Here is a 144,179-nt window from a genome sequence, read left to right on the forward strand (position 1 = left end):
GGGGCTGCAGCAGCACCATGGGGGCAAGAAGGGATGAGCATCCCTGCAAGGGTGTCAGGCTCCAAGGGGCCAGAGCACGGGGGGCAGTTCCCAGACACAGCCTTGCACCCGTGCCCGCTCCCCTCTCGATGCACTGTGGGATTAAACACACCAGGTGCATCCTGTGTCCCAGCACCCTGGTCTCATCAGGACAGGGAGAATGGGTTGGGGAGGCAGGAAGGGACAGTGGTTTTGTGGAATATAGGATGTTCGGCCTCATCAGCCAGCTGCAGCCCATGAGCTCGGGGTGACTGAGCAAGAGGAGCAGAATTAGTGCAGGATAAGCCTTTTTTAACTGGTGCATTTAGAAAAAGCTATGAGTTGTGCATCAGCACTGTGACCCTTCCAGTCCTGAAGTAATAAGCATCAGATGCTTCCAAACGAAGTGCAAGAAACCTCCTAGCAGGAGATGGAGGTAGTGCAGCCCTCTGCAGCGGCCAGCGCTGGCACTGTGACCAGCCCTGGTGCAGATGGACCTTGAGCCTGGACCGCAGGGGCTGGGGGGCTGCAGGAGGCCAGCCAGAGCTCAGTCCTGTTCCAGGGAGAGCTGCTGACAGGGGCTGGCGCTGGCCCTTCCACCCTGGCTCTTGGCAAAAGCTGCTGCAGAGCTGCAAGGAGGTGATGCAGCACTAAGAGGATGAAAACTCTGGGTGAGGTTGCAAGGACGTACATGGCCATCTGTCTGTCAAGTGCACTGCAGGATGGCCGAGAGATGGGGAAGGGTGACTGGGGAGTGATTCAAGGTAGAAGATGAATTGTCTGCCCATAAGCGTCTCCAGAGTGCATATTATATGGTGCAGTAAACAGCCTACAGGCCAGGAGCAAAGGCAGCAGGTTTAACTGGGCCACCACAGTGCTGGGAGCTGAGGCCACAGCCCCTGAAACAAAGACTACAAGAGGCAGCGACTGCCAGACACCGTCTGCCACCCCCAAGCTTCTACCAACATGCTCACCCTCTAATTTAGGGAAGAAAATGACAACCTGGCGCACCCCCGGGAGTGGCTGCGGGCAGTGTCAACAGGAGAGATTAAGAAGCAGACAGAGCTGTGGCCACCAGTGAAAGACCTGAGCACGCCCTGTCATTTGGTGCTCCTGCTGCCACTGCTGGTTACCTCCCATGCACGGCTCTGTGCAGGACTCCAGAACAAATGACTGCTGCAGCAATTGCTGCCTCTGGCTCTGCAGCACAGCAATGGCAGACACAGCAGGTAGCACAGATTCCATCAAGGACCTGCGGTGACTGTGTCCTTACCCGTGTTACGCCGGGAGGTGTGCAGTCACGAAGAATGAGATTTAGACTTAATGATGTGATGTTCCAAGTATTAATGACAAGTCCTGGGATCTCACTGCCATGTCTGTGTTCAAGGCAGGCAAGTTCAGCTTACCTGATGTGGTGCCCGGCTTCATTCTGGGTTCTTACACTATTAGTGGTAGGAAGTAAATGCCTTCTCTAGGCATCTTATATACTGTGCTTTGTTTTGTTCTTTTTCTTCATGGCTTGAATTTGATAGTTCAGAGGGACAGACTTAAGGTGCTACAGTAGGTCCTTAAATGAACCGGAAGTACCATCACCGTAGGAGGTGAGAACATGGGCCTAAATCAACCCATCTATTGGTCTTCAATATCTCTTCTAGAAAGAAAACCACACATTAGCAGCTTGGTGCAGGATGGCTGGTGGGCTTCTGGAGGCTGTGTTGTGTTGTGAACCAGACTGGAGAGATGCAAGCATCCCTTGCAGCCTAAACCTATGTGTTTGGCAAGGTGGCTAAGCAGAGTTTAAGCTCCTCTGAAGCACTGCAAGGAAAATAAGGAGGGAGCACAGGATGTGGTCTGAGCCACAGCATGTAGTAGTGGTCATAATGGAAAACATACTTCAAGGCCCATTTTACATATTGCTCTAGGAAGTCAAATTGCATCCAGTAACTTTGCTCTCTACTCTTTCAGATAGATGATCCAGAAAATGACCTGCATGAGATGGTGCATGAAGCTGATGTCGCTGGCACTGTGGCCAACCTTGGTGCAAATCAAGCTCTGACCTCAGATTACGTGGGCTCCGGTTATGAGCGAGGGCTGCTCAATCCCAGCTCACTCAATGAGGAGGATTTCCAGATGGCCACTTACACACTCACGAACGCCGTGCCTCTGAGCCCATCTCTGAGCAAGAGCTGGCACAGAGACATTGGGAGGGTAGTGGAGCAAGCGCTGGTCCCTCACTGCTCCAAGAAGGATCATCTGTATCTCCTTGCAGGCGCGATTCCTTCCAGCACCCGAGTTAAAAGCAAGGTGTCCGTGCCAGAGACCCTCTGGCTGGCAGCCTGCTGTGATGCTCCTCAGGGGTGGTCCCTGGGACTAGTGAAAAAAGTGAATGATGAAAACAGCTTGGTGGACCTCACAGTGGGAGAGCTGGAGAAGCAGCTTCTCACAGGAGTTCAGTTGTTCAAGGGAAGCTGTGGGGAAGACAACCAAAGCCAGGAGAAAACAGAAGCAATACTTCAAGCTGTCAGTCAGATCCGCTCTGGAGAGCAAGTAGGAACAAGTGATAACCAGGAGGCCAAAGACAGCGGCTTGGTGAGAAAAGTGGCTGGTATCATTGCTACCCCTTTCATCAAACTTCTGGAACTCCTCATCTATGTGTTCGTGGAGCTGGTGAAATTCGTGTTTTATTTTCTGTGGCTTGTTATCAAGTGGGCTGGTGCTACAGTCCTGGATGGGGTCTACAACCTGTGGAAAGGGGTGGTGTCCTACCTTAAAGCCATCAGCATGGTGCTCATCAGCATTCCCTATGACGTGGGGAGGGTCATCATCAACATCTTCCTGGGCTTCCTGCAAATTGTTCAAGATGTGGTGACCCTCACCTGCAAGATCCTGAGCATCCCTGTCGGGTTTGTCCTTCACCTTGCTGCTTTCCCTTACCAGTCGATCTGTGCCATTCCCTCCGTCCTCAAAGACATAGCCACCGGCATCGGGGGAACCTTCTCGCTGGTCATCGATGCCACAGCCGCCCTTCTGCATGGCTTTTATTACCTGGCTGGTCACATACTCAAACGATTTGTCCCTAAAATCTCCTCTGATGACTGACAGGGATGGATACCAAGGCTGCAAAGACACAGAGAGAAGGAAGAGCGGGACAATGCATTAAGATATGTGGCCAAATGCTGTTAATTTTGTTCTGGTATTTATTGTAGTGACATAATTAATAATGAACCAACTGGGGAGTAACAGAGAAGGCCGAGGTGATGTCGCTGGGGAATGCCACCATTGTAACTCAAGTTCGGTCTGTTGTAAAGTGTCTGGGTTTCATCGGTGCAGGCCACAAAGTTGCTATGATTTTCAGGTGTCAACATGCTTCCTCTGGGAGACACGTGCTAAATGTGCTACGAGGTTATTTCTTTCCAGCAAAGATAAAACTGAGACCTGCGCACTGGCAGAGAGCTCCATGGAAACCCATTGCTGCCAGGGAGGAGGTGGTGGCCAGGGCAGGATTTTAGTTACAGGGGGTTTCCTGGGACCTGGAGAAGGGGGAGGGAGGTGAAGGTGCAAGGATTTGGGGCTGGGAAATGGTGGGGAGTGAGGAAGGGTTTGGCCAAGGTCCTGCTGTTGGTTGCACTGCTCATTGCACCAGGGTCCCATGGTGGAGGGGATGCAAGCGGGTGTATCTCATAGTCGTCAGGCCTTTCCAGGCAGCAGAAATCATGTGGATCTTGCTGTGAGGAAAGACCCACTGCCTGTTCTTTGGCATGGTGGGAAAACATTTTCCCTTAGCCATACCAAGGTCACCTCTCCCCAGGCCTTCTCTGGTGACCACTAGAGGTCTAAGCCCTGAAGCTTCAAGATGTGGCATTCCCTGAAAGGTCCCAGCCCTGAAGCCCTTGTGCCTGCTCTGAAGCCCAGCAGCATCTGGTAGTCACACTTTTTGGCTCTGAATCAGCTGCCAGCCTGCCCTGCCTCCCTTGAGAGCTGACAGCTCCCCAGGCACGCAGCAGTATTTACATGCCTGAGGTCTCTGTGAGCTGATGCCCAGGTTGGGGATGGGTCATATCACAGCCATCCTTCTGAGGCTTGTTTTGAAAGCACACCTCTCTGGGGAAAAGTGATCCCCCTGGGTTTCCTGCAAATGCAGAGTGAAACAGCCCTGCTCTTCCCACTGGTCTAGGTCAGCGGCAGGTACATCCCTATAGAGAGGAGACATGGAAGAGGAGATGCACAGGGAGCACGGGGGATTTTTCTGCTTTCGTGCAGGGTGATTTGATGTTGTAGAATCACAGAATCATAGACTAGTTTGGGTTGGAAAGGACCTTTAAAGCTCATCTTGTCCAACCCCCTGCCATGAGCAGGGACATCTTCACCCAGATCAGGTTGCTCAGAGCCCCGTCCAGCCTGGCCTGGGATGTCTCCAGGGATGGGGCATCCACCACCTCCCTGGGAAACCTGGGCCAGGGTTTCACCTCCCTCATTCTAAAAAATTTCTTCCTCATGTCTTTCCTGAATCTCCCCTCTTTTAGTTTAAAACCATCACCCCTTGTCCTATCACAACAGGTCCTGCTAAAAAGTCTGTCCCCGTCTTTCTTATCGTCCCCTTTTAAGTACTGAAAGGCTGCAATAAGGTCTCCCTGGAGCCTTCTCTTCTCCAGGCTGAACAACCCCAGCTCTCTCAGCCTGTCCTCCCACCAGAGCTGTTCCAGCCTCTGATCATTCCTGTGGCTCCTCTGGCCCCTCTCCAACAGGTCCATGTCTTTCCTGCACTGAGGGCTCCAGAGCTGGACACAGGACTCCAGGTGGGGTCTCACCAGAGCGGAGCAGAGGGGCAGAATCACCTCCCTCCACCTGCTGGCCACTCTCCTTCTGATGCAGCCCAAGACACAATTGGCCTTCTGGGCTGCAAGTGCACATTGCCAGCTCATGTCTAATCTTTCATCCACCAGGACCCCTAAGTCCTTCTTGTCAGGGCTGCTCTCAATCCCTTCATCCCCCAGCCTGTATCGATACCGGGGTTGCCCTGGTCCCTACCCAGAGGTGGGGTGGAGTGGCAGAAGCCTGTCCTGGGTAGGGCAGGTGGGTCCCCTCAGTGCTGTGCTGGGGTGAAGCTGGCTAGAGGGATGCCAAGGGAGTCCTGCAATCGGCAGGAAAAAGGCAGAGGGAGTAGGGTACTCGTGGCAAATTACTTGCACTTGGAGGTCCCAGCAGCACTCATGGAAGAGACTTCTGCCACCCACAAGAAAGAAAAGAGGTCTGCATGGCTGTCACAGCTGCAAGAACCAGCACAGCCAAGGTCAACCCGAGCCCTAACAGCAAAGGCCTTTGCCAATTTTGGAAACCTGGAGAAAGGAAAAAGTGGTTGTGTTGCCTCTGTCTCCCATGGGGACTATAGACTGGTGGGAGGAGAGGCAGGAGGGGGATCTGGGTGCAGCCCTTGTTGTGTAAATACCCACCCGGTGAGCCCATGCACAAGCAGACACATGTATGTGAGAGGGGCACCCCACCCCTCTTCTGCACCACTTGTCCTCCTCGCTCACTGTCTTTCACCTCTTCTCACCCTAGTGTGACCCAGGTCCTGCCACATCAGGGGTGCTGGAGCTGGGACACGCACGGGGGCTTTGCAGGGAACAATCAAGGGTTTGCAGCTGGGCAAGGGGCACAGGGACACCTGCTGCTGCTGGCGGAGGGCAGGGGGGTGCTGCCCTTCCCCGAAGCCTGGCTCAGCAAGGGCGTTTGGATCGGGTTTGGATCTTTTGCTGCAGCAGCCTGCAGGAGGAGGGGCTCTGGGTCTCTGCATTGTTTGCCCTGGCTGGACCCCCTGTGGTGCTGACTCCCCCAAGCCACAACCACCACTGAGGGCCATGCTGGCTGCATCCAGCTTATGCTGGACTTCAGGGAGACTGATGGCAACACGGTAGCCCAGGGCTGTCTGGAACAGTGACCCAGACGTCAGGTAGAATGCAAATAGAAGTCAACTGTCTTACTCTATAGATAGTGGGCAGCCCAAGGCCCATTGAGCTCTCCTACACAGCAGCGTGCTGTACGCAGGGATCTCCCCCTGGGTAGGGACTCCTCTCAAGGTTTCTCCTAAAGGCTGAGATTCCTTGCTGCAACAGATCCTCAGTAAGTGACTCATGGCATGCTAAACTTTGGAATCTTAGCTAAGTAGTATAAAGGATTGATTGCGCATATATAATCCTTTACACATAAACTGTAGACCAATTCTGGGACTAGGATTGGATCCAGCCATGCCTAGGCTGCTCCCTGAGAAGGAGTTTAGAAAGCAAGGGTGTGTTTTCTGAACCTCATGACTCAACGGGAGTGTCTCCCTGACAGTTTTCTCTGACCCTGTCCTCTGTGCAGTAAATAATCGAATGTACCGTGCCATCAGATCTTGTTTAAACCACTGTTGTGTTAGTCTTTGAACTTCATTACCTCACTGTTTTATATCGACAAAGTTGATTATTGCTTCTCTCTTAGGAATGAAGTGCATCCCTCACTCCATCCATGGCACTCCCAGAGGCATTTGGGGGTCTTATGTGGATGGATCCTGCCTTTCACCCCCATTTCTGTCCCTTCAGCCCTGGGTTGTTTGTGGACCCCTGATCTCCCATAGCACCCCACAAGGAGTCCCAGGGGTGTGCAAGCCAGTGCTGCTGTCCCTGGGGGGGACCCGGTGGTGCTGTGCTGCTGGTGGCCAGTCCCAGGTTGAAGAAAACCCACTATTCAACACAGCAGCTTTGCTGCCTCATGCTGCTCATGGCAGGGCTGAGTTGAGGGCTGGATTTGGGGGGTTAAAGGAGATTTGACTGGTTCACGGCAGCAACAGAGGGTCGTTTCCTTAGCTCAGGGGCTGCATTCAGTGCAACCAGCTGTGCATGCGCATGCCAGGTGGCATCCTAATGGGCAACAATGCCAGTGGGGGTGAAGTGGGGAAGCGGTGGGCTGAGCAGAAACAGAGGACAACTCCTCGTCTCACTTTTGGTTGTCCATGGCTTGTTTGTGGAGAAAAAGAGGCCACCTGACAAGCAGTGCTGGCTTTGTTCAAAAAGAAACACAGCTCGTGCATGCCAGCTGGCTGAAGTCAGCAGTGTTTTACGAGTCCCTCCTTTCCCTTGGAGCTGTTGATATGGGGGTTTTCGTTGCAAGGGGCAATGTCCAGGTCGCTGCTCTCAGCAGCCAGACAGCAGCCCATGGATGCTCTCCAAACAAAACTTTGCATCTTTTCTTTCACAAACATGCCCTCCCTGCTGTGGAACCAGATGCAGAGCTGGTTTCCTGCTCCTTGGTGGGATCATGCACCTACTCTGGTGCTCCTCCTGGACTACGTGGCAGCTGTTGAGGCAGGAGAGCAGCCAGCTCATGTCCCAGGAGCTGCCAGGCCATGGTGACAGGGGCACCAGCCTGTTGGACCCAAGGTCCCCAGTAGCCTTGGAAAGCATGTGTGGTGGCAGCAGCTCTCCAGTGCAGCCTGGGCACTGGGGAGGGGGCAGCTGCACCCCACAGCTGCCTGTCCTGTGCCTTCTGCATGGCCTTATCTCATAGAATCATAGAATGTCCTCAGTTGGAGTGTACCCACAAGGATCATCGAGTCCAACTCCTGTCCCTGCACAGGACAACCCCACAGTTCACACCGTGTGTCTGAGGGTGTTGTCCAGTCTCTTCTTGAACACTGTCAGGCTTGGGGCTGTGACACCTCCCTGGGGAGCCTGTTCCAGTGTCCAGCACCCTCTGGGGGAAGAACCTTTTCCTCATGTCCAACTTAAACCTCCTCTGGCACATTTTCCTGCCATTCCCTCAGGTTCTGTCATTGCTCACTAAAGAGAAGAGCTCAGGGCCTGCCCCTCCTCCTCCCCTTGTGAGGAAGCTGTAGCTGCCATGAGGTCTCCCCTCAGTCTCCTCCAGGCTGAACAAACCAAGTGACTTTAGCTGGTCCTTATACAGCTTCCCCTCCAAACCCTTTACTAAACCCTCATAGCTGTCTACAACTACCTGAAAGGAGGTTGTAGCATGGAGGGTGTTGGTCACTTCTCCCAAGTGGCAAGTGAAAGGATGAGAGGAAATGGCCTCAAGTTGTGCCAGGTGAGGTTTAGATTTGATATTAGGAAAAAATTCTTCATGGAAAGGGTTGTCAGGCTGCCCAGGGAAGTGGTGGAGTCACCATCCCTGGAGATGTTTAAAGGACATGTAGATGAGGCTCTTAGGGATGTGGTTTAGTGCTAGAGTTAGGTCGTGATAGGACTTGACAATCTTAAGGGTCTCTTCCAACCAAAATGATTCTCTGATTCTAAGATTTTACACCCTATCTCTGGCCCGTCCTGGCTGTGTGTCGCTGCACAGCAGAGGTGATGCACCCAGCTTCTCCACACCTTAACCCAGCAGCCCCCGCATCCCAGCTCCCCCAGCATCTCCAGTGCATCCCCTCATTACAGTGGTTTGGAAGTTCATGTGCTGAGAGACAGCAAAGCTGAGACACCTTGGGAGGTCTGCATTGCCCCATCACCGTCACTGCCCAGCCCAGCCGGGGTCAGGCCAGCAGGTCTCCGTGCTGCAGCCGTGTCCTCTGACTGCAGGTGGGCAGTCCTGTAGATCTAAGGGGCTGCAGTGCTGCGGCATTTGGGCAGATGTGGAGCAGTATTGTTAAAATTGTCTTAACATGCTCAGATTTCAAACGCCAAGAACCGCAACTGGCACGGGGCACTTTTCTTCTCTGCTGCGTGTCTGAGCAGGCGGTGGGAAATCTGCCTGGAACGCTGAGCAATCATTACAGAACAAGCAACATCCTGCCACAGACTAACTATTGTTTGAGATTATTATCTGGGCATGATTTATGGCTTCTGAGCTTTACTCTATCCTTGGAAATGTAAGGCTTTAACAAAATAAAAGTTACTTTTCCAATGAGGGGCTGGTATCACGTTTCTGTCACAGTTGCAAACAAGATAATGCAGCCTGGGGCACCCTGACTAATCAAGAAAACACCAGCAGCACAGTTGTTCTTTGTTACAGCTTGACATCTGATATTAATGGCCCTTTGGTGCTTTTAAAAAACCTTCCCTCTCAAAGCACTTTAAAAGAGTCAATTCTTTAAGCTGAAGAATATGCAGGTAAAAGCGGAGGGGTTGCAGGCAGTGAAAATAGCTCTGCGTGTGCCAGGAGAGTGGGAGAGGGGATGGTTTGTTCTTCTGAGATGTGGTTACACCTGGGGTACGGCACAATCGCTGGTTTGGATACAGAAAAATCACATCATGGGAGGATGATTCTTCACAGGTGGCAGGGAGAAACTCCCTCTTGTGTGATGCTATTCCCTTGACTAATTTTATCACATGTTCTTTAGAAGGAAAACAAGCACTTGTTCTAAATGTGGCTCTTTTCCTCCGCTGGCAGTAGGGAGATCCTGGGATGAGTAAACCAGGTGTTGGCAGCTGTGTTTTGCAGGTACCTCTCTTTGGGCAGATGAACCCCTCCAGCGAAGCCTGTGTTCCTCTCACGCCTGCAGGAACTGGTGAGACACTGGCACTGGTTGCCCAGAGAAGTTGTGGATGCCCCAGCACTGGAAGTGGTTGAGGTCAGGCTGGATGCATGGCTTTGATCAACCTGATCTAGTGAAAGTTGTCCTTGCCTCATCAACACTTCCCAACGCTTCGACACAGGGCTCTCTGTGTACCTTGAGATGATCCTTGTCTCTGTTGTGTCCACCCTGGGGCTGGGCACCAGTGATGGCAGAGGGGGTCGGCAACCCCAGCAGCACGTCCCCTTGCTCACAGACCCTGGGGTCAGGTCCTCTGAGTCCCACCTCTGCTGCCATTGCATGTTTCGGAGCTGCTCACCTCTGTATGGAGCTCCATCACCACCTCAGTACCTCCCTCCAGCCAGGAGCTGCTCCACTCTGGCAGGAACCGAGCCCTTGCTCGTTCACAGGTTGTCTCTCCAGTGTAGTCAGTGCCAGAAAATGTGAAAGGTATTGGAAAATACACACCAGTGTAACTCATTTGGCCAGGAAGGTTTGCTGGGGAGTGAGGAGCGTGAGGTGTATCCAGGTGTGCGTGTTACGAGGTTGCCATCCCGCGGGCTCTGTATTGCACAGTCTCCCAGGCTGTTGGATTTACTTCGATGCAGGAATGGATCTCACACTGGGCAACATCTGCCATTGATTTCCACAGAACTGGTGTTTCCAGCCAAGCAGAAAGGCCCACAGACTTTCCAGCGGTGTTAGTGTTACAGCCGGTTGGACAATCTCCAAGGAAATATATCTTGTCAGAAGGGGGTGATTTATCCAAAAGGGTTTTTTTCTCTTTTTCATGGTGTTTTGCCATTTTTAGTGGAAAAGATTTTTTGGGTCCAGGTTAGAACAAGAACCAGAATCATCCCAGAGCAGCCCAGGGTGTGGATTAGAGGTTTGGACACAGACATTCAGCACCCGCTCCTGCCTAAAGCCAGGCCTGGCACGTGAACGTGGCTCTCTGTGTCTCAGAGGAGTGCTCTTACAGCCATGGCTCATCTTTGCTTATGTCTCTTCCATTTGTACGGGTGAAAAAAAAATTCCTTTCCAAAAATACTGAAGTTGTGACCATTTTCTTGGGAGGTAGAAGCTGTTTTCCACTGAGCTAACAGCAGCAAAGTTGTCTGTAAAGCTGAGGCAGAGGCTTCAAATTCCTCTGCAGTTTGATCTTTATTAATAACTTGATGTTTTAAACTAATTTTACATGGTGGAGAATGGACATTTGGAGCGGATGTCACTGCGTGTTTACTGCTGTGATATCGTGGATTTTGCCCAACCTCCCAGTGTCTGCTGGTAGAAGAAGATGGGTTATGGACCAAAGCCAGGAGCTGCAGCAGATGGGCAGGATGATACCAGTGGGTGGGAGCGGAACCATGGGAGCTCTTCACTGATGAGAGAAGAGCAGCACAGGGATAGGAAGTTTCAGACTAGATATAAGGAAGAATTATTTTATTAGGAGAGTAGTGAAACCCTGACCCAGGTTGCTGAGAGAGGTGGTAGATGCCCCATCCCTGGAGACATTCAAGGCCAGGCTGGACGGGGCACTGAGCATCTGGTTGCAGACGTCCCTGCTCATGACAGGGGGTTGGACTAGATGAGCTTTGAAGGTCCTTCCAACCCAAAGTGTTCTATGACTCTGTGATTCTATGAAATCAAATGGCCAGTCGCTAAACAATGGTCAGTGATGGCTGAGAAGTGGTCTCTGCTTCATCCTGATGCCAGCAAGCTGCTGAGATGAGCAGAGCAGCACCAGAGGGTTGATGCGATGACAGACAGAGAGACATAATTGTCTGGATTTATGCCACCCAAGTATGGCAATTTAAAATCTTTTCTCTGCAGGCACCGGACTCTCCATTCAGCATAAATATCTCTCTTGGCTTTAACCTGGACACCTCAGCTGGATTCCTAAAACTGAGGCAAATTAAGGTTAGTCCAGGGTTGGTGGCTGATGGGGCTTGTCCCACCCGTGGAGACCTTTGAGCTGTACATTGACATGGGTCACTCAGGTGGTTGTGCAGGTGGGATGGTCTTTCCCACAGCCCCTTGGAAGGTTCTTGGGTCACTGAGTCCTTCCATGTGGGTAGGAATGATACCAGTGGCTGATGCCTCCTGAGTGCTGCTGGGAACGACCACCAGCGCTCTCAGCCACATTGGCCTGGTGCTGGAGTTTTGTGTGTGTGTGGTCCCGCTGCAACAGATGGGATTAACCACCGTGTGCACCTCAAACCCTGCGAGTTGGCCTGACCTGTGTGGAGTCATCCCATCCCCCCAAAAACTTGGCCCACAATTTTTTGAGTTAATGGAAAACATGCATATTTGTGGGGTGGCTGAGTGTATCTTTCACCCTCAGGCACGTCGGGCTGTAACTGTACACCTTTGCACTGTAGGTGATAGCCTGCCCTTGGAAAAACATGGCACTTTGCAAAACTGAGACGAGTTCTTTGATGTGGAGCAAAGGGGCTGCCATCTCAAGGATCCGTGAGACCGGGAGCCCAGTGGCTGCAGAAGAGGTTTCATAGAATCACAGAATGTCCTGAGTTGGAAGGGACCCACAAGAATCATTGACTCCAACTCCTGTCTCTGCGTATGACAACCCTACAGTTCACACCATGTGTCTCTGGGCGTAGCAATCAGCATCCTGGTGTCAGAGAGGTGCAAGTGGTCTCTGAGGTTCATCATCCCCCCAGCAGACAGTTGAGGAGAAAGGACAACAACTCAGATGTCGGGTGTCATCCAGGACTAGGGAACAGGCACTCAGGCTCCAGAGATGGACGATAACTTTGTCCATCTCCAGATCCTGTAATGCTGCAGATCATCCCCCAAGCCCAGTCAGAGGGAGGTTTGGTGGAGTGGGACGTATCTGGGAACCTGGGACCTGTTCTTTATTTCTCTCAGGAGCATATATAAAGTCTCGCTGTTTCCCTACTGCCCGTTCCCAGCTGTGAGCAGGTTCTCAGCACCCAGCACACTCCACAGCGTGTCCTGCCAGCGCTGCGGGGCCTCCCGGGACACAGCACGGGGGTCCTGGATCTCCGCAGTGCTGGGGGTTTGCTCTCAGGTCTGCTCATTAGTGTTGCTAACGATGCCTCCAGCTGAGCTGCTTCTGGTCCTGGTCTCTGCAGAATTTACATTTTTCTTGTTTTGTTTTTCAGTGGGAAAAATGAAAGAAAAAACCTAGAGATTAGCTTCAATCTAACAAAAAATGTTTTCAGTTGATGTTTTAATTATCGCTGTGCTGTGTTGCAGATGTGCACTGGAGTTTCATCTTCTGTGAGCTGAACTCTGAAACCCAGCCGTGTTTCCCCTGAGGTGGAAGGGGACTCGCCTCACCAGGAGGTGACTCGGGGCAGGTGTCACCCTCTGGTGGCATCTCTCCATCTCTCCACCAGTTGCAGAGGAACCCATGAGTGATTAGGCAGGTAATTTAGCAAGACAAATTAAAAGTCTGTATTCAGGGAGGACCATCTCCCCAGTTCGGCTCTTCTCCTGGGGGTTTTGGTGCATCACAAGGGGCACCAGGCCAGGGGGACATCATGGGAGAGGTGGTTGGGCTGCGGTTAAACCCTCACGCGCTGCAGCGGGGAACTCACTCCTCTGCAAGTCAGCACTGAGTGCTGCAGGTCATGACTGCTGAAACACTTGGGGTTTGGCAGAATTCACTTTTTGTTGCATTTTCTGTATCTGCTTTTTGGCAATGTTTTATTCCCTGGAGATGCTGATGCTCTGAACGCCAGCCCCAGGCTGGAGGAGGAGCAGGAGCAGGGCTTCCCTTCTGCAAAAGCACCTTCCTGCAGGTCAGAAACGTTCCGGTTTTGTTCCAAGGGGCTGAAGAAAGCCCGAAGGCAAAAAGCACATGTGGAGGATGCAGAGGGTAGGTTCTAATTTAGCAGGAAATACAAATCCAGAGATTATCTTCTTTTCTACCTAGAAAAGCTTACCAAAAAAAAAATCAATTAAATGACCTCATTAGTGTGATGAGCGATGTTATTTATAACGTCTGTAATTCTAGCCTGGATTTGCAGAGCCTCTGCCCTGCTGGCCATGTGCCTCACCAGATTGTTCCGTTCTGGTAAAATTAAAAGTTATTGGGGGGAGTTTACACGCTCCCACGTGGCCTATGATTTGGGATAAAGGAGCGTGCAGCATTGACATCCATCCACATGCTGGTGGGTGTACTTCAGCAGCAATTACTGCAAGCTTGCTGTACAAATTACTTAATTACTGTAGAGAGGATCCACTGGTTGCCCTATACGGGGGTCTGGGGCTGGTCACCATTTCTCCCCAGGGCCACGGCACGAGGAGCCTGAGCCGAAGCCGGGAAGAGCCCAAGGAGACCCCAGTACCAGCTGAAATCCAACCCCGTGGATGTGGGCTTGCTGGAGCCACACATGGGCACCTGCTCTCTGCTGGCGGTGACACACGGCTGCCACTGGCCACGTGGCTTCTGATGCTGCTTGTGACATTTTGGCTCCATCTGGGAGGCAGGGGGTGGCCAAGCTCGCAGCTGGTGCTGGTCATGGGGCACACTGGGCTGTCTCCCTGTGCTCCAGGAGGCTGGGGAGGGACCTGGGGGGCTTGGGGTCCGCTCAGCCAGGTCTTCACAAGGACATACCACCCATACGGGGCTGCCCGCCCTTACCCTGGGCATGGCCTTTCCCCAGATCCCAGGGACATCTCAGAGGGGTCACCTATGGGGTGCAGGGAGATTGTCCTATGGCCACCCAGCGTGGGCACATGAGCATCCCGTGACACGGTCCCTGCTCTGCCACCCCCCTCTGCGCTTCTCCGGCCCTGGGCTGTGTTTTGGGGGAGCAGTGCGGGAGCAGGCTCCATGGCAGCAGAGCTGTGGTGGACCAGGGAGGATGGTCGTGGTGAAGATCTGCAGAATCACCAACACATAATGATGTTTGGGCGTTTGCTTTCCTGGAGACACCCAGCCAGAGAGGTGAGGATGAGGTGCAGGGCAGGCCTGGGGTCCCTGGGGAGTGGGCATGTCCCCCACCTGTGCTGGGTCCCCCGTCCGAGCACTCACACCACGCACTGGGTGAAGGTGCAACGACCAAAACCAGGGCTGGGCCTGGCTGGAGGGCACCGTCCTGCCTGGCTGCTCGCCTGTTCCGTGGGCCCTTTGGGAAGGAAAGCAGCAGCTCCACAGCAGCCCTTGGCTTTGAGGCGAGTTGCATGGTTTTTATGTTTTCCACAAGGGTGCTGGTGACACAGCTGCTCCCCCTCCTGTCCAGAGCTGCACCCGTGCCTGGCGGTGACAGGGATGGGAAGCTTTGCCTGGACCCACGATGACTGGTATTTTCAGTATTTTGAAACTCCCACTGAAAGCAGGTAACTTAGCACTTTATATATTTACAGATCTACTTCTTTTTTTTTTAATGTGGTATATGTATCTTTTGGGGTGGGATGAAGCTGAACCAGCTAAGGATGCCAGCAGGTAATGGCTGTGCTGTGACAGCCCTCGGTCACAGCCCTTCTTGGGACACACACGACCTCTAACAGAACTGGAAATGGGCTTTTAGGGTTTTTGGGGGGGTTATTTCCATTGCAGAGCGAGGTGAGGACAGGCCAGCTGAGCATCCCGCAGCTGCAGGGTAACATACACCCAAAACACCCCAGGTCCGTGGTTCGTCTTAACTAGTTTTGTCTTTTTGGAGGTGAGACCAGCATTTCTCCTGGGACAAACCCTGTGGTGACCCCTCAGCACTCTGCTGCCCTTCTGGGGCTGGATGGGACGGACGGCAGGACTGCTCAGGGCTCCCTGGAAGACGGAGCAGCCCCCGGTCCATCCCACCACCCGCAGCTTTCACAGAACCAGATCCTAAGGGCAATCAAGGCTGAACACCACGATGCCCATCGCCCCGTCCCTCATCCCTGACAGCTGCCTGTGTTTTATGAGACATCGCCTTCAGCAGGCGCTACACATTTTTCAGGACCTATGCTCACATAGATTAAATAGAATTACTATCTATATCGATGTATATATTAAATAAGACATAAATTAAAACCCAGGACAAAAGCATGGAGTGGAAGGGCACATCCAGGACTGGATCTCATCCCAAAACGCAGGATACTCTGCTCCTGAGATGCGTTTCCCAGCACATGGTGAGTGAAGGACTGAACAAGAGACAGGTTTTATCCATTTTATTTAACCAATGAAATTCCTACTGATAACAATGAAAGTAATTTCAGCAAGTATAAATGCGATACAGTTTTAAACAAACCCCATTGTTCCGTACCTATAAATAGATTTTTCAAAACCTCATAAAAAGTGCAGATTTATGAATTGCTGTTAAAATGTTAATACATGATTCCTTTGTTTAAAAATGCATTTTTGTCTCTTAACTCACAAAAAAAAAGTTCCTTCTGCATCTGTTCAGGTAAATTCAAGTCGGGTAACTTAAAAACTAAGAAAAGTCACACACTAAAAAAAACCAAATCCATCCCACTAGGTCAGCTTGTCCTCTGCAAAATAACAAAAATGAAAACCAACCAAACCAAACCAAACCCCCCCCCAAAAACCCAACCAGCAACAACAGAAAGAAAGAAATGATAGAAGTTGCTGTGGAAACCCAGAGTGAGCTCCGGGCAGCTGCCTCACCTTGCAGGCAAAGCGCCTGACAAGCAGGGAGCCCGTGGCATCTCCGCAGAGCTCAGGGCAGGCGGTGGCCCGGGGGCAGGACAGATGTGTCCCCACCGTGGGATGCTGGAGGGACCATGGGGAGGTACCATGCTGCTGCGCTTCGTGGTGCTGGGAGGGAGCTGCAGGACTACAGCTTTGTCCTTAATCCTCTTCCCGAACGCCTGCGTGGCTGCGGCAGGAGGAGGCGACAAGCTGCCGAGCTGGGGCTGGGGACAAGTTTTTTCCCCATGTAGAGGGTGCGAGGCGGGGGATGCGATGGAACGGCACTGCCACCCCAGCCTGCAGGCATGGGGGCTCAGACCCACAGCCCTCAGTGAACAGCCAGCGCCGCTGCTTGCCCCTGACACGCCAGGCTCTGCAGACAAAAAGTCAAAGGCTACTTTTTGCACTGGAGAGAGACTTGGAAGCTTTGTGGCTGCAGAAACGCCGTGCCCGCGTTCAGTCCGTCCATCCCTCCTGTGCCAGCAAGGCTCATGTTGCCCCCTGCAGTGGTGAGCAGACCATGGGGGCACGAGAAACCGGCTTTTGGGCACGGGGAGCTGAAACGCACGCCAGAGCTCCCCGGCCTTCCTCGCCTTTGGGTCCAAATGTGGTTCGGAGCGTGGTTTGTGCAGAGGGCTCAGCTCCCCGCGGTCGGGAGGGTCTGTGGCACACCGCCTTGTCCCTGCAGTGGTTTTGTATCTACAGCAGGGTCTGGTTAGCAAGAGCAGTTTAAAGTGGCTATGTTTATCAAGTTTGCTACTTTATGAAGTAAAACAAAAACAAAAAACAACCCCCAACAACTATAAATACAAAGACTCTCACGCACCAGACACTTGCAGCCTGCGTGACTCATAAACCGCATCAATATTCTGTTAAAAAGCTTATTCTACTTAAAACTATACATAGTACAAGAGACCAAAAAGTGGCAGTCGTGTCCGGGCACGCTGCCTGCCCAGGGCCGCCCACAGTCAGGTGCTTCCTAAAAAATCAAGGAGTTACAGTAACACGGCACAGGACTGCAAAGCCATCACAGCTTCTGCTTACACCGCATACGAAGTACCAAGGGGAACACAAAAAAGAACTGGCGTTAATACTGATGGATTAAAGAGTAACTATAAAGATCAAAACAGACGTTCACAGCATGCTACATATATTGCTCACAAACTCTTTTTTTTCCTTAAAAAAAAAGGCTAATAGAAAACAAGGAGTTGGCAGTCTGATTTTCAGTTATGTCAGATAGAAAGACAAAGCATATACATTCATTGTGTGGCTTTCCAGCAAAAGGAGAAAAGGGTAAAACCGAGAGATTTCAAGTTTACAAAATTCCTGTTTTTTTTAAGCTACAGTTTATATCCAGTTCCAGTCACAGCCGTGAAAAGATTTCTGGCTGTGTCGCCTCGCAGACTCCAAGGGCTGTAGCCTGGTTATTGTTATCTTTCCCCTGAAAGCGGCCGCATCTCCCACCACCCCGAGCCGGCTGCACCCGCAGCCACCCGGCCAGAGGGAGGAGGTTTGGATCTGGTGGCACAACATAAGCGTGAAGTGGGGAATGAGAGACAGTTTTGGACCATGTGTGTTTGGACCTGCTGCTGTCACTGTCCTGCAGACCCCTCAGCTGGAGACACAGTGCGTGGTGATTCACGCAGTTTGTCTGAACGCTCCCTTCAAAGGGCTGATGGGGGCAAGGAAATGGAATTCAACAGTGGGATGTTTTTCTCGAGCAGAAGGGAACGGTCCATGGAGCAAGGGAAGGGTCCCAGCTCTTGTCCTACAGAAGCCACCTCTGGAGGAGGCATCTCCCACCACCTCCGCTACGCACAGACACACACAAGGACTCCTGGAATACACCCGTGAAGCTTCAACTGACCACCATGTCATCTCCCCCCGCGCTGGTTGTGTCCCCTCGAGAGTGCCCGTGGTCTGTACCTCCTGAAAGCACAGTGTGCTCCTCACAATTAGTGTATTCATCGGCAGCTTAAATACCACCTCTAACTACTGTCAGGAACACACGCAGCGTTTTCCACCAGCCCTGATGATACCCCGCACCCACAGGAGCACCCAACCCCACTCCATCTCCAGCAGCCACTCAATTTGCATTTGGATTTAGCCCCTAGATAAGCAAAAAAACCCAAATCTCCTTGTTCCAGAGGTCGCGGCCTGCCCGGCTGTGAGGCACCTGAGGAGCTGCCGACCCAATGGCCCCATAAGCCCAAGAGGACCTCAGTCCCCCCAGATTGTCCCTCAAAGAAACCTGCACGACTGAACGGCTCCAGCACGGGGAGTTTTCCCCCAAAAAAGCATTTCCTTAATAGTTCCACTGGATTATCACTGTAACTGCAGAGATGGGATCTGACATGCTACTGGCAAACGCTACCTAAATGTTGTAAGCAAGTACCGAGTGTTGTCCTTTCAATCCAGATTTAGAATTTTCCTGTCCAGAAATAACACAATATGGCAATTAAGTGTTTCTGAGCACGAGAAAGACCCTCTGAACTCAACAGCAAGCAGGGATACAGAAACCCAGCATTGTTTTAGGCAAGGGGGTCACCCCTGTGAGACTGCTCGGGGTTGTGAGCTGGCAAGATCGGAAGCACTTGATGCAGGGGGGTGGTGGCGGCAGCTTGGAAAATGACAATTCTTGCCCCCCTGGTGAGCAGCAGAAGGATTAACAAAATTAAAGAGAGACATGACGTGTGTTGGGGGAGCAGCAGCATGACCAGGAAATGTGCTCTAAGGGATAAATTAACACTGATCAAGAGGCTCCAAAAGTTTCCTCGTACTACTGTGCTCTCTCCGTCTCCCACACCCGCGACCTACGAAATGCTAAATTCGCTTTCATTTTGAGATAAAAATGTTCATTTACAATTCCCAAATGTGGAAAAGCTGGTGGATGCACCTCTTCAGAGAAATACAGGGCTAGGGGACATTAGGGAGAATAAATCTGAAGTTCAGATGGTGAAAACTGACATTTTTGTCCAGCTCTTGGAATGATACCTCACAACAAACCAATTCTTACAGCTTTATATTCAGACCAACTCTGGGAAAGTCCATTTACAATGAATCCACTCCCTTCTCCCTCAATTTTGTGCAACATCACCCCGTATTTACGGCAGAAGGAACCAAACTTCTAAGGAAAGTAACTGAAAGAACATCACTTGAAATCAAGAAGATTTGGAGTATTTCCTCTGGCTAAAACTTTGAAGTCCGGGCACAAGCTATCCCTTTGCTTTCGCCAATAAATCCTTTCTGCAAGCAGAGGTTAAATAATCCAGCTCTTGTAAAACGGAGTCCAAACTCTGGAAAATGAGCCTGAAATGTGTGCCTATGTTCATGGAAAACACACATGCATGAGAAACATTGAGAACCTGCTCTGCAAGAGCAGCAGCTCACGGTTTAACTGCTTTTGGAAGGATTCCTTTAAGCCTATATTAAGTCCCCAAAACAACCTATTTCATTAACAATTGCTGCAAATCACATGGATCTGATACACATTATTCCTTTAATCTCCATGGAAACTGATTTTATTCTATTGAATTTAGGTGACTAAGTATCTTTAAAAATCTGACTCAAAAATGCAAGTGGGCACCCTGTGGGATTTTGTTAAGTGCTGAGGTGCTTAAATTGCTACTGAAATTTAGGAGACTGGCTGCTTTTTCCAAATACCATAAGAACATCTACCGGCATGACTACAAACACAAATACTTTTGAAGAGTCTGGTGCTTTGACCTTCTGCACTCAGTAAAAGAGAAGCAAAACGTTTTCCTTTTTGTTCTGTTCTAAATCTATAGAGAGACCTACATTTGTAATTGTTTACAATCACTGATCTTCCTGTCCTAAAGATTTTTTAATACGTGGGAAGAGCTGATAGTGGCAATTCTTTCACTCTTAAAGCTGAAAGTACATCCTTTGCGTTATAATGGAAGGCCTTAGGACAAAGAATATATGTGTCACTTCAGTCTTGATGAAAACAGATGGATCTACAGCTCGCTGAGATTCTCACAGGACACCCCAACACCAGCTTTAGTAGCTGTCTGCACAAACCATACCCGGGTTTGAAAGGGTTTCTGTCCCTCCTGGGCCATTCGGCTGCAGGCAGAGCGTTCTGGGAAAGGCAAACGCCTTCTCCCATCGGCACCTTTTCCCCTTCTCTTCATTACCAAGAATGTAGAATGTAATGGATCGCAACCCACGCTTTGAAGCCACCGTGCAGTGGTAAGAAGCTGTCCATGCTCAGGAGCTCTGTTCTGCAGCGCCAGCGTTCCCCGTGCTGCTCAACCCGAGCCTCCCGGGCTCGCTCTTCAGCAGCTCGAGACTGGACGCTTCAGTTTTGTGTTGGTCACGGCTGCGGCTTTGTGGACTAACGTTAATGCTGGTAAAGATGAATTCCAACAAAGGAACACAGAGGGAGAGTATCTACACGTCCAATGATTACGGTACTCTTAATACTAACGAACGAGGTGTGAAGATTCACATTCATGAGTGCTTTAAAAATGCAAAAAATCCAAGAACACTCACACATTAAAATTTGGCAGAGTGTGAGCCTAAAGCGTGCGTGAAGTGTGTGGTAGAGCTGTCCGACTTCAAACACCTATTCTGAACAAACATCTATTAAAAATCATAAATTTGAGTATAAAAACTAGTCTATAAACTGTTACACTGTAAATGCAATACTTTGAAAAAAAATGCCACATGGAAAATATTTCCAGAAGTTTCAAGTTTGCATTTAATATTAAAAACAAAGAGAAATAGCAAACTAGTTGTACAATGACATTTCCTACAGTGGAATGTCTCGCAGGCCATATGTGACTTGATATGGCACCTTAAAAAAAAAAAGAGAAGTCACTGGTTTACTACAAATTTTACGAAGCAATCTATTTATGGTTCCTATATTTCAAATCTGCTCATGTACTTTGCTCAGAAGGCATTTGAGCTGGCAAGTATATTTCATGAGGAAAGAAGTAAAGGCACTCATGTTTCCAAACGTAAAATTCAACCTGCTCCAAGAGTCTTCGCATTTCTGAAGGGAAACTAAGCCGTCCTATTAGTTACCCAAATCTAGTTTCGCCTCCTTTCCAGAGCTCAACTGTGCTTCTTGACTTTTCAAAGCAATGGAATTTAAAGTAGTACTGTACAGTTCCCATCACTTGAAGAAAAGCAGAAGTATTGCATGAAAACTTCTCTCAGCAGAACTGTTTTATGCACAAAAGCCATGAGCTATGGCCACTACGGTCACAAGAGGGAGGAAAAAGGATCATAACACCTTAGAAAGTTAACCTAAGTTCATACGCACGAGCATTCCAACACTTCTGGTAAATCTCTGCAGTTAGCTATACGAGATAAATGAATCTGATGTTTTACCCAATGCTCTCTCTGGCAGAGAGCCCGATGCTGTCTATTGGGTATCTTTCTAAATAGCCAACATTACATTAAAAAAACCCTAATTACTGCTTTCTTCCTCAAAAGGTTTTCACATGCAGAGCCTGCAGTCTGAAAGTGCAGCAAAGTGTACAATCATTTAGCTTTCCGATCTGGAACACATAGATAAAGTGAAAAAACCAACATGCGAAGTCATAGAAAAGTATCAAGAACAGGGACAAAAAAGATAAAACTAACTTTAGTAGCGTACTGGTCCACGTTTTTGTCAATGAAAAGCGTTAAAATATGACTGATGGTATTTTTTTAAACTATTCTGCAGTCACGGATGGAAAAAAAGATTCCTGTATTAACTTCTACAAGCCAATGGAACATTAAAAATAAACCTATCCAGTTAGTTTTGAATGTATGCAAGAAATAAAGGTCACCCTCCTCAAAGAAATATGAAACGTCCAAACCAACAGACAAAAGCTGAATCAGTGACAACTTGCATCCTACCGGGTAAGTTTAAGCATCTCTTTAGGCACTTCACTGGTTCATTAAATGCAATATAAAATAAAGCTATAAATATCAACATTTTGTGCTCTTACAAATTAGTCAAAAGCAACAGAAAACAGCACAAAAGTGTGACATTTTTGGCAACTTCTTTCTTCCCTTCCCCAATACTACCGGTTGTCCAAGAATGCTTTGTTTTGGGGATGCTTTGGCATCTCGGTATCAGGTTGTCTTAAGCCGGAAAAGCTAAAACGAAACTGCTAGGCCTTAGACAATAAAGAAATTTGGTTCTAAAATTTCTTTATGGCTATATAAGAAGGACACTTTAGCAGTGGCATGACAGGGAAAAAAGCTTGCTTTCCTTTTAAATATTGCACTTTTCTTTTGTTCACTCACACTAATGCATAGAAACTTTCAAAACTTTGAATATTAAAATTTCATGCTACGAGAAAGGTATGGGAAATAAATTTCTATACATCCAATATGAAAGAACAGATATGCTAGCCTTCCTTTACTTTCCTTAGTTAAAGTATTGAGAAAGAAGAGAGTGCAAAAAACCCCACAACCCTATTTTTTGGTCAGCCTGTGTATCAACTTTATAGGTGCCAACTAAACAAATTGCAGCATGTGATGAGCATGGATTCTGTAAGGACAACCGAGGGTGACGGTCAGTAAAACAAGATTATGCATGATTGAAACACAGTAAGCGTGGCTGAAATGGCAAACGGTGAGGCCTCTTCTCTGGGGAAGGGGCAGGACAAAGCAGACGGATTTCGCACTTCAGTAGCATGCTGTAGGATTTATCGTGATTAATTTCACATTAAAGTGTGCTCAATGTTTGCATCCACATCTCGCATCACCTTCAGTTGCTGTAGTAAGACAGTGACTGACGAGCAGCCTCCAGGAGACACAGAAGAATCCAGTGGGCAATTCCACGCAACGCAGCCCGCGCGTCTCTGCCGCGAGTCACGACACGGTGGGACGTTCTCAGGACAGGAAGAACTGAGCTTCTGCTGGACTCCACTAATCTGAAAAATGATTGCTTGGAAAAAGTAGTCTCTAAGCACTTCACTCCGGTGCTTAAAGAACAAAGCGCTAGGATTGGATATAATAAAAACAGTTTCAGGATCCTGACCACTGCGCAGAAATCCAGCCGGACACAATGCAGAGTAGTGCTCCTCAGTGTTACTTTTGTTATCATTAGTAATGTTAAGCATCAAGAAAATAAAACACGTCATTGCACATTACAGCCGCCAAGAAGCACGGCTAAACTTTGACACTAGAGAATTGAATAACCTGATGCTACATCACAAACAGCTTCTGGTGTGTATCTATTTCGAAAGGTCTTTACGTACTCAGTAAAAACTCCTTTACTCCCGTGCAGCGAACGCTTCAGGTTAAGTGACGAGTTATGGCACGAAGGGCGTACAGAAGTTCGGCTTGCATACGAGCTTCCATTAGAAGTAGATTGACGTGAACCTGTTAAAAATTAAATCAGCCATTTAGTTCACCTCTGAATTCAACATCGTTTATTCATTTAGGCTGAAATTTCTAACCTTTGGTAGAGTCTTGCTGCAAGAAACTACGTCCTGTACTCTGCCACAGGACACCAGTTCCTCAAGACAGTACCAAACAAAACACTAGAACTGAAAGAACTGGCCTCAACTGCTACTTGAAGCAATCTTCTATCTGAGAACTCCCAATAAAACCGCTGTTGTATCCTAATGGTATCAGTTCTTCATGAATTATATTTTGTTTTCTTTACTACCACCTGTGACCGCTATACAGGAGCCAGAAAAAGGAAGAGTTTACACGCTCAACTCAACATGAGTTGATTCTCAGCATTTCACTTCAGAAGTTTAACACCAAGGTCTTATTGATCTGTCTTCACCGTGAGGGTGGTGAGACACTGGGATGGGCTGCCCAGAGAGGCTGTGGATGCCTCATCCCTGAAGTGTTCAAGGTCAGGTTGGATGGGGCCTTGAGCAACCTGATCTAATGGAAGGTGTCCCTGACATTGGCAGAGGGGTTGAAACTAGATGATCTTTAAGGTCCCTTCCAACCCCACTTATTCTATGACTCTATGCCAGATAAGCTTGCAGGGACACACAGACTGAACCCTTGTCAGGAAGCGTTTACTTTGGATATCTGAAGACATGTTCACATTTTTATTGATGAAAAACACAATGAATATTTATATATATATATATTTATATGAGCTAAGGCCTTTTTTGATCCCCAAATCCCAAGTACTGGCATAGTTGACCACGTCTGCATTCCCAAGTTTATCTACTTTTCCTTACAGTTGTCAGCTTAATTTTATGGAGAAGTCACTCAAAATAATAATTAAAAAATAATCAGTATTTCCAGTACACTAAAAAGTGTTCTTGTAAAATGGACACCTAACACTTAATGAATTTCCTCTCATTTGTTTTTCTCTGGTTAAAAACAGATTGTTTGACAGATACTGCCATTTTTAGGTGTCACCATATATTCATTTTTAAATAGTATGAGGGTCTCTGTGGAGCCAGTTTGGTTTTGAAATACGTACCTTCTCCGAGTGCTTGAACTGACGCCAGTAACTATCGTACATGCGCTTGGTAGTTCTCTCTGGGTAGCAGGTCACTGTCTTTATGTAAACCTTCAGGCTGCGTTCAAGTAACTGATTAACTTCTCCATAATCATAGTCATCATACCTAAATAACACAGGCAATCACTCCGTTGGATGTAAGCTTTTAAAAACATGGTCTTTTGCAGCATTATATTCTTAAGTTTGGGAATTGGAGCATTTATTATACACGCTAAAAAACCACCTGCCAACAGAAGACCTGAAAGGCTTAGCACTAGGATGTTGTCTTCTCTGAACAAAGGATATGGGCTGGCTCCAGAGAAGAGATTTCTGTAATAAGTTCCATCCCGATTCATAACCATTTTCTTGACTGGAAGCAAAAGTTATACTGATATGCCAGCAAACCCACTCCAACTTCCAGACTGAGGTACCTTTCTTGGATTCTAAAATCATGCTTTTCACATGGTTCATTTTTACAGTTTAAAATGCACTGCTAAGCCAGGGAATTTTCGTCCATACCTGATTCCATACATACAGTGGACATAGTTAAATAAAGCTCTTCTTAGAGTAGTTGTATCAACATCTTCATGGGTTGCCATAGTGTTATATGTGAGGTTATATACCATCCGAAACTTCTCATCAAGGAGATGCCCAATATCAGAATAAAGCCTGTTTACAAGGGAAAAGCCATGATTTTCCCAAGTATAGTCCTGCAGGAAGAGAAGGAAATATATAAATGTACAGATGAAGTCCCCATCCGACCCTTTCTATAGCTCAATAGCTTTTGCTCTCTGCTAGTTATACATTTATTCTCTTAAAAAACTTGCATTTTGAATCCTTCATCCATATCACCTGCTCTATTCCCTCACGCTTCCTGACAATGAACATGATGTCACAACACCCCACCTCCAGCTGGATATCATTAGCCTACAGGAGGAAAAAAAAAACCCAAAGCTTCTCTTAAAGTGTTGAGGCAATTTTCCACTGTCTGCTGTACCACTCCAACCAGTGTCATTTTACGGGGGATGAGCCTGTATGTTTAAGAACTTGTTCCTCTTGGAGGCTTTAATGCTTAGCTCTGAGCAGAGATGGAGTATTTACACTCATTGGGTAAAGTCCTGAACTGTCCTTCAATAAACTAATAAAATCCAGACTGCTTTGCTCTTAGACAAGCAGCTGGACCGCAGGGACAAAAGCTTCGCTGCTCACACCAAGGATGATGGGAGGCACGACAGCAGCAGCAGTGGAGAACATGCTAAGTTTGTCCACATCCTTGGACAGTCATCCTCTGTACAATCAAGGGCATCATCTCCATGCCCTTCTCGTGTTTGGCTGTTTTCAAAAGGTACCGCTGGGCAAAGGGTCCTCCAGGGGCTCCAGAGCACATGTGCAAGCCTGGCGCCCCAGGAGGACAGTGTCTGTAGGACAAAATTCAGCAGCCTAACAGAGGCATTTAGGGAATCACAGAATGGTTGGGGTTGGAAGGGACCTCTGGAGATCATCCAGTCCAACCCACCTGCTAAAGCAGGTTCACCAGAGCAGATCACACAGGAATGTGTCCAGGTGGGTTTGAATGTCTCCAGAGAAGGAGACTCCACAGCCTCTCTGTGCAGCCTGTTCCAGGGCTCTGGCACCTCAAAGTAAAGAAGCTTTTCCTCATATTCAGACAGAACCTCCTGTGCTTCAGTCTGTGCCCGTTGCCCCTCATCCTATCATTGGGCACAACTGAAAAGTCTGGTCCATTCTCTTGCCACCCACCCTTCAGTTATTTATCAGCATAAATAAGATCCCCTCTCAGCCTTCTCTTCTCCAGGCTGAAATGCACCACAGCATCACACTTGGCCTCCAGCTGCCAGTCCAAGAGCCCGTAAAGCTTCTGAGAAAGATGCCGTAGCTCCCGGCCCTGTAAACATGTTCAGGACACCTGTGGCATCAAAAGAGACTCTGAAAACCAGACGCCTCAGGAGGGGAAAAGCCCTGTTTACTATCAGCTGTTAATCCATTCTAACAACGAAAAAGGGGAAAAAGGGAAAAAAATGAAAGATATTCTGCTGTGTATGGAATATCTTTTTTTATTAAACTTAAACCCACAGAGATAAAGGCAGTCTTTTCAGAATAAGGATTGGATTTATTGCAGGGTTTTGGGATGCTACTGCAATTTGAATAGGATTAATAGCAGAGCATTTGGGAGGCTGTGGGTATATACATCTAACTGCTTTAGGGTAGGACATAGTAATCAAGTTAAATTATCAAGGTGACTCCTTTGAACGGAGGCCACAAACTGTCCTGTTTATTTAAGAGCAGAGATGTTTTAGTTCCAATTTCATCTTCTGTGGAGCTTTTTTTTCCATGGGAGCCTGCTGCTCCTAAAGTAGTTAAGTAGAATGTTTGATGTACAGGCACTGACTCCACCTTATTCTTTTGGGCAATATCTACCTCCTCTAGGCTCATATCAAGACCGCAGAGTAAATTATCCAGATCAGCAGAGACTGCCATACAGGTAAATCCATTACCTGAGAGTGATCATGCATCCTTTATTTTACAGTCTTACGTGCACCTTCTGACCATGAAGTTTTCCTGCACCCACTGTTTTTTTAATTGAATTTTTCTGATTTGGTTTAAGATTGCTTACAATTTACTACTAGACTGCTGATTAATCTACTCTATTAAGCTGGAACAGAACCACCTAGAATGTCCCTCTTTCTCTTGATACTTGTCCGTATCATGAAGAAGTTCAACAGTCTGGCCATGAAAAATGATGCCAATACATAAGGCAACATGCAGATAAAAAGTACATGCTGTTCAACAGCACTAAAATAATATATTCAAATATAACAAAAGACTTCAGTAATCATATTTAAGAACTCGTTTTCTTTTCTGACATTCAGAGTCCAGTGATTTGGTGCATATATGTGAATGCTACTCACCAAATCACTCTCACAGACATATATACATCTATGTATTGATTCTTTGCCACTGGGCAAAGAATACGTGATAAAATAACAGAAATGGAGTTCTTCCAGTGGATTTTTTATACAACATCTGGAGGGACAGAAAATAAATTCTTCTGCCTTTCACTTTTGTTCCAGATTTAGTGATACACTTTACAGTTTTCAAATAATAATTCTGGTGTTAACTGGAATATGACTGAAAGCTAAGTATTCCCTTGTCTGAGATTTACAAATAGTAAAAGACTCTTCTTAGGTAGATTTGTGGAAGCTTGTGAGCTATTTCATGGACCAGGACAAGAAAGGAGCATGGAACAAGCACTACAACTGCTTTATACTATTTGCCATGTAATGAGATACACAAACATTCTTGGAGTGTATGTACTTTAAAGAGATGGTACCTGAGCTCTGAATGTTGGCAGATGGTCTTCTCCTCGCCTTGCAAAGTCTTTGTACCCAAACCCAGGATCTTCAATATAGCGGGAGACATCTGTAGAAACTATTTCATCATCAAATGCTGTGAATAGAACAGCAAAGTACTTTGCTTTAGGCAAGGACATGAGTTAGCGCTGACTTCCAACTACCACTCTACTACAGGACTAGAGAACAATTTTAGAAGTTGTGCAAAAGAAGCGTGTGGCACAAAGCAACAAAACATTTCAACCCCAATCTGCTTGTATGGGATCCATCCTTTTCACTGAGTCATCTAAATGTCAGCCCATAACAGACATTGAACGTAGCCCTAAAAAATGGGAAGAGATGGGCTAAACTCCTGTCTGGAGGTGTGCTTTTCTTTCTGCTGACTTCTGAGGGAGGCCAGGTGTCTCAGGTCAGGAAGATGAATCCTGTTAGTAAAGTCATTGTATAAGAAACACAAAAATGCACCATTGGTAACTGGATTGCTATGCTGAGCAGGTACGGTGCCCAGAATTACACCAGCTCTGTTCTGTAACCCGGACTATGAGCAACCAGAAAGCAACACAACACTCCACTTGTAAATATCAGTGGAAGATTATATGAGAGCAAAGAGCTGTACAGTACATCAGGCTGAAATGGTGCCAGAAGCTCTAGTAACTAAGCATCTTCAAAGAGCTCCAAAACGTGTCACTAAGCAAGCGCAGGTTCCCTATCAGGAATCAATCTTTCCCTCCCGAATAAACAGGTGGCTTGATGGCGTAACTACCTCTGCAGAAGTTGAATACTCCACAGCTGACTGCATTTGACCCTGGTGTTAAAATCCTGGCTCGCTTCCACATGCATTGACAGAACAGTTGCCATATGTCCACTGTTAACACCTCGAAAAGTCAGTTAATCTAAGAATTGCAGAAGTGCTTTATCTCCTCTTTGCCTCATTAAACAATCAAAACATAACTGCGTAGGAAGAAGCTCGCACAGCATCTGCTGCAGCAAATCCTCGGCAAAGAATAAAAAACCTGCACACATACGCTCCTCTCCCCTGCCGAGGACTGAATTTCATGAAAGGGTAAAGGCTCAACACATACAGACTCCGCCACTCAAATCAGCAAAAGGCAAAGAGGGAGGAAAGTCAACAAAACTATCAGCAACCCCATCAAAAAACCCCTTCTGTCCCCAACTGCAGCTCTTCCCTGCACACTTGAAGTTGCAGAGGCTCATGGAAGTCCCGATTTGGCAATGAAGCTGCAATGGGTTTATCCACACTGCTGATACTGTCTGACCAAAGGAAAATAAAGGAAGAATGGACAACGCCCATTTCTTAAAATCCAGCCATGACGTTGTTGGATGTATTGTCTGTAAGAGATTTTGCATGTTCCTAGAGAGCCACAGAACAATCTCTCTGCTCATCCAGCATACGTTCTTCCTCCCTTCTGTGCTCAGTGCACAAAAGCTCAGATACCTTCAAACATGTTCGGTTTGAAGCTACTGAGATCTAAATTGACAAAGAACAGTGTCAGGAAAATGTGACGCTTTTTATGGGTTACTTCTTAAAAGACACAAGCCATCATCTTCCAGTAGCCTCTACTATGAGGAAATGGTTGGAGATTCTGATTGTCTTAATAGTATTCTATCTTAAAACACCTGCTTTGGAAAAGAAACGTATCTTCCTGTCTATAGGAAACAGATTTCATTGTATGGTTTGTATGGTGAAGGCCTCCAGAGCATATGAAGAAAATTGGAAAAAAAGCTTTCAGCTCAGAATTTTGAATGTTATTTAAGAATTAAAAAAAAATAAATGGTAAGAATATGACAACACAGGAGTGGAATATGACAACACAGGCAGTTTTGTTACTGCAGCACAGCAGTACGATCACTCAGAAGGGAGGGTTAGAAATGTCCTTTCCAGTTGGGTAGTAAATGGTAAAGAAGTCGAATCTCATCTCAAACTACTTCCTGAACTAAATGCCGTATCTGAAGGCTCCTCAGAGTGCCACTGAAGTTCTAAGCACTGTAGAACCTAAACCTGTGAAGCATTAGTATTTACGTGAATGAATAATTTGAGGATATAGAGCATATAAAGGAAGAGAAATCTACACCTGACCTTTTAAAGATGTCTACGGGCTTTTTTTTTTTTTTTAAATAAATAAAAGCTCAAATTCAAGTAGCAAAAAGCATGGTGGTATCTGCCAATCAAGAAATCTTAAGCAGATGAGGCAAGTGGCAGGACCACCCTCACTACACTCCTATGAGACCAAGAGCCGGAATAAAGAAATGGACAGAAAAGGCTGTCGTCACTGAACTGGCCTTAAGTGTTTAGTTCTTACAAAGCACAAACAAAACAGAACTGGACAAGCACAAATACCTCCATTAATTACTAGCAGACTCTCCTTCTTCTCCTTTTCAAAGCGAGTTGCCATTTCTTCCTGAGAGGCTTCTTCGTCCTCTTTATCTTCTTGTAGCCTCTTCATCCTTTCCATTAAGGCCTCCAGCTCACTTAAAGACTCTGCAATCTGCAAAAACACCATGACATTCTGCAAAATTAGAAGATAGACAACGTGTGTCATGTTCAGATTTCATGCTTGACAACAAACGTTTAAAACAGACAGGAGCCGCAAACACAAAAGCTTAAGCCAGAATGCATTTTGTCGCATGCAGCGCAGACAACCAGGGTTCAGGCAGCCAGAAGAAGGAGCTGGGACGTGTCACTGTCACCTATTGGAGCGATCTGCTGCAGCAGGATTAACAGCGGGAGAGGTGGTGTTTGAATGTGGAAACCAGAGCTGCTTGTAATATATATGCCACCATGCAGACGGCTCAGGAAAAGCCATTTGTGTGTCCTTCATGTATCAGAATACCATTTTTCATTTTAAGGTAACTTTTTTCAGTCTATTAGTAATCATGCTTCTGAAGAGATGCAGTGCAAGACTGCAAGGCAGGAACACAACCTGAGACAGCAAATCAGTGTTTTTACTTCTCCTTACACGTGATCAAAAGAACCATTATGTTGACCCTTTTTCTTGCTTTTGTGAGGAAAATGGGCCTCTTTACTAAATATACATCAAACTTTAGGGTTCTGTGATCTGTACTTATCATTCATATTTTTCATAAGATAAATAGTTTGGTTTTTCTTTTCCACCTTTTCCTTTTGACTCTGTTCTTCTGCCCATCACTGTAACTGTTTTTCAGTAAACTACTTAACAAGCGGCAGAGCCAGCAGCAGCCCTTTGCCCACTACAAATGGGGAATAAGACACCCCAATGATCTGATCTACCATGTCTTACAGTCCAGAAATTTAAGATACAGCAATTGGACTGATTACATGTTCACACTGTGCTGCTAATTTTAAAAAATATATCTAGTGACTCTGTGCAATAATCCTGATCTTCCATTGAAGGTGATGAGGCTAATCCATCAATTGGCATTAATTCAAGGACATCTTCAAGGCATTATAGAGCCACTTTCAGAAAAAAAAAGCTTTCAAATTTAAGTTTATTAGCTAGTAATCAAAGTTTTCTGTTGGTTGATTCAAGACTGGAATAACAGTACGAAGAATTAAGTAATTTTATTTCAGATATTTCCTCCCATCGACATGGAAGTTTTTCAGAATTGACCTGTTCTGTGATTGTGGATCTGGAAGACAAAATTATTATTACGACTTCTGTTTTTTTGTTTCTATTTATTTTTTCATTCCACACGTCAGGACCGTGGATGACACAAGGCTCCAGTCAGCAACACCCTCTCTGAAGAAACTGGAACTTTAAACTTTCAGCTCAAAGCATAATTTTATCGTCTTGTCCAATGGGTTGTGAGATTAACTATCAAAATCACATTGCTCTGACTACCATCTGCTGTTACTGTGTGGCTTTCAACAGATTGCACTGCAAACTGCTAGAGCTACCAGTTAGCAGACTCAGGCATTCGAGTACAGTAGATAAAAACTGACAAAACTACCCTGAAATATAAGCAGTAGAGAAGGGACGAAAATTTTCCAATGCAAATGTTCTTGTGACACTAACCCCAAAGTTGCTACTTGTCAGGGACGCGTTTTCTATGTTGTTGTCGTTGGCAAGATCGCAGACGCAGAAGTTGTTGACCGCGATGAGTCTGACTCCGTTAGACGCGTCTGGATCTCTCTCGGGATTAATGCCGCTACCAAATACAAAACTCGCCAAGGCGTGATAATGTGCCAACAGGACAACAGCATGCACCAGCTCAGGAAGAGACCAATTATTTTCCCCAGTCTTGACAAGTTTCTGAAATGAGAATAAAAGAGGTGTAAATATAAAACTTCTTTTGGCCCCCTGCTTTTCTATCAAACGCTATAGATTTTAAAAAGGTATCAATTCCTTTCTTCCAATACCACCATATTCCTCTTGCACACAAACTCTCAACAGATTAAAAGAAGAGACATCTAATACATTACCTTTATTATTTGGGGGTTATTTTAGCCAATGCTATTCCTAGCAAGTAAATCTCATTGGCTTTGTCACACAGAATAATTTATTGACTTATTGGAAGCTCTAACTCAAGGTAATGAAGCCGAACAAGATGCCTGCACAGTTCTCCGCGTTTTTTCTACTGGTATTACAGGCAGGACTTCTCAGGTACCTGAATGTGCTCTTTTGTGATCAGCCAGGGCCGGTGTGCAAGGAGTTTGTTTATTTCGTTCAGATTTTTCAGTCTTTGGGGAATGTATTCTAAACCGTTCAGCCACTCTGCAATCCCGCCGGTCTTCAAAAACTCATCAACGTGCATGTTTATTAGGTAGGAACACTGATGTCTGGCCGCAGCCTGGAGTAATCAAACACAGAGGGAAAAAGGCAGCACATTAGCGTGTAATCTGGTTTTGCTGCAGGTGGAAGACAGGTTACTGACACAAAACAAAACTACCATTTAATTCCAAAGGGCCATGCTTTATACTGCAATGCATTTCCATACAGTCTTGAGGATTCTCCAGTGGAAATATGCTTGATTACTTTGCTCTGAATCACAGAACCTGATTCAGGCTGGAAGAGATCTCTAAAGGAGATGTGGTCCAGCCGCCTGCTCACAGCGGGGCTGACTGAGGTTGCTCAGAGCCCAGACAAGATCTCCATCCTTGGAGACCACACAACCTCTCTTGGCCCCTGTTGCAATGTCCCAACACCCTCATGCTAAAAATTGTTAGCCTAGTGTTCACTTGGAATTTGTTATGACTTCAGTGCACTGAATGTCATTGTACTGTTGCATGCTGATGGTTAAATATCCAGAAATAAGGTGAGAGAGTTTTAATCGCTCTCTGTAAAACCTCGCTCTCGTGGGCATGTGAGAAACGTATCATTGTGGCAAACAAGGGAATATATACATTGCTAAATCTCCCTCCTCATTGAAAACCTTCTGGGTAGCCATGCTATATTCTGATGAAAATAAACTACAAAAATTCATCCCTTGCCAAAATATCTCACTAGTCTCTCCTTTCTAAAGTTGCAGGAGACAATACACAGCCTGTTGTTACATACCATTATAGCAATGTAGTGCCTATAGGGCAAAGGAAGGGGCCCGTCCATGCGCAACATATAGAACTGGCTGCGGAGGAAAGACTCCAGGTACTGCGTATGGATACTCATGACCTGCGTGATGTTGTCCAGGCGACCAGACGTGGAGTATTCTTCCACAAGAAGATTGGTACGTTCATCCAAACCATTTGCTTGCATAACCTTAAAAATAAGACAGACAAACTGAACAGAGAAAGAATTTCTCCAGCTTCAGCCCTGCAGAGAAACTTACTGCGGTGTGAGAGGTTTGCTTGTGTACAAACTTAAAGGCAGTGTTGGAGATGTGGACGTATATTTGTAAGTGCATACAAGCTTGCATGTACGCAAATACACTCATATAGATGCGCCTTGTATACTGAGAACTGGAAAGTACTTTACACTGTATCTCTGTTATTTTAATATGTTCCTACAAAAACCAAAACCATTTTTTTGCAGATCTTTCCCAAAGAGCCAAACTCACAGATGCTTAAAATCAAATCTGTACAGAGAGCTGGAAGCAAACAAAAGCTAAATGCAAAGCGAAGTCTTTCTGGAAGCCAGGCTGTATAGACACACACCACCCGAGCATTCAGCCCTAAAACCAATTTCAAAATTAATGGAGAGGAACTGGGTTATGTAACCAAATTATAGAAACAGCCTGGCAACCTCCCCCTGCCGTGCTTGTCTAATTGAAGAGCAGATCAAATGCTAATTTGTCCATAACATTCAAGTATTATTTAGAATAGGACTTTAATGCTTTCTTTAAACAAAAGCTGTTCTTTAATTATTCCAACCAATCCAAACCTTGGGCAAAAGATGAAATGAAACAGCAAAAGACTTAAATAGCTCTTGCAGTGCAAGCCCTGACACAGTGTTAGTGCTATTACTCAGTGTTTACCACCAAGAACAGCCATTCCCCAACATGTTCACCACTGAAGTTCTAAGCACAAGACTACAATACCCAGTACGTATTCTAAAAATGCACAGTATTAAACCAGACAGCTTACTATTACAAACACCATGAAATGAGAAAACATTTTATCTGGTTAACTGCACATGAAGATAGAAAATACCTAAAGACAAGAAGACACAACGCTTTTGCTGAAATATTCTATTTAAAAAACATTTTCCTTCTTTATGATGGGCTGCTGAATGGACCGTGTCTCAAATATTTTTCCACCCAATCTTAGATAGAAGCTACACACAAAGAAACACGAACAACATAGATACTACATTTTCACTTCTCATCACTGTACTTCCCTGCTTTAATTTGTGAGCCCAGAAAGAAAGGGAAGCAGCAGCTCCGCAGTTGGGCAGCTCCACCATTTCTACCAGTGTAGTTCTCCACTGTGACAGCTTTTCTGCGTTTTGTACCCAAGACGATGCCTCCCCAGTTGTCCTTAAGAATGTTTTTTACCATCAGAAGTTTATTCACACATTAGAGATCACTTTATCTCACTTATTACGGTACATCCCTCGCTCCACTCCAAGCAGTCCCCCTTATTCTTCAGCAAGTGTATCTCCCATATATCTGAGATCTTTGCCTTATTTAGTAGGTTCTTGGGGAAATCATATTCTTCATGTCTCTGTGAAGGTTTCTAATCTTCTCCAGCTTGTCAGGAGTTTTCCTTGTAACAGGACAAGTTATGGAGAAAAAGTTCTGCTGACAAAACTGATATGTAATCCTGTAGGATTGCGCTGTTGCTATGTAAGGCACAGCAATATGTGGCATTACTGCTACTGAGATTTATCTCCACCCATATTACTATCCTTTTCATATTGTATATGTAATTCCTTGTGATTTATTACCACCTGTGGATTCACAAACTTTTTTTTTTTCTCATGCATGTAAAGCCTTATGGCGCTTTAACAGGAACCTTTACAATTAAGCTGTTATTGCTCTGTCCATATTCCTTCTATTACGATAATAAAGCAAGCTTTGACATGAGCAGTGTTATTATCAAGATTTGTTGGACACTAAATGTGTTACTAATCTCTAACTACATCCTTCCTACCCAGTGTATTATTTCATGCCCAGGAACAGGGGAAAAGGTAGCCATTTGCTTAACAAACAATATTTAATATTCTCTCCCCTCTTCTTAAGTCTAAAAGACTTTCTGACCCCTCTTCCTTTTTGCTTCGCTATGTTTTCTTTTTGCCAGCCTTTACACTATCTCTGTTTTTAGATTCAGACCTTGCTGGCGTACAAATGGAGAGACATTCAGAGAACAGAAGCTATCTCGTCTTTCAAAATGTGTTCTTGGCCCTTCTAGCATGTGAATTATCCACCTGTAGCAACTACTTAAAACAAAAAACAGGTCCTGGTTTTATAGTTGACCATCCCAAATAATTAACTGATCAACAAATAATACTCTGTGAAGACTGAGATGTCAGGAGAACATCACCACAGCAAAGTTTCTACTTACCGCAGCAAGCTACAAATCAAGGCTTAAGTTGAACATTAAATCGTGGGCAGAAATCTTGAGTTTGAAGTCAAACCGTACCCTTTCAAACATAAATTCTCTCAAGAGCCACATTTACAGTCTAAGGAGTTAGTCATATTTTCGGGTTCTCTCGAGCTTTGCCCTGACAGCTACACAATCATACTGCTGCACCGATGGACAGGCCTCCCCTTGGGCCTGGCATTAGGAACAGTACGTGATCATCCCCCACGAGAACCCGGGCTGTCTGCGGGAGTGCTGGCGACCCAAAAGGGGTCAAATGGCACCACTGGGGTGAATGGGCAGGGGGTTCTTACCCACCGGAGCCTGCTCTGGAGATCTCATCGCTTTTGCTCACAAGGGGGCTCATTTGGGTACCACTGGGCAAGCAGGACTGTAAAACCATCCTTCAGTACTTCAGTTTTAAAAGCTACCGCCCACCCAGCCCAGCTAACCGCAAACTTACTTCGTTCTCTGGTATAAAGGCACTTGGTCCTCTTGTCAACGGCGGGGAGACTTGTACTCTTTTTTCCTGCAAAACAGCCATGTAATTCCATCAGTGTCAGGAATAACAATATTAACTTGCTTTATCTTGAAAGATGAGATCTTCAAGGCCCAGACTCAGCTCTTCTCCCAAGGCCACCTTCATGTTTTACAGCCCCACTGAGCAGGTGAAGACACGACACTGTGGATGGTTAGATCAGTTTTGCATCCCCCATATTTTGCACAAAGAATTTTGGCAATTTTGGCAAGGGAAAAGATAGAAAACCCCCCAAAATCTAATCCTGATTGTTTTATTGACCAGGTTGAAGCTACATAGATGACAGTAATAAAGAATCTGCCACGATGCTAAAATTAGCAATGTACTGGCAGTTCGGAGAGTGGAGGGGAAAAAACATCTCTTACTATATGCACAAAGGCCACATTCAGGAAATCAGAAGCAAGAAGCTGTTTTCTTCAATATCAGCATCTAGTGAGATTCTCAGTGCTGAGAAGAGTGTAAAGCACTTTGTGTGCCAAATACTTGCATGAAAAGGATGGCCACCCCCTCCACACAAACCATTAAGACCCAGTTAAAGACTTGTTCTAGAAACCTGATAAAACAGCCGCCCTGCTCAGCTGCTGAGCCTGGAGGAGAACCCACACGTGGCACAAGCCTTGCTGTGCAAACCCCAGCTAGAAGTCATGAAACGCTCTTTGAGGATGATATATTTAGTACAGAACAGGCTGACAGCCTAACAAGAGCCAGAGGGCTTGATTTGAGTTAAGAAACTGAACTAGGATAACCTGCGGAGGCTTTCACAGAATGGCTGTTGCTGAAAGGGACCTGGGGAGGTTCCTCCGCTGGTTCACCAGGGGCAGGACCAGCACTCCTGGCCAACACTGGTCCAACCTCCTCTTGAAGACCCTCCTGCAGATCCCTCCGTCTCTGCAGACTGAAAGTTTTCCTAATGTCTACCTGAATTTCCCTTGCAGTAATTCAAAGCCAATGCTTCTTGTATATCCTTCTTTCCCTCTTCATGGTTATATTCCATCTGTCTGGAAACCATGGCTGCACACCTTCTCCAGTCCCCACCTGCACCACAGCACTGGTGAATCTTAAAAAGTTACCCACCAACGGCAGAGTGGTATTTGCATACTAAATATTTTATGCCCCTAAAGTCTGATGTTTTCCATAACAAATGACCCTTAAATATCTCTACCAGGGGGCTGAAGCATAACACGAACAGCAGCACTGGTCCCAGGAGGAGCATGCCACCAATTTCCACACAGGAAAATGAAGCCACTGGAGCTGCGTAACTATTGTCCCGCTCCTTAAAAACATCCTGTCCTTTCTAAATTAGATTATGAAAAAACATGCAGAAATCAACAGTGATTATTCAGGAAAGATGTTCCAAAGCAAACTCTCGCAGGACAATTAGATTTGTGACTTTGGAATAACGAGCTGCTAAAAGATGCAGAAATAAGCGGGATCTACTGTGCGAGGCCCAGCAGCCAGGAGACAACTCACCATAACCCCTGCCTGCTGCCACAGCCCCAAAATCCCATAAAATACTTCTTATGAATTATGTGTATTCATTCTAAAGTAAGAAGAAAGGGTACAGAGAGACCAGGTATCTGTGTATGCAGCCCCTTCCTCACACAGCTACACAAGGCACAGGAAGATATTTTCTAACATAGCTTTAAATTCTGCGAGCAGCCAGTCACTCCTGCCAACATTTAAAAAAAGAAAAGCTTTCCAAAATTACTATTAAGGTTGCATTTTATTTGATTTATGAAGGTTATCTGGATATTAGAGTTTAACCCTTCACTTCATAATGAAGAATCTACAAAACATAAGCCTGGAAAAAAACAAACAACCAAACAAGAACAGAAAAACGAAACCCCAAACATGATAATTCATGTCTAATCATGACATGCTTTCAGGAAGCTGTTATTTTTCTGTATTACAAGTGTATACTCTTGCCTTCCATCAATACACATTATTTTTCCTTCATGCCAAAGCTTTTATTTTATTAAAATTGGTTCAAACAAGCTTGTCAGAAGAAAAGGAGCAAATATAATCTGGTTGCACAAGTTCTCAGGATGCTATTAATAAAAACATGGGAAGTTTACAAGCATTAAAAAAGAGAATGTTGGCTTTGTTAAGCTGTACAGAACCACTGCTCCTGGGCACGCTTTATCTGGAACAGCGATTTAAGGTCTACCCAAGAACCCAAACATGAAAAGTCCTGCATGGGAATTAGAATGTAACACTGCACATACATGGTCCTTTATGGCTAAAGTTCTTGCAAAGCTCCTTGTTTCCCAAGAAAGCGGGTTTGATTTCCTGTCCCACCAGTCTTTGCTGGTTACACTGGCTACTGCTAAGTCAGACAAGGTCCCAAATATCTAATTTGAAATTGGATTCTTCTGCTAAGTGGCTGAAGCAAGAAACAGGATGCTCAGCAACTAAAATGCTGTATGCACATATACCATATTCTGCTTCACATTCCTCCAGAAACACATCGTCTGAGTATGAATAAGTTATCTTAAAAGGTGTGCAACCGATTCCATTTCCATCAAGACTAGTGCCTTTTTGGGGGGCGCTTCTTTGGAAGGAAAAAGATTATGAAGTTCAAGAATAAGCAGAGAAAACTGAGCTTGAGCAGGTTATGGGGAGAGGGGCCACTGCAAGGCAGAGCCCAGATGCAGGTTTTGCAGCAGCACATTGTGGAGTCAGCAGAATGAGACCTGTGCAGAGCATGGAGAGCTGCTGCAGGACTTCAGGAAAAAATCAGCTCTGAGCAAGTTTTCCTGTGACTTGCTTTTCCTCCTTGAGTGGCACTTGGATGGTGTTGTGAGCTAAATATCAGGAATTTTAACAGTGATGGAGTGGAACGATTTCCCATTTGCACACCTACAATTTGAAAGAAATGCCTTCATCCTTAGGTGAGTTAGAAGGCCCAAACTCCCCCGGCACTAAATGCTGCGACTTGCCGTCTCACGGGTTTATTTTCAGTTGTGGCAGCAACCACACACCTTCCCTGCAAAGCCAAGAGGCCGCGGGCACTGGGACATATGGCACCTGCATCCCAAATAGCTGCCGTGGCAAGGGAAGGGATCCCAGAGCCAGATCCCAGATGGCAACACGACCGTGAAGCCCAAGCAGGAGCAAGCGGGAGCCTGACTGGGCTGGGACAGCACAGCCGCTTTCTTCCCAAAACCTAAAGCAAAAGAAATAACCTTTCTTCCTCTTCGCTATCACATGAGTCACCGCGTCCTCAGGCTTTAAAAAAACAGTTATTTTTAGCAAGTTTTATTTGAGAACGGCACTGCTGGCTGGTGGGGCTGATCCAACAGCTGGTTTAGGAAGGACTTTTGAATACCCATAAACACGAAAAGCACAGGTGAGAATCAAGTGGTTTGGGGGCTTCTCACACACATGGTGCATAAAAGCTCATTCATGCTGAACTCGACATCAAGGTGGTCACGCTGCAACTTTGTGGGGGGTGGGGGGAAATCACTGGGAAGAAACATTTTGCACCTGGAGAGGGAATTTTGCAAGCTGTGGTAATGCTGCCACTCGTGTGCCTGTGAACTTGCAGGGTGCTACAAGCGGCTGGGAAACGCTCGCAAAGGGGCTCAGAGCCTCCACTATAAAGGCATCAAGATAATAAACAGCATTAGACCTAATATAAAGCCTAAGGGTATCCCAAGATTAGCTTCTCCTGAGAAACAAACTCTTTTTCCTAATCAAGAGGTTTTTTTTTGGGGGGGGGAAGGCGATGAGTATGTATTTCTCATTTATTACACCTTTTCGTATACTAAAATCTACAAGCAATTTTGCTACCATCTAGCATTTCTAAGGATCCTTCCCATTTAAATTCAGTGGTTTATTTATTTATAATACACATTATAATCTGTGACAATAATCTGAGTCGAGTCTGTCACTGAGACACCTGGGTGGGAGAGGAGAACTCGGTTTAGGGCTCCTTGTCTAGGGCTGAATCTTCCAAAACGGATTGATTTTGTCCCAGTCTCAGATTCATCTTACAGTTCTTAAAAAACAAAATACACCAGTTCAATCTCATGGACTTGATGTCGCAGAGTCCACTTTTGGTTTTCAGTTGGACAGACATGAATGCCGTGTGTATTTTAGTTCACATGCCATAAGCAGTATTATTTGCTGCTGCTGGTTAAAAGCCTATGTAAAACTGGTTTCTTCTACCCTCACTATTGCTCACTGAACACATTTCCACTTTTGGTTCTTGGATCCTGGAGCAAGGTCCAAATCCTCTTTCTCTGATCAAAGTCAAGTGCTCTGGGTTTCACTGACACCGATGCTGAACCCAGAGCAATTTCTGTCTAGAAACCATGAAAAAAAAATCAAACCCAAAAGTTACCTGAACAGCTACGACTGTGTTTTAGCTTCTATTATTATTCAAACCCTTAGGATGCAGGAGGGATTTTTTTTATTTCTACATATGTCAAGTTGCCTTTTAATTTATCCACCTAACGTTGTCAGAGGAAGAGCAGCTTAGCAATGCGGCAGAAGTTTAGGACGCATGCATTCTGTTTTAGGTGGAACCTTTAATACTTTTCATAAATTTATAGAGGATTAATATAATATTTAAAGCTACACAGTCTTGCTGACTAAACAGAAAACCAAAGACACGGTTTACTGACCTTCACATGTCAGTACTCTTGGGAGGTTCTGATTGATAAGAACAAAGAAAGTATATTCATCAAAGCTGTGAAATCTTGAAATTCATTGACAAACATTTATTGAGGTACCATTTTTAAATTAAAAAAAAAAAATCTGTTAATGACATCTAATGTAATAAAATCAGGACCTTTATAGCTTTGGAATGTATCTTAAATTCATCTCAAACTAAGTTTGTGTTGCAACTTCAAGAATTTGGGTACACGTTGGAAGGGTAAGCCTTGGTGTCCTGTTTTTCAAAACAATTTCCAAAGAGAAAGAAAAGACAAATGAGAAAATGTGAAGAGGAATAACTGGAATGATGCACAAGACTTTATTTGCTGACAGTGCACTCCTCTTTACAACTGACCCGTTCCTATAATTAAACCCAGGACTTAGCTCCAGAAGCACTAAAAGAGATGTTCAGAACAAACCATGTCAAAACATTAGAGTTCACAAAGTAAAAGTCTCAGCCTACAGTCATTTGTTAGGGGTAGTTCAAGTGATTTTGCAATGGTTTCTTCCTCTTAACAGACTGTGCAGTTCCAAACCTGCAAACTAAGCGATAAAGATGAAAATTAGCTGAGGAAGTCCAACAGTAGGAAATCTTTTTTATGGAACAGCATTTCAAAATACTTAAACCAGTCACTTTTAACATTAAGAATTTGGCATCTTTGTGCCTCAGAGCTGATGAAGTGGTGCAAGGAGCTGGGAAGAGAGCCAGGGCAGCACAATTGATGGGGAGCTTTTGCTTTGGTAACAAGTTACAGCCCTTTAGCATTTCACACAATAAAAGGAAGCCTACCCCCAGTTCCCATCCCTCCACCAGCTATTAGGAACACAATCCACACTAATTAGAAACCAAAGGGCAGCAATTTCTACCCAAGCCAAGATGGATGGCCAGGCAGCATAAGTCCAACAGCGGTTCCTTGATCTTTGAAAGATCCAGTGCGCCCAACCCAAGGGAGAAGAACCCAGAGGGGAACGTGCAGTTACTGACAGAAAGGCCTATTTCCTTCTTTTCATAAAGAAATCCAACATCCTCTTCCAGTCCTACGTGTGTCGCATCACTCTCCCTATCCTGTGGATAATTTCAAAGTTGTTTCCAGCTATTAACCAAAACTCCAGCTGGGAGCAGACGGGCAAGGGCTGCAAGTGAAATGTCAGCCTGAGGGGTGTGCTGCTAAACACCTCTTTAGTTAAGAAGTTGAACTGTGTTTTGCATTTTTGTCAGAATAGACCTGAATACATCAAAAACACACCTGTAAAGATCTTCACGAGAAGGTTTATTCAACCGAAGACGCCAGCAGCCAAACCTAAACATCGATTATTAAAAAATTTAAAGGATGAGAGACAAACAGCCACCTCTACTTCTTGTTGCTAGAGATTCACTTTCATCTCATTTAAGCCAAACTTAAAAATCTGAGTTCTTAGCCATGTCCCAATCCTTATTAGATACCGAGGCTGAAAGTCAACTGATCAAACACAGAAACACAAATCAGAGTCAGCCAGTAGGACCTTTGTTACAACTGAAAAAGAAAGATCATGTCTAGTTGAGGATGAGATCAATTGTGCCATGGAAAGGCTTGGTTTTCCTCCACGGACTAACAGGAATCCATGGTAAATCAGGTCAAAAATAATGGTCTGAAGCTACACAAGACACTTCCTACCAGCAGACAACAAAGGGTCCTCTGGTCTATGTCAGCATCCAAAATATAGAAAAAACCAAACCAAACCAAAAAAACAACAAAGAAACAAAAACAAAACAACACAAGCCAAAATTTTTAAAAAGACAAAACCCCCAAACCAACGAACAAACAAACCAACCAGAACAAAACAAAACAAAAACCACCAGAGGAACAAGGGTTCCCACTCACCAGTCCATGGAGAACCTCGCCTCCTCCCCTCCCTGCACACCCAGCAGTAACACTGGAGTCTTTATGCTCCCCAAGAAATGCCCTCAGGACCAAAGATCTTGTGATCACCAAGATGACTCAAAATCCTACGAGCACAGCAGAAGAGCACTTTCTATGTTTCAGCAGCATCAGATATCAAGGGCAAAAGTTACAGCGCAAAACTTCAGTGGTTTAAGCTGGGACTTGTTTTATCTGTTCCTTGGCCCGCTTCCACCTTCAGATTTAGTCCAAGTCTGACATACTGAGACAGACCAATATTGTCTCATTTGGGGAACGCAGCCTTTAGTCACTAAATTGGCAAAACTGCATTGAGTTAATGTGCCTCATCAGCAGCCAGGCCAGCACTGCTGCTTGCTAATGACGATTCTCCGAAGCAGCACAGCGCGTCCTTTAATCCACCTTTGCCAGGCAGAGGCTGCTCGGTCCTGCCCGAGCACAGCCCGACTAACCAAGCCTGGCTTTGCGCTGCCAGCTGGGTCCCACATGCTCAGCCTGGGCATGGGCAGCAGCCGTGGACACGCGTGTGGTCTCTGTTCACCCACAGAGAGACCGTATCGGCTTCCCCACGCGATCCACACAGCAAACCACCGCCAGCAGGTAGAACATGTTTGATAGAAAGCACAGATACAACAGCAGCTGCTTTGACAGGCCTGAATTAACACCTAAATTAACTACTGATAGCACAGCCTCTTTACAATACAGTAATTGAAGAGTTAAATACTTCAGTTCATAAATGCACACACATTTGATTCATTGGGCACGCTGCCAATCGCAGCGGCGTAACTGGTGGATATTTAAAAAAAAGACAGACCCCTAGGGTTATGCAAATCTGTCATCTATTTCTGGCAGAACTGCCTCCCAAGAATGGTCTACCAAATTTTTAATAGGAGTATTGTCTGAAAATACATGCCTTGTAAGCAAGCAAAATTGAATGGTATTCATCCATACTGTAAATGCATAATGGAATTCTTCTACTGTGAAGAAAGTGGCTTAGTTTGGGGTTTGTTTTTTTTTTAAAAAAGTATTTCAAAGATGCTAAATGTTCAAAATATTAGATTAATATAAGAGCAGTATACGGCAAAGTACTCCAACAATATATTTTATAGAAAACTTTGAATGGACTCCACTGCAATTCATGCTGGAACACCCTCAAGTGACAGAGTATTCCAGCAGACACCACACTCAGGGTTTATAAGAAGAAAGATGCACTGAACTGCAGGCTACTATAAAAGCAGACTGGGAGAATTGAGCAAAGCTGTCCTCTCTCACCTCCCCTCTTCGGCACTGCTGTCACATTTGTTGTGACGAAGAGCACAGAGAGACACCATTCAGGCACAGTGTGCCTTCAAACATCATGATTTAGACTTTTACCGAGGGTGAGACTCTTAAAGTTATGCCTGCTCCGAAGTCTGCAACTGCAACTCTTCTAGAAATATTTAAAGCTAGTTTTACAGAAGTCTTTGGTTAAGAGCAGTTTTAAAGAAGTTCTTGATTAACAGTTTCTAAGTGAGGAGGGCATGTGGAGCTCAACTGCACAACCTGCTTGAGAAACCAGACACATGTTAATTCGGCCACTGATGAGTTTTCAGTTAAAATGATGAAGCTAAACAGTTCAGATGGAATAGCATCATAAAGAGATCTGCTCACCGCAAGTATAGAGTCTTACCTCTGCGCTGTAATGGAAAAAATAATAACAATATCCTCCTCTGATTAGCATCACAGGGGAGGAAGCTGGGCTCTGACCTCCGCACCGGCTCGCTAAAATTGTTTCCTTCCCAGCTTCAACTATTAATACTTGCCCTATAGGCTGTCAGAACCAACACGGCTGCACTGGTCTCCTGGCCACACAAGGTATTTTGCTGGCTGAGGTGTTAGTCAAGCAATGTTCATTACTCTTGTCAAACACGACATGCTTTCTAGCTACCAAACACTGAAATATCTTTACTCACCAAGTGTGAAAATCCACCATAGAGTTTAACTCAAGAAGGCAAAGGTTGAGATCTTTCCAAAGTGAAAAGCTGTTTGACCTGTAGCTATGATTCTGTGACCATACAGTCCTGCTTCCCAGGCGCTTCCACCACTTGTCACCAAATATTTTATCATGTAGCACATGCCTGTAGCTACTGTCTGTTTACAACTCTCACTCCTGGCTTGTATCAGGAATGGTGTGGCCAGCAGGACTAAAGAACTGATCATCCCCCACACTTGGCACTGGTGAGGCTGCACCTTGAGTCCTGTGTTCATTTTTGAGTCCCTCATCATAAGAAAGACATTGAGGTACTGGAGTGAGTGCAGAGGAGGCGATGAGTCAGGTGAGGGGCCTGGAGCACAAGTCTGATGAGGAGCAGCTGAGGGACCTGGGGCTGTTCAGCCTGGAGAACAGGAAGCTGAGGGGAGACCTTATCACTGTCTGCAACTGCCTGAAAGGAGGTTGTAGCATGGAGGGTCTTGGTCTCTTCTCCTGAGTAACAAGTGATTGTACGTGAGGAAATGGCCTCAAGTTGTGCCAGGGGAGGTTTAGACTGGGTATTAGGAAAAGACTCTTCACAGAAAAGGTTGTCAGGCATTGGAACAGGCTGCCCAGGGAAGTGGTGGAGTCACCATCCCTGGAGGTGTTTAAAAGGTGTATAGATGAGGTTCTTAGGGACATGGTTTAGTGCCAGAGTGATGTTATGGTTGGAATCGATAATTCGTATCCCTTGATGAGGGCTTCCTCCAACTGAAACGATTCTATGATTCTTGTAGATATTCTCTAAAAATGCAGTGGGCGATGCACTCTGCCTGCTCCCCTGTTCAGACCAATGGTGAAAACCACTGAAGCTGGGTGGTTAAGTGGAAAGTTTGAATTTAGCAGAAGTGCAGCACACTGTTGCACAGGAGCTCACAGGAGCTGGCTGCAGTGTATCACAGGGAGTGCTTCTTCGCTGCACCTCAAGGAAAAGGTAAAACCACAGAAGCCCCACGTTCCACAAGCAAATTCACCACGTCCCTGCCAACACTCCCACTTGATAAGCCCCTGTCCTTGGAGTCTTTTCAGCTTGATAAAAACTACTATTGAGTAAATAAGTGTCCCACAATATGCTGCTTCAGCAACATTCTCCCAAGCACCTTTCACTTACCAGGTACCACGTAAAACCAAATTGTATTCTGAGACACAGGACAATCACACAGATAGCAGAAGCATGCTTTTCTAAACTGCTTTCCCCACACACCCCATGTACAAAATTATCTTAACAGTTAAATCTGTGTGCAGGATCTTAAGAGTCATGGAAATAACTTGCCAAAATTCAGAAAAATGAATCCTCTCACCCAGGTAAAAGAGGGAAATGTGCTCAGCTCAGTACTGGAGTCCCCCCAGATTGCTTTCTGCCATCTTTTTCACATAGAATTGCACAACACAGTAGCTTGAGTCTTGGAAAGCAGCACTGAACTGCTGAGCTTGCTGTCATGAGCATGTCAAGACATTTTAATCGATTGCCTCCCGGCTGTCACAGTCCATGTATAGTGCGCTTTTACCACTTCCAATAAAGGGATTAGGAACCAACCAGCAGGTGACAAGCTCAAGCAGAGATACTTAACCTTTCCCACAATGTGCAACTAAGCTGTGGAAATCCTTGCTGTAAGATGCTGCAGACACCTGAAGCTGGCATGTGTTTAAAAGTGAATCTTTTAAGCTCATGGAAAAGAAATGCAAGAACGGTTATTAAATATGGAGAGACCACCAACAGCACAGGACGTTTTCAAGTTGCAAATAGCTGGAGGCTGGGAGACAGTTCCAAGGAAGTGTCATGATGAACTTGCTCCATTTTGTGTCCTCTTCCTTCGACACCTTCCCTTGGCCACTGTCAGAGACACCGAGTTTTGATCTGATCTGCTACACCCACGCTAATGCTGTTATACTGTATATCTGCAGCAGACTGGATAAAGAATACTATTTATTCTATAAATGCCATTAAAAATGAAACATATTTTCTAATATTGATAGGAACTGTAATCACCCAAACAAAGAGATGTTTTAGCTAAGCTGTACTGTTGTAGAAACAAGCATCATGCTAATCCAGTCTAAAAGACGCAGCCTGCATTATATCGCTCCTTAGTGCCCAGGTGAGCACATTCCTACACTGTTCAACACAAGCGGTATCATATAATTTGCTTCATAATCTTGACTACATTATTTACCAAGACTGTTTTTAGGAAGCAGATGTTATTTCTTCCCCTTTGCTAAATGCATGCCATCAGCAGTTACCCCAGTTAAGATCTAAAAAAGGTGAAGAAAAATCCCATAAGAGTTAAAACATGAAGACAATATAAATATGAACCTTCCCTACTCACTTGATAGGCAGATGATGTTTGTTTAGATTGATGGTATCTACCTGGAAGAACACAAGCAGACGCTGGCTGTGCTGCCTCACCATGAAGAACTTTAGTTAAGCTGTTCACATTCAAATTCAAGCCAACAAAAAATTATCAGAACATGAAGCTGACGCAAGGTTCCCAGTTCATAGCAAACAGAACTTGCGGCTGATGTTCCTTAAAATTTTAAAAGTTGATCCATTCAAAAGCTTTTTAAAAAAATGAGAAGCCGCGTTGGCACAAGTTTCTCAGATGAATGCTCATGTACGGCCGATGACCACCGAGCATCTTTGTCACAGCTCAGACAAGGTAAGGAATGCTGATGCTGTTCTCACAGCCTGGAAAGGTTTAGTCCCCTCCCAAAAGGAGCAGTGTCCTCCTGCTTTAAGAGAGGCACTTTTTTGCCATCTTTCTTTGGTTGATGACTCACACAGAAAGAACGTGCCAGATGAAAAACAACATCTCTCTAACACGCTTTACATCTAGCCTAAAGGTACAATTTCCAAAAGCAAGCGCCTTGCTGTCTAAGCCAGAAGTTTAAGCCTTTTTTGATTAGTTGACTTGTAAGCATTTTTCAGAGGGGGGTGGCATCTACACTGTGCCTCTGAGTTTACTGAAATAAGTTTTCTTACACAGTCTCCTTGAAAGAAATTCAGAGAAATCTCCTAGGTGCTAGGGTCACGGATGAAAAACCACAGGTGAGCCCTTCTGATTCTTCCCCTGATTGGAAATCCCAAAATAGTCACCAATTAGAGTAAATTATTTCTCCAAGGAGTCTTGTTTGCAAAGGTTGGAGACTGTTTTACAAGGAGCAAGTAGCTGACATGCCACTGGTTTATGTTTGATTAGTCTGCGAGAGGTTTAGACAAGAGACCAACAGAGGAGAAGCTTCATCTCAGAAGCACATTCAAAAGCTGTTGACTTGCTGGAACAACCATAACAATCCTCGCAGCCAGGCAGTTTATTCCTCTTTCTTCTTCTTCTTTTTTTTTTTTTAAAGAACATTTTAGATCTTAAGCTACGTTTTACCAAAGTGAGTCATTACTGAGATGCCATCTCCAAAACACACTGACCTAACGTGGCTGAGCTGGTGGCAGCAAAGACCTGAGGTACAAATGTATTTCCCTGACAGAGCTTAAAAAGAGATGCTATTTCCAAAAACAAAGACTCATAACTGTTACAGAACATGTATTACATGTAAACACAAAGACATGTCCAGAGACAGATCAGCTATTCCTGCTCTCTTCAGCTGTCTAGGCCAGCAGATAGGCAGAATTTCAGATTTACCTCCAACCTCAGCTGACAGGCTCTACTGTGTCCTCAGATTCCTGCCTACACTTCTACTAACAGGACTTTTACTACATTGCAGTGACTTAATGACTCTACAAAAAAATCTCCAGGAAGTCCTACAGAAATAATAAACCCCCTTGTTTTACATCCTGCCTGAATAAATACTTCTGTAGCTACGGAAGAGTCAATAACATGCATTGCCTAATGAGACCCTCCATTGCATTCCAGCCTACTGGTGCTTTTTCTGAATGAAGCCACCAAACCCAAACTCAGATCTTTGCATCAGTAAACCCAGCTCCTAAGAGACACATTCACAGCCTTCATCTGCGCCCAGCTTAGCTCTGTACAGACAAGTTAGACCAGGCAACAGGTATTCCAGCTGTTCAGAGAAAGAAGAACCAATGCCACAGACCTAGAGTCTCAAACATGACAAATTACTCCTGTCGGATGTCTGGATGCTGCCTGGGAGTATTTGTGAGGCACGGCTTAACCCGCAGGAGCGTCCCATACAAACCAGCAACAGCACTGCAGAGCCAAACTGCTTCTGCCTGTACTGCAGGTTTCTGTTGGATAAATAGGTCAAGTAACTACAGCTTTATCTAATACCTTTTGCGTAAGTGACCTAAAGAGCAGGGATGCAGAGGGAGACCTTCCTTCCACCTCCATTCCCATTTTGCTTTCTTAAGCCGTGCGCAACAGACGGCTCCAGGAAACCCCCCTCGGTGCAGACTGCTCACTCTTTACTCATCCTCTGCTCGGGTCTAACAAGCACCAAGCTCCATGTCCCCTGAAGGACTATAAGACTGGCTGCAAGCTCCTTCAGCCTTTAATTTCTGCCTTTAATTACACTACAGTTGACCTTTTCAACCAACGCACCTTTTCTTCCAACTACTTGTGAAGCAGCAGCATTGAGGCGAGACAAGAAGTTTTCAATTGCTGGAATAAAAGTCACTTATCTCAGAGCAGGTTCTACCAGCATGATCCCTGATGTTACCGCCTCCTCCAATCTCCCAGTAACGCAAAACTTAAACTAATAATGTACTTAAACTGTTTGGGTTTTCTGGAAGGAATAGAAGATGAAAAAGAAAATATTGAAGTCTCTTGAAGCATTAATACAGCATAAAATAATTGGAGTTCTGCTGGTTCAAGACTTCCGCTGTGTTAGTTTAAATGTGGAGGCTGCAAAATGTAAAAATATTAAATATGGTGGAGAACCAGAAGTAAAATAAAAATACAAGGAAGAAAACCAAAGGATATATCTGATTCTAGTTCAGATGCATTAGAGTATATCTTCTGTATTTTGGAGGGAGAAGCTAACCGGTCAAAATGAACTGCTGACTAATGAACACCCCGCACCTGAAGTGTTAGTTTAATGTGTTTCCTGCCATTGGGGACGGGAAGTTTCCACTGCAGGACAGTAACAAAGAGTCCTGATTCAGAGTTTTCTAGCAGTAGTGCTCTTGAGCAAAAACTGCTGAAACTGAGTTTAAGAGGAATTAAAACGTGTGCTAGAACAGCTGCCGTGGCACCCAATGGGTGTTTCAGTCAGCCTTTGGAAGCAACAGAACAAGCCAGCTCATAACAGGGAGGGAAACGCAGTGCTTTAAACTTTCATTTATAGTGTGTTGTTATCAATTCATTACTAAACAAGAACAGCGACAACTTGCAAACTTTACCAGCCTGTTTCTACCTCATACACACATGATACGATGTATAATGTATGTACACAGCCACTCTAAAGCCCAGCTTACAGAGCTAGTAGTACGGATCCTTCCACATTAACACTTGCCTTAATTCTCTAACTCTAAGCCAGTTATTGCAGTCAGGCAATGAGCTCTCAGCAGAATAATCAAATCCTGATGCGGGTTTCCAGGAGGGTCAGGGTTCACGCTGCCCGCGGAGCAGCCAGCGGCTATTTGCATGCAGGCAGCACAGTTGACATCGAAGACACTAAACAAATTGTAGTAAAGCAACATTTCAAGTGTTCTTCCACAGTGGATGAGATCCAACTGGCATCAGGTAGAATATTTAGACAGCGTGTAGGCGCTCCATTTCATTAGAGGTCTAATCAAATTTCTAAATGCTAGAACAAATTACTATTTCCACACTTCTAATCAGCAATGAGGGTGCTTTACTGAGAAGAATGTCAATCAACTTGGAGGGAATATTTTTTATTTTTGTAGTTAATAGGGATAATTACATTAAAACAGATTTAGAACCATATGGCCAAAACCCCTCCAGATACATTTAGCCAATAAAGTAACTATATTCCCTTCACCACATGCTAAAGCAAGAGATATTAAACATATTTACAAGCACATGCTATTAAATCAGGTTCAATGCTGTTAAGATACTGTCTTATTAAATGATTTTTAACTGCACAATTCATACAGAAGAGAGAACATATGCTGGCTTTCAGTTGTTTTGTTGGTATCAGCCAGAGCAAATCCAATGCAGTAACAAACAGCCCAGAAACCCATAAAAGTTGATTTTGAGTAAGCAGCTCTGTATTGCTTCAAAAACGGCTTACACCAAGACAGCTAGTACCTTTTTGTTATCATCAACATAACTCTGTTTTACTGAGGTTATGTGGAATTGCTCAGAACCACAAATTCTTAACTCCCAGGTAACCTACAAGTCACATTTTGTGTGTGAAAACATTAAGTGAGGAGTCATCCTCGCAAACATTCCTCCCTTCAAAGGAAGAACTTAATTAATCCTTTGAAGTATCAGCTGATTCTTAAAGCATCCACAATTCTCTCTACTTTAATATCAAAACTGAGTTTAAATTTAATACACTTTAAAACAGACAGACAATTATGCATTTTGATTCTGAAGTGCAGCAATTGAATCTTACTGATTGTATTTATGCATTTATTGCTCATTCTGAATAGATGAAGGCCTCATTTCAAAGTCACCTCTTTTCTTCCAAATGTTTCATGCGCTTGAAGGGATAATAGAGACCTACAGTTCTACATAATTCTCAAGAATGCAATTTCTCCTGGCTTTCATACATGTTAACCTAACACTTCTGTACGTTGGAAGACTTAAACCACAACCCAAAGGGTAATCCACACACAGCCCACACAATATAAGCAAGTCCACGAGGAACATACATCTTGTGTGATGCAGGGTTATCCCTTCAGTTTTAGCCTACTCACAACACACAAAGCCAGGAATACTTCATATTCCTCTCCATATTGTTTTTCCCAGCCGATCCCCTGAGGGGCTGCAGGGAGCCTCACGCTGCTATCAAGTTCACTAAGCTGGGTGCTGAGCTCAGAATCCATTAGAAATCCATTGCCCGTCTAAGAAAACAAGATGCTTACCTTGAAAGAAACATGAGAGGTCCATTAACAAGAAAAGAAAAACAAACAGGTGTTTAATCAGGAAGTTGTATCTGTTTATTTATCTCACTCTAATTCAGGTAACCAGGGACGTTCAGGAAAGATTTAAGACACCTCTCTAGATCAAAAGCACTGACTTCCATCTCTTACGCTGAGCACCACCACTTACACCCTGTTCAGCCTCTCCCTAACTTAATTCTCCAGTTGTAACAAAGACTATGTCCTAGATGAAAAAAGCCTGTGCGTCAAAACATCTTGCTTTCAATTTAAATAAAAGGTGGAAATTAAGATATTTGAATAAATCAATGGCTGAAATGGTCTATGCTAAGAACAAAATAGTTTCTCAGGACCTTAAACACGCAATATTAACTACCATCTACACCAGTATTTTGCCCCAACCGATGGTTATCCAATGCCTGATATACAAGCAGCATCCTATAATAAAAATTTCAAACTAGTGGTTAAGAGAGACATTTAAAATTAATACCCCTTGATCTCGGCCTCCCCTATCATCAGTAACACTAGTTAGTCCTGGATGGCACATGGAGAACCCTATAAAACTTCTTGAACTATCCTCAACTCATTCAATGGACTGACTGGCTGATGGAGAAACAGCAGAAAATAAACTGTGTCCCTATAATGGAATTTCGCAAGGTATTTGAGTCATCAGCATCACGTTCCCTATAGATTCTACCTCAAGTGCACAGACAACATGGGGAAGGAGCTCTGCGTACAAACAGGAACACCTGCAAAGAACAGAGAAATTAAACTGGATAGATTATCTCGATACAGGTTCTTCCAAAGCTGATGATGTGCAATTTCTCATTAACTGAGGTCTCACTCCTGACAATTTGCATTTCTTTTCTACTGAAAACGCCCCTTTTCCCCCCAGTCTGTCCTGACCCAGTTAGACAAAAGCCAATATTCAGCCTGGCCAAGCAAACTATGCTTGCAATTCCTTCTTATTCTGCAGTCCTGGAAATGGAAATCTGATGATAAAATCTCCAGACCAGCTCCCTTCGCTACACAAAGCCAGAGAATTATACCACTATTTTCTCTTGCTCAAATCCCCCTAGCCAGGAAAAAAAGGTTCAAATAAAGAACCAAACAAGTATTAACATCTCCCTTGCCAACATGGGAGAAAGGAAAACACAAGGATCCTTAACAAACCATATTATTTTTTCCAGGTTTCAAAACACCGCCATTTAAAGAGATGTGAAATCTGAAGCACTAATTAAGTAATACGCATAAATTTAAAGCAAATGCTCACAGAGTCCACATCTCCAAACCACAGCCTGCGATTTGGCTAATGCAACGCACCCCTCCTACCAGCAGCACTAAGTGTTCACAGCAGACAACCTCCACGCTTGGCTAACCTGCTCCCAGCACCAAACCTCAGAGTTTCTTTTGAAGAAAAATCTTCCTCCTCACTTTCTTTCCTTCCCTGCGTCCACTCCCTCCCTGTAATTCAAGGAAGACTGTTTTTTTGGTTGTGTGACTATTCTAAATGAGTGTGGTTGCTACGAGGCCACCTCTTACAGGTGTTCATTGCAAAACAGCGTCCTTCACCAGAGGTTCATTCACGCCACTCTCATTACAGGTCTAATGAAAATCTAATAGTTCTGCCTTCTCATTTTCAGCACATAAGACTAGAAAGGTACAAGGAAGATGTTTTTACACTAGGTTTTAACGCAGAAGTGCTCTCCCATTCCAGGCAATGAAGCCAATAATTACCACAGGGGGGTAGGAGAATAATTATCTAAAAGGGTCAGGCTCTGAAAGGATACCAATTACTGCAAGACCCATATGAGTGGAGAAGGAGTGAAACCACGGTCATCTCTGGATTTTCACTCACTTTATTTCACAGGAAAGAATCTTGTAAGTTGTTTCAACCAAAATTTTTTCCAGAAAACAAATCAAATGATGAGGGTGAGGGGCCTGCTGCTGACAATCTTAACTGGCCTAAAAGGTTGGGTTTGTTGCTCTTGGTTTATAGCTTTACATTTCCGACCTTCAAAGACCCATCTTCTCGGCCTAGCTGTGCTCGCAGGATTAATGGAGGAGTGACCCGAGCTGGTTTCGCCGCGGCAGCGCTCCAGGGGACTGGAAGACACAAATACCATGTTTTACACAACAGAGAGTTGCTAAAATTAGAGCTGATAAAAACAGAGCTAGGTTTTCATGCTGGAGTTTGCACATCACTTTGAGAACTCCTTTAGAAAAGGAGCTTGAGAGACTGAAAGCCATTTAGGCAACCGTAAATTAGGACAACTACAGCAGGACATGACTATTATTAAGAATGGTTGAACTATGGAAGATATGATTTGATTTTACAAAATAAGATTCTCCGTGACACTCAGGTTTTTTAGGCAGATTTCCAAAGCCAACTACACTATGTAACCCCACGACAAAGATGCTGCAGTGTGGAAAACTGGGGTGTTTCCCAAGCAAAAGCGTAGCAACTTTCATTTGTTTGTGTCTAGAACTGAGTGAAACAGGTTGACTTTCCTCAAAATAGTCAAGATGTCCTTGAAAGGCCTCTTGATTTCTACAGAACAGGTAACAGAATCTCCATGCAGCTCCATGACTCATGGTGACACATATTTTAGCTTACACAGGCTTATGAGACCTGACATTAGACATTTTTAGTTCACTTTTGGGCTACTTTCTTACTCACCCACAGAGAACAATAAAATGAATGAAAGTTTGGATATGACCTCAGCTCCTTGAGTCTAGGCTGGAGCTATTGTAAGCACCACATCATTTAATGATGATCACACACTTTTCTGTCTTAGAAGTAGGTGCTTTTTTTGACAACACCAGACCTAGAACAAATTCTTCCAGCACCTCACACCTCTGGACACTTTAATTTTCAGGCCTAAATGCATTTACGCCCATTTTACATCCATCTGCGCCTGAGCTAATTTCTCCTCACTGTTTCTTACCATCAGATGTACTTATAGGCACAGATCATCTCCCCTCTCAGCCTTTGTTTCTGCTGGATTAGAAAAAGCAAACTCTTCGTTTCCTTCTGCAAAGTCAGGACTCTGTGCCTCCCAGCACCCAACCAGGTCACATCTGCGCCTGTTTAATTTGGGTCCCTCCTCCCCAGGGACACTTCCCTGCAGGTGACACAAAGCTGCTGCTCCTCCTGCCCACCGACATCCTTCTCCCTGCTCCTTCAAAGAAGCCGCTCTTATTAAAAAAGTTATGAGTGACACACAGCCAAACCTGTAACTTATATTTCGTACCACTGGATTTCACCCCAACTCCATGCCAGCGCTCAAGGTCTCCCAGCTTTCTATGAAATATTCTGCAATTTCCTTGGACCGACAACATTTACCACTTCTGCCGGGTGTCTGTCTTTTAGAAACGGTCTCACATCACGACTGGGGACAGTGTGAAACCGGATTAGTTTCAAAAGGATCCCTTGAAAACCCGTGGGCAGTCTCCTCTCAGCACAGTGACTTCTCCTTCCAGCACGGCCCCAGCGCCATCCCCACTCCCCAGCCACTGCTCTGTCACTGACAGGAAGGTCCCTATTGCCCAGTAACCCATGGCTGCCAGGGGGCAAAAGCAGACATGTAACATCCAGGAAAGCATACAAAAACTGTACTAAAAGTGTTGCTATTGCTATTTACAGGTCTCATTCAATTTTTCTGTTATGTTTTCCCAAATATTTTCCAAACCCACTTGAACTTTTGAGAATTTAGAACATTCTGTGTTAGTAAACCCCAAGGTTTAATTTGAGCTGACTTGCTAGTGCAGCAAGGAATTCAATGTTTGATGTTATTTCAGATGTTTAATGAATGAAGCCTAGTTTTAGTCCATCTAAAGCTTTCAGAAGAGGACTCTCTAGCAGATGTCTCATCAACAGAAGACTACAACTTTAGTCTAGCATGACCTACTTTTGGTGGTATCATGTCATACATATTTTTTTTCATATATCTGTATGCTTTTCTGTCAAAATTTGCTTTGGTAACTTGCATAATATTGAGATTTGTACTAAAGGAGGAGACTGGCATGGGGGGGGTGGAATGAGGAGCTCTGAAAATTATGCCCATCATGTTGATGGCACACGTATTTCCCTCTGACAGGATCACCCTGATTGGGGAGGTCTATGAAAACCAGGAGCAGATCCTGGATTTCCTATACCTTTACCTATAACTTTATCCAGGACTCCAGCAAAGAGTCTGGCTTAAGCCATGAGGCTCAGATAAGCTGGGTTCACTTCCAGTGTGCCAACAGTGATGGACGCTTATAAACGACACACCCCCAGCACCTCTTTTGCCATTGCCCTTGTATCTCCCTCACTGAAATCTAACACAAAACAAATATTTAATCCTGGAACCGCATTTATGTTCATTTTCTTTTCTATCCTACAGACTTGCATGTACATGCAAAAGAACCTTTTACTTCACATGCTTTGCAATTTGCAACTAAGCTTGAACAGTTGGCAAATTCTGCCTGCTCCTACATTTCCTGACAGATAAGGATTTTTCTGTCCCCTGAAGACTCTTTGCTTATTCCTAAAAGCCTTCCCAAAGCAGCTATTTGTCCAAAGAAACACTGAGCCCTTCCTATCTATTCTCTTCTTGCTCGCTTAGGCTATTGATTTTGTTTAGGCAGGAGAACCCTGGGTTTCCATCAGGCTCCAGACTGCTGAGCATCCCTGCCCAGGGCCTGCCCTGGATCCTGCAACAGCAACACCTCTAGGAAACACCTGGCTTCAGCACTCATGGGCCATTTTAAGCACATTTCCATACGGATACGCCACAGTTCTGTGACAAAGCCTGCCCATCAATCCCACGAACCAGAGCTACTCATCTCGTTTTGCTCATTCTTCCTTTTATTTTAAGCTGAGTCAAAGCATTAGTCTTGGTTGTCTGCTCAACAAGCTGACTCGCCAAATCCAAGCCAGCATCACCTACTTCCAGTTGTCATTTTTTTTTTCTACATCAAGTAACGATGTAGATGTCATTTCTATGACTCTATAAGCCCTTCTGATTAGCAACAATTGTTCTGCAAGTAGATCTGGTTATTTAAAGTATCAAGTAACAATAAACTCAACCGGAAATTGTACCTTTTTAATATGAAAAAACTTCCTCATAGGCGAATTGAAACCCATGGATCCTTAGCAAATTTAACAGAATTTTCCATGATAAAACATAACTTTGATAGATTTGAAATTAGCTGGAACCTCAAGCACTTCATCTAGCTTCTCCTCTTGGCCTGTTGAAAGAGAAACTTCCTTTCACCCACAAAAACGCAAAACCTGGTAGACTATTTCAAATTTCCTTATAGGCCACGGAGTAGGAAGCTTGCTTGGCCCCTTATCATCGTGGCAACAGCACGACCTCAACTGCGAGCATTCGAGTGCCTTCAAATAACAACTTAAGACTGAGGAGGGCAGAAGAGATTCAATATGTTTTAAGGCCAATCATTTTTCCACTATATTGTCACGTGAGCATTAGAAAAACCACCACCACCATCAAAAGAACAGATCAGGCAGCACTTATCTGAAGATTATTACATTGAGACACAGGTCAAATTTGCATCTCACTTCCACCAAGGCTTTTTTTTCTTTTTTCCTGTTTTCTACTTGTGTGCTTGCCAATAAAGCGCAAAAGGTTAAAATTTACAGTGATTTTATTATACCAACTTCTAAATAATCACAGATGTAGTCAAAAGCTTTGTACTTCTATGCTTGTTGTCCAGCCTAAAACACAGATGCAATGATGTCCTAGTACAACCACAAACACTGATATTTCAAGAAGGTTTCACCAGCTGTTGCTGGGTTGCTTTTTTCTTTCTCCAATTTTGCAACAAAGGTAGTTGAGACGACCACAAAGCAGGACAGTGCTGAGCCACCTTCCTCAACAGACCCAACCGAGCACCTACGTTTTACCATCATCCTCCCTAAATTACTTAAAAAACAAAACAAAATAAAAATGAATTAAAAAAAAAATCAATCCAATCCTGCAAGTTTCCTGTTACCAGGAAAGTAGCATCTAGCCCTCTCCCCACCCCCCAGTGACCATAAAGAGGTATACAAAAAGGTCCTACCCAGCAGGATGAGGCTCTGGCTTCAAAAAAATAAAATCATTTACATTTAATTTTAGATCTACAAGCTCTGCCAAGCACCACTTTATTTGTCAACAAAACATTTTGATCATTTGGCAGAACAAAGCAAGCTCCCTCCCTGCTTTCTCCACAGACATATTTGGCATCGGTTAATTTGTATGTCTTTAGACATATGTCAAGTCTGAAGCTGCTTCAGGCTTTAAATCCACAGAACTTCTCTCTTTTAAGTACTTGTTTTTCTTAAAGCAGTAAGAGCAGCAAGCTAAAGCCAAGAGGGGATTTGATCCTGCAAAGAAATGGTTAAGAATGAGACTCTGCTGATGTGCGCTTCTCTGATCCATTACATTTCTTGCAAGCTGAGCTAAGAGCTGAGCACCAAGTATCAACTGTAATATGATCCAAGAGTTTATGGAAAAAATAACTGCACATACCAAGCATGCACATTTAATAAGATTTTGTTTCCATTAAAATATTCAAGAAACATGATTTTTAAGATCTGCTTCTCTGACCGATTGTGAACGTTTCTCCTCCCCCCTCCCCTAAACACACACCTCCTTTCCAAAAACCAAACCCTTAAAAGAAAAAAAAAAAAAGAAGAAAGAAAAAAGCAGTCCTACTGCAGGGAAGAGAGGCTTGAAAAACAACTTTGATTGGCACTTGGCCTGACCCACAGAGGAAGAAAAACAGTTTTTGGACAAAGAGCGCAAATATTTGAGCTCATTGACTTACAGGCTTTCTCAGCACTTGCAAGAAACAACCTGGTGCAAAATGTATCCGCAGAGACCGAATTAAAATATAACCAAAACCAGCATCGCCTTCATCTTGGGCGCTCGGACCGGGCGCGTTTGCACAGCTCAGCAGTTTTAATTCATTTGCACTGGACAAACAAAAAGCACCTCAGCGAGCGCTCCCCACAGAGCAGACGTGGGGAGCAGGGGGTGCGGGGTCTCCCCGTTCCTGGGGCACCCAGGGAGCTGCTGAAAGCTGTTGGGACCGGGTCTAGGGGCTTTTCTGGTGTTTTTTAACATGCAAAGCTCTGATTTCAAATGTCCCCACGTAAGGGCTTGACGGAGATCGCGGGGATGGATTTTGCCAGCGAGATACGTGAATAAACTTTCCAAGTACCGCTGGGCCCCCAGGTCAGTCCCCCCACGGCACCGGGGAGGCCACGTGCCCCCAAACCCTCGCGGGGGGGGCAGCCTAAGGACAAGGACAAGTGACAGCTGTCCCGGGCGGGGAAGGAGATGGGGGTGCAGACCTGGCACCCCTCTGTACCCTGGGCACACCTGGGGTCGCCTCCCCCACCCTGCCCACCTCCGCTGCCCGCTCCCCAAGGCACTCACCTCCCGGCACGGCCCATCCGCACCCCCGCACCGCTCCGGTGCCCCAAAGCGCCGACCACCCGGTCCAGATCCCCCCCACCCCAATGCCACCCTATGGCCACTGCCCCCCCGCAGTCTCTGCCCCACCACCCCGCTCCCCGAAGCCCCGCACCAAGTCTCTACCTCACCGTTCCCGCAGCCCCTCGGCTGCGCCCGCCTCACAGCGGGACCCCCCCGGTACCTGTCTCGGCACCTTCCGGCAATTGCCGCACACCCGGTACTGGCCGGCGGCAGAGGCGGCGGTGGCGCTGCCCACGGTGCCGGAGCCGAGCCGGTTCATGCTGGCGGGGAGCGCGGCGCTGGCCGGGCGGGCCGGGCCGGGCCGGGGGAGGCGGCAGGGAGGCTCCGCGCCGCTCAGCAGCCCGCGCCGCCGGCCGCCCCCATCCTCCAGCCGCGGCCCCAGCACCCGCGCCGGGCCGCTGCCCCCCGCGCACACCCCTGCGCGCTCCGCCAATCCGCGCGGGCCGCCCCGCCCAGCGCCGCCGCGCCCCGCCAATCCCGGAGGCCGCCGGCCGCCGACCAATGGGCAGAGCGTTCGCCGGCTCCCATCTCCAGGCAGCCTGCGAGAGGGGGCGGGAAAGAGGCGTGGCCAATGCCGCGGAGGGGCGGGGCCGGCCGCGTCTCCGGGCAGCGTTCGGAAGAGGGGCGGGGCCGGTGCTCCGGCGCGTGCCTTCTCCTAGCCAATAGGGTGGCTCAACGGGCGCTATGCAAACGAGGAGCGAGAAGCCCCGCCCCCGGAGCGGGGGTCGCGGGCCTTCGGGCTGGGAGGGAGGGGGGTGGCCGGGCCGCAGGGTCTGGGGTCTCCCGAGCCGCTCCGGCCGGTTCCCGACCCTGGTTGGGGGCGCTCCCCGCCAGGATGGCCCTCACGGGCCCGGGTTTGGGGGCGCAGAGCAGGGCGAGGGGTCACGGGTGTGATGAGCCCCGCCTGGCTGCCGGCCTTGGGGCCAGACCATCCTCCCGGGTGTCCCCTCCCCAGAGCCGCGGGTCGGTTCATCGCGGTGGGGGCACTCGCTGCTGCCGGCCGAAGGCGTCCAGGGCGGGGGCTGCCTGTGCGGGGGTGAACCGCTCTCTGCCCCGGCAGGACAGCGCCGCTGTGCCGCTGGGCGGGCGGGACCGGCCGTTCGCTCCGGGGGCCGTCGGGAGCGCTCGCAGTGCGCATGCGAGCGGGTGTGTTTGCCTCGGGTCGCCGGGATCGTTAGAAGTCATGAGTCAGGTTTTTTAGGCTCCATGCTAATGCACGGAGGTGGGGTGTGTAATTAGGATAGAAGCAAATCTCTAATCTGCAGCTTGGGATAGCTGGGGTATAAACCTCCTTTTTACATCATAGCATCGCTGCCGTTTTCCTTGTTTGTTTGCTCTTTAGCTTTTAAATATGCATATATGGGCTTTAATGTGAGTAGTCCCACCAATATCAAGAAAAGTTTGCTTATTAAATGTCGAGCCTTGTATAATTCCTAGTTTGAAAGATGATGATACAGAAGGACGTGATTTTCTTATGGAAACAGAATGCCATAACCCTAGGAAATTTCCAAAATGATTAGGGGTGTTACATACATTGTTTTCAAGGTTTCTCCTGGCAAAACAAGTGTAAATCAGCTGCTTGAGAACTACGGTCTGCTTTGCCTGGGAATACTTTCTATTTTTGCAAAATGAGGCATTGCATAATTTAGTCAACTGGCTGCCTAAAAAGGGCACAATGCAATTAGTAATTTACATCTCTTAAAGGAGACTTAATTGAACCTAGATCTGACTGTCTTTGAGAACTACTGAGAAGTTTCTCAGATCAGACTTTACCACTGTGAGCAAAACTGCATCTATAGCAACATCCTCCTCCATCTGTTTCCAAAGGGCTCTCCTCCTGAGGCAGAGCTGCCCGCAGCAGATGGGCTCACTGCGGACGCTGCTATTGCCGGTCAAGTCCTTGTGGAACATATCCGAATGTTGCAATTACAGGCAGCCATACAAAACTTCTATTTTTTTTTTTTTCCGAGCAGTATAGCACAAATGACATCTCAACATGAGAAAACATTTGCTGTAGTGCAGGTACTTGCTGTGCCGTGTCTGCATCCCACATAGTAGAGCGTGGTGCTATTACAACTGAAGTGACAAAGGAAAGCCAAACAGCTTAGTTCTATCGTCTAATCTGAATGCAATGCTAAAATGTAAGCAAGCAACATGAATGATATAGATTTTTCTTATTTGTTGCTGAACTCCATGATAATGTTATCTGAAATGAGAAGTTTTAAAGGAAACAGAAGAGGTTTAGAGTTATTATAGCCACAAGCGTTGGAGAGTTGACTCTTCAGCTCAGGTAAGATCGCTTTGAGTCAGTTGCTGTCAAAGTGCCTGGTTCAAAACTCAAATCCATTGGCGAGGGTGGTAGCGGGCAAGTCTGAAACACAGGTAAGAAAATTATTTAGATTGAGATACTCTTAATATTTAACATTGGACCATCGGCAAATATTCAGATTTCAATAACAGCATCCATTCATTTATTTCCACAGTGGCAAGTACACATGTCGGGACATCCTCAGAAATGTGGTTATGTCCCATTTCTCTCCACTGAAATTATTCCCACCTTGAGTGACAACTTCCAACCTTTAGCAAATCTCACTGGAAACAGGGAAGTTTTCCATTAGCTGAGTGTGAAAGTTAGTCTGACTTGTATGGAAGTTTAAAATTTGGGAAACTTGGTATCTAGTCTCTTCTGCCACAAACTTCGTGTGAAAGGGGGCTGAACATGTACACCCAGTTGCTTGAAGTATTTGGTTGACTAACCCTTACTCAAACCATAAGCACTTGAGTACCTTTGTGGCTCCCTGTCTTGCCTTTCAGCACTTTGAGAAATGTCAGGAGAAGCATAAACTTTGAAAGTGTTTAATTGTTTTTGGAAACAATACAGCAAATGGAAGTTGCCTAAAATCCTTTCCTGCGCCCAACAAAAATGCTCTTGGATATCTTTTCTGAAGTTCTTTTTTTCCTCTGCATTTTCTTTTTACAAAGAGTTTTAATGCCTAATAGAGATCAGAAGTGTACCTAGCAGGGCCAGATGCAGTGCTAATCCAGTATCAGATAATTAGTGTGTAGATTAGAGACAATATCAGAGTTTTCAAAGCACCTGAGCTCTGTCTAGGTGCAGTGTTTGGAAATAAATTGTTGGGATCCCCATGGCACCGATCCTGTGAAATGCCATGTGTGTGCTCAGCTTACACCATCTGCAGAGTCCTGCCTGTGAAGACTTGTGCACGTCCGCCTAATTTTAAGCTCTTGGCTTGTTCCATTTTGAGTTAAACATGTGCATAAGTTCTGCAGAATAGAAGCGTCTCTTTGTACAAGCTGGCTTCTTGAAAGTTCTCCTTGTAAACTTATTTCTCAAAAGAAGTATTGCAAGAAATATTTAGGGTGCTCTTCACAATTGCCTGGCAGTTTTTATGATCCAGCTGTACCACACCTGCCATGCTGCTGTGGATTTCCTTCAGTTTTTGCCTGGTTACTGAGTCGTAAAGGAAAGTAGAATCATGACATTAAGAGGTAATTAAGTTACAAACAGCATCGCACCTTGACCTGTCTGGAAGTTTTAAGGCAGCAGTCAATTCTATAAACACAACCAGTCCTCTCTGCTGAGGTCACTTAAAGAGGCTGCAAATTATTGCCATGTATGGGAAAGGTAGAGATTTTTTTTCTTGATAATATGGACCATAATGACTTGAGCCATCACATCTTTTCAGAGAGGTTACTGACCTGCTGAGATAGAGTTGCACAAGTGGGTACTGGCTTAAACAGATTTTTATCATCAATGATTGCAACTTTTGCCAAGTTTAAAAAACAAACACTATGATGAAACAACAAAGCAGGAACAAACTCCCAAAGGAAGCAGAGATTTCTGTGCCTCCTGAAACCATCAGGTGCGTTTTTGGCAGACATGTTGCAGCCAGGCATGGACTGCTGCCCTTGCCATAGGATTGGGTGAGGTGTGACAGCTTTTGCTAGAAGGTCAAAATTCTCCGAATGTCCTGTGCAGCCTTCAAGCTAACATGATTCAAATGGATCCACTGAGAGATGTAGCACATCCAAACATCAGGCTGCTTTCATCCCCTAGAATGAGCGCTCAACCACAGTTCAGCAGTGTGATACCAGCTTTGAGCTCCTGCTGGGCCTGCGATATTTCTGCCTGGACTTTGCCGAAGAGAAGGTTAAAAACTGGACACAGTGCATCTCCCCTGCCTTCCAGAAAGCATCGCACCCAACAACCATCCACTGTACAACCAGCTTTTGAGAGAGCATGGAGCCATAAGCATCTTCTTGCTGCAAGAGCAATTAGAGGGTGCTCTGTCAATCGACTATAGGGTATTGACCATGCTGCATGTCCCTTGCTGCAGCGTGCTGTGCAGGTGCTACAGGAGTGCTCATTCAGTCCGCATGATGCTTCCCCAGGATGTGCACCTTCTATACAAGCATGCAGTGCTTCTGTTGTTCATACATTAATGCAACAGCTTGATGCTTCCTGAAAAGGTTGGATTGACGGGATCAGTGCTGTAAAATTGAACTTGCTATGTGGTGAATACGTTTGTGATTCACAGACCTCCAGCAGCTTGGAGAGAGGGGAAGGGAGGGGGCAGCTGCCACGCAACAGCTCTGACTGGATTGCTGCAAGACTAGAAATCCTGCATGAAATTAAAAGATCCTCAAGTTTTGCTTGGGAGCAGGAAAAGAAGGCATGCCTTAGCACTCAGCTCTGGAGTCTTACCTGCTCTCCCTGTCTGACTGCCACGATAAAGTGCTGTGTGCATGGCTAGGCGAGGTGATTGACATGTGTCATGTGCCTTGTATTTCATGAGTCCATGAATCATTCAGTAAAGCCATACCAAACATGGATGCGTGGGAAAATGGATGGGGTTGCTCAAGGCCAAAAATCCAGGCCATTGCCATTATGTTAAACGACTGATAGTCCTGCCTTCATTATGATTTTTGTTGCACCATTTTGATATCACTTGCACAGAATTTATATTACGTTGTTAGGGGAAGGAAGAGCAGCAGATAGTTTGTGCCCTGAGTGATGTTACGCACACTTTGACACTACAAAATGACTTCCCATCCTTAACTATTACAAATCCTAATTTGCAAAATGAGTGTTCAGATAATTACATGAGACAGCAAGACGTGATAGTTGGTGGAATTCTTCCTTGAGGGTGGGGGTACACACCTTTTCATTGGCAGCATTTAAACCCTGACTAGATAAAGTATGTTTATCATAACAAACAATTATGGCCTGGCCCAGGGGAGCTGAGCTCACGGACCTAATAGGCCTTTTTAATACCTAATGTCTTTGACAGTTATACAACTCTAAAAAGCATTAAATCACTACCCAGCCTAGAACCCTCTTCTCTGTGTACTTCTGTGGTTTCCATGATGATTTGCTAAAGATATTTCAACATGTTGTTTACTTCAGTTCAGCCTTCTGAGACCATACTGGCCAACACTGCAAACCTGTAAATAGGGATCATATGGAAAAAAACAGGTTATGCTTTGAGTTAACTTTGAAACTATTTTGTTCTGTAGCATTTTGGAGAATGATATAGCGAGGAAGTGCATTAACTGAAAAAAAATCTGAAAGTCAGGACAAAGGTAGCCTGGTCATTACAAGTAATCCCGTGCAGTGTAGTCATATTAATATTGAAGATAGCCATACCAAGCACATTTAATGACAGCAGCAGGACTGTCTTCGGTGACAGAAGCACCTCTCCCCTCCAGGATTGGAGGTGGGGTTCACGGGGTGGACATGGATGCCTGTGGTTGTACAGACGAAACCAGGACACGTCTGAATCTCAGCACTAGTCGCATCACTGGGAAGGATGCACCCAAATTTTTGTCCCTCTCCTAGTCTAGTCATGGCTGCCTGCATCAAGCTGCAGTTATGACATCTCTGTGAGATGTAGATGCCCACCAGTGCCTTGGGCCTGGGTCCAAGTGGCTAGATTTCCTTGAGAAGACAGAGAAGTCTGCTGGCCATTGCCTGGGAAGTGGGAGTCCTGCTTTGGCTCCCAGCCACATTGCACGTCACTGGAGAATGCAGCCCAGCCATGACACTGTAGGTCAGGCTCTGCCCTTGTTTTGCAGCCAGGCTCCCATGAAGCCAGGAGTTCAAAAGCCAAGGAACCAAAAGAGGGCAAGCAGGAGGTAGCTGGCTCAGAGGAGATGAACTGGAACCTAGGGTATTGCTGCCTGTTTCCTTCCAATGCTCTGGCTCAGTTATGTGCCTGGCCACTGCGAGGCACACAAATGTCTTTGTCTGGATGAAAAAAACTACAATTTCTCAAGCAGCAGAACTTGTCTGTTCTTATTTTGCAAATGAAACACACGGTGTGGCATGATGCCACATTAAGGATGGGCCCGATCAGTGAAATTAGCTTCCTGTATTCACTGGCAGTGTTACGACTTTCATTATTTTCACAACAAATACAAAACTCAACAGCTTTTGGGATATAGCACATAATTTAGATCCATTTCCCATTGAAGACCCCAAGATATGAACGTAAGTATGTTGGAAGATGAGGCTGAATTACGACAGAGGTTTGTTCTTTGTTTCTAGACAAGAAGAGCTGAAGTGCTGAAAGATGCGCATCTGTTCTGGACTTGACTTATTTTCATTTAAAAATGTTTTTGCTCTGTTTGATTATTTTTCTGATGGTTACACCCTGAAAAACCCAAGTGTCAGTGCAAGCGGGATTTTCTCAGAAGGTACCACACTTAGAAGCAATTAGGTGCCGTTAGCACATGGCATCTTACCCAGCAAAATCGGCTAGGCGCTGAAGGCTTGTTTGTGCGGCGTGTTTCTCCTTTCACCGGTTGCCATTCAGATGCTGGGGACATCCTTGGAACAGGAGAAGTCCCAAATGTTAAGATTAAGCCTTAAAGAAAGACACTTTCTCGTGATCCAGCTGCCTGTATGGGGACCTCCGTGTGCCTGTATGGAGCCACGCGACCCGCTAACCTTGTCACTTGTGCCTCCCTCCCTCCCGTGCAGCCCAGCCATGCCCACTGTGATATTCAAAAATGCAGTGGGCAGGATGGGCCCAGCCATGTGGTGCTGCAGGGGAAATGAGCAGCAGCTTCCCCAGACCAACATCGGCCAACTCCTTTCAGCTCCCGTCTGCTCCAGCCTGCCGGTTTGTCTGCCGCCGGATGGAAATGTGTGGCTCCCTTTGAAGACTCTCTGACCTATTTCAGCCTGGCTTTGCAGTAGACATGAGCTCTGTTTATGATGTTGGGAGAAGGGGAAAGGGAGGGTCAGTCTGGAAGGGAAAAAAATAAAAGGTGTCAGCAATGCATCTTGCTCTGCTGGTGAAGCCCTGGCAGTCACAGCTCCAGCGCTGGAGGCCCTGACCTGGAAATGGCAGAACCCAGCTCCTATTTGGGCAAATAAATGGATAATAAGAGGGGTTGTTGCATCTTGCTCTGCTAACTGCCAGATCCATCTCATATAACTGAACCTCAGGCACACAGACCTGACTATTTGCTATCACCACTGAAGCATTTATATTGAAAATTCAGGAGAATGCTGGACAGGAGAAGCAGATAAATTATTATTTTATAGGTAGAGCGATGCCTTTGTACAGCACAGGAGCATGAGCTGAGATGGAAAGCGTAAAAGAATTGTAGTTCCACAGCAAAGTCATGTCTTAAGGATTTTATTTGTCCTCATTTCTGTTAAAATGTGCTTTTACAGGGAGGAATAGCTTCTTTTAGTCATGTTCTATTGCTCTTGAAACTTAACCTTTCTCTAGCTGAGCTCTATAAATCACTGCAAATCATGGATTTTCTTATAAACAGGCTACAGATCAGCTTACATTGTTGTATTATTTGGCTCCCTCATTTCAGAAACGGTATGGGCCAAATTCTTCCCTGGCATATCTCCAGTCCTAGTACTCCTATTTTGAGAATGCTGGGCTGAATTCCTGCTCCCCCTTTGTCAATATGTGTCTAGAGCCACTCTGCTGTAATCACTGGGGTCACATACCATTAACACTAATGAACTGCTGAGCAGAATGTAGCCCTCCCTATAAGTATCACTTTGGTCAAGGGAAGTAAGGATATATAATGTAGAATGTTGCCTTAAGCATATTACTTATTCTGTTGAAAGGTCATTCACTCTTGGCTTAAGTTATTTCAAACATGACAGTCTGGGAAAAAGTGTATCTGTGAGTGAGATGAAACTCAGATTCAATGAGACCCGATGTATTGCGTTATTAATAAATGTATATTTGTGCTGAAGCACGCTAAACCTCAAAGTCTGGGTATAAATATCAATGTCTATTGAATTTCAGGAAGAGATGGCTGGCAGTAGCCATGCTCAATGTTGTTCTGCAGTATGTAATCCGTGTTTACACGAGGGCCATTCATAGGCATGTTCCCGATGGCAGGCAGACAATTTATTTCTTCCCAGTCAGTTTATGAAAAATTAATTTCTCCGCTTACTTCCTTGGCAGGGTCATTAGGTATCCTTTGAGTAGAATAGCAGTGATGTGCTACCATGCAAGTAAAGTGTTAGCTGACAGCACTGGAGGAAGAGCGCCGAGAAGCCCACTGTGGGATGTGGGCAGTGCTTGTTGAGAGGGAAAGGGCGTCCTGGTGCCTCGAGCAAGTTTCTGCAGCCAGTGGGCAAAGCATCCTCCATGCAGACTGGGGATCCTCTGAACCTCTGCAGCAACTTCTCCCCATGATAAAATAGGCATGCACACATTTATTCAGAAAATGTATCATAAGCAGTGGGGACAAGTCATACCGCAACAGAAGGATGTGGTTTATAAGCAGTGTCTGTAATATGACTAAGCTTGTGGGGGGCAGAAGAAAGTGACTGGTAACAGTCAGTGTGCTGAACAACTTGCGACCGTGCCAGGTAATTTTTGTCAGTTGTGTTCTGAGCCGCCACGTGCAGCTGTTGTTAAAACATCGCCAACTTGTTTGGCTATGGGTGGGAAAGAGTGGCATAAGTGAATAAATCACGTCTTTGTGTTTGCAGACCTGTAGCTATTTGCGCCAAAGCAGGGAACCTGACTTTTAATCAGAGAAGTGCTGGACAGACTAGTTGGTGTCTGGTAAAAATAGTAATAAAATTGAGTCTTGTCCTTTCTGCAGCATGTTTTCCTTTTGCCCAATGGGATGATGGACATGAGACATAATTCAGAAACAAGGAGGGGTGCTGGTCGGCTGCTGTGGAGGTACCTGCCCTGGGCGGGCATCTTGGCAGCAATGAAACTCCTCAATACAAAAAACACCACCATCTTCCCAAGGCGCCTGGTACCTAAGCTCAAGTCTGTGCTGCCTCTGTGTGCTAAGGCTCACTCTTAAAACAGGGTGCTGGGAGCCAGGACAGCTGACTGCTGCCTTATGGGGCTGCCACAGATGTCTTGTGTCTTCTGTAACATGAGAGTTATTCTCTAGAGACACGAAGTTCACCAACATCCAGGTTCATCATGAAAAGCAGCCAGAAACTGCAATTCTTTCAAAGTGGATTCTCCTTTCTCACACCTGCAATTGCTTTGGAGGTGTTAGAGCTTTATGTAGTTATTAAGGGCAACATGAGATACTGGAGAATCAGACCCTGTCTGCTCCTGATACTCTTTTTCTGGATTTCCTGAAGTCCATGGAGATCCGCTTAGGCAAGGTGCTGAATGCTTAAAATAAAAGTCCAGAAAGAGCTGTTCTCTGTGGAGGTATCAGAGGACATTGTCTGTACTTGATAAGCTGCAGAGAAAGTAAAACAGGAAAATACTCAAACTGAAGACAAAGCCGGCGTGGCTGCTGAGTACTTGATAGTGGCATCAATGGGAGCTCAACGGATCATGCACAGTGTAGCTGAAGTTATCCAAGTGACAAATGGAAATAAATTTTATTCTTCTCACCAAGAAGGGGAGTGTGATAGTTTTTGCGTGATCTCATTTTCTTCTATCAACACTTCCCTGCAGTTCATGCTAAAGTGATGAACCAAGGCAGGGTTTCCTAGGAGAGCTGCAGGGCCGGGCGGGACATTAGCCATCTAATTAGCTGCCGCTGGTTAGCGCAGGGGAGAAGTTGAGTGGCAGATTTTCCCTCCTCTCAGTACCCTGGTTGCATCCATCCGTGAAAGCTCTTGTGTCATCAGAAGAGAATACTTCTTGCCTTGTGTAAACTAAGGCATGGCCATAGCCGGCGCTGGAGCATGATGCCCAGACCTCTGAGCTGGTGTTTCCTAGAGCTTGTGCTGACACACAGGACAGGCATGTGCTGGAGCTGGTCCATGAGCAGAGTCAGTTCGCTTCCCTGGTGCTGGGCTGAGTGGCCGTGCGGCTTGCAGCCTGCGAGCAGAGCTGGTGGGCAGCAGCATGGGCCTCCAGCCCATTGTGTGGAACTGCTGTGCCATCCGGCAGCCTTTTGCAGGAGGACAAAATGCTGTCTGAGAAGAGAAAGGCAGGCAAGCGGGTCCTGGGACTCTGAGTTATCCTAAATGTCTTGCCTTATTGCTGCAAAATTTCCAGGGGCCTTGGAGATAGGGTAATCTATTCTGATGGCAGGCTTCCCACAGGCACTGCACCTGGACATGGGCTTCTGAGTGCTTTACTGGTCTGCAAAGTTCACTTTTGGACCTGAACTCACCCATGGTGCGGTGATGGTGTGACAGGGGTTTCCAGCCCAGACTCGCATGTGCTGCAGCTGAAATGTGATAGCTGAAATAAAAAATGCACACACTCGGTGCAACAGCATGTGGTGGGCTCACCGTTGTTCCACTCAGTCTGTTGCGGATGTATTAAAATGCTTTCCTCTTCATCTTCTAAGAGGAGGGTAGAGCTGCATGCTGTGGGCTCTTTACGCCGCTGAAGGCATTGGCAGATGTGTGAGGTTTGCTGAAGAGCTGTTAAAAGCTGCTGGCTGAAGTTACGTGGATGTTCACGGTATAATGAAAACCAAAGGTGGCCTGCATCTAGCAGAATATCCTGAGCAGCACTAAGAGACATAAATATGCAGTGGACGAGGGAAATCCCTGGACAGTTGTGTTTAATGCTTTCCCTTGCGCTTCTGTTATGCCTCTTGCCCATGAAGATCCACAGGAGGCTTGCTGTCTAGAGTGGCTGGTGACTTTTAGATTAAGAAGCAAAAAAGTAGAAAACAATTAGACCCTCCAGAGGTGAGGACAGGCTCTTTACCATCACTGGCAGTATTCAAATGACACCGCAATCAAAATCGTACTTCACAGAAAGTGAGGTCATGGCAGTGAGTTTGAACGAAACTGCAGCAAGAGCCGGACATTTTAAACAATATCTCCGCCATTTCTAGGTCTGCCGTGACTTATCTGTGTGGCCTCTGCTCCAAAGTTTCCCCATGGCCAGAGGCTGCAGTGCCATGGAGCAAGAGTCCTGCTGGTAATTGCAGAGGTCAGGCAAGTGCAAGGGTTTCAGCTTCTGGTTGGTGAAAATGGGACTCTCAAGCCGCAGATGAGAAACAACGATACTGAAACTTCATCTGAGACAATCGCTACCAGGAAGATGAAACCAGCAGTTAAGGGTGTCCGTATGAAATGAAGCAGCCAAAGAGGCACGTCGGCTTCGGGAACCTATGAACAAAAGGCCGTTTCATCAAGATGATGCCCTGGGAACAGTGCTGATGGGGGGTGGAGGCCAGCAACCAAAGAGCAGGCAAAAAATAAGGTGGCTGGATATCAGTGGACAGGGTGACTCTAAAGGCTGACAGTCCTCCCAGCTGAGATGAATGGTTTCTTTTTATTTACATAGATCCGTATGCAGAAAAACATTATGAGTATGATCTAAGCAGAGTCACAGACATTTTGGCGCCTGGGCTGGTTCCCTCCTCCCACTCCAACAGGCAGGGCTTGACCGGGGCAGTGAAACGCATCCCGCCAGCCCTGCACGTTGCACCCCGTGCCACGCCGAGCCCCGTGCGCAGCACAGACTGCCCTTCACCCGCCATTTCGCACCCGGACTCCTCCGGAGAGACTGCCTGCAATGGGGTGACCCCATCAGTCACAGGGAGTGTATGTGGGCAACGCATCCCCCCTGCTCTACCAGTGCTACAGACCTTGACTGTGTCCCGCACCTTTTGCCACGCATCTGCACATTCATTTTGCTTTGAATTGAACAAAGCCAGCAGAGCCTCAGCTGCCGTCCCAAGTTGAGCATGTGCCGAATTGCTCTGCGAGCAGCCAGCTGAGTCATAAGCCGATCCAGCAATTCCTATTCAAAGGCGCTGTCTCTGCCCTTGTGGAAAATGCATTTATTGTTTTGTTTTTTTGCTTCTTTGTGCTAAGGTTCATGCAGCACTTTACTTGTTATTGCATGTAATGGTTTGTACGTGGCGCACCAGCACAGCGAGATCTGATGCCAAGATACAGGCAGCGCTGGACCGCACAGGTACCCTCCCAGCTCAGCGCAGCGGCTGCTGGCACAGGGAGATGTGCTGTGTGCCCCCAGTGCCAGATAAACTGCGAAACTCTTAAATTACCAAGATAGGATGGATCTGAGTGTAAAGCTACCAAAGTGAGGAATTTGACTTGCTTAACTCAAGGCTGAATTTATCGAATTATTTGAAAGGTAACAAGCAGTTTTTCCCTGATGCAGTCTCAAGTTGTCCCGTGCAGATGGGTGAGGTCGGTGGAGAGTCTCAGCTCCTCTCCCTTCACAAATCTGGCTGCAGGCTGGACTTTGCTGCAGGCTCTCACAGTGACTTTGGGGCAGGTCATTTTACCTCCCACCGTGGGAGGGCTGATGTGATAAACCCGCTTTTGTATTTTATTCATGCAAGCGAATACAATGAGAGCGCCTGGCTGCCGCCTGGAGCCCTGCCCCTGGGCTTTCCACCTCTCTCCAGCACACGGCACTGTGCCCAGCTCCCTGGGGCAGTGATCCTCTCCCCAGCACCTCTCAAAAAGGTCCATGGGTGAGGTGGCTGTTGGGTGCTGTCGCCTGGACAGTGTGGCATTTGTATGACCTCCCCAGGCACCCCGCGCTCACCCCGGCTGCTCAGCAGTCACCCAACTCCCTGTCACCCAACCTGGGCCATCTCCATCACCTGCTGGCACCCAGTGTGCTGGGAGGAGAACTAAATGAAGATATGTATTATTATTGGCAGAATAATGTCTCATTATTGCCCTTTTAGCAGTGGGCTACCAGGCCATCACACACTGTAACAAGCCAGCCATGGAATCAACAACAACAAAAAAATGGAAAGTCCAGGTTTCCTCCTTGCCATCCGCTTTTCTTACTCCCCGGAGGGCTACCCCATGCAGCACATGGGGAGCAGGCAAATATTGGCTCGGCAGTGCTGTTTGGAGGAGGGCAGGAGTGTAGGGCCACCGGCATCATGTGCAGCAGAGTGCAGAGGAGCATGGGGCTGGCCTGATAAATCGGGTAAAAAAACCCCACAGACAACCCAACAGCCTTTGAATGGCAGCATCTTCCTTTGTAAAGAAAATATGCAGACACATTATGCAACCCCTGGTAAATTAGCTGGGTTTCCATACTCTGAAAACACAGTAATTAGATGTTTGCTCATCTCGTATCTTTGCAACAGGACCATTTTGACTCTCTGCTAATTTTACTATTGTGGGTATGTCATTTGTACACTTCGTGTGTTACTGCCACACTGCTAGGACCAAGTGTTTAAAATAATGATTAGCACACCCAAAATAACACAACCTCATCTCCGTGTTATTTCCATTCTCAGGTATGAACCTCTAGCGCTTGCCTTTTCAAGCTGGCCTCAAAATGTACTTTCCTTTTAAATGAAAAATTAATTCAATGCGTCATCCCAGGAGAGGAGACTTCATGAGAGCCGCTGAACATGCAGACATGCAGTAAATCCCCAAGAACTGGTGATGCTGGCAGCTCCAAGAGGCACAAATCAGGCTGACAGCTCTGGTTTAGTATGTATTGTACAAACACAATGAAACTCATCTGCCCAGCTCACAAGCCGTGGAGATAAATGCGAAAATGTTGGAGTGGAAACAGAGGCACAAGGAGATGAAGTGACTTGGTGCAGGTCATGGGCACAGCTGAGAACTGTATTTTTGAAGCTGCCTTTCCACAGCGGCACACTGCAGAAACCATTTGATTTGACTGTACTCTTACTCAGGTTGTACTGCGAGCTCTCCCCCATCAGCAGAAAAATCAGCTGGCACCAGAAATGCTCTTTAGCAAAGAGCATTGCACGGGACATCCCAGTGATATTGCAAAATCATGGTTTAAAGGAATAGTATCCAACAAGTGAGATGGAGATTTTGACTAATAGCACTTTTATAACAGACACTGTTACGAGAAATCCTTCTTATTTATATTTCTACCTAGTTGTTGCAAATAAAGCAGGTCCTTGGATGTAAACATTATTTGAAAAAATCCACAAATTATTTTTTGTTGAATATGTGCAACAGGCAGCGTTTTGCTATGAGCTTCTCTAGAAGGCATCTGGTCCCTTCTGCTGTAGTTGCTGAAGCATAGAACGTGGTGAGGGACACAAATGGGTTCAAGAATTATTTAGAGGGTCCTGCAGTTCCCCTGTGTATACTCTACATTTGTCCGTTGTGTAGGAGTGAGGTAGGAAAAAAGAAAAGGCGCTCGGGCAACTTCAAAACTGAATTTATATTAGAAAGAAGGGCTCAGGCTTTCTTTCAAAAGCATCTTTCTTTGTGGTTGATACCCTTTTGCAATCTGTTTCAAAATGCCACTACATCAAGAGCCCCTGTTTGGCACACGAAGCTAATCTCTGTTCCTAGTCCATCACTATTCTTCAGCCAGATTCCTTGGCCTGTTTTAGCATTTGCAGTGGACCAGATAAGGGATCAAGGAATGAACAAACATTTTCCTCCCAGGAGTTCGGTGCATGTTTGAACAGTTTCATTAACAACTCTGGGGCATTATTCAGCTCACCTAAGTTATGTGCAGAGCAGAGGTGTTTAAGTTAGGACCACAGGTAGGCCAGACTCCCTTTGCAGTGAGCTGGAAGGGATGGACCTTTCCAAAGGGTAAATCAGCCTGTTGGACACCTGAAGCATCACTGGAAATTCCTTTAAGTGTGGGTGATACAGGATGAGTCTAAGCCTTACAGTATATTGGTATTTCAGGGTTTACTTGCGTCTGACTGTGACCTTCGTGTTCCCTTCTTAGCCTAGGTGCGAGTATCCCTGCTAATACTGTAGATGTGTCCTGCGCATATAGCCATGCCCTCCTAGTACTGCAGTCAGCATGGCCTGGGGACACCCCATGGCTCCTGGGTTGTTCCATGGCCATGTCCTGATGCCCAGCTCTGTACACCATGAGAGGGATGGCTGAGTCTCCCCAGGGCTCTGGGCAGATCAGCCCCTAAGGCTTTAGCTCACTTGAGGCCAGCTTTGGTAGCCACTCTCCAGCCATGGGTCCAAGGCAGGAAGAAAACCCAAGTCTTGGTGTTGGTGAGTCTTGTCTTGGTATAGCCAGGAGAAATCAGGAGCCACAGTGCAGTGGAGACTGTTTTGGCAGACATTTAATGTTCTGAGCCTTGGTGATGCTGCTGCAGTAAGGAGGTTATGCAGACTGGTAAAGTGGAGGTGATTGGTATGGGTTTTAATAGACATAAAGAGGATAGTAGCACAGGATGAGTAGCAATGAGTCCCAAACCCCTGTGTATCAAAAGGACAGCTGAAATCCTCCATCCGTGTACCAAGTGGAAGATGATCAGCACCTGGCCTGGCTGCCAGCGTTGCAGGAGGTGATGAGGATTCAGGGTGCTGCAGAGGCTTAAAGAATGCCCCAGACAGCTTGCCTGGGAAAAACATTGCTGTGTCAAGTCTGTCCTCCCGTTTCCAGCTCTGAGTACTAGTTCCCATCCCTTTCGTGATCCCGGAATGGCCCTTTGTCAACTGCAGCAGTTATTTATACAGACAAATGAAGTTAGGAAAGAGCTTGATATCTTTTAAATTGCATCTGATGAAATCTGCCCGCAAGGGACACATTGGCGAGAAAGCCCCAGGGAACCCTTTGGCTCTCAGTGCTGGGCTCATCCATTACAGCTGCTCCACCAGCCCCAGCTCAGGGCCCTCAGAACTTTGTGTGGAAAAGTCCCTGCCCTCTCAGTACTCATGAACCTGGCCTGTCCCATGTTCGCCACGAAGCTGGTGCTTTGACCACCGCAACATGCAGTGAATAACTGATGGTTCAGGGCCAATGCTCATAATCTGCCATTCTTTTTTTTTTTCTTTTTCTTACATGCACAAAGTATCTAGCATTCTTCTGAAGTCACTAAAAGACTTTCGGGTGACCTTCACTTGCCTTGGTTCAGACTCTAGACGTGGAATTAATTTTTGAGCAAGTTCCAGTAGCATCCAGTGAATGACATGCTTCCTACAAGCTGATCATCCTCAGCACAAATAAGCATATGCAAACCTGAGGGGAGGAAAAAGGAGCAGAGTGAATATAACAGAAGCAAGAGCAATATGGAAAAATAAAGATTTGGTCTTAACTTCAGACATCACTAGAAATGGCCTAACATGGAGAGGTGAAACTATTTTCCTTGCAGGCAGCCTGCAGGCAACCTAAGATGACCAGTTTGTTCTCTTGCCTGTTAAACTCTTTTGTATTCTATTAATACCAAAGCAGCTCAAATGAAAATGAAGCCAGATTTCCTTATGTGCTTTTCAAACCCCAAGCTTTCCCTGCACTGCCTCCTTGCAGCGTGTTTCCAGGGTGGTGTGCTGTAACCCAAGGTGCCCAGGCCACTAGGTGGATGTTCCTGCCCTCCTTTGGTGCCAGTTTGGGCACGTGTCTGCACCCACGATGACCTGAGCCAGCAGGAGACAAACCTCTCTCCTGGATCTCTGCCTTGCTGCATCTTGGCTAATTTGAGCTGAATTCTTGTGTATTATTGTACCTAATCCCCTAGTTGCTCCAACCTGCAAAAATTCCTGTAAAGCTTGAGGCATGGCTGAGACCTGACTTTCTGAAGTGACAGGTACCAGCAAGTTTCACCACTGCTTGGTGGATTTGGGAATGCAGGATGTCTGGGAAATTATGGGTGCAGATGCTATGTATAGGTAGGGGGTAGGATTCATGGCACCTAGCTTTGGTCATCTAAAAGTGAAGTGACGTGTGTTGGTGGCTCATCTTCTCTGGTCACCTGCAGAGGCAGGAGCCCTCAGCAGATGGTTTGCCTCTCCTGTTTAGGATGCTCAGGACCACACAAGTCACCATTTCGCTCTGTTGACTTGGGGGGCTCATGGCAGATTACTCCTCCTGCAGCACTGTCACTGTCCCCTGTCACAGAGGGACATTACATGACTCTCAGGACAGCTGGTTATCTTTGGGCCAGGCCACACCAGGAGGGAGAGCAACGATGTGGAGCTGTGCTGACCACAGCTCCCAGTGACCGTGCAGACCTGGGAAGCTGGGCTGATTTTGTGCTGACGTGAAGGGAAAATCTGCTCTGTTGTCCTGTCCAGGGCTGGGAGCGATGGCACAGGCTGTGCGCTGCCTGCCCCTGCTGAGCAGATGCAAGGTCTCCATGTTCTGATCACCTTACAGCAGTGCTAAAGATAAACATCTGCAGTTTTCTGGGCTGAGAGTGCTAAAAGTGAATGCCACCACTGCTTAGCTTTTCAGATGGTTGACGAAGCACTTTAAAGGTCCAAGTTATATTTGGAAATGAAAAGGTCTTTGTACGAAACAGAATATAGCCTGTGCACTGTTGAGACTGACAGTCACTAAAAGTAAGCACATCTGCTGATGCAACCTAATTGCTGTTTTGATTGCCCAGCCATGACGGGGCATAAAAATATTGTCTGCCTACAAAAAAAGAATGAAACCTCACTTGACCATTTTGTGCCCAAATACCTTGGCACCCAGCCCTGCCGAGCTAGAGTTGGGCAATCAGAATTCAAAAATTCCCCAGTGGAACCAGCTCCTAACAATACAAAGCTGTGCCTGTCTGACTGGGTGGACTATTTTCATGACTTTGAATAAAAATCATCTCTAGAGCACTGCACGTTTCTGTGGGGGCTGTGCGAGCAGGCAGGCATGCTGGCCTGTGCCCAGGAGCTTTCTGAATTAAGGAGGCAGAGGATGGGCCGCTGCTGAAGGCCAGCCTCTTGAGACTCTTGGGTTTTCTGCTTGCCTGTGGACAGGTACAGGATCCTTGCAAAATGCTAATAGGAACATTTCTGAAGCAACATGGCAGGGCTGAAGCTAATCTCCCATTAGGAGAGACCGCATGTGTTTACTGAAGAGGTTCTGGACCCATCTGGTGAAGTTTCCAGCATTGCTCAGTGTGGGGAACAGGAGAGTGACCTTCTCAGCTGCAGGTATAAATCACAAAGATGTCTCGCCTTCACTTGACTCTGATCAAACCCGTGTGTTGTACTCGATTCTGTTGTTTATCAGTATGAGTTGTTACCAGTATGACTGTCACTAACTTGCCACCTCCCTGCAGTGTGGCCATTGTGCAGCCCCAGGTCCTGTGTGAGGGGCAGGTGATTACCAACTGGCCGGACCAGGATGGAGTGGGGACCCCTGCCACAGCCAGCACAACCTAGCAGGGTCCTGCTCTGGTGCGAGCTTTCTGGGCCAAATCCAGCCCCCCACAGTCCAACTTGTCTGAATTTGCCTGGCTATAAGAAGTGAATACAGGGAAACAGGGGTAGCAGTAAGCCACGCAGGGAAAGAGATAAGACTGATCTTTCCCTCCTATTAAAAGAGCTGTTGATTTATCTGTCTATTTAATAGGCTTCAGCTGCTAAACCCCAGTTTGCAGCTTGTCTCTGTTCCTTCAGCCTCATACCAATGCTCGTGTTTTTCTTCCCCCATGGTGGAGCCTTTAAGTCTTTCTTTAAAGAGTGAACCAAGTGCTTTCCATCAGCTGCCAGCCCAGCCTTGTACTGGCAAGAGACTCCCGGCTGCTCCCTGGCCATGCTTGGCGCTGCAGCGTATGAAATCCTCAAGATCCGCCCCTCCCTCAACACAATGACCCCAGACTGGCTTAGAAAACACCGGACTTTTTTAACATTTATTTTGGGTTGTCTTAAATTCCCCTTGGGAACAAGTGGGTTTCATGTACTCAGTGAGATGTTGCTGTGCATGGCTCTGACTGCAGCATCCATCGAACACACCAAGGCATTGCAGCCTCAGGGTGGAAAAGCTGGGCTTTCCCTTTTCACAGCCTGCTGGGCAGACCCAGGCTCTGCAAAGCTAGCTCTGTCACTGTGCTCCTCAAACCACCAGGGAACAAGCTGGGAGTCTAAAATCTATTCTGAATTGCAGATTTTTCCTGAACTATGGGAATGTGTAATCATGGAGTTAAAAGAGCTGGTGTGGCTTCCACCGTATCTCCAGGCTTCCATAATCACCCTCATCTCACCTGCATGGGGTTCCCTTTAGGTTGTCCTTGGTGCTGCTCCAGTCCCTTGTAGAGGCTGACCCGTGTCCTCCAGCCCAGAGGAAACAGAGACATGCCTTTGACCAATGTAGACCTGATAAAAAGAAGAGAGAGCTGCATCTTGTTGAATAGCCTTTCCTCATGGCCACAAGGAAAAAGAAAGGTTGACAGGATTAACACCGTCTGGTGCCCCACATTTGAGAGCCCTGTGGGAGGATGTGTGGGGAGTAGGACCATCTGTGGAGATCTTCCAGGGAAAAAGAATGAAGCTGCTGAGTAGAGGTCATGTCTACTCCCAGGAGTGTTTGCAGGCAGTGCAGCAACACCTCACTATTGACAGAGTCAGAGGTAATCGGTAGTTTGAGCAGCTGGATCTACATTTTATTCCATGTTCAGTACCACAGATGGGACCAAAAAAAAAACAACCTCCAAAACCAAAAAAACCTTTGAAATGGCAAAGTTCCAGATGTCACCTGAGAAAACCTTAAGATGGCATTTTGTGTGTCAAGCGTTTATCAGCATTCCCAAGACTCCCAAAGGGAAGACTCAAGGGCCGATTGCTTTCTTAGCACTGCAGCCCTGAGATCAGTCACCTTTGCTGGGTTTCTTCAGTGCAGCAGCGGGAAGCTCTGGGAACTTGCTGTACCCACGAGCCTTGTGCCTGGGATTCAGCGGGGATGCCTGCCAGGGGTGCTGTGCCTGAGCCAACAAGAAACAAGGAGGGTTTGGAAACCCACCTGACAAGTGGGGCTGCACTGGAAACTTGCCTGGTTTCTGTCAGAGTATTGTCCAAGTCATCCCATTCCCAAAGTATGTTCTTTTTGTGTCAGATCAGCATTTTCAGGGAAGAAAAAAAACCTCATTTGGAAAGTTTGCACCCAGCAGTCAGCCCAATGGCAGTATGTCCCTGGTGACCATTCCTATCCAAAAGGAGGTTTCTAAGCGAACTCTAAATTTTAGGCAAGGCCATCATGAAGAGAATGATGGAGAGCAAAGGCACTTGGCTCCTGTGAGAGATGACTTTCCACAATCTGATCCCAAAAGAAAATGCTGTAGCTGAGAGTAACCATGATTACCGATATTCATCAATGACTTCTTGAGCAAAAAACACTTTATCACAGTATGTTTGTGATTGGAAGGGACCTCAAAAGATCATCTAGTCCAAATTTATTGACTCCTTCAAAGCAAAATGAGCCTGCCTTCTTCAAAAGCAGTGCTGACCATCTCTTAAGTCAAGGACCTGATAGCTCTCCACCAGCTTTCATGCACCAAAGAGGACACATATGCAGGATAAATTCTGTTCTTCCAACATCTGCAAGATCTTAGGAGTACATATAGTCCATGCTCCACAAGAGAAGACAAGGACTGTCTTGTGAGTTTGTTCTGCCCCCAGATCAAACTTATCCACAAAAAAGCAATTCCTTCCTGATTACAGGCACCTGGCTCTGCTGTGAGATCAAGATCATCCAGACTTACTGGTCTGTCTAAAACCAGAAGAAACTTTGGGCAGGATTTATGATAGCAAAAAAGACACAGCTTTAGCATGAACGGAGAGCAGGTGGTTTCTGGAGGATGTGCCTCCACTCTGAAATGCTGAGGTAGTGGTTGATGCGTGAGGTGAGATCTAGTTTCCTATACTCAAAAATGAGATCCGAACACTCAGCTGCTGGTAATCACCGAGACATAGCTGCTTTGATGACCAGAAAATTCCCAGCTGCCTCCTCAGTTCCATGATCTCCAGGCAGACTGACACGTTCAGGAGTGACCATGTCCAATGTCACTGCACTGAAGAATTCCTTTAAGTTGTAAAGTGATATGAACTGATCTGATGGTGCACCTGGGGAAATGACACACTAAACCCAGTGTCATTTCCTGCAGAAGCCAGACTTTTTCATCTCCAAAGAGAATCTCCTCTCAGTGATCAGTGCAGCCTCCTCTTCTCCCTAAGGGCCTTAAGTCATGGTGTTCTGCTGAATGACAGCTGTGTTCCGTAGTATTCTCCTGCATAGGGAACACACTGAATTTATTTCTTGGACTGCAGGTAACTGATTTCCCTACCAACAGAACATTTCTTGTAGTTAACCAGGATCTTTGGGTGTCATTTATCTCACCCCACTTTAATGTCTACAGAGTAATATTCTATATCTGAGCTGTTTACTCTGGGCTCTTTATGTAGTTGTTGGAAGAACCGGGCAGCCTCAGCATGCCCTCCACCTGATTTATTTTAGACTTCTTACTTAGGACGACAAGACTTGAAACATCCAAAGTGATCTGGGTCACGAGGTGAATCTCACCCTTGTGTCCCAAGAATTTGAGATCCTGAGAGGTTGAACTATGAAGGATCAAAATTAAACTCTTGTCCAGGATCTGTATTGTTTCTGTGGTTTACCATTACCTAATTTCAAGGTGGCACAGGGACTGAAGACACCAGACTCCACTGCTGATGTTCATTTTGGGTCCCTGTTATTGCATTGATGGTGGCAGCCACTGAGGAGATGCAGCCATCAAGCAGAGAAGTGGGTAACGAGTGACTTCTTAGCACCAGACCAGAAAAGCACTCATATTTCCTGCCCAGTTCCCGCTCTATGTCCCACACTGTAGGGTTTTCCCAGTATTATTCTACAGCCCCTCTTAAGTCCTTTTTAAATCTCCTTTTGGCACTATGGCCATGTTAACACAGTCACTCCCAAGCTGGTGTCCGCCCAACCCCTAAGTCCCACCATGAGAGTCCCAGCACTGGGGAGAAACCCAAAACTGTTTCTTCTCACATGGCCAAGGGTTTCACCTGTTTGCAGTACAAAGCCCTTCATCTATCCTCTCCACATGATAAGATCACCTTTAAAGAGTCTTGTCACTAGAAGGCTCCCTATGGTTACAGGTTGCCCCAATTTCTGATGTTGCTCTTTCTCTCCCAGAAGCCAGACTATATGGATCACATTAAGAGATTCAGCACTTAATGGCATCTTACGCCTCCTTCTTGCTCGCACAGCAGAGCCATCACACTCTATCCGACGGCCAAATCTGTCAACATAACCAGTACGTGAAGAATGGGGGAAAGGAAGTTTCACAGCCAGAGAGATATGCAGGTAAGTCCTCATCCTGGATCTGAGTTCTCACTGACTGAGAAACACCCCTGTCCACAGAATGGAGGTAAGTGGAGAGCAAACAACAGCAAGAGCAGGTTCTGAGTCCCTATCGTCTGGGAACGGTCCCTCTTGCAGGCCAGGTCCCATTATTAGTAACCTCTGTTAACAACAGGGTGGATCTGCTGTGTAAGGTGAAATGAATTTAAAAATCCCAACTGGTATTGATGCAAATGAAAAGCAGGGCATTTTTCTTTACTCCACAGCTGTCACCTATTTGAATTCTTGCAAAAGTCTTACTGAGTATCAGAGCTGAGTCATTCCTATGGTGTATGGCCAAACTAACATTTTGTAGGGATATGTTTGGGGAAGGTAGTGGGAGTAGAGGGGAGGGGGCTAATCATACTTCATAATTTCTGTTCTTCCAAAATAATCTATTTTCTAAATGCATTGCTAAATCCTTGTGCTAGCAATCTACCATCTGCTCCTTCTTTCAACACACCCACTATGTAGTCTGCTGTCTTGTTATACTGCCAAAATTCTATATACTGCAAGTAGAAGAGAGTCTGTACTTTCAGATGCTTTTCTTAGGTCACAGGGAAAATAAGCCTTTGTGATTAGCACCAAGGACAAGTGAGTGCATTGCCATGCAGCTTGCTCTTATCCTGCAATCTGTGATGTAATCTCAGCAGCAAACAGGCAACTAAATTTTATCCCTCTAATTCCAGGCAGGGGCTCTGGTAACACCCTCCAGCATCGAGTGGAGCTGGAATGTTTTGGGTAATCTCCAGAATGCTTCAATAGAATTATAAATCCATAAATCAAAGCAGTCATTATGCATTTGAATAATATGTGGATCAAAGTCTCAGATTGAGGGTCCCTTTGTTCCCATGCTCTTTTTGTATCTTACTCAGTGAGCATCTATTCAATGAGAAACAACTACAGTGAATTTAGAGCAAAAACATACAGCGCTAATGGATCTCTGAAGACCTCATCTGGCAAAGTATTTAAGCATATCCTTAATTTTAAGCACATGAGTGGTAAGAGTGGAATTGCACACAAAAGAGCAGCATTTGGTTCAGCAATATGCTGAATCAATATCTAAATTTAGGTTATCGACCACTGCAAATAGAGCCTTTTTGAAAGTAAGTTGCCTTTACTCTCCACCCAAACACTTTCTTAGCAGTATTTTATACTGGAGGTTTGTGCAAATACAGCATTAAATCCTGTTCATTCTACTCTGGAGATGGGTCTGTCTTCAGTAGGAGCAATTACAGAAAGAAGGGCTGCTGTCTCATTAAACAGTGCAATTATCCTGGAATATATGGCTACTGGGGATTTTTTACCAAAGGGTTACTGAGGCAGAACAACCAAGGGAGTTACATGTGTGGTGAATCGGTCAATGCATGGCAGACCATTGGATCACCAAATGTCAGCCAAAAGCCTCCTGCCTCCAGCCTCGGATAACATCTGCAAGTCCAGGGCTCCATTCTCATCTGGAAGGACATTTCTTGGGATGAAAGATGGGGTTTACGACACTGTGCTGGTAAGCCTCTGAAAAGCGGTACAAACAAATACAGGTATGACCGCACCTCTGATAAAGGAAAGAGGAGCACTGATGGATCTGGAGGGTTCTTCACACTGTTGTGCTAATGCTCACTGGGCAGTAACGAGGCCAGTGGGAGAGGAACTAGAGATACGTTTTGTTTATGCACTGGGAAGCAGGAAAACCCTTTGACTTTAATCTAACTGTGCCAAACTCCTGACAAAAAAAAATCTGACATCTCTGCTGCACCACAGAGGGGCTCCACGGGATGTCTTCTGATGGTGGGATGCAGCAGGGCCTTGGGCTGGCTTGCTCAGCTGGATAGGAAATATGCAGTGGGTTGTCCTCCAGCATGGCCCCTGCTCCAGAGCCTGAGCTGCTGCCTGGGGACACTTCCAGCTGCCCAGGGCCACCTCCCCAGCTGGTGTGGGTGGCCAGGCTGGGTCTCTAGCTGGAATCCTACCCCCTGTGACTCACCCTTTCACACCAGCGAAAGCAGGAATTGTGAAACACTTGTCAAGGTGATCAGGACCACAACTGAGGTCTGCTCACAAAGGTGAAAATAAAACATTATTTTACGATATAAATGTTGCAAGAGACTGCAAAAGACTGCCGGACTGCGTAAAGAGCAGTGAGAGAAGGTTACGTCGCTGAGAAAATGAACCAGGTTTTTGCCCCATGAGCTGCTGGGTGAAGGGGGGAGGGCTGACTGGAGCAGAAACCTTTCCAAAGGCAGGGGGAAGAGATGGAGAATGTTTTTCACTGAAGAGCGGGATGGTTTTGCTCCTGCTTCAGCACACACTGGCTCACATACATAACTTTAAGCATATTCTTAACCCTTACTGACTTGCAAAGCTGCCAAATCCTAGATTTTCTGATCCTTTTTAAAAGAAATTAAAAAGAAAAAATCAAACCAATTGTCTATGTATCAGCTCCAAAATCTCTTACCACACTTGTTACAGAAAGGCCAGACCAAATACGAGCCTGAAACTGGGCAGCAAAGAAGAAAAGCTTTCTAGGTTTGTGGTTAATGAATATACTGGGGACTGCCATGTTAGTCTTAGAGAGAGACTCCATGCGCAGATGCTGCTATGCACCTTTCCTGCTGGACATAATTAAACTCTGATGAAAATAATGGCAAAGACTTATTCAGGTCAGCTACTGTAATTTGAGAAAATGTTTATGTCAAAGCTCTTTTTCCTTTGTACGCGTTTCCCCCTCTTTAAATGCTCTTCAGTTTGGCCCCAACTTGAGTCACAGATCAAAGCATTTCAGCTTTTGAGGCCAAATTGCAATTTATAATGTCTGTGGTTTTAGCTAATCTGTCTCTGTGTCATCTCATTTTAAATCAACAGAAAGCAGCACAAAATAACTCATTTCAGTATGCCCTGCTGAACTAGGGTTTTTAACTTCGGTATCCTGTTACCAGTTCTCCCCACAGGTAAACGGGGTTTTCTTGCTTTATCTGAGGGCGCTTTGTTCCTATTGTAAACGTCAATTTTGTAAACAACTTGTGCTCCACCAAGATGAAACAACTACATCTCCAAACCCGAGCTAAGATTCTGGTTTGTCTCCCTTCTTATAGTTTTAACTGTATCAAAGGGTAGCTTAATGCGCTAAAAAGCCTTTCATTTTTAATTAACCAAAGAAGCTAAAGAAGGTCCTAATTTCAAACCCACTTGAACGGCCTGGGTTTAAAAGTTCAATTCATGCCATAGCCTTATTTGTTCTTCACAGCAAAGACCCTGGCAAACAGAGGCCGATTCTAGTGGAAACACCACTCCCCAGCTCCCAAAATCACTGCTGCATGATTCCTTCTTTTGTGCTGATGCTGCTGCCCTGACAACAAAGGGGATCCACCAAAGTAGCATAAGGATGAGTCAGCCCCAGGTTGCATCTCACACATCAGCACACCACAGGAAGAGCTTAGCCCATCTCCAGTGGCTCCATGGGCTCTGTACTGGACTATCCCCATCTGCTCTGCATCTCTGCAAGTCTTGCTGTGTACCACTGTTTGCAAGGAGAAAATCCAACCTAACATATCCCATTTCCTATTTGGATTTCACTCATCCATCTCATCTTCCTCTCCTTTTTCTTGCAGCCTAGCACAGGCTTTCATGCCACGCACAGACTAGCTGCCTCGCTACTCCTGCATCCCTCTTTGAGCCCATGGGGAGTTGGGTGCACGCTGGGTGGTGGCTGCAGTGGCCACCAGTGACTCCAGTGTCGCCATGCCCTGGGAAAGCTGGAGCTGTGGACTCCTGGTGTTGAGGCTACCAGTTAGCGCTGTTGGACCAGATCTCCTTGAAGAATGAGTAGCACATGAAACTGCCACTTATGCCAACCTGGCTTTTGTTTGGGATTGCCTAACTCTGATGAATAATGCAAGAGTCCAGCCTGCACCTCTTTTTATTTAACCTCATCACTCTGCAAAACAAAACCAACCAAAAGCCAAGCAAACAAATACCCTTCCAGAACATGAAATGTCTGACCTCATAGGGTGGCTGTACAGGATCAGGTGCACTGGAGAAAAAAAGCTCTATGTTCACAGCAGGAAGGCCACGCACGGAGAGAAGAACCAGAGCAAAAATCTACCCAGCCCACTCCTGGCTCAATCTGGTCAGAAACAGGAGCTCAAGGAAAGAGAGGAATCTTCTCACAGTTGGCAGTCTGAGATCTTTCCAGCCTGGAAGTTATGTCCTGAAAACTACTTTCAGCAGCATTTGGTAGATCTGTCCTCTATGAACTTGTCTAAACTATTGGCCTCCACAACATTTCATGCCACCTAGTCCTACAATTTAATTATGTGTTGGGTGAAAAAGTACATCTACTTGTTTGTTTTAAAGGTCAGTCTGGGAGCTGGACTACTACAGATTAAACATAGCAAAAGCTAAAAAAATAAATGGAATTTTGAGAGCTATTATTTGCACACACATCTTATTCTCCTCAAAATATGAGCCAATTTATTTTCACTTCACTTGAGCAAGTTAATACTGAGGCCGTGTGACCAAAAATTACTCTTGTATATTTGAGTGTCCAGAGACTGAATCCTGTGCAGGGTGTCATAAATCCAGGTGCTGCAGTCCTGTTCTTGGGGAGGTTTGGATGCAGTGGACAAGGGCGAGGGCAAAGCAGGGTTCTCATCAGTCCCTGATGGGAAAAGAGACAGGTGCTGTGGAGTAGCTTGTCTTTGCTCCCTGTGATCTCCCTATTTAAGTTTGAATCAGTTGGTTCTTACATGAATGGAGACCAACCATCTTCTCCCAATCAAAGGCACCAAACCCATATTGAAAGTATGTGGGCCACCCCTGCTGCCACAGTAATTTCCAGACCCCATCTTCCTCTGACGTGTCCTAAACCACTTGTGATTCTGATGGAAAATATGAGTATAAAAGATGAACATGACTGACAGACCGAATGGGCTTCCCACGGGGACCACACAAGCCCACAGCCAGGACAGCGCTGCCTCCAGCTCTGCTGCGCGATGTCCATCCTCCTGGCAGATGGTGAGAGTTTGTGTCATTGTACGTGGAGGAGCTGAATGGAGACGTGAATTCGACCGTGTCAGCAGTATGGCGCTTTGAAAGTTGGGGTGTATCTTGGGAAGATATCCAGTTCGTCCAGTTTGGCAGGGGTGAGGGGGAGCGTGGAGGAGGAAGGTTCGTATGCTGTCAGGACAGGATAGCTTACATCTGAGTGCCTTTTGCTCAAAAAAAAAGCAGCAAGTGTCACTCACCTTGTCAGACAGAAAACAAAATAAACTCAGCAAGGTGGAGGGATTCCTGGCATTGCTGTGCTGTGCAGGAGCACGTACGCTGATCATCTCTCCAGATCCGTTGTCATAGGTTTACAGCCAGAATATAGGATTGACTGAAAAGTGACATTCCAAGAAAACATAGTTAAAACAGCACAAATTTGACATGCCTAGTCCTGCCCTAGTCTTCTTGTTTTTTTTCTTTGTGGCTTTCATATTACAATGTCATGTTTTGCCCTCCAATATTGTGTTTGTGTCCTCTGTAAGGAATGGGGAGCAGTGGCCAGTGCCCATGCAAGGAAAGGCACAGGCACAGTGGGCCAGGGAGGCTTCCCAGTGTGCCCAGTACCCCACCACTGGAGGGGCTGGTGCGAGCTGGGTTCAAGCACTGGGCTGGGTAGCAGGAGGTGGTAACATCCAAGAGAGGCAGGATGGGGAGTGTGAGCTGAAGTGATGGTTAAGGCTGGGGAGGGGCCAGTTGCAGGAACATGTGGATGGGTAAGTGACAAGGTGCCTGGAGAGGGGTGGAAGAGCCAGGGAGTGCAGCAGGGGCAGAGCTGGATGGCGGCAGCTTCTGATGAGGCTGGTATGGGACATTTTCAGATGGGTATGTTTGGAGTTAGATATTCTGTTTCAAATGAGGTGTTGATTTGAATTATATTTTTTGGCTTTCAAGGTCTTCAACCGTTTGTTGACAAACCATAGTTAACCACTGTGTGCTAGGAACAGGAACAGAAGAGACACCCCACCTATCTTTAGGCACTCACAAAGGTGACATCTGTGTATGGGCAGTCAGCAGAGCCCATTTCACATCAGTGGGGAGAAAAAGACAGGTGAGGGTGCAGCTCATCACGGTAGGTGGTATACATTGCCTTTTAGGGAGGCCTGGGTGTATGAAGTTTAATGGGGTCTAAACAGATAGATCTGATGTAAACAGATATTTGTTGCATTCAAATCAAGCTAAGGAGAGGAACTGCACTTCAAGCATCCTAAATATTTGGGTCTAAATTGAGTTTGGACATGCTTTTCCAAGTTGATTTGCCAAGGTGTATACTGAAGTTAATTTGTTTTTTGTAGCTGAGTCCAGTCCGTGGAACATATTCTGTATTGTTTAATACAGTCCCATCAAATCTCTCCACCATACAGAGGGAAGATGCCCTTATACTGCTACATTTCAGCACATAAACATAATTATGATCAATATTAAATAAATCACCTTTCAGAGTGCTTTGACTCAATTTTTTCCGTTCAGGTAGTATTAAAAAGTTCTTCAGATGTGTATATATATTTGAGATTTGGGTTTTTTGTCCTGATCTCGGATAAAATAATTTTATAATGTCTTAGACACTTCTGTCGGAAAAGAAATAATGTTATTACCAAGTCTACCTGAGCTTGGCTGCAATATCCTGAAGTGGAGGCTGTTTGTGCTTGTTAGTAATTGCAGTTCTGCTAATGGCAGATGGTGCACTTATCAATAAAATGGCTTTGTGACTTTTAATTCTGCTAAGTTTGTTGACATAATGCTCTCTCTAATTTCCACAGGATGCTTAGCCATTGTACAAATAAATTCCTTTGAAAAATATCTGTTTCTGTATTTCAACAAACTTCCATTGCTGCTTGAGTTGTGAGAGTGGTATGTTATCTAACCAGCCCAGCAAAGCCCAACATGTTGCTCTGGTACCACTGGAAGTACATAACCCATTTCAGAGAGATATCTGGTCTATCAGAACACAGGAACCATTCACTTTGACAATATATGGGAAGGAACATTTGGGAATCTGTGCTCTAGACCACTCATTACAGACCAAACTACCTAGGATTCATCCTCTCCTGTTCTGAAAGACTCGCTTTACCTCTGAGGTTCCCCTCTTTATTTTCTTCCTGACATGTCTTTGTACAGGATACTTTAAAGGACACCAAACGAAACTGGATGGTACAATAACTGCAGCCTGACTCAGAGTTTCTAAACAACCCATCCTTGCATCTGTGTGTGTGACTGGCACCGTACCCTGATGGGTGGTTGCATTTTGGTAGCACTTTGAGCTTTTCCCTGGGTGGCTACAGGTAACCCTGATGCCCAAGGGAGCCTGGGCAGTTCATGCTGTTCCTGCCAGCAACTCTTTTATTTTATTGGTGTGGACTCTGTAGCTAATGTCTTTAGAAAATGAATATTTCCTTTCTGTGCAGGAAATTTTCTACAATGAGGTTGGTGCAACACTGGCCTAGGTTGCCCAGAGAGGTGGTAGATACCCCATCCCTGGAGACATCCCAGGCCAGGCTGGATGGGGCTCTGAGCAGCCTGATCTGGGTGAAGATGTCCCTGTTCATGGCAGGGGGTTGGACTAGATGACCTCCGAAGGTCTCTTCCAACACCAGCTCTTCTACAATTCCCTTGTCTCTGTTCCTCCATGCAGTCACCAAGGTGTCCATACACCTCAGAAGCTGCTGATGGGATTTGAGGTGCTCTGTGGTGCCATGCGGACCCTGTCACTGGTCCATACGTGGATGACTGCTGCAAACCAGACAGCGAGGGAAGGCCGCGGTGCTGGGGCTGGGAGAATGCCTTTGAGCGACGATCACTGCATGTGATGTCCTGCAAAGTGACAAGTGCCCAGCTTGTCCCTGGCCTGTGCTGAGACAGCAGATTGGTCACACATCCAGGCCATGCCTGGCCTGTGTCACAGGGCAGGAGGGAAGCCTCCATAAGTAGCAAGGGAACACAACAGAAGAAAGGGTCAGGTCTGTTGTTTGGATTTCCACTGCTGGGTCACTATCTAGACATTTGACAGGCTCAGCAGCAGGTCAAAGACCAAATGACTGTAGCAGGATGGGGTGGTTGTACCTCCTTCCCAGGCAGAAATTCGAGCACAGCTGCTGATCTTCTGAGAAGAAACATGAGACAGATCCCAGATGCAAGATATGGGAATGAGAAGAAAGAGATTTAAGGTCTGATACCTTCTAAATCACCAAGGGCAGCTAGAACCAGTTGCTATGCCCAGGCATGGTGCAGGATTTTGAATGATGTTTAGCTTTGTGGTCCTCAATGATCCATGAGCCATTACTACTTGGGCAAATACATAGACCACTTTGAGGGGCTCAGCTAGTCCTGGTACACCTGAGCGGTCCCTTCAGGCACAGCAATGTATCAAAATGAACTTAATTATAAGGTCAATGGCATCCTGGGGTGTATTAGAAGCGGGGTGGTTAGTAGGTCGAGAGAAGTTCTCCTTCCCCTCTACTATGCCCTGGTGAGACCACATCTGGAATATTGTGTCCAGTTCTGGTCCCCTCAGTTCCAGAAGGACAGGGAACTGCTGGAGAGAGTCCAGCGCAGGTCAACAAAGATGATGAAGGGAGTGAAGCATCTCCCTTATGAGGAAAGGCTGAGGGAGATGTGTCTCTTTAGCTTGGAGGAGACTGAGGGGTGACCTCATTAATGTTTATAAATATATAAAGGGTGAGTGCCATGAGGATGGAGCCAGGCTCTTCTCAGTGCAATCAATGGTAAGAAAAGGGGTGATGGGTTCAAACTGGAACACAAGAGGTTCCACTTAAATTTGAGAAGAAACTTCTTCTCAGTGAGGGTGACAGACACTGGAACAGGCTGCCCAGGGAGGTTGTGGAGTCTCCTACTCTGGAGACACTCAAAACATTCCTGTGTAACCTCATCTTTGTGTTCGTGCTCTGGCAGGGGGATTGGACTGGATGATCTTTGAGGTCTCTTCCAATCCCTGACATTCTGTGATTCTGTGATTCTGTGATAAGAGCAGTCTTGCAGCCTTTGTTCCAACCTCAGTACTGCTGGTGCTCCTCAGCAGATGGAAGTTCCAGTCCAAAGGTCGGTGAAATCAGTAGAAGGATTTCTGTGGATTCTGGGAGACTTCATACTCAAAAGGGGTGTTTCATGGTCCCTTTTCTGTCCCCCTATGGCATGCCTTGTGCCTCAGTAACACTGATAGCATGGTTTTGGCAGCTGTTGACTGACCAGATTCCCAGTATTACAAAGAAGCATCCAACGCCAGGTGCCTGGAGTCCCTCTAAGCTTACTTTGCATGTCTTCAGCCTCCTTCTTGTTCTACTTCTTCCTGCCTCTCCTCCCCTGTACCCAGTGCTTTTTATATCTTGTGTAGGCACGTTGGCCCTAAGCACACGCAAAATGTAGCAGCAGGCACATTCAGCCCATACCTTCACACAGCGAGGCTGCAGGAGAGCGGAGGGAGCAGGAACCGAAAGAGAAAGGAGAAAAGCAATCCAGATATGTGGGCTGAGTTTTGTGCTTTGAAGGTGTTGTTTTTCTTTCTTTTCTTTTCCCCGCTTGTTTGTTTCGTAGCTTTCCAGATCTTTTTCTGGCAGCTTGTCACACGAGGTGCAGTTTTCTCTTGGCAGCACGGTAGCAGGCTGTGTGGACTAATTTATGCTAAATGCCCAAGAAGCGCTCAAACTCAGTCCCTGTGCCCGCAAATGGACGTACAGACCATTTTATGCATAATGAAAGAAGCTGCATCAAGAACTACAATGCCTAACCTAGTTTTTATTCATCCCGCTTCTATCAAGGCCTCTGGAAGGTCACCGGCTCTTTCAAAAGTAAGGAAAACGTGGATAGACGCCCAGCTGCTATCCTGCTGACAGTGCACTTCCCCGACACATGTACAGTGCACGGCTGAAACACTGATAGTGGTTTTTCACAGAGGTCTGCAATCTATTATACAGCACTTACTGGGACATTTCAATGTAACAGCCGCTCCAAGGCTAAGCAGACCATAAAAAATTATGAAATATTTGGCTAGATGGCAATGATCCTTTCAACCAACAATGTGAATGTATTACATTACATATCCACGCAAATACGCACGTATACACACACAAAACCCGTGGCAGTGATCCTGATAAATTGATCGTGCACCTTTGATCACCACCGCCACGCTCGGCCGCACTAATCCATCTCCTAAGGGCGTTTCTCTCGATCCAAAACCTCCCCAAGGCCGCCAGCAGCCACCGGCCCTTGAAGTGAGATCAACCTGCCACAAAACTGCTTCCCTTCTTCCTCTCTGTTGGGAAATGCCTTTCCTACCCACCCCATATAATTACCCATAGAAATGCAGGCTAGACAATACTGAGTCCTGGACCAAAAATGGGTTTGAGGTCCAATTATTGCATGACCATGTAGGATTGAAAAAAGGGAATTTTATGTGACTGGAAAAGATAAATTCTCAGCCTCCTTCAGGGACCACCAGCATTTTCTTTGACTGACAAGTTGAGATATAGCAGACCTTGAAGTCAAGATGTTTTTAGCTCCAGAAAACTTGCTTTACATGATTTGTAGAGGTGTTGAAAAGTCATTCTTTTTTAATTTTTTCTTGTGATAAGTCCTGTGCACTTGAACTTATGGAAATGAAGATTTAGGTTAATGCAAAAGTGTCTGTAAGAATTGTTTGATGTTATTATTACCCAATCCAGCTGAGTAGCTGAAGAGATTTGTGGATGGAAGATGCACAAAATTCATGTTGGAGTTGAGGGGCATAGAGTGGTATTGCCCCCTTTTAGGGTGCTTTGCACAATTTAGTTATTGTCTTAACCAAGAATTTCCACAGACTTATAGAGACTTTGGAACCAAACTTCACTCAGCCATTTATGGTACGTGGCATCAAGTATTTGTGTCAATAAAATCTTTATGCTGTGCTGCTAGTTGAGTACATTGCAAGTAGAGTCTAGCATACGTTTTTAGGGCTCCTCAGAGCTATGTTAGCACAATCACCCACTTTTAAACTCTTTAATTTCGAAAGCAGTTTGTCTAAACACCAAGAAGACCCCTGAGCAAAGAGCCATGAAGCTCAGCAGACCTTTCTGGCTTGTTTTTCCCTAGAAGTGTACTTGCAAGGATTGAGATGATGTCAGTCTGATAATGGCCTTTCCTATTTGTACCAGCACTCAGACAGGACTGCAGAATTGACGTTAATATTGTGTCTGCTTCATTAGTTCACCTACTGGCAGTTGCCTTGCTGAGATCACTGGTTTTTCCCGTTCTGTATTTATAGCTTTGTATTCTGCTTTCAGCATGCAGATTATCAGAGTCCTGATCACTGCATTTTGTAGTTTATCAAGACCTTGTTTTGCTGGTCATGAAAAACTAGTCTCAACCAACTGAGCAGGAGGGAAATCTATTTTCTGTCTTTCTCTTTCATAAATATGGGTATGTGTTTCAGGCACTTAGACACGCACATAATAGTTCAGAAAATAACTGGTGCAAATGTTGCCATTTCTAATGAGAGGCTGCTAGCATGCAAGATCTTTAGAAATGTCTGAAGTCAAACCAGGTTCAACACATCATTAGCTCAGGAGGTGAAAGAGGACGAGAGATTTGCAGTTCGCACATGAGCCCGTGTCTGGGTTTAGGACTGTGGGCCCACTTCCCTTCATCCCTTCTCCACATTGACACTCCTGTGGGTTCCTGGCAGACAGGGATCAAGAGTTTGCTGGTTAATCTTGTATTATCTGCCATCTTAGAGCTCCAGCTTTCTGGAGCCAAGTGATTTCGCTTTATTATCAAGGATTGTCTTTCAAGGGAACGTCTTATTTTTAAAGTTGAAGAGAAAGCTTGCAAACAAAGTGAGGAGCTCTAAAAGCTTGGACGCCAGCAAGCAAATGAAGAAAGACATACATTTCCTATTAAAAAGAACTGAATGATATAATTCTTGGCTGAGGGCCATGGAAGTGCTGTCAGCATTATTTCCATCTGCCAGGGCCAGGACTGAAGGCACAGGGCACGTCTGCACTCTGAAGTTTGCTAGCCAAGGCTTCGGCAGCGAGTCCACCCAGCCCACACCTCACTGGGGGGCCCAGAGGAGGACTAGTTGGGCTAACGGGCTGGATGGCTTCTGGGACAACACGGCATTGCTGTGGCTGTATCCTGCCCTCTCCCTTTTTCAAGCTGATGCTGGGCATGACTCAGCTGCAGCTGAAATGAAATGGATATTTCCCCAAATGCTTGCCTTTTGTTGAGTAGTTTCCTTTTTTCGTACCTCCTTTGTAAGATGCCTGGAGCCATTTGCATTTTCTCAGCAATTTATTCCCATCCCACTGAAAGGAAAAAAAAAAAAGTAAGTCACAAATGTCAACTCATAATTGACTGATTTGGCCAATTGCTGGACCACAGGAAATTGTTCTGCCAATGTGAGGCAGGTTCTCAGATGAGAAGATGTGGAAAGAAAGTGAGCAAAATAGAGTTGTACAAAAGGTTTTGCATGTAATGTCTAAGATTAGATTAAACCAGTAGCGCATTGTGATGCTGTTGTGCTGTAAGACAAGCGATCCTAAAAGAGCTGCCTGAAACAGATGGGATTGATCACTTTCTGAATGTACTTCTTGTTCTTCATCAGTGGTCTAGACAACCTAGACAGCTACCTTATGGGGACTACTAAGTCATTATTAGGTTACCTGAGGACAGTATTTGGTGCCATTTGAGACTCTTTAGGGCATGTGAAACACCTGAATGAGGCTGATGGACATGAGCGCCCTAATGAGTGATGGCTGGAAGGCAGGACAGTCAAGGACACATCATGTAGCGCAAGATGTTTATGATGGGCAATCAAACCAAACCAAACTGAACCTCAAAGGTGCGGGCCAGCTGCAGACTCAGACATCTGCTTTTAGAAATCAACTACATATGAGTTGGGCATCCAAACTGTAATCAGGGGAGATCTATTCAGTGCAATCAATGGATCCTGGAGGGAGATTCAGGTGGGCACATACAGATACACTTTAAGGTGATGTGAATCAGTCTCTAGATTCCATTGGCTGCACTAAGATTTGGTTGCCACACATGACATAAAGTGCCATTTGTGATGATTTACAACATCAATATACCCACACAGGCTGGGTAGATAGGAGGCAGAGCTGAGACCTTCTGGAAAAGCAGCTGCAGGATAGGCAGCATACCCTGGGATGTCTCAAATACTTGTCCGTGTGAATAAAGACTCTACATCTCAATAGGGTGTGGAAGAACGTGGACACCCAGTTCACATGTGCATGCAGACACCCTCATAAAGAGGTCTCAATCTGCAACTGAATCTTACTGCTAACTTTTGGATGGTGAAAGAAGAAATGTATACCACTTTTAAAATAGATCTTTACCCTAAAAAGCCCAAGATAGTGCACAGAATCCAATGAATTTCTACCTTTCCATGCTTTTTAGTGCTTTGAGAAGGAATGGAGTTATTATTAGCTGCATCTTACCTTGAGAGTTAGCTGCAATTCAGGATACACCTACAAACCCCGGTGCTCACGTAACTGGAGAACAGTCATCTGCTGGGTTTCTCAGTTGAGAGACTGTAAAGCTTAGAAGTTATATCAAGTGTCTGATCTCCTGCATAACACAGGTTTATTACAACTTCTGGTCACTCACTGAAGCCAGAATCTATGCAGCTGTGACTCCCGTGAATCAACCACAACTAGGGCATGACTTTTACAAAAAAAAAAAAAAAAAAAAGCAAACAACAAAACACGTGAGTCCTGATTTTATATTTTCTTTTGACAGAGAATTCTCCATAGCAATTAGCGAGTCGTTCCAGTTATTAACCCTTTCACTATTAAAATTAATCTTTCTATTCTGAATGTGTCAAATGTCAGCTTAAAGACATTGGATCGTGTTGCAGGTTTGTCCGTGAGAGTGGTGAACTCTTTTTTGTTCCACTTGCTGCATGGAAGAAACTTATAAGGTATCATCAAGGCACCATTTAGTCTCTTTTTTCCTAGCCGAACAGACTGATCTCTTTAAGTATTCCAACCATATTTCTAGTCTTCTGATTGTTCCCAGAGCTTTTATCTGAACTCTATCCATTTTTTTGAAATTCCTCTTAAAATGTTGCCACCAAAGCTGGACAGTCGTGCCAGAGGAACTATAACCTCTGGACTCCTACTCAGCATTTCTATGTTCATTCAATCCTTTTGGCTTCATTTGCTTTTGGCTACAACTTTTTATTTATCCATGCCTGGCCTTAGTAATTGTTTTCCTTAGCACCCCCCAGCTTGCATATAAAACCAATTGTTGTTGTTAGATATTTACTTTGTCAGTGGTGTGCTGTTCTCATTAGTTGTTATTACACATATATTTATTATATCAACATTATTAAATATATTTTGTTTCCATATCATATTTTAAAATGTTAAATCATAGAATACTGGGTTGGAAGGGACCACAAGGGTCATCTGGTCCAACCTTTCTCATCAAGAGCACAGTCTAGACAAGATGGCCCAGCAGCCTGTCCAGCTGAATCTTGAAAGTGTCCAATGTTGGGAAATCCACCACTTCTCTGGGGAGATTATTCCCATGGCTTATTGTTCACACCGTGAAAAATTTCCCTCTTGTGTCCATCTGGAATCTTCCCAGGAGTAACTTGTACCCATTGCCCCTCATCTTTTCTATGTGATTCCTTGTGAAAAGGGAATCTCCGTCTTCTGCATGGCCACCCTTAAATACTGGAACAAATAACAGAAAGTAAAGAAGTCTCATGGGATCCTGTTTGAGGATGCTTCCCTGGTTACCCTTACATTTGAACCTTGCCATTGGTCATGCTCAACCCTGTGCTCTGCTGTTTCTCCCATTGTTCGAGAAAGTTACATCTTGTCATAATATTTTATATACTAGTATCTTGACAGAAAAAATCCCTTCTCTATCCAGTGGCTTTTCTTTTCAATAAGCACAGTCTCCTCCTTTGTCTTCTGGAGGGTGGGCACACAGAAGATACAAGTGGCCCAACACCATCATGCAGCAGTTGTGTTGGGTGGCAATGGAGAGCTGCATCATCGCAGGGCTCTGCTTGGGCTGCTTGCCCTGTTTGTTCCCCAGGAAGCGCTGCTGAAGCTCGGCTCAGGATCATGGTGGGACCAGATCTTGCACCTGGGATCCTGCTACAGCTCGCTGAGCCTCACCGCTGAGCTTTCCCCTTCTGTTGCGCAGCCACAGCAAATACGGACCCACCTGCTTTACACCAACACCCATGCTGAGTTAATTATTGCTTAAACAGTCCTTTGGAAATGCAGAGCATTGTGAGAACACAAAGTGTTACCATGATTAAATCAGTGTTAGTCCAGAGCGCTGCTTAAATTTACAGTTCTGTGCTAAAACATGTGAAAAGGGCAATAACAAAAGAAGTTGGACTTCAGGAGTATGCTCAGTCTTTAGGAGGACAAGAGGTGTAGTAGCACTTTGGTACTGTAGTTTGAATAATATGTAGGATTACGGAAGATGGGTGACCAAAAGAGTACAAAGTATTGACATTATTCTGCTGTCTACATCAGCTCAGCTCACAGACATCAAATTGCTGAAGTCAAGAGAGTGATATCAAGCTTAATTTGACAAGAACATTAGTTAAAAAAACAGCATTTACTATATGTACAGTAAATTAATAAAAGGACATGCAAGCAGGAAGGCAAATAAAAAAGGCATTATTAGTGAAATTGAGTATAATATGTAGGGAACAACAACAACAAAAAAGGTAAAAGTATTGTAGAAAAGTCATAGTTAGTTTTAAAATCCTGAAATTATATTTTTTGAGTATTTTCAGTTCTGTGAGCCATCTGGGCAACTGGCTATTTTACAAATCGTAGCTCGAATGTGCGAAAATAGTATAGCGATGCGGTGCTGTTACAGTCATCTGCTTCTGCTCACATGGTTTGTCATAAGGCTCCTGCTATATTGCAAATCCTCACTGGATCGGCAGTGAACATTTCTATCTTCAGACTGTTTACCGCAGCTTCTGAATATTGTAAACTCTGCCTGCTTACAGGAATGGTGCCAGAGGCTCTCCGAGTCTGGGCTTGGGTAAAATTTGTGGTGAAAGGAAGGAAGAAAGGGGGGAAAAAGAGAGATCTCCATCTGGGGTAAATTAGGATAGTGCTACACCAATCTGTGGCGGTTGGAGATCGCTTTAAGGAAAAAGATTATGCTGAGAGCTCATGGAGGTTAGCTCCGGGTGTCCCTGCTGAATAGCCAGCCAGGTGATGTTTTCATCCTTTCGTTCTGTTTGGCAGAGAAACCTGAGTTAAGTTCGTGGGTTTATTCTGGTTTTGTTTCTAGCTCCCCACATGTACTGATAGAGCAGTGGCAAGGAAAAAAAAATGTACTTGTAAACCAGTTACTTGCTTTATTCCAGATATAAGTTTAGACTGTCTCATTTGGGGTGGGGCAGGAAGGGAAAGGGTGAGTTTGAGGCTGGCGATTTATTTTCTGGCTCTAGAAGGAAAGAATGAATTGGCAAAGTTTTCAGGAATTTCAAATATTGCAAACTCTGGGATGTTCTTACCTAAATTTTGGGTTTCAGTCTCTGTGTCCTTCAAAAAAAATCATTAAAATGTTGAAGTGGGTGGAACCCCATGTTCTGCCCCTCTTCTGGCTTCTTTTCAAGTACGTTCACCATAGCCTTCATGTTATGAAGGGTGGCTTCATAACTTTAAGACAGTTTTGGGGAATATCTGAGTTCTGGTATCACAGGATGTCAGCCTTCACGTCCCACATGGGGGGAGGCAGTGCTTAAGTGATTACAGGTTGGGAAGAATTTGCTATTTAATTAATTTCATGCATTTTATGAACAGCTGGTCACCTCACCTCCTCTGCCACCATGAAGACACTTCCACAGAAGTGGTGCACCAGGTGGGATAGTTCTGCTGTCCAGAACTGGTCATTCAGGAGTCCGCTGGTTGTCTCTGAAAGTCTGCTGCAGTGGCCGACCATCACATCTGATGAGAGTGTACAGGTCAGGAGATCTCCATGCAGTATGATCTGAGAGTTTCTGCATTAAAGGGTTGCTAGAGGACAATTGCTACATCTGATAGGTAAGGAATGGAAATTGATCATGCAGCACAGGACAGCAAACAAGTCCAGTCTGCTAAATCGACTGAGTGGGAAACATCTCTGAGGAAGAAAACCGAGTGTCACAAATTCACATGAAAGGATGTAGAGACCCTCCTGAGTTTCTATGCCCTGCAAATACTACAAAAGAACTATTTCCCTGCTTAATACATGGTGGGGACATTTTGAGAAAGCAGATAAGCATTTACAGGTGTTTTCAATTATTTCCATTTTGTCTGGGGGAATCCATGGCCATTCAAGACCTACAGAATCTAATCCCACTCATAGCAGTCAGTCTGGGTTGCACCAAGCGAATTGCAGAGATATTCCAGATTTACAGCAACACAACTGAGAACAAAGCATTGCTGCAATTTGCAGCCAATTTAGTCTTGTACCTACTGCCCCTTGGACTGGAGTGGTCTCCTTAGGTAGCTAAGCTCAATGGGTATGCAAAGTTGAGTTTACTGGACAGTGTTCACAAACCCTCTGCTTATTGAGAATGATGCCAGGTTCGGTCCATCATCCCAAAAGGACACAGACTCAGCAAGACTGCCAAATACCTTCAGCCACTGCAGTAAGTATTTTATTGTGGTCAGAAATGGCTTCTCTGAAAAGGAGAAAGGAATTTTAGGATTACAAGTAGAATGCTTCAAATAGGATGGGCAGAAATGCATTCCTCAGTTTCCTGAGGTGTTATCCCAATGAATATGACAACCAAACCTGGAGTGATTTGCTGAGCACGGATCTCAAACTTCTCTGAGCTTCTAAGCACTGAATTGGGCATCTGTATTTGGGACTATTTACTGTCAGTGTGGCTTTCCACTAGGTTGTTGTGTCTAAGACCTGATGCTGGTTTCAGCAGTCAGCAAAACGCACCTTTGTCAGAGTTCTGTTACTGGTGTCGCGTGCTCTTATAGAACAGAGATTTAGTTTACTCCTTTATTTTTTTCTTTTTATTTTTTACTATTGAAATACCCTATTAGGCATTTCTAAATGTAGAGCTTTTATATATCATCATGGACACATTAACAAGTTTGCGCATCTGGCCTAAATTAGACCACCTATGAAGGTGGCCTACAAAATCTAGATATTACCAGAGGAAACATTGGAAAAGGCAGTTTACTACCAAGAAGAGAAACGTTTTAAAGCCAGCCCACCAGCGAAGAGACCCTGGCAGCCCATAAAGAATTATTCAGGAGAGTGGAAAGTGCATATGAATGACAGATATTGATCCCAGTTCTACCAAAAGTAATTAACTGTGTTGACCTTAGGGTACTTACCATAGCATTACAGTAGTGAAGCTGAATGAGATATGGACAGAAGGTAAGATGCAGTTCGGAGACATTGTGAAGACATTGCAGATATGTGCTGAAATTTTACCTGCAGGAAGAGAAAGCCATTAGAAAACCAAAATACTTAAGAAACTTTTGGAGAGCATTGAAAGCCGAGGCCTCTGCTAGAAGTGGTAGGCTATAACAAATGTAAAAAATTGTGGCTACACATAATAACCCCCAAAATAAAGGAAATGAAAGTAAAAATACATACATTTAAAGTATTTCTTATTTCCTCTCTGCAGAGCTGAGAAGTCTTGATGCTTACCTCACATACCAGAGCAGAAGGACCACATGCTGTCCTATACAAACACTGCTGGTCCAAGTCTGATTTTCTAGAGTTCAGGTTTGGCTCAAGAAATTAAGACTGCCTGAAGCCCTATGCATTCTCGCTTGGCAGCATCACCAATGCGCAAAGCTAAATAGGAATAACAACTCCCACAAACACAGTTTATCTCTGTGCTACTGAAAAAAAAGAAAAAAAAAAGAGTATATGATATTGTGGCAACCTGAGAACATAAACTGAAGATCTTGGCATGTGCTGCCAATGTTTTTGCAGACTGCAAAACTTAGAGATCCCGTTACATGTCTGGTATTCCTTCAGCTAAATCATCACAAAGAATCTGGTGCTTGGTGCTTAGCTGTTGCTATTCCTTTTAAAACTATTTAAGTGGTGGAATGCTTGGAATACAGTTTGGGGTCAGTGCATTCTTCCACCTTGCAGGATGAACACAGAGTGGTCCAGGGGGAGTCAGGGGAAGCACAATAAACCTCAGATCTTTGGGGAATCCTTACTTTACTCTTCTTCCAAGGGTGCCTTGAGTGGGTGCCTCATCCTACAGACTTGGGTGACTGTGGTGCCCTTGGGTCCTCCACTCCCCCTCTGCTCTCTGCCAGTCCATCAGGACAGAGGTGAGGTGACAGTAGTCGACAGGCAGCAGTCACTGACGTGGCAGTTTGCTAAATGTAGCCCAGGCAGTCACTAAGGTGAGAAAGGGCTGTAGGTCATTAGCACCACCCATTTTGAATGGCCACTCTTATCATCTGCATGAATACCTTGACTTTCCCACTTCGGGATTTCGGCACAGATGAGGGAACACCAGTGAGGACCAACTTAAGATACTTCAGAAGAAGATGTAAGAAAAGCTGTTAGGGAGAATCTACTGTGAGAAAAGTTTATTTCTAAACCTTCTCAGCCAGTAGTTTGTTTATACCAACTGCCTGATCAGTCAAAGGGATATCCCAAGCCTAGCAGGCTCATGAGTTAATGTGGTGGAGACATGCTGGCACCTGAAGAGTTGTTACCATCTTGTCCAGCCACTTCACACTGTCCAGGCTCTGTGGTGCAACTGCTTGAGGTGACCTTCAGCATAGACCAAGGTGAAAAGGTGTGAAAGTGTATGGATTACACTGACTGACTCGTTGCCTTCTGCTGGTGCACTCCCCTGTACAAGAGGCACTTCACCTTGTGCTCCTCCAAACTCCTCTGGTGAAGAAGGCACCCACCATGCAAGCAGGCTCCTACTTCCTCACACAACCATCCTTGTCTCTGCTGCAGCCAGAGCACTGTGTCTTTTTGCCATAAATAGTGGATAATCCAGAGGCAGCTGGGCCAAAGACAGCACTAGAAAGGACATTCATTTTGCCAGTTCTGCTTTGGTGGATACTGGTGCTTAGTGGTGAATATGAAACAAGAAGGAGCCAAGCGCTTTCATTTCAGCTATCACCATGCTGTTGCCAGACTTGCCTCTAACACCCATCTGTAGCAAATTCTGTCTCTGGTTTTAGTTTGCTGAAGACACAAGGTGAAGGGTGCAAGATCACTGAGATCTGCACATCAATAAACTACACAGGTCAGCCTGTAGGCAGCCCTAGCAAAAAGGAAAGAGGTGAGTTCCCATACCCACAGGGTAACAGGACACCTCTTCACACTGAGTCACTTGGTGAGGAAGGGTCTGCAGAGTGGGACATTGGCTGGGCAAAGTTGCAAGGACACCCCATGGTCTTCCATCTCCTGTTTCCCTCATAGCTCACCACAGCTCCCATCTTGCTTCTTAAGCCTAACAGTTGGTGTCAAGGAACTAGAGGCAAGCAGGGAAGATAGAAATAGGACCACATCACTGTTGTGATCTGTTAAGAAAGCTGAAATCTCCTAAGTCCACCCACTGAATCTGTCCCTGCTTCATGCTCTTGGAGGTTGTGACAGGATCTTGAGGAACAGACCAAGTAGATATCACCAGTGCCAACATCATCTGGTTTAAGTAAGGTCTCAGTGCAGATTGACCCCAGCTAAGCCTGGGCAAAAATCCAGGTTGAAGGAAAAAAAGTGAATCTGGGGCCCTGTTTTGTGGTCATTCAGCCATATGATCCCTTCCAGGGCTTAGCAAGCGAGAAGCCCACCTCTGTCTGCAGGTGGCTCACATAAAGAAAATACATATGAATCCTAGTCTGCAGTATTGCCTGTGGTTAATGTTGACTGTGCCCCCTGCCTGAATTTGGTTTCCTGTGAGTTACAGCAGTAAAATTTTTGCTGCCCCCTGAATACCAGCTGGCTCCAGGTTCATGGGGAAGGAGAAGGCCCAGCAGTGATCCTACTCTGTTGCAGACACAAGGAATTGAACTCCAACAGGAGAGGAAAAGGAAACCACATACTAAGGTAAACATGTAAAAAATGCCTAGGAAAGGGGTAGCAGCCACAGGGGGGATCAGCATGTGCTGGAGGCAGGATCTTTAAGAAGCATGAAGGAAATGTCACTAATTTTACCAGCCAATTTAACTAGTGTAGACCCAGCTCTGCAGGACAGAGCTGTGGGAGGGAGGCAGAGGTGAGGACAGCTAGATTCTGTCCCATAGGACATACAGGGATTTTTGTAGGATGCAGGATGGCCGTGTAACATTCTAATCCAAGCTGATTGCAGTAGTTCTGATGAATGTTAGTACTTCTTGACCTAACTGACATGCATGCATGATGATCTTTGACGGAAACCATTGTTTTCTTGTGGGATGTAGGACTAACTTGTGTATCCTTCAAGCATTTGTCTCATTCCTATACAGGTGCAGACTCAATGGCGTGGTGTTACCAGTGAAGCCTGCGCAGCTGACCCGAATGTCTTCTTAGCTCCAAACCACCCAACTTTTAAAGATGAAATTCAACCAAGTGTGGTGGAGGGTCAGTGCTGAGTTCTGCCCAGCTCCTGAGACTCTCAGATGAAGCAGCATGGGGAAAAGACATCCCCAGCTGGAGCAAGAGAACCTGGTTATTCATGTGCTGGCAGCTTGGATCCAGAGCCCAAAAATTGTGGCGTATAAGAGAAGAGGGCAGTTGCTGTCCTCACCAACAGCTTGGGGAAAGTGGGGAGAACGTTGTTTTCACTGCTCTGAGTTTGTGAACTTAGTCCTATAAGTCTTTAGATTTTTCTTTAACTGTTGTCCTCCTAAACCTTCACAGCAAAACATACTCTGCCTATTGCCATCAGCTTCAGGCAAACAGGGGTTTACTTGCTTGATTGTACTGGCATGAAAAATCAGCATCACTGTAGCTGTTTCAGGCATTTTACTGGCCTGTGCTGGCAAACAAGGGAAGCAAGTCTTGTTGGAGAGCTTGGGCATTTTGCAGGTTGATTGTATGAAGTTATACACAGGAGCGCACAGCAAAATCTTGGCTCAAATGGCACAAAAGCTCCTCAAGCTGTTATTAGTGCTGCATTTGCCCTTGGGTTATAACTCCCATCAGGGATGCACGGCACCAGCTCAGTGTCACCTTAGGTACCTAGTTTTGCTTGAGTGAAGGGCCCCTAAGCTCCTGTTTGTACCACTTAGGTCACACTGACAGACCCATCTATGCTTCAGAGGTTGGCTAATATGAGACAACTCTGGAAGTGATACAGAAGAGCAGCATGGGGCATACCAGATAAACTGGGGTCCTCTCCATCATAGCCAGAAGAAACCCTCTCTTCTGCTCCCACTTGCTGAGGACCCATTACACCACAGCATGAGAAACACAGCCTCTTGCCAGGTAAGTGACATCTTCAACTCATTGATATAAAATGTATTCATTACTATTTTGCAAGGACAAAAAAAAAAAATAGAAAACAGAAAACCCACCAAACCAACATTGCTAGTTGCTTTGCCATTTGCGTTTGCAAGAGCAGGAAGACTGATGCTGTGGGGCTTCTCTTCTGTAAGCCCTGTCTAGACACTGCTCTGTGCCCTCTCCTCACCTCCCGCAGGCTGCAGCATCACCTGTCACTGCATGGAGCAATCCTCAACATTGAGTTTGGAGGTGAAGGTCAGATAATTAGGCTTAAAGGTTGTCTAGCATTTTTTGAAATAGTCTGGTCTGTCACGCATCCCAGGCCACTGAGGAATCACCTCACTACCTCCATTTCAAGGCCAGTGCATCAGGATAAAGCACACCTCATCTGTTTTTATTCCTTTCTCATTTATCCAAGCAGAGGTTTCCAGCTTTTCACGTATTTCCTGCCGAGCACAATAACCAGCCACGACCCTCCATTTCTGTTGGCAAGGGTCCTTACCCACCCAATCAGAGCTGCCTCTCAGTTTTCTTCCTGATAAACTGAACAGCCCAGGAATCACATAATTCTCATGGCAGGAATTTCTCCTTACCCTCACATCATTTGTGGGAGTATTTTCTGCCATCTCTACAATTTTTTCAAAAGCCCTTTAAAAATGCTGACATTTAACTTGAATACAGTTTTATGGTACTGATCTCATCATGTCTCTATGAAGAGGTAAAATCACCTTCCTTGTTGTAATCATCATTCTCTTGTTTAAATATCCAAAGGTCATTTAACCCCTCTTACTATGTGCTTTGGAGAGATGCTCCTCAGCTTTGTCTGTAAATCATCTGAGCTTTGCTCCATGTACAGGCAGATACAAATCAGGCTTTATTAAAGTGCATTTCATTCAAATGGATCCTGATTGCTTTGTATAATGGTCTCATTATTTATTATTCTGCCCATGTAGGACCACCCACATACCTTATCAACCATGGCTTTGCGTTTCATTTCAGATGGCTGATGGCCCTAACAGCCCACCAGCAAAACATCCATCCCAATTTTTGAGTGGTGGCCATCAGCTGCTGGCAGACCCGTACAAAGCAGACTGCTGCCATGTGCCGAGACACAGCGTGGCCATTGAGGCTACTGACAAAGCAGTCTCACTAACGAACCCCACCAAATTAATCCAGAGGCTGTTTCTCTTTGGGAAGGTCTGCAAAGCTTCCCACATCCACAAGACCTTTCCATCCTTACAGTGGACCCTCTTGCTTCATAAAAACAAAACTTTGCCCTGTGTTGAATTTCCACCCTAAAATCCTTGGAAACATCAGGTAGAAACATTGGAAATACTAATTGCGTTGATTGCTTTTATTGATTTCAAATGAAATATTATTGGAAAAGACACACATGGCCACGGCTTAAAGCCCTAAATACAAAGAGACCAAATCTAACCTACATTTTGGGAAGAAAGGCACTTTTCACTGCTGATTGCAGTAGTGGAGCTTGTGCACCATGCATGGGAAACCCCCTGTCAGCCCCAAGTAGCACCAACACATGTGCAGGAACCTTGGCTGGTTGCTTGGCAGAGCTGTGGAGCACAGAAACTCGGCACGGAGAGACCTTATCTCAGCCCTCTCTTGCTGGTGGGCAGAGGAGGAGCCCAGCAGGCTGGAAATGCTCTGTGCCTCAAGGAGCCTCCTGGGTTAAGCCGGCAACAAAGTGAAGGCACCAGGGATACAGGAGACCCCTCAAGGATAAAGGGAGGTGATGTCTGAGCAACATGAGTGCAATTATCAGCTGCCTCAGTATGGCTGATGTTCTGTGTGTCGGATCAGAGAAAAAAGAAGACTCTAAGGAACACCTGGGACAAGGAGGATTTTGCTAAGCAGCGATTATTTTTACGGTAGAAGAGTAGTTTCTGGAAGCTCCTCTTTGCAGAAAGCAGCTCTCCTTCCTCTCTCTCTCTTTGCTGATCGCTGCTCCTGTGTGCTGGGGAGTGGGCAGGTGCGCGTGGGCGGCTGGTGTGCAGAGCTGCGTGCATCTTTGCAAATTATCTGCAGGCTTCAGGTAAAATGTAGATCAGAGGGTATTGCAGAGCAGGAGCTCTTTTTCATATTTAGATAAGCAGGGCTTGATGTGGGATTTTATGAGGCTTCCATACTGTTATTGGAAGACCTGGTTCCCACTAAGGAAACACTGTAAAAACCAAAAGTAAGACCTACCCAATGGGGTTTTAAAGTGTTTATATCAGGGTGGTACTGTTTTGTTCCTTCCAAAATCCCACAGCTTTCAGCAAACATTGTGTCAAGTCGTATTAGACCTAAAACTTACCCATGGGAAAAGTATGGCTTGCTTTCTCCTTCATCCAAAAGTTAGTTAGCTTTATTCTCTCTTCTGTTGCATGGGAAACTTTAGTCAACAATGTTAGCAGATAGTAATGTGTGCCATTCCTTACACTCTGGGTAAAGCACTATGTCTCAGAAATCCCAGTGACCTACTCCATAATACGGAGAGGCAACTTTTAGCCTTTGTGAATTTGTATGTCAGTCTATTTTAGACAGAGATCTCTGGTAACCGAGGACTTCAGGTTGTCCATAGGAAAGGACCATATCACCTTTATGGCATTTTCGGTTGGCAAGAGGAAAGACTTGCTGATTAAACGTTTTGAAGGTTGACATTATTCCCAGATCTCGAATGCCTTGCTCTCAGCATCACAAGCAACTGTGCCCCAAAGCACAGCTCACTACAATAAAAGGAAATAAGCGTGATTTATGAAATTGGGAGAATACCTAGGATTTCAAAGCAAGGCCCAAGGAAGGAGAAGGAAAACAGAACACACGCAAAGCAAGGCATGAAGCCGTGGGTTCTTGGTGAGATGTGGCACTGTCTAGAGTGTGGGGGCTGGGTTGGGACCCAAAGGTCTCTGGATCTGCCGCAGATTGTCTGGATGACCTTGGGCAGGTCCCTGCCCCTCTGCTTCCCTTCCTTGTTCAAAGAACCAGAGCTATCTTTTACAAATATTTGCCTAGGTAGTGCCTACCACCTGGAATCAAACATCGAACTTGCCCCTTATTCTTCTCCCTGTTTAAAGTCTGTAGGTGCTATTTCCTTTTCCCAAGGGTGGTGCACAGGGCTCGTTGTCCTACATGCAGCATCAGGGGACACTAAAAGGCATCATGCTTAATCAATGACCAAGCAGGCTACATTTCACAATTCTTTCTGACCTTGTCTCAATGCTATCAGAACGCCGCCTCAGTAAAAGTGGGAGGTCAGACAAGCCTTCTCCGGTGGCTGGGTCTGGGTGGGAGCTGCCTCTCACAGAATCACAAGCTCCTTTGGGGTATGTAGGGTTGTGCTTGCTCTGCCAGCCAGGCTGGGAATTTACACCCGGCATTCACTCCTCAGCGCTTGTCACCTTGTGCCAAAGCATTCCCTTTCCTCTGATGAGCCCCGGCGCTGTGGAGTATCCATCAGTGGCATTTTGCCTGAGCAAAGCTAGCGGGATCAGGCCACATGACACCAACATGAAGGAACAGCTTTCCTGTGATCTAGGAAACTGATCTGGTGATGCCACTGACCAAAATGCTTCTCTGACTGGGAGAGAGTATCACATATCCTCTTAGGAAGGATATAAACATTGTCCAGTTGTCAATCAGCTGAGATGAATCATTTATGAATTCTAGTGTAACTTACCCTGTGAAAGACAGAAACCAAATGGTGTGCAGAAGCACAGTGAAAAAGAGGGCTGAGACTCATTTGTGTGTAGTGTCCACGAGTAAAATCTTTTTGTGAGAGCTACTGCTGACCTTCAGGAATCCTACCCATCAGATGAGAACTCCAGAAAAGGTCCCACTAAAGAGGGTCTTGAATCTTATGATTTGAATGGTCTGATTTTCTCGTGGACCAAGTACCCAGTGACCTTCTGGTAGATAGTCAGCACTTCTGAGAAATCAGGCCGCTTAGCCAAGTGGGCTTCCATTTTAGGAATATATTAAAAATCACAGTCTACCTTGTTCAAAAATTAGCACAGCTCTCCAGTTTATTGACCTAATAACAGGTAAGGTCTTGAGTTAGCTGTGATCTGTGGAGGCCAGTGTCTGTGTCATCTGTGAGGGCAAACTGGAAATCTGTATCTTTACACCAGCTGGCGACAATGAAAGATCTGCCTTTTGCTTCTCATCTAGAGCTGATACGTCATTACACACCTTCCTTTAAAAGTCAGCTTCCAAACTGCATCACGTCATCCATCTCAAACTGTAACTTTGACATCTGATTTGAATAGCTGCAGATGGTTCGGGACATACTCCAGGCAGTGTTACAGCAGATGCTAGTTACCTCCTGTGTTTAAGCCATCCTTCCTACCCGTACAGAGATAATTTACTTCTCCTAAGATGTGTCTCTAAGTCATAAGGCTGCTCAGTGGTGAGGAACAGTCTCTCTGATCCTCGTAGTGTCAGGCGATGCAGAAGGCACCCAGATGAACTTAGCACTTGAAGCCTGATCCTCCTCTTGTTTCATACCAGACTTGCCCCATTATAAATCCACATGGGGTTAATCTAGATTTATAGCTGAACAAATGGTATCAAAGTTAAGCTCCTGCTCTGTCTTGCTTGTGGTTATAAGATTTGGGTTTGTATCCCCTTGTGAACTTTAATCTCTGAAGATTGACTTATCCCTCATTTTTTTTTCTTGTGCATTTCCTCCCCCACAAATTACTCCAATGGGCTGTCATTTTCTTCTAAATGCTGAAAATGACCTTGCTTGTTTTGATGAGCTCTGAACAATAGCACTCGCTGTCTTGCACTCATTCGCCATCCTGGGGCTGTGAGTCATTATGGTTACGAAAGACCGAACATTGAGTCACTGGTTGTCAGACATCTCTGCTGTGAGGGATGGAGCCTTTCAAGAACCTCTCTCCTGGTAATCATTACTCTTCTGTATTTACACTGCAGCAAGACCCTGATCCCAAGTCGGAGCCGAGACTCTAACCAGTAAATGCAATGCAAACACACTTGTCTTACCATAGTCTTTGCCCAGACGAGTAAGTGTGGGATCAGTTTGGAATTATCTACATATAGAGAAAATCCATCCAAGGGTCTTCAAAGATATTGGTTAATTAAACCTTGGAACAGCTGTATCTGTTAGAGGGTCAGTGGTTTGGTTCGTCATTACAACACTGACCTGGGGCTTGGCTGGTGCTGCTCTGAGTCCCCACCTGTGTCACACCACAAGTTTCCTATGGGACCTTGCATGAGTCTTCAATAGGTGTTTGCCTTCTGAATACCCGCAAAACATGGGTCTTGGCTTAGGTGTGCGCCACTGTCATCTCTGTTAGGGGTGTGAACACTGCCCCTTTCACATTCACAAACAGCAGAACCTGACACGCTCAATGGTAGGGAAAGCCTGAAAGTGAAGGTGTGTCTGGCAAATGGAGACTGACCCACACACCAGGGTGCCGGGCACACAAATGGCTTTGGCTTCTGCCAGTCGGGCCCTGATACCACTCATCCAAATGAGCTCTTTGGTGGAAACACCACCCGTGAGGTGACATGATTTACCAGCCTCCGCAGCAGAGCCGGGCTTAGGTCTGCTCTCCCTGTGCGTGGGTTACCATCACCATGCAACTTTCCTAAAGCAAGGCACCTCATTGCTCAGTCTGGGCTGCAGTGGCCTTAGGACCTTGCCCAAACTTCATGAAGAACCTTCTCTTCTCCTATCCCAGACCCCGGAAGCGAGATGGTTTCTGGCTGGAGCGTGGCTCCACAAGGGTACAAGTGCCCCTCCTCCAAGCCCTTCTGCATGTTCCAGCAGTGACACCAGCTGCAGTTTCTTACAAAGATGTCATATCGCTTACAGCACTTCCCAACCCAACCGCTCCATGGCCAAACTGAGGTTTACATTACTGCTTGCTGGATCCAGTTCTGTGCTTGATCCTTCCTATGCTGCTCCTTGTCCCAACAGGCCATCCACAAGCTTTGGTGACGCCCGCTTCGAGGTTTATCCAGGTGTCACTGGCAGGACAGACTCGAGGTCTGAAGCACTAAGCTGTATGAATTTCCCCATATGGGTTTTGCATTTCATCAAGTCAGTTTTGCATTCATGCCCTGGGAGCTGCTGATGCAGAGAGGAACAAAGCCCCTTAGCAACTGCCTCACGGCACGGGTCTTTGGCAGCCAAGCAGCCAGAGGCCAATTTCTCATCTTTGCCATGACACTGCTGACACTGGTGTCAAATGGCAGAAGTTCCCCTTGTGCTGGTGGAAATTCAGTTTTCTGTATGGGGTATCATTGTTGGGAGTCCATCAGATTCTTTAAGACACTGCATTCCAGCCCTATTGTTCCTTAACGGCTTAAGCAAATATTAGTAATCTTTTTGGTAGAGTGAAATGCCATTTTAACAAATTATGTCAGATAAGTTTGAGTCAGATAAGTGATCTCTAATGATTCCTGGAGTGACCCAATAAGTGAACACAGCAGCCACATGTTAATTTGATCTATTTCTTTTTTAATATCCTCCTGATGGCTGTTTTCTTTCAGTTAACACAAATAGCTGTGCTGCAGCGACTAACATTCACATCTCAGCGATGAAAGTGTCGCCCCATTACACCGAACTCAAGTTTTTGCTAACATCCACTTATGAAACCTTGCTCAGTCAAAGTCCATGGTGATTTGAAGATTGTGATGCAAATACACATTGCTCTGTCTCTGAAGGATGGCTTGAAATATCCCTGGCCAGTGGAGTTTGTCTGAACTATCTGCAATTAAAAATCAGAGGAGCTGGGAAGAGAAGTCCTGCCATGGGCATGGTGGGCGTGGGGACTTCTTCCAGGAATGTGGATTTCATTGATGAGCTCTTCCATGACTACCTTGGATTTACTCCCTGTTTTCAGATTATCATGAATCAAGAGCAAAGGCCCAGGTTGAAATGTCCAGAGCTCCTTGATCACAACCCAGCCTTGAGAAACAGATCCTCTGACAGGGTCTTGGGTTGTGCACCTGGAAGCAAAGTCAAGTGAGAGGTGCTAGTCACTTTTGGAAATACCAACTGCATTTAATGGAGATGACAGGCAACTGCTTAACCTTCTGAGCATTTCTCTCTGCTCTGAGTTCGGGATACAGAAAAGCTATTTCTTGTGCTTTTGATAAGGGTGCAGGATGAAGTGCTGTAAAATAAACCTGCTCACAGTGTCTCACAGTGCTAAAGAAATGCTCATTTTGGAAGTTTATAGTTAAGATGGTAGAAGTTGCAGGTGGTAGGCGTGTTACGGCAAGGATTTCTTCAGACTGTAACTGGGCAGAAAATTAAATTAAAAAACAGTGACTAGAGGTGCTAGGCCTGTAATTAAGTGAATGAGTGAATGCATGGCTTATCTGCTCACATAAGAATATTAAAGAATCCCCTGAAACCACATTAAAAAGTTTATATGGTTGAACTTAATTGCTCCCCTTCTTGTCTTGTAGTTGGCAAAATTAAAGGAAATTTTGGCCTTACGAAAAACATAAAGAGGGTAATTCAGGAAGAGAACCATCTGGCAGTGCTCTGAAGTTTTATTGCAAAACATATAAGAAATATTCATCACTAGTTGAATAAATAGATTATTCTAATACAGGGCAAAAAATATACGAATGTTAGGCAATAAGTATGGTCTAGTTCTGCATAATGTAATTCACATGAGTAATTGCAGTGAGACCACTGGCTCTGTCAGGGCTTCTGACACGAATATTGTTTTGCATCAACTTGTGTCATTCTGAATAATTTTATCCAAGCTGGCCTATTTGTAATTATTCACCTGGCCTGCTAAACCTCAGCATTTGATTTACCAGACTGATATTCCCTGCTTGTTCTGTTCTCTCCCGTCACACGCAGGGGCAGGGCGGGCCGTGGCTGTGCTGCAGCACAGGGTGTGATATGCGGGTGATACGTGGGGCCGGTGATGTGCCTGGAAGTTTTAGGCTGAGCCAAAAGCAGAAGGCAGCTGTTGACAAGCCCAGCGAGGAGCTGGTGGTTTATGAGCCTGGGGATTTGAAATTAAGCCCTAAGCTTCAGGAAGTGTCATGTGCTTACTTACAGTGCAGTGCACCGTAAAAGTCACAAGAGCCACAAAGAAAATAGGAAAAAAATCAAAGTGAGCCACAGGGTGGTTGTTCCTCACTTTCCCCATCCCGTCTGAATAAAAGACCCTTCTCCTATTTGTTCTTTTGTTTTGGCTCAATTTCTTCTCCCATAGAAAAGACCTATTAACCCTTTCTTGAGTAGATTACTTTTAACATCTCATAGAGACTCACTACCGTCTGACTTTATTACCTTTTCCACATACTACCCCTCCATCTGCTGGAAATGTACAATTACGAACCATAAAAATACATCAAAAATAATTGCACCTTTAGTGCTGTGTTTAAGCCAGCCTTTAGGAACCAGGAACCAGCATCACACAGAAGAGTGCTCAAGATTTTTCTTCATGTTGTAACACAGGAAAACAACCTCCCATGCTGCAAGGGGCATTTGAAATGCATGCTTCCCTCTTCTACTTTTTATTGCTCACCATTTAAGAGTCTTGAGCCTGCATCAAATTCTCTGTGACCCAGCTCTAAGCGTTCCACTTAGTTAGCCTAAACCTCTTTACATTCCTCAACTCAGATCTGCTAATCCCCCATAAATCACCACCGTTTCTCAACAAACTCAAGCCAGTGTTAAGATTTATGTGGAAAGGATTTGTCATTTCCCACCAGCCTTAACTTGAATCAAGACGGGTGGGTGCTGGGGAGGAGCTGAAACACAACGGGGACACGTTTGATGCGAGAGACAGTGAACTATTTGTTTCGCAGATGATCAAGGACTTGGGGCTGCAAATGGGAATGTTTCCAGTGCTGTGTCCGTCGGGACAATCCCGGCAGGGAAGGGCCTGGAGGAGTTGAACTGCATTTCATCAAGTTGTATGTTCTGCCTTTGCTGGACCCCTGTGCCAGAGCAGTGGCTGGTGCCACCAGGTTGTGGCTGTTGGTGGCCCAGACCCCCATGGGCACACACACCCTGGAGGGTCTGCAGAGAGCATGAGGAGCTCAGTCCTTCTGTGCCTGGCCCCATGGTTGTGCAAAGGGGAGGAAGCACATTCGTGCTCCTTGGAGGAATTAAACAAGCAGCAACAAACCCTTCAGTCTTCTTCCATTGGGGCTGTCTTGTTTTCCTTGGTTTAGGTGGTCACACTTCAAGGTATTGCCTGTGCTGCCAACTTAGACACTGAGGTTTTGTTCTGGGCTGGTACAGGTTGGTTTCCTTGCCTCTTCCCTGGAGTTGCCATGCTATCTTTTCACATCCTGTGGGCAGGTGTGCAGTCCCTAACCATGACCCTTGGGTGGGACTGGGACCTCATCCAATTCCCATCAGGTTGTTTTTTACTCTCCCCATGCTTCTGTCACAGGGCAGAGCATTTATAGCTGTATTCCCTCCCTTCAAATCCAAGTTTTTTCTTCGTTATGAAATATAATCTCTGCTCTCATTCTTCACACCCAAACCATCACCCCTTCCTGGTGGCTGGGAGTCACCTTCCCCATGGCCACCAAGTCACTGTAGCTGGGGAGCTCAGCCAGCCCTGACCCCAGCAGCATCTGCTTTGGGGTTGGTGCCCACACCCCTCCTGGGTCCCAAACCCTCCCTTGGTCTCTGACCTCCTCTCCTGAGTCTGCACTGGAACTCAGCTGGGCTTCCCCATGAGGTCTTCAGGACCTGATCCAGCCCAGCTCCACAGAGTTTCTGCTGTTCTTTGCACTCACCCCTCTCTTACCTGCAATTCTCATGAAGATCAGCTTCATGGACAGAGCTGTCATCAGAGTGTTACGTGGGCATCAAGATTAGGCAAGGTGTCCTAAGCAGGGCCATCTCTGTCATGCTACATTCACATGGATGTCAGCAGTTACACTCCTGCAAGCAAGTGCTTCCAGTGACCACATGTTTTGGTGAGTGATAAATGTCATTTTTTGGATGAACATTTATCATTGGTGGAAACTCAATGGGACTATTCTGGGCCTACCTTCACAGGCATATGGAGCTTCCCTGGGGAAAGGACTTGGATGCTGACTTAAGTTGCATTTACATGGTGGGAGTCGAGCTGGCTGGGTTGGAATTGAAAAGATGTGGTAGTGGAGACGTGGCATTAAGCAATGCATCAGTAGCCACCAGCTGCTCCCAAGGTGTGCATCTTCATCTTATCCCACAAAGGGTATAAATAATCATAATCATAATACCACTTTCTCATGAACCACTTGGGTTGAATCTGTGGTTCCTTTTGGCAGCATGCGTTGTGCTGTGTCCTTGGCCTGACCTGGAGTCTCATTCAGGCTCACCTTTACATCTGGAGGAAACTAAATGATGGGTTTTGCTCAGGGTTTTTGTTGGTGTGACTGACTGGCATTTGAAGGAATACCAGGCATGTTCCTCTGCAAGTTTTGTGACTTTATAATCTTGAACTTGACCCACAACAGGTGTCAAAAGACTCATGCAGGTGAAAGGGAAGAAAGGGCACCTGTAAGGCAGGTTTTCCCTGTCTCTTTGTTAGTTTTCAGGATCATGTTTCCCTTGTTTCTTTGTGTGTCAGCTCTTCTCCACTCTTCCTCCATTCTTCTCTTTTTTTATTTCTCTATTTCCTTGTGTTTGATATTTTCCTTCCCCTCTTGTACTCCTTGTTTGTCCTCTCCCTTTCTGCTTTTGGAGAGCACTTGTCCAGCATAGGTGTGTTTGTACCTGCTGGACTTGCATATGCCCAGATAGCCAGTGAGAAGCCAGGACACTGCGCTGCTGCCTGGTATGGCCCTGGCACCTCACAAACAGCTCCAGTGAGCTGTGTCTGACCCTCCCAAGGGTGCCACCGAGGGAGACCAGTGACCCTGACCTCCATGGAGCCACACTGCAGCACCCCATCTCCCATCTTGTAGCATGTCCTTAAATGGTTTCTGCTTGGGCTCAGATTCTTGAGAGAGGAGTCTAATTTTGTAACTCCAGCCTCTCTGCTACTGCTCACCTTTCCCCAGCTGTTAGAGGCCATGCAGCTTTCTCCACACTTGGGGTCTTGGAGCAAGAGCTGAATTCAGAAAGACAAGGTCCTGGCTTTTTCCCAGCATGGAACTCCAGGTTGCTCTCGTTCACCCCTCAACTATGAATGGGGTCACTCTCTGCAATTTAAAAGTGGCAATAGTTGTCCAAAGCAGGCTATGAACAGCACAGCAGTGGGGGTTGAGCCAGGGCGCCTGGCAAGGCTGCTGGGGTCCAGTGCTAATGTAGTTTATTTTAGCAATGTAGCAGTTATGGCTCTTCTACTCCTTGTATAGCAGACCAGCTCTAGTTCTGCCAGAGTTCTTACCTGAAAACTGAATTTCACATCCAGGTCTAGAATTTTAGTTGCTTCTAATGAAATACCCAGAACTGTTCTGGTTTTGAGCTGTAAGCTGATGACAGAACATTTCAGAAATGCATGAGCATTCAGCATTTGTTCTGCTTGGCAAGCTGCTTTCCTGGCTCTTTGCTAGATCAGCTTAGAAAAATACAGCTTAGCTACCCTTTCCATACCACTCTTGCCCTGTTCTTGCTGCTTTGGCGGGTCGACCTTTCAGCTGAAGCCCTGTTCTAGTTCTGCCAAATCACTTTATTCTCATTCTAATTCCCATGAATGAAATCTCTTTATTTTTGTTTCTAGTGCTTGTTAACAAGGACAATATTGACAGGGTCTAAGTGAAAATGCTTTGTTGGATCAGGCTGGATGCAGGGCAGTGAGAAGGAGCAGAAACACCAGTGAGAAGGCCATCAAGGCAGCGAGGAGGAGCTGGAGAAGCACTCCTGAGGAAGTGTTTTTGGGCTCATGGCTGGCCAGACCAAGGCTGGGAACCCTGAGCATAGAAACTTATTCTGTTCACTCTGTGTATTGGGAAATAGGAGCCTTTTGTGTTCCTGGTAAATAAGCAGTATGTGTCACATATTGTGTAACTCCATCATGTATTTGTTCTAAAAGGAAAAAAAAAAAAAAAAGAAAAACACCAAAAAAAACCCAAAAAACAAACAGAAAGACAATAGCCAGAAAAATCACAAGTTGCATTGTTTGTAGGGTAAAATAAATTTATGGTACACCAGGCTAACAAGCCTCTTAAAATATCACAGGTTTCAAACCTGTTTTGCAGTGGGCAAGGACTTCTGTATATGAAAGCAGCATCCGGATTTGGGTCCAGGTTAATTCATTCTGCATCCAGGGTGATGCCCTGCACTGTGCTGTGCACTGCAGCCTGGACATGGTGCACACTGAGGTGCAGTGGGACTTATGGGAGGCATCGTTATTGTTCACTCCATGTCCATCCTGTTTTCACCCACTTGGCTGTTCAAAGGCCGTGGTGGGGACAGCATGTCACCCATTAGTTGCACAGTACCTGCAGGAATACCAGGTGAATCCAGAAACTTGTTGTTTGGGAGCAATCAGAGTATGAACATTTCTGGAAACCATGTCCCTAAGGATTTCTAAAGGAGGACCAAGCCGCCTTACTCTTTTTGAGGCTAAATGACGCCAGAGTGGAGCCAGCTGAGCACCTTTTCCCCACCTCTTTAATAGTAAAGATGTCAAAGTTCTATTATATGTATTACTGTAGCTTCTTTAGATTTAATTTAAGCTACGTGACCTTGCATTTAGAGAGCCTGCCTTTGTATATAATCTAATCAGCTCAGTCAAGAGGAATAGTTGGACAAGGATGAATGTGGGCCCAGGAGCCAGAAATTAGATTGTATGTGATTGCGTCTGTGGATTTATAGCAGAAGTTTACAGAAGAAAGAGGGGATTTTTATCTTTTCAGGTGCCCAACAAGAGGCAAAGTTAATGGCTGCTGCATTTATTGCATGAAATCTGCGAAGACCCATGGAGTTGTGTCATTAGATGGATGGAACAGGCATCCATGAGTCAATCAACTCGTTAATGCACAAGTGGAAGAAACATCTTGCTAAAGCCATTCTCTCTTGGTCGGTGGGACACTGTTGAGATGAAAATCATAAACAAGAATGCAGGAAAATGTGAGGGACGTTTTTGTACCCTCTGGGGGCACTGAAATGAAGTTTTCCAAAACGTGGTTTGCACTCTGGTGCTGATGTTGCTCAAAACAATTTCAGTTCCTTCAGCCCGGCTGGGGATGTCAGGCTGCTCAGATCCCACCTTGGGCCCTGCTCCTCCCTCTGCATTATTGGTGGTATCCAGGGTTCTGTTTTCTGTGTGGCAGAAATGGTGCATCAGCCCTGGCATGCGCCATGGGGAACACACACGTGCCTGTCATGGTCTCAAATGGCGACTTCACGGTTGTTTACTTTCCGTTCCCATTGTGCTAGGTACTGTACAAATCACCCAAAAAAGACATTTAGGTCTGTGTATGAGCTGCATGAGAAGTTTGTTTGTGCTGGCATAGGAGCACCAAACCATTACATTAACATTTCCAGTGCTGGGTAGTAAGATTTTGAATATAAAATTAAGCAAATGTTTTACTTCGAGTTACAAAACCCAAGTCTATTCACACTGGGTTTTGGGAAAACTTTATAAAAACAACATAACACAAGATTGCATCTAAACTGTTTGGCAGCCTGCTTCTAATGGCAACCAGGTTTATTGCTGTGAATTAGTTATTTAGTAGAAGCTGAAAGTGTGACAAAATAACCACAAGAGGTATTTTCATTTGTAGAAAGTCAAAGCTGATAGTGCTCAGCAGAAACACACTGTACAATGTTAGAGCAGAAACTGCACCAAGAGCAATGCAAACACAGGAACCTGACTGATGAGAAGTGAGAACAAGGAGGAGGAACATGTAACCAGAGGTTTGTGGTGATAAGGGATTTCTTCATGCTGTTCCACAAAAATCTTTCCTCCTACCTTGAAATTGCATGACAAAGAAAACGTAGACAACTGAAGAAATGGATGAAGAAAAAGACTTCCTCTGTTCCGGGTACACTGAAACATGGTTTTGCTTGCAGACCCTGAGGGCATTGTTAGTTCTGGGGACAGAAACAAAGCTCAAAAAATAATGAGCTAGAATGAAGGGGCTGTTGGTACAACATTATGCTTATTTGAGGAAATAATGTGATATGAAGATTAGCACATAGGATAATAGCCATTGCATATAGCAGTGTTTTATGGTCCATTCTGTGTTGCTTAACATTGTTACTCGTTCTGTGTCAGGCACTATTAAACCGAATTTTAAAAGCAGGCCCTTTGCGTTGCTCTAGTGCTGGCAGCTTTGGTGTATTGTTAAGCTTTACAGTCTACGTGTCTCTGTGCATAACGTAACACTTACTGATTTGAACTGTAATTCAGTTTTATAATCTTTCACTACTGTGAGACATTGTCCCTGACAGAATTCCCATAACCTCAAACTTTATTTTCTCATAAAAACAAACCAAAACCATTGTTCCCTGTGCTTTATAATTTAGGGTATAGCCTATTGCCTATCTGCAGAGGACATGGACATCTCAGCATCATTTTCTTTCTTCAAATTAAGAAGTTACATTTTCCTTTGGTGTCTGGGATAGGAGGGAAACCACCTGTGACCCACCAGCAGCAGTACTGGGCAACATCGGTCCTTGCCCAGGTCGATGGGATCCTGTACAGTTGACACGACTGACTCTTGTTGCCCACTCTCCTCTGCAAGGACTCAGATGGGACCTGGTGCTGAGACCTGCCTCATGAGATGGCTCTACTCTATCACAGAGCTCGTCCCCTTGTACTCAGTGCTGGTGAGGCCACACCTCGAATCCTCTCAGTTTTGGGCCCCTCACTATAAGAAAGACATTGAAGTACTAGAGAGAGTGCAGAGGAGGCGATAAAGCTGGTAAGGGGTCTGGAGCACAAGTCTGATGAGGAGCAGCTGAGGGAACTGGGGCTGTTCAGCCTGGAGAAAAGGAGGCTGAGGGGAGACCTTATCACTGTCTACAACTACCTGAAAGGAGGTTGTAGCATGGAGGGTGTTGGTCTCTTCTTCTGAGTAGCAAGTGATAGGATGAGAGGAAATGGCCTCAAGTTGCACCAGGGGAGGTTCAGATTGGATGTTAGGAAACGTTTCTTCACAGAAGTGGTTGTGAGGCATTGGAACAGGCTGCCCAGGGAAGTGTCAGAGTCACCATCCCTGGAGGTGTTTAAAAGATGTTTAGATGAGGCTCTTAGGGACATGGTTTAAAGCTAGATTTAGGTTATGGTTGAACTCGATGATCTTAAGGGTCTCCTCCAACCAAAATTATTCTGTGATTCTACATGATGTGGCCAGACAGGATTTCAACCCTGTGCAATGGCAGGACAGATACTTGGAAGGTATAAAATTTGGTTAGAAATTTGTATTAATCTTTGCCACATAGGTAGGAAGATCTTTCCAATATAGAGATACCCCCCATTTAAAAATGAAGACTTCTATGAAAAAAAAAAACAAACCAAAACAAATACCACACACACGAAACCAACCAAACAACAAACTAAAATAGCAGGTTGAGTCCTTTTCAGCTGCAGATGAGGACCTCTGGGAAATGTTTCATCTTAAAATAGCACAAGGTTGAGTTAAACATGTTAAACTAATACTTGTTCCTGCCTTTCTAACATCCTTGGTGTGGGGTGCTCTCTGGGAAGTGTGGTATCTCTGGTCCCACTCCAGAACTGCTGTGGGTCACATCCTGAAGTTGTCATGTCTCCTGTGAGGAGAGGTATCTGTGCTCTCTGAGCCAGCCCTGGTGGCACTTGTAGGTCTCTCTTCTCATGAGGAGTTCTGGACCACCATTTTGTCAGAGGTGGGTGTGATCTGGAGCTCTAGACCCTGATCTGGTCACCAGGGAGTCCTACTTTGCAGATTTAGGGTGGTTCCTGCAGTGCCTGAGCTCAGTCCTGGACCAAATGCTCCTGGGGCTGTAGTAAAACTGCAAAATGGGGCTGCCTTAACTGCAAAATGACAGATCAACCTCTGTGCAACTATTCCTTTGTTCAAGTCCAGCTGCAATTGCATATGTTTGAATGTGACTGTGGTGGGGATTTAAATCTGCTGCCACAGACTGCCTGAAAACTGCAGTTTAGGTTTCATGTTGATTTTGTAAGCTAAGGGCCAAGGCACGAGCATTCAAGACGCACTCTTCCCTTAGGCTGTCAGGGTTCACATGAGCCCCAGTTCAAGCAGAACTGTCGTCTCCTGTGACTGCAAATCACTGGCATTATTTTGCTCCAGCATCCCAAGGGGTTGGTGATGAACATGCACATTTGTGGGAGGTTGTCCAGAGAGAATTTGTCCCTGTTTTCAGTACTCAGCAGGCAGCTGTTTCCTGCCACTTCCCAAAGGACAATGTGGCATAGTCCCGTTTGCTGCCACCCTCATTGTCGCCCGTAGTCCCATGCTTCTGGGAATATGTCCACACAGAACCAAGCTCAAAATGCACTGCTTTCTCCACCATTGCTCTGGGATGAGGTGCAAGGCATTCCTAATGTCCAGTGAGCCACGAGCCAAGTTTGGCTCCATTGCCCCTTGCAAAATCCGTGCCAACGAAAGAATTTTTTTTGACACATCAAATTTTATTAGGCTTAAAGAAAATGTAAAGAGATGGGCTATTGATGTTTGTGAGTTCCACCAACAGGCACCATGTGAATTCTTTGTTTACCTCTCTGCTGGGGCACCATATTCCCAGTCTCCATATCACAGCTGGCAAGAGTCTGGCGGGGGCAGGACATGCCTTATGGTGCACTGTGAACACGGCTGTGGGTCCCAGCTCATCCCACAGCTCCCCACGCTACTGCAAGGCAGCCTGGCACTCCAGCTGGGTCTGCAGAGGGAGCAGGGGCAGAGACAGTTTTATTTATTTGTGAAGCACTCAAGCACCATGGAGATGAAGGCCACATAAGCACCTAGGTAAACAGAAAAGACTTTGCTAACAGCCAGCAGTAATGCCTGATGAGTCATGCTGCTGCCCTGCAGTGCTGTTATCGCTTTTGCATTGTGCAATCAAAAGCTATGAAGTTGGCAATAAAAGTAATGAGCGATGAGATGCATCAATCTCTGCCTGGTTATGCAGAGGGCAGTTTTCTTTATAGATAGTCAAGGAAACATAGAGGGTTGCTTTCAAAGTGAAATTCCAGATTATCAAATTTCTTTGAGCTTCGAGGAGGCTCAGATCTTGATTGGTATGCCTCAGTATGGACCTCTCTAATCCAGTATCTAACTAAATAGTCTCTCCTGTTTCTTCATGACAATGTACCTCTAAGGGTTAATAAGTCACAGGAAGAGACCACCTAATTCATTCATCACTACAGTATGAATAACCTGAAACTGCCCTAGGCCAGCAGCTCCTCTCTTCTGCATAATGAGCTGTAACTCAATACATGTAAGCAGCCATAGGGCATGTTCTTCCCTTATCTAACTGTGAAAATATATAATGTAAGGTAGGTATTAAATAATAAAACCTTTAGCTAAAATAGAGACCCTCTTCCTCTACTCTTCCACCATCTTTGGTACTAACTCTGAGATTAACTTCATTTAGAAGAGTCTCTGCCCATATCCATTTGTCTTTACATATTGGGATTTTTGGTGGCATTCATGACGAGAGAGCCCATTTCTGTCAAAGGAGCTGTGCTTCCTGCACATTTCTGGTTCTTACTAAGTTTTCTTTTCCTGTGGGATTTCTTGAGCTATTGTGGTGTGTTGATCCTGGCTGGTCGCCAGGTGCTCACCAAAGCCTCTCTATCACTCCCCTCAGCTGGACAGGGGAGAGAAAATATAATGAAAGGCTCATGAATTGAAATAAGGACAGGGAGAGATCACTGAGCAATTACCATCATGGGCAAAACTGGCTTGACTTGGGTAAATTAACTTAATTCATTGCCAGTCAAATGAAAGTAGGGTAATAAGAAATAAAATATGAATCTTAAAACACCCTTCCCCAACCCGTCCCTTCCTCTTGGGCTGAACTTCACTCCTGATTTTCTCTATCAGCCTCCCCCCTGTCCAGATGGACCATGGGGACAGGGAATGGGGGTTGTGGTCAGTTCATCACACATTGTCTCTGCCGCTCCTTCCTCCTCATGGGACAACTTCTCACACTCTGCCCCTGCTCTAGTGTGGGGTCCCTCCCGTGGGAGACAGTTCTCCATGAACTCTCCAATGTGAGTCCTACTCACAGACTGCAGTTCTTCATGAACTGCTCCAGTGTGGGTCCCTTCCACAGGGTACAGTCCTTCAGGAACAGACTTCTCCAGCGTGGACTTCTCTCTCCACAGGTCCTGCCAGGAACCTCTGCCAGCATGGGCTTCCCATGGGGTCACAGACCCTTTGGGCATCCACCTGCTCCGGCATGGACCTCCATATGCTGCAGGGGACAGCCGTCCTCACCATGGGCTGCACCAGGGGCTGCAGGGCAATGTCTGCTCCAGTGCCTGGAGCACCTCCTGCCCTTCTTCTGCGCTGACCTTGGTGTCTGCAGAGTTGTTTCTCTCACATGTTCTCACTTCTCCCTCTGGCCACAATTGCTGTTGTGCAGCAGTTTTTTTCCCTTCTTAAATACATTATCCCAGAGGCACTAACACTGTCGCTGATGGGCTCAGCATTGGTCAGCAACGGGTCCATCTTGGAGCCAGCTGGAATTGGCTCTGTCAGACATGGGGGAAGCTTCTAGCAGCTTCTCACATCAGCCACCCCTGTAGCCCCCTTGCTACCAAAACCTTGCCATGCAAACGCAAAACAGTTGTGCTCCAAATTCAGGTATTCAGCTTTGTTCAAGGTAAACATACCAGCAAGTGGGAACAGACTTCAGCTTCAAGCCTTTTGGAGATTCAGCCATCATTTATTTTAATAAAGGTAATTTTCAGTAAACAGAAGCCAAACCCAAATCTCTGGGTTGAAACTTTGGAAGATCTCGTTTGTTCAGTCCTGCTCTTGTATGCCCTGGCTCTTGTTGCCACTGCACTTAGAGAGATCCAGTTCTGAATCCAGGCCTAAAGTTTGTGGTTTGGACCCATCTCATGTTATTAGTCATATCCTCATCATATCACTACTTCTGGTCAGTCACCCCCATTTGGAGAATGGATTTCTCATATCAGACTCCATCTCATCCCAGTTTGTAATGACTCTGCCCTGGCAATGGCTCCAACTTAAATTGTTTCTAAATGTACATATCTATTCACATCCCTTTGAGCTGGTCTCTTTTAAAGATCCCGTCCTCTTCTCTATGATCCATCTTCAGTTGTCTTTAGCAGGGTAAGTCTGGATGTGTCTAAGAACATGGTGAATCTCAGCTCCTTTTCTCTAGCTCAAGTCACTCTGTCATTATGGACGGAGATATTCTTATCTCTCTATCCAGCCAGGGTCCCACTCTTTCGTTCCTTTTTACGCATGCTTTTTACGCTACCTCTATGAGGTATGTCCATTTGCTGCTCCACATCTCCACACTGCACAGGAGCTTGCTTCTTTCCTCCTCCATACCCACCATTCCCCTAACTGGTGGTGGTTAGCCGAGGAGCAGATCATTTCTTGATCTGTCTTTTGGAATTGAAGAATATATGAGAAATAGTTAGTCAGCCACAGAAGATCTCTCTGCAGACTGGTGGAATTACATATTGGATGTGAAATGAGTCTCAGTTCATGAAGGAAAGGTTTTATGTGTCCATTAAAAAAAACAGACGTTCCTCCAGCAAAGCTTGGCATCACTGGGCTCTTTATCAGCAGATAGAAAACACATGTGCTTTTCTATTGGCAGGAAGTCACAAGATCCTTTTTCTAATTCTTTTTTTTTTTTTTTTTGTCTCTAGTAGCTGAAAGAGCAGCAGTTCTTTGTGTTTACAGCCCCCTAACACAACCTATAACTGGCTCCAGGACCCTAACCCAGCAAGAGGGTGAGGGGAGCTCATTACTTATCACAGAGCACTCAATGAATCCTTTCAGCAGCACAGAAGGATCAGAAGATACTTTAGCAAACTCTACCTTGACTTCATGTAAGTTGGGTGAAACAACCATAATGTCCTTCCTTTTTTATTTTGGTGCTTGCTATCCATTTACTTTTTCCTTTGGCTTAAATTAAAATCAACAATAAAACATAAAAAAGCTCCCAGAAATAGACCTTCTAAGATAATGGGAGATGATTGCAACAAGAAAGCCAATTGCAAAGAAGTTGTCTTTAACCTCAGACAGACAAAATTGACTGCACAAGAGAGACTATATAGTTCAGGGAGTGGATAGCTGAACTTTCCACCTTTCATTGGGCTCTACCAGACGCTATTGGAAGTCACTGGAATTCATTTTGTCTACCTTTGCCTATTTAAAAATTAGCAGTCTGGCCTAAGATTTCTAAGACACTTAGGTTTCCGCTCTAGGCAATAGAGAAAGGCACCTTCAAAGGACAATTCAGCCTATATGTCTCAGAGCCTACCTAAGCTGCTCTCTGAAGTTAACCACAAATTGTCTATAGAGGAACATAAAATTACTAGTCTAGCCTTGATCTCTAGCTTGTAGATGGCTTAAATTCAGAGTAATAAATCCTATTCATATTGCCCAGACCTGTGGTGACCAAAGGTTTCTGCTGCCTGTCCTGGTTTCAGCTGGGATACAGATAATTTTCTTCCTAGCTGCTAGTTTAGAGCTGTGTTTTGGATTTAGTATGAGAATAATGCTGATAACACACTGATGTTTTAGTTGTTGCTAAGCAGTCAAGGACTTTTCAGCTGCACGGACAGTGAACTAGGTCTTTCTCTACAAGCAGGAGAGTTTGGTCCAGGGAGTATAGATGCAAACTGGGGCACACAGCTGGTCAGTGGTCGGGGTTAGTTACATGGTGTGGACCTTCAGGATTGAGCAGATATGACCACAGTGTCTGCACAGTTCGGTGGTGTTCAGATTCTGGAACATGATGGGTTAATTTACATCAGTTGCCAGATCTGTGTACCTTGTATCACCCCTGAAGAAAGGGAGGTGCTATAGTCTGGTGGCTTTTGTAAGGATTATATGCAGGCTGGATGCCATGAACAGTCTGCTATATCCTCTATAAACACAATCACAAGGTGCTTGTGGCAGATCTATGAACTGTGCAGTGGTCCCCCAAGTCTGAATTTTGAAGCCTAAATGACTGCCATGATCTCTTGTATGTCGTTACGTGGTCTGCCTTGGTGAGGTACCACGGGCAATATGTGAGACCTATGGGGAAGGGACAACTATAGACGTGTACAAAAAAAACAAGTAAAAATAACTCCTCCCAAAGATGTGGAGAAACTTTTTCCCTACACACTTCAGCACTTCGAGGAAAATCCACCCTCAGTTTTGCTCTCACATCTCACAGGAGGCTAAACGGGATGCCCCCAGTGTCATCGTCCCTCCTGCAGCCAGCTGTGCCTCAGCCATGGCACAGAGTCCTGCAGCCAGGCAGCCAGCGCAGGTGTCCTGCAGCTGCCTGGGTCTGGCAGAGCAGGGGCAGGTTATGGGTCTGCACTGCAGCCAAGGGAAATGTTACTTGCAGGGATCCAAAGTGCTGCAAGCACGCTGCTCAGCTGCAGACTTATTCCCACCCCTACAGTATCCTCCAATACTCCTGCCTATACCCCATATGCTGAGGACACAAATACATCTCCCTTTGCATGGCCTTGCACCATGCTGTTTCTTTTCCTGTAGAAGAAGCTATTTCAGAAACATTCTGAGTAAGCATCATAGCTGGCATGGTCATCCCAGACACCAGAGCAAGGGGCAGAAAACTGGTAATGGGAAGATACCACCAGCTCTTCCCATATTACAAATTCTCAGTGGCATGTTCACCGTGCAGGGTGGGCTGAAGGAGAACCCTTTCATTGGCCAATAGGTCCTTGGCAGTCAATATGCACAGGCTTGGGCATCTGTGAGGCTGTTCATAGTTTGATTTTGCAGCTGCCCTTCTCTGGCATGAAGCCTACACCCTCCTCAAATAAACAGCTTTTTAAAGAAAGCTGGAACAAAAATACCAGAGAGAAGCATCAAGAGAAGCAGCAAGTAGCAACAGAAGCTGTAGAGAGACAAACCCGCTAACCACTATAAGGAGATAAAAGGAGATGCTTTCTTCATAGTGTCAACTGAGTAAATAGCTCCATTGTCACTGGGGTATTATTTGTGTAATCCCTTGGAGTGAATACTGTTTCAAATCTGCTTGTTTTCACATGCAACCACACTTCCTGCTGCTGCTCTCAGCCCTGCAGTGCACAGGCCTGCCAGCAGCCCCATTTCAAAAGTGATAAGTTCTCCCAAATTCTGCTTTTTCCCCTTGAGTTCAGGCTCAGACAGGCAGGAGAGGGTTATCTATGAAGATCTGGCCAGTTTGGCCACCCTCTTGCAGCACCGCGTGTCCGAGATGGGCCAGCAGAAGCCACTGGGGATGTGGCACACGGGAGGTCCTTGTCGCCCGGCAGCAGAGAGCACATCCTGGAAACTGTCACATTTGTCCCCGTCGCCCAGTGCTGCTTGGCACTGCCCTGTAGCAGGCAGAGGTTCAGAGGAAAACCCAGCGCTGCCAAAGGGTTCTGGTCCAGCCTGAGGTGTCCCCCATTGCTCTTTCAAGTAATGTCGCCTCTTCCTGCATCCCTCCCACAGAAAAGGGGATCCCATCTGCGATGAATCTGGCCCATTCATGTAACACACCTACTCCATACCATGGGGCTCGGTGCTGGAGGACAGAGAAGATCCTTAATGCTGAGCTGTGATGTTGCAGCGAAGATTGCTGTCTGTCGAGGGTTTAGATTGCGGGGTGACAATAAAACCCTGGCAGATGTATTGTTAACCCCCTCTTCCCCCCCCACTTCCCCCTTTTTGCCCCTCACTCTCCCCCCTTCCCACTCAGGACAGGCGATTGGGAGGAAAAGAAGGACAGAGAGAAGAGAGTTGGAAAAAATTAAAGATGTTTTACTAATGCTGCTGATAAGAATAGAGAAAATAATACAAAATATACAAAACCAATCTTGAAAGTCTCAGCAACTGCAGAGCCGGCACCCGAAGTCCTGGATTAGAATCTGCAGCCAACCGGAGCTGGATTCAGTCTGTCACTAGGTCTCAGTTTGCAGGGACGACTAGCAAGGCCCTCTCCTAATGTCGGCCATAAGGAAAAAAAGGATGGGATCCTTGTGATCTCGCACTTTTATATGAAGTATTCACGTGAATGGAATGTTATACACAGTTGGTCAGTTTCTTGGTCACTTGTTTCTCATCGCCCCTCTCGCGAGATGTCCATCCGTGCTTATCAATAAGTTTGCATTCCATTGCTAGGTTTACCAAAACATGTGTCTGGTTCTCCAGGAAAATGCAGTTAATATGAAGGCTTTAGCTGACAGGCAAATTCACTAAAAGAGAAACTTGTTTTTAACAAAACCAGGACACTGTCTTAGTTGCAGATGCACAAATCTGAATGGAAGCCTCTGACTTGAGCATCAGATTGCACCTTTTTGCTCAATCTGATGTCAATAAAAGAGACACAAGAAAATTTGCACAAATTTGATAAAGGATCTTTCTGCTTGTATGGTGTAAGCCAGAGTAGTGACCCTGTGCAAGTAAGACTTAGTTTATATTGACTGACCAGAACTTACTGAGGATACAAACACCTGCATACTGTTGCTTGATAGAAACCAATTTCAGAAAAACACGAAGTTTTAACAGTGTAATGAAACATTAAAAACGAACAAATCAAACCATAACAAATGAACAAACCAAAACAAAACAACCCCCCATAAAACAAACCAGCAAACCATTGCACATATTTGTGTGGAGGTGAAGTGAATAGGTACGAAGGTGACATATCAGTACTCATCTCATTAAATTTGCACGGGGATAATGGGATTTGTCCATCTATCTTCAGACTGAGGGACAGCAGCAGATGTCACCTCCTATGAGGGGAGGTGGGATTTACAGGTTGCATGAAAGGGAATTAAGGACATTGTGAGAAAGAATTGGGATATCTGTGTCTTTCCAGCTCCCTGGCAGGACACAGCCCTGGCTCCAGGTTGGCATGGGGGCTCTGGCAGCAGCACACTCCCCAGGTCTGGGGACCCAGAATGGGGACTTCACCCTCGCAGGGCAGCGGCTGCTCCCTGTGTGTCCTGCCCAGGACAGACACCTCCTCCCAGGGCTGGGAACTACCCAAGGCAATCGCCACGGTGGGTAGCTAGCGTGGTGCTCGTTAAGACAGAAGTTCTGGTGCTGTCTTCAGGAAAGCGTGTGTGCTCTGCAATACCCCACATCACACTGTGGGTAATAGTTGGCATCCTGCTCCCAAAGGAGGCATCTTTCCTGCCATGTCTGAGTGACCTTGGAACGGGTTCCTAATTGGATCCATGCATGTGCTCCCCCAAGGCACTCTGACACTCCTCAAACCCATTCACTCGCCTCGTGGATCATTAAAATCCTTTGCTACTGACAGTGCTACTCCCAGAAGGTTTCTTTGATGTCTATTTGGATATAAGTCCTAAATTATTTTATAAAAAAACATCTGGATGGAATTAAAAATAAATCTCATAAAAATGAATCCTGTTTGCAGACACAAAACTGCTTTTGAGCAAAATTTTACAGTTTTCTCCCCCACAAAACCAGAGGTGGAAAAAAAAAACCCTTCACCCGTCTCTGTTTTCCATTTAATGCTCAGCTGCAAACTCAGAAGAGTCAGGTTCGTCCACCACACAGACATGTTGAGAAGGCTTATTGCTCTGTGCCACAGCTTGACTGCTCCAAGCAACAAATCTGAGTCCTTTTCACCATCTGATCCACATTAAGCAACCCAGGATGCTTGTGTGGGTTGGAGATGGGCTCCCGAGCCTCTCCCCATCTGCAGTGGAAGTAGTCAGCTCCAGGTCTGGAGCAAATGTCCACCATCCTACCCTTCAATGACTAGACCCATGCAATCTCATGAACTGAGTGTGAGATGCGTGCTGTTGTCTCCCTCCACACTGTCGTCTCCTGCGTTTGCAGCACAAGGCTGGTGTTTCTCTCTTGCTCTGCAGCTCCATATGCTCCGCAGCTGGTTGGCAGATGACAAGGGGCATCTGGTATGTGGGCTTTCAGAGCAAAAGAAAGTGGTTGGTAAGGACAAACTACATGAAAGGGCGTTAGGCTTAAAAGGAGCCCTGAGAGGGGGCCTTTCTTTGGCCAAGTGCTGTGGCTACATATAGCCCAACAGGCTGAATATATCCCTCAGCCCATGATAGGTCCTAGCACTTTCTTCTACCCTGGAAAATAATTTGCTTCAGAGGTTTGTACATTCTCTGTGAAGTCCTTGTGATGACATGCCCAAGACAGAAATCTCTCCTGAAGGCATATGGTCTTCACAAACACCTTGAGATCCATAGAGTTGCCCAGCAAAGGAAAGGGGAAATGGAGACTGATGGCAACATAATTTTCTACATGTCTGATTGTCTCTGCCTCACCTCTAAAAGTGTCAAACCCAGGCTTGCAGGTAAAACAAGGAAGGATGCTCCATTGCCAATGGCTGACTGCCTGCATCCCATCTCCACACAGCTCCTCTTCAACGCCCGCTCCCTTGGGAGAGCAGCGACCGCCAGTGCTGCCTCTCCACTGGCGTGATACCAGTATGCTGACCTGCTCCGAAGACGGCTGTCATGTTTGCTTGCACTCTGCATCTCACACGTCCGGGCACATCATATTCCTGACAGCGTTTGTTGTCCCGCCTCTGTTATTTTAATCTGGAAAGAAGGAGATCAAGCTGTATCCATTTACCAGCTTTTCTACAGAGCGTAAGCATTCCTTGGGTTTTCCTTGGGGACACATTATTCCGGAACGCTGTAGCAGTTTCTGTCTATTCCCTCAAATCCTCTTGAAAGAGTGTCTGAGTTAACAGTGTTGCCAACATCAAGCTTTCAGGAATAATAAGCCAGGCCTCCAAAGTCATGAGCTTAGCTTTAAAATAGAGAGTGGTTTAGGGTTTTTTTTATAAAAACAAGCATTAAAATTTGGCATTCATTTTATTTACTTTTTGTTTCTAAGTCTTTGGCACATGCTCAAGTCACACTTTCAAGCTTTTCCCCCATAACTGTTAAAAACAGAAGCTGACACTCTCAGGAGCTGATTACCAAGACTCAGGGAGCTGGGACGTGTGAAGCTGGAATTCGGGGATAATAATGATAAAATTGCAGAGCTGGGAACACTGAGTTAATCATGGTAAAACCTGATTGCTAGGAATATAATGTTTTTTACTTTGGTTTGCATTAAAGCCTCTTTAATCAATCTGTGGGTTCAGTCCACCTCTGAATATTACCAGACCTATTTTAATAGGCATAACCCTCTTTAGTAAGAGTCTTCTTCTGGCCATATGCACTTTTACAAGCTTTATTTCTCTCTCCAAAGTTGTCGTGGTTTAACCCCAGCCAGCATCTAAGCCCCTTACAGCTGCCCGCTCACTCCCCCCACAGTGGGATGGGGGCGAGAATCAGAGGAGTAAAGTGAGAAAACTTGTAGGTTGAGATAAAGACAGTTTAATAGGTAAAGCAAAAGCCATGCACTCAAGCAATGCAAAATAGAGTTAATTCACCACTTCCCATGGGCAGGCAGGTGTTCAGCCATCTCCAGGACAGCAGGGCTCCATCACATGTGTCACATGGTGTGGATTATCCCTTTGGTCAGTTGGGATCAGCTGTCCCAACTGTGTCCCATCCCAACTTCTTGTGCACCCCAGCCTGCTCACTGGTGTGGTGGTCTGAGGAACAGAAAAGTCCTTGACTCTGTGTAAGCACTGCTCAGCAATAACGAAAACATCCCTGTGGTATCAACACCATTTCCAGCACAAATCAAAACATAGCCCCATGCTCGCTATTATGAAGAAAATTAACTCTATCCCAGCCAAAATCAGCACAAAAGCCCATGGACACATACCTGTCTTTGTCTGCTCTGCATAGCAATATTTTGGGTAGGTGTCAGATTCAGATTGTTGGACAAACGAATTTAAGTGAAGACAGTTAGACCCCTTCTAACTGAAGGTGCCTATATACAAGGTGGGTCTCTAAGCTCCCGGTGCCCAATTAAATCAGTACCAGTAATGCCTGTGATCCTTTCTTATGTCTAATTACACTTCTTTTGCCTCACCTTTGCAATGACATTTCTGGTGACACGAATTTTGGGGAAAAACCACTCAGCCAGCTCTTGACAATGCTTTTTGCAAGACTTTTTGGCAGTTATTTGGAACAAATTTTTGCAAGAAGCTTTTTTGCAAGAAACCTGAAGTTGAAATCCCCCTGCTGCTTAGGATCAGAGATGACAGACAAACACAGAGGAGCACATTTACTGTGTCAACACACACACTCAGTAAAGCTCTTTACCTGTGCACCCCATTGCTATGGGGCACAGCTACGCCTTGCTGGAACAGAGCTGGTTTTGCCGTGACTGTTGTGTTGCCAACAAGTTCTGCTGTAGCAGCGCAGGGTTGCTGGCTCACCAAATCTAACCCCCACCCCCTCTGCCCTTGCCCTCGGGACCAGCCATGTCACGTAACCTCTTTTAGAGACTGGACTAACTCCATCTTGAAAGCAGTTGAGTTTTTGAACTCAGTCTTCCTCCTGGAAGGCTGTTTCAAAATTTCGTGCCTCTGAGGAGAAACCTCATTTCCAGCTCTGTGGTCAGTTTATTCCCATTTGTTCTTATGCCAAACTTCTCCTTTACATTTAGTAGATCTTTTTGTCCCCATCCTACGTTTACCTCAAGTGAAACTATAGGGAGTTTTTGTAACGCTAGTCAGGCTGAATAAGGTTACCTTTTTGATTTCACCTCATTAAAAAGGGTCTCCCCTCCCTCTGGCTTCCCAGAAGCCTTCCTCTACACCTCCACGTATTTGATTTCATTTTCTTGAACACAGCTTGCCAGAAGCCTACACCTTTTCCCAGATGATATTAATCCTTCTCCCTTTCTACTGGAAGTGTCCTAGCAGTAGCATTCTGTTCTTATTTCTCCTGTTCATAACCTTGTAATGGTTATGATCTTTTCTAGTTGATCAGTACACCCATGTTTTTCTCCTAGTATATGATTTTCAGTTGATTCAGAGACATTTGTAGAAGTCTGCAGAGATCCTTCCTTTCTCTGAGTGTAGGACCTTGAATTCTGTACAATCACATTTCTGTCTCTTCTTGCACCTGTTCTCATGGTGATTTTAATCTTCCTGAATGATACTCATCACCTTCTATTGATCAACACACTCCTCTGACATTGTGACATCAGGGTATTTCATCAACACTGTCCTTGACTTTTTTTGAGATTATTGATGAAATATTCAGTAAGAGCAGTTCAAAGGCTCCTCTGAGATGAACACTCCTAAGGACCTTCCTCCCTGCAGATGTTGCATCTTACAGGGCTGCCCTCTGCAAACTCCTCTTTCATCAGCACTCCCCTCACTTTACTGTTCTTTACCTAATCCCCATTTTCCCCAGTTCAAATAATGAATTATCTTGAGGCATCATATCAAAAAGTAGACCCACTGCAGATCCTTGTGTAGAAAGTCATTGCATGAGAGAAAGATATCAAGTTCATCTGGCATGGCTTTTACGAATTTGAATGCTTTTTAATCCATTTTCCATTTATGTCCCTTTTCTTGTTGTTTTGTTTTGTTTTGTTTTGTTTTTTTTAATGATTCTTTCCATGCAGTTTATTCTCCTGCCTAATATACTATCACTGGGAGGTAAAAAGATTGCAGTTGCCTTTATTACTTTGCTTTTCCCTCTTGAGTGTAGGTACTGCATTTTGCTTTTACTCCCAGCTTGACTAACTTACAAGGCTTCTTTGCTCTGCCCCTGCAGTTTCAAATGCTAGCTCTTCCCACCTAGAGATATAGGAAATGCACCATGGATTTTGAGTACCTGCTAGGTTTTTAAAGCTTTTTCTAGATCAGATACGATCATTTGTGTTCTCACATCTCCTGTGTTACCTTTTTTCCTTCCTGTATTCAACATTATGATTTTTTAAACTACAGCAAAGTATTAATTTCATTATGTACCTTCAATATTTGTTGCACACAGATCCATTTCTTTCAATTGTCTATTCATTTTAAGAACTTGACCTCTGCAAGGTCTATATAAACTTTTTTCTTGTAATTTCCCCTTTAGCCTTTCTGTCTGTAATGCCTGTTTTCTATGCTCCAGTGAATTGTCTTGTACCTTTTATGTAAAGAAATTTCAGGCTTTGTTGATGTTCAAGTTCTTGAGCTAACTTCATTTGTTCCCTTTGAAATTAATTTGCCCTTTTGAAATTGCAATTTTTCTATTACCTTTATTGTTATTTACTTTCACATGTAATTCAAACAAGGCCTATTTGTTTTTACTCTTTTCAAGGGTGTGTTTATGGACTGTGATTTTTGTGATTATTTAGCAAGAAAAAGGTTAAAGTAGCATTGCCTTTGGTTGATTCGATCATTATGTCATCAAAAACCCCCTACCAGCTCAAACTGCCAAGAATACCCAGATGCCACTATTACTGGTAGCATTTGTTCTTCCATCTACATGTAAAAAATTAAAATTTCACATAACACTATCTATTCTGGTAGTTTTTATCTCTTCAATGATTTCAAAAAATCTTTGTCTGTAACTATACTGTTACCAGACAATTGGAAACTGATTAATGTTACCAGTGGGAAATATTTTGTTGTGTTCTCGTAAAACTGTAGATAGATGTTTAGACCATTTGATGGATTTCTAGGCCATTTGAAATGAATAACGGGCAAAAAGCAGTATTACTTATGTCTGTATTGTCAAGATAGAGGCTGGAGGGGAGAAAGTCAGAAAGTCTGTGCTTGAGAGTGAGTGGATGGTAAATTAAAAGGACTCTCTGCGGGATAGGTTAGACTGGTAAGCACCTACAGACGATGTCCCTTAGTGCTTTGATGATATAAAACCACTACTGCTTCTGCTCTTTAGCATTCCAGGTGCTCTGGACTGCTCTGATGAGGTTTACCTGAGGCAGACCTGCAGCACTGAGCCATGCTGCATCTAAACACGTCATCATTCAACTTGTTTAAGATATGAGAGGTCTGAAACAGGCTGGGGCATATGGAACCAAGGCACAGATTTACATCAGCTCACTCTGCTGAGTGTGAACCTACCTTCGCTTTGAGTACATCACCAGAGCCTCGCTGAAATAATGTAATAGAAAATGACATAATTATGAAATTAATCCCCCAAACTGAAAAACTCTCTCAAGAAACTGCCACAGAGGTCTCCTGATGCCTGAAGGATCAGTTTATTTCCAATGAGAGTGAGGCAGCCCCACCACCACCGTGCCTTGGGACATTTGTGTCCAGTTCTGGGCTCCCCAGTTTAAGAAGGACAAGGAATTACTGGAGGGAGTCCAGCGGCGGGCTGTGAAGATGAAGAGGGGTCTGGAGCATCTTTCTTATGAGGAGAGACTGAGAGAGCTGGGTCTGTTCAGCCTGGAGAAGAGAAGCTGAGAGGGAATCTCATAATTGTTCATAAATATCTCAAGGGTGGGTGTCAAGAGAATGGGACCAGACTGCTTTCAGTGGTGCCCAGTGATAGGGGCAACTGGCACAGACTGAAGCACAAGAGGTTCCATCTAAACATGAGGAGAAACTTCTTTACTTTGAGGTGCCAGATCCCTGGAACAGGCTGCCCAGAGACGTTGTGGAGTCTCCTTCTCTGGAGACATTCAAAATCTGTCTGGACACATTCTTGTGTGATCTGCTCTAGGTGAACCTGCCTTAGTAGGTGTTTTGGACTGGATGATCTCCAGAGGTCCCTTCCAACCCCAACCATTCTGTGACTTCCCCCTTCAGGCTTTGCTGGCTGAAGCAGCAGTGGACCATGTGTTGTGTCACCACATCAGCAGAGATGTCCCAAGGGCTGTTTTCCCAGCTGCCTGTGCCTGGGCAGCAGCTGCTGGGCTCAGCGTGGTGTCCCTCACCTTGTTCCCGAGGTCCCGCTGCCTCCCTGCTTGTCCCGTGGGCTGCCCAGGAGCTCCTGGGTGGAGACAGAGAGACGATGCAAAGTAAGTAGGTCTCGTGTGTGATGGCACCTGCGTCATCTGCAGTGACCACCAGTGCTTGGGCTCAGACATGCCGTGTCCCCTGTCTCAGGTGGGGCTTTGCTTCAGCCTCTCTCATTGCCACCATTCCTGCCTGTGCCTGCTGAGGTCTGGCTGCTCCCTCTCCCCAGTTTTCAGCCCATGGCCAGGGATTAGACATTTTTAAAAGCCTATGGACTAATAAACCTCCTGCTACTTCCATTTCTTCAGTGTGATGGAGTAAATTGTTTTCCACTGAAAAACTCTTTCTACACAGTACAGGAGCAGGACTGTACAAACCAGAGCCCTCAGCCACAAATAGTGTCAGATCTTTCACTCCAAAATGGGCTCTTCTGTGACATTGAAATATGCACATGTATAAAAAAGAATAAATGAATCCTGGTGTAATGAGTGACTGAAGCACAAAATCAGCAAAAAGACAATACAGGCTTTTGATTTGCATCAATGGGAAACACAGAGAAAGTTGTATGCAGTGGGCAGATCATAACTCACGCTGAAGTAAATAACACAGATATTGTTCTGACCTTGTGTGGAGTTTTGCTGCTTCAGTAAAAAATCTTATTGTTGCTGACCATTTGTTTCAAAGGGGAATATGATGTGTAGAAGGACGCTTTTAGGAGTAGAGGATAAATTTGTGAAATAGTTTCTGCATTCTTAATGTTGTGGGCAGCATTATATTTAAAGACCTGAAATAAAATCCTTGTTACCTCCACTCTACAGCAGATGAAGGACAGAAACACACAGAGAAGCACTGAAAAAGTGACTATTCTGCTCAGCCATATATCAGTGGCCATCAAAACCTTCAACACATTGGAGAAAACCATCTCCCTTTTTGATGTTCTCTCCCAAATGAATTTAATGTTTTAGGACAGAATGGTCTAACGACAATCCTGGGCCCGACAGAGAGATTTGAGATGGCCCAAAGGTCTCACAAGTGCACTCAGGTCCTGGGACTCCTTCATCACTTTGTCATTGAGGACCATTAACAACCCAGCCCAGCACCCATCCTGCCTTGGGAAGTGGGGATGTCACCAGTTATCTGACAGAAGTCTGGGATCTGTGATCTGCTGATCTGTGGGAGAAGGAATGATGCCACTGAAAACTGTCATCAGCTGCTGTCCATGGCTGAGGACACAGCCACAGTGACGTTCACAACAAGATCACAGCATCATTTGCTGGGATTGAGCTCTCCATGGGACATGAACCAACGTACCACACTGAGGGGTGGAAAACAAGGACATAGCAATGGCACTGCCAGGGCAGGGGCAGATCCAACCCTCCTCCTGTCCTGGAGGCACCAACAGAATTATAGAATAGTTTTGGTTGGAAAAGTCCTTTTGGATCATCGAGTCCAACAGTTAACCTCGCACTGCCAAATCCACCACTAAACCACGTCCCTAAGAACCTCATCTGCACATCTTTTAAAGGCTTCCAGGGATGGTGACTCCATCACTTCTCTGGGCAGCCTGTTCCAATGCCTGACAACTCTTTCCATGAAGAATTTTTTCCTGATATCCAATCTAAACCTCTCTCCTGGTGCAACTTGAGGCCATTTCCTCTCATAGTATAGCTTGTTACTTATGACTGAGACAGAAAATCATAAGAGGCCAAGCAAGTCAGATTCATCTTCAAAATACTGATGGAAGAAGGGACAACATCCATTAGCCAGAATAAGCCAGAGCTATTTGTTGTTGTTCAAAAAAGATGGATTCTGCTGTGAAGCCCCAGAAAATGACTAAAGGTAGACCAATTAAGCCTTCAGTCTGAACTTGCAGAGTTATTCCTGTGTTACCTATTGATGGTGCAAGAAAATAAGACCAACATCTCATTCTACTTGGACGTCTGAACAACTGAAGAGTTATATATCCTTGCCATTATTGACTTAGGCTCATTTCCACTAAATGTTTTAGGTCTCTGAAAATCTTGGGGGGGAGTCAAAAATGAGGAGAAAATTCAAAAATTATTTGGCAGGTAGAATTTGTGGATGAAAACTCAAAGTTTTTAGGTCAGTGGGAAATGAGATTACTCAAGCTCCTACTCTCTTCTCAGTTGCCTCCCTCAACCTACATTACCACGGAAGCAACAAAGTTTTTCCTATCACTGTATCACAAAATACACTCAAAGTACTTCTTGAGAGCTCAGGTTATAGAGAAAACCAATGGCAATTCGGCTGTCAAATTGAAAAGATCCTAATGTGTCGAGTCATCATTTCCAAATTAAAATCATTAGCCTTTTTATTAGAATATTTTGTTTTTCAGGCACCATGTTTTTAAGGAAAAAAACGCATTTTTTAAGCAGATGCTATCTGTAAAAGCTTCTGCTTAGCCGAAAACTTGAATTTTCTTTGGAAAATACATTTGATTAAAACAAGAAGTGACATCTCATCCTAAATCCTTAGTCCACAGAGTATGTTCTGAGCAAGCCAATTTTACTGACTTGGTCCGTCCATGAAAAATTCTACCTCTTCTTCATTATTTCTGAAGGCATGGTCTTTATTAGGTCAGCTGGAAATTAGCCCTTTCCCAGTTCAGTTGTATTGGCTTCCTACGGTGGAATACAATTTAGGATGGATTTCTGGCTTGAGGAGGTACCTGTAACAACAGATACACCGTTCACAAAGAAACAGACTGTCCCCCATAGCCCTGCTAAGGGGTTTATGAAACGTCCAGCATCATAAAGTGCCCAAGCACCATAAGGTGGGTGATTCCCTCACTTTCATCCTGTTGCTTAGAGAAACACCCAAGGGGAGGTGCTGCATGTGGCACAAGCAAGTTTGCTGTGCTGGCAGGTAGGGCTGCCCGGAGAAGGTGACATGAGCCAGCAGAAGGTGACAGGAGGGGCTGACATGTGGACAAAGACAGCTGTGTCGCTTATGCAAGAAGTTAACCCCGCCACAGCCATCAGCTGTTGGGGTCCAGGGAGCTGTGGATGGGGTCTCTGCCTATATTTATACTATTCTTAGCTCTTTTTGCAGCACAGAACGCAGTACCTCAGGAAGTCCCAGGCACCAGAGGTGAAAGGACAGGGGGAGCAAGGGAGCAGAAGTCAGAGGGATGCAGTGAGTGTTAAAAAATCAGGGTACAAGGGTTGGTGTGAGACAGGGAAATAACAGTCCCCAAGTGGAAAGTCACAACAAAATCACCCCACCAAAGATCTGAAAGTCTCTGTGCCCCACACACTGTCTGCTTTTTAACCTAAACCCCTGCTCCTGGTGCAGCGTGGCACGGTGATGTAAGCTCCTTAGACGTAAGCTCTTTGGTGACTCCTGAGGAGCCTGGTCCCAGGCACTGTGGTGGGACGGGGTGCCAGAGGCACAAATCTGCCAGACCTGTGTGTGGCCACCAGCAGTTTTAGAGTTTGTTTTGTAAAAGCACTATTTTTTTGGTGTTAGCATGTTTTCCTCCATGAGGACAGGAAGGCAGCTGGAGGTGCAGGAGGTGCTGCCCACCGAGGAAAAGCATCTGCCTTGTTCCAGCAGAGACCCGTGCTCAAAGCCCAGCGCTGAGGCTCCATCAGTCCTGGGCAAGTCTTCACCATTTGCTGCTTCAAACAAGCAAATTCAATGTCCTTCATGCAAATTTGATATCTATACTCAGTGAATCCCATGAAGGCAAGCAGAGATAACTGTGTCTCGAAAAAGAGTGCAACAACAAAAAGTATATTACAATGCCTAATCTCTTTTTTCTTTTCTGGGATATTTCCCCGTCACCTCCAGTTGAACTCACTCTCCGTTCGCAAGCAGGGAGATCTGGCTAATCAGCAATGTTTGGAAAGCTTTCCCAGCTCTCACCAACACCGTTTCTTTGCTGTGTTTGTCAGAGTGGCAGAGCGATTACCGCCGAGATCTGAGACGTGATTGCCCGTTTTGTGGAGGAGGGGTAGAGAGCCGGCGAGATAATGTAATAATGAAAGCCATTGTCATGAATAAATCCGTGGGAGCATTTAGATGTTTTCCCCCCTTTTCTGACCCACTTGGTCCTCACGTGTCCAACTGTTCTGAGAGGACTGTTGACCCTGCGGGAGGGTAACATGCAGATGGTGAGCAGACCACTCTTTAGGTTAAGCAAGTGGGCTGAATCTTGCCTATTACCAGTAAAATGAAATAAAAATAAAAATGTATTCTGTTTAGTGCCAGTGTGCAAGAAGTGCTTTCAGTGGAAAAAACAAACCCTGCCTGCCGGCCTCCCACAGGGTGACCTGCGCACCTCCGCACTGGCAGCAACAGAATTTTTATGGAGCAGCTTCTGCTTTCAGAGACCAGCCACAGGGTGAGAGGAGGAAAGTATTTGGCCCTTGATCCCCATACAGAGCCCCAGACGATCTGAGGCAGCCTGGGCATGCAGTCCTGGTGCGCTGTGTCCGCAATGCCTGCTTTGCAGCAGCAAACACTTCCGAACGCAGCGCCAGATTTCCACCTGCTTAAAGAAAATGGACTTCTTTCTGTGCTGAATCATGTCACTTCTGCCCTTATTATTTCCAGATTGCTTTTATTTTAGGTACTTCTTCTATCCCATGTTTGCTTCCCCAGTGTGTCACACTTCTTACTTCATGTTTACTCTGCTTTGTATTTTTAGGCTGGTTTTCTAAGGAAATGACGCACAAGCCTTCATGCTGCCTGTGGCTCCATCTATGTCCTATTTCTCCCCCAGCACCAAAAAAACCCAGAATACTGGTCCACCCTAACTGCATCTGATGAAGAAGGAAAGATTTCCAAGAAGTTTCATCAGACAGGATCCCTGAGCCACTGAAGGAGAGCACAGGGACCTTCATCATCTCTCTCTACTTTCCCATCAAAGTGCTGCTCAGCTGCGGCTGCAGGAGGAGAAAGAGGGGAGACGACCTTGCTCCTGGACCTGGATCTACCACTTTCTCCAGCCAGCATCAACCACATGAGATCCACAGCAAGGACCAGCTTTAGGTGCCCCCTGGTTGATCGAGAGCAACTCAAGTTAGCTGGGGCTATGGCACCTCAGCATCCTCATCCCACTGGTCTCAGGGATGCACCCAAAAACCAAAGGGCTTATGTTTTTGTAGGCAAGCCCTGAGAACGTAGAAAGGAAAGGGAACATTTAGGAAAGAGCATTCATGGTACCGGAGTGGCAGCAGCCGCTGTTTTCCTGGGGGCGGCTGGTGGGTGGAGGAGCAGAAAGGAACAAACAAGGCTTCCAGATGAGTTCATCTCCTCTCAAATCATGCTCATTGAAACGCATCTGTGTTTCCAGGGCTGCAAGCAGCTAAAACTGCCTTAGTCAGCTCTTGTTTTCGGTTTTGTGCGTTGGCTATTTGTATGGTTCCTTTTTTCCCCCCTTCAAGTCAGATCCTCTGGTGTATAAGAGCTCAGTTCAGCCAGAGCTTTATCCAGAAAGCTGCTCCCAACTCTTCCTAATCTCATAAACAAGAAAGAAATTACTTAATACTCCAAAACAGAAACTGTTTTGTCCGAGTGCAGCAGTGGCACTCTCAAAGAGACACCTTGCCCTGTGGGTGCCTATCAAGGGGCTGCAGACAGATGACAGCAGAATGGTGTTTTCTAATCCAGGTGAATTATATTTTATTGCAAAATGGTGCACAGAAGTAATTACTGTATTTGTGTAGTACCACAGGACGCCCAGCCAGCATTTGTCAGGGAGCTGATTAAATCACCGAGGTGTGATTGCATTCTACCCCCAGCCATCAGCATCTGCCGTGTTTGTCTGGTCGGCTGGTTTAAAGGCTGGCACACCCCTGTGGTCCAGCAGCTGCTGGTGCTGCTCACAGGTCATTGCAGGCCAGGCTGTAGCAATCTGCATCTTGCCAGCCTGGAGATGCCCAGGCTGAGGAACATCTCATTGCCTACACAACACAGCTGCAAGTTTCATGGCAAGACTCATGATAGCACATGCTGATCTTAAGGGGATGGCTATATGCATGTATGAGGATCTCAGGCTTTGCTTTCCAGACCCTTTAGTTTCTGACTTGTCAAGGAAAGCTGCAAAATGTCTTGCACCTTAAAAGCTCAAAGTCCCAAGAACAAACACAGGAATGACATTTTCCACATTAAGTTCATGTATTTTTTATCTCCAGAGCTTTCAGCTGATCATATACATTTTTGAAATATTTCACTTGCAGCAAGAACGCTAATGCTTTCCCAAGGATTGCTGATGGAATGCTTCAAAATTAACAGCACCAGTGCTGCCTTCACTAAACTGAAACCATTGGCTTTGATCAGGATGGTTGCCAAAGCTATTTAGGTACCAAATTCCTACAGCAGTCAGTTTTCTCTGATTTCTCTATGCCATCAGTGTAGTCCTGTGCCCTTACTGGTGGCCATCAGGCCAAGCTGGTATCCTGGAGATGTTGCTCATGACAGTAACCAGGGAAAGTAGAACTCTTTCAGCAGAGCAGGAGCTGCAGAGCACAAAGCAGGAATATTTCCCTGCAGACTTTCATTAACATTCAAAAAACAAATGTTGACTCAGTCATGTTTGTGAGCTTTTCTTTTTACCCTCTCCAAACATCCCAGCTGTACAGCAGAGTGTGTGTGAATACTTGAGGAAAATTATCTCTAACCACAACTAGCCCCCTAGATAAGATGTATTCTGGTATTACTCAATATTGGAAAGCTTGCATGGCCATCCAGCAAAGAAACTGACCAGGGCAGAAATAGCTGCCCAGAGTGAGCACTGGCATGTTGACTCTCCAGCCTCCCACCAGACTGTCCACAGACTGTGCTTGCAGGTGAAGCCACCTGTGATGAGAGACAGCCCTGGCCTACAGATGCTTAGCACCACGTTGGCTGCATCCACAGGACAGCACATATGGTGACCATGAGCGAGCTGCAGAACATCACTTCAGATACATGGAAAAAAACCAAACCAAACCAAAACAAAGTGAAGAAGTACTTCACTTTTCCAGTAGTGCCTGCATTTGAGAGTTTCACATCATGCCCAGCCACTGGGAGTAAATCCTACCCATGTGAAGCAGTTATAAATGATTTATCCCAGTCACCAGTGTTTTTGAAGTGCCAGGCAATTTTCTGTTGTGCTACCAGTCTATTATCTAAGTCTAGAAATAACAGTTTACTTGTTAGAGATTTCAGATTTTAAAAATGATATCCTGGGAGTCTGACCTGCATACTCGCTTATTTAAAAATACATATTTAAAAATGCGTATTAAAAAATACACCACTCAGCACACTGCTGGAGAGAGCTGCCCCAGAAGAGAAAGCCTTTCAGCACCCACAGACCTTCCAGCATGCCCTGAGAGCAACCCAGTCAGGCTGTACAATAAAATCCTAAAAAATAGGGTTGGAGCAGATCTTGGGACTTTGGCTCCTACATTGCCTTGCCCACAGGCAGGATTGTCACCCAGGCCAACCCTGACAGGGGTTTGCCCAATCCGTTTGCACAGCCTCTAGCGATGGAAAATCCTCAGCCTCACCAGGCAATCCATTACCAGGCTTATCTGCACCAGTAGAAATGCCTAAACTAAAACTTCTCTGCAATTTCATCCAATCACTGTGTGTCTGTCTTCTGTGGACACAGTAAAGACTTTGGCACATCCCCCACTGCAGTGTGAGCCTGCAACCCCTTCAGATTTCTCTTCTCCAAATGAAATAAACTCAGCAGTAGCATTTTTGGGGTGAGCTTGAGGGAAGCTTTCATGCACAGACATCGTTCAATATGGAGACAAGGAAGCCCAGGGTAACATTTCCAGCAAGTTCCCACAGAATAAAAAAGAATATTCTCTTATAGAAGCAGAGAAACCCCATTTTTTGGCTACTCAGAAGAAATGTGGCATCCAGGAGCTTTTAATAACTCTTCTTGTTAGCTGCTCATGCATATTCTGCATAAACAGGAATAAATGCAATGGGAACTTAAACTAGTGGTTGCTTATTACCTTTTCTAGGGTAACTGTGAAGCTAAGGGGCAATCAAATCCGACAGGAATATTCTACCAGCAGACTGAAAAATTCCTTGAGAATAATACCAAAATCGTGCAATCACAGAACCATAAAAAATTTGGGTTGGAAGGGACATTTAGGGATCATCTAGTCCAAGCCCCTGCCATGGGCAGGGACATCTCTCACTAGATTAGGTTGCTCAAAGCCTTGTTTAACATGACATTGAACACTTCCAGTGATGGGGCATTCACAAATGGCATACTGAATATTACCAGCAATGGAGTGTCCTGACAGTCAACCTGGGCAAATACTTGACATGGCAAGAACTAGAGGAAAAAGAGTAAACATGGTGTTGTTGAGGGAAAAGGGGAGATCTCTACAAGATGGATTTTAGTATTAACATCAACAAGAGTTGCCTGGTGGAATGCTTTTGAGATAGGATTGAGGACCTCAGATAAGAAGAAAATAAAGAAAGACCAGTTGAAAGAAAGTGAAGAAGACAAAATATTTTTTCATGCACTACAAAGGATTATACAGCTCCCAGCCACGCAGTGTATTGGCCTGGTTCTTAACAAGAGGGGCTTCCCTGGGAAGAGATGGAGGGAAACTTCACTGATCCTCTGTCTAAAAATTAAATGGATATCGTATAAAGAAGAAAATTGCAATAACTTGACTATGGGTGCGCAGATGTGGGTCTGGGCTACAAGATCAACCTGGCAGCAGCTCCACACACTGAGTCAGTGAACTTCCTTTGACACTGGCGGGTGTTTTCCATGACTAAGGACAGTTGGCATCGACACAGGCTGTTCATCTCCTGGGAGCGGGCCCTGCCAGCCCTATCCCAAGTGTACCTTATGTCTCACACATTTCTGTTCCCAGCACCGATG

General features: G+C 45.5%; 2 protein-coding genes and 1 long non-coding RNA gene across 10 annotated transcripts in view; 1 reads left to right on the top strand and 2 right to left on the bottom strand.

Moving 5' to 3' along the window:
- ENDOD1 (endonuclease domain containing 1) overlaps positions 1-8,916 on the top strand; it is a 13,570-nt gene extending 4,654 nt beyond the window's left edge. Inside the window, exon 2 of the mRNA XM_013367947.2 lies at positions 1,984-8,916. Within this exon, the coding sequence (XP_013223401.2) occupies positions 1,984-3,117 (1,134 nt within the window). The 3' untranslated portion in view covers positions 3,118-8,916. The remainder of the gene's footprint in view (positions 1-1,983) is intronic.
- Positions 8,917-15,649: 6,733 nt separating this feature from the next.
- On the bottom strand, positions 15,650-59,891 carry SESN3 (sestrin 3). 8 transcript variants are annotated; one of them, XM_065041470.1, is made up of 11 exons: positions 59,640-59,891; positions 54,004-54,095; positions 36,368-36,433; positions 33,446-33,643; positions 32,556-32,738; positions 31,964-32,200; positions 30,310-30,478; positions 27,932-28,047; positions 25,102-25,292; positions 24,565-24,709; positions 15,650-23,492 (listed from the first exon to the last, which is right to left on the bottom strand). In XM_065041470.1, exons 4-11 carry the CDS (start codon positions 33,638-33,640, stop codon positions 23,406-23,408), a joined length of 1,323 nt encoding a protein of 440 aa, XP_064897542.1. In that variant the 5' UTR covers positions 33,641-33,643; positions 36,368-36,433; positions 54,004-54,095; positions 59,640-59,891; the 3' UTR covers positions 15,650-23,405. The 8 variants fall into 8 exon arrangements, with proteins under 8 accessions (XP_064897542.1, XP_064897622.1, XP_064897704.1 ...); XM_065041550.1 differs by having other exon boundaries at positions 30,310-30,457; positions 59,640-59,887; XM_065041632.1 differs by lacking the exon at positions 54,004-54,095 and having other exon boundaries at positions 59,640-59,880.
- A 13,836-nt stretch (positions 59,892-73,727) lies between these two features.
- On the bottom strand, positions 73,728-101,827 carry LOC135576474 (uncharacterized). The gene is made up of 5 exons (XR_010468242.1): positions 100,669-101,827; positions 94,244-100,449; positions 87,207-87,340; positions 78,824-78,935; positions 73,728-75,861 (listed from the first exon to the last, which is right to left on the bottom strand). It is a non-coding gene; the product is annotated as an uncharacterized LOC135576474 (long non-coding RNA).
- Between the last annotated feature and the right edge of the window lie 42,352 nt (positions 101,828-144,179).

The sequence above is a fragment of the Columba livia genome, chromosome 1, assembly GCF_036013475.1.
Source record: "Columba livia isolate bColLiv1 breed racing homer chromosome 1, bColLiv1.pat.W.v2, whole genome shotgun sequence".
In the NCBI taxonomy this organism is placed as follows: domain Eukaryota; kingdom Metazoa; phylum Chordata; class Aves; order Columbiformes; family Columbidae; genus Columba; species Columba livia.

Excerpts from the sequence above, each read along its gene's own strand:
- SESN3 (XM_065041632.1), bottom strand. The coding sequence starts at position 59,738 with ATGAACCGGCTCGGCTCCGGCACCGTGGGCAGCGCCACCGCCGCCTCT. Across the intron at positions 36,434-59,639 it reads GCCGGAAGGTGCCGAGACAG|GAAAAAAGAGTACAAGTCTC; the intron begins GTACCGGGGGGG and ends GCTGTTTTGCAG. Across the intron at positions 25,293-27,931 it reads TGCCAACATTCAGAGCTCAG|GACTATACTTGGGAAAATCA; the intron begins GTACCATCTCTT and ends CTCTTCCTGCAG.